The sequence below is a fragment of the Durio zibethinus genome, chromosome 20 (assembly GCF_047325235.1).
Source record: "Durio zibethinus cultivar Kanyao isolate XHJ-2024 chromosome 20, ASM4732523v1, whole genome shotgun sequence".
Classification (NCBI taxonomy): Eukaryota; Viridiplantae; Streptophyta; class Magnoliopsida; order Malvales; family Malvaceae; genus Durio; species Durio zibethinus.
This window is the reverse complement of record NC_143181.1, coordinates 835,984-950,002: the sequence shown is the minus strand read 5'-3', so window position 1 is coordinate 950,002 and position 114,019 is coordinate 835,984. Positions and strand designations below refer to the sequence as shown.

Here is a 114,019-nt window from a genome sequence, read left to right as displayed (position 1 = left end):
TAAATGTGGTAGAATCTCAGAAAGATTCAAAAATAAGTATGCTTGAACAAAGGTTACGGGCTGTAGAAAGAATTAGATTTTATGGTTTTATCGATGTTGCTGAGCTTTGCTTAGTCCTGGATGTGGTCATTTCACCAAAGTTTAAAATATCAAAATTTAAAAAATATGATGGTATGAAGTGCGTAAAAACTCATATCATAATGTACTGTCGAAAGATGGCAACCCATGCCCATAATGAAAAACTATTAATGCATGTCTTTCAAGATAGCCTTACTAGCTCTGCTGCTAGGTGATATGTCCAGTTAGATAGAATCCATATTCGTTCTTGAAGCGATATAGCTCATGATTTCATCAGTCAATATTGGTATATCATGGACTTAGCTCCTGATCGTTTGTCTTTACAAAATTTGAAAAAAAAGGTAAATGAGTCGTTTAAGGAATACGCCCAGAGATAGGAAAATGTAGCTTTTCAGGTATAACCTCCTCTGACTGAGAAAAATATTATAAAGCTGTTTGTCAGTACTTTGAAATCTCCTTATTATGAAAAGATGATAGAAAATACAACCAAAAATTTTACTGACATGATGATTTCAAGAAAAATTATTGAGAGTGCCATCAAGAATGACAAGTTGAAAAGAGGTGAAACATCTAACAAAAGAGCCCTAAAGAAGAAAAAGACTGAAGCTCAAGCTATGAGCTTTGATAGACAATAATTCATGAGTTATTAACCTTACCCATTACAAGAATACCTTTCATATTACCCTTCTATGAATAACACTTCCCCTTACCCATATCAATCAATCCTACAATCCTCTTATCCCCAAACATATCAACCCTCTTTTAGGCTTCAAAATACTATATACAGTCCTAACACTCAATCTATCTCAAGACCTTAGACCCATCTAACTAGTCCATGAGTGGTTCATGAGAGTAACGAACTACTCGCGAAAAGCCTGTATTTGACCTAATTTTTATGACTTATATAAAATTATATCATAAGCTTTACAATAGTCATCTAATTGCTCTTAGTAAATTAGAGCCACTCAAGCCATCTTACCCTAAGTAGTATGATCTCACAACCTATTGTGACTATCACTACGAGATTGCTGGTCATTCCACTGAAAGTTACACTATCTTGAAACATAAAGTGTAACAACTAGTCAAAGATGGAATGATTAGCTTTGATACATGAAGGGTAACTGCACCAAATGTTAGTGGCAATCTTTTGCCTAATCATAATGTAAATGCCCTCAATTACGAACAGAAGTGTCATGTGAAGAAAAAAGTTACAGATATTAAGACTCATCTCAATCAACTATTTGATGTTTTATGAAAAGTTAACATGATACAACCAGTGAGTTCGCGCAGTTACCATGAAGCATATGTAGCAGGCACTAGTTGTAAATATCATAATGGGACAATTGATCACCCTATCGAAACTTGTGAGCAGTTTCACCAAGAAGTATAAAAGCTTTTGGATTCATATCAGTTGGAAGTTTATGAAGAGAGAGAAGTTTTAAAAAGTGTTAAAGTATCCATGACTAACAAACCTGTAAAATTATTTCCAAAGCCAATAACAATCCATTGTGGGAATAAGACAAAGTCAATCATAGACAAACTCATTCCTAGGTCGGTAACTTTTAAAGTCCTGGCCCCATTCCCATATAAGGATGACAAAGCTGTACCCTGAAAATATGATTATGATATAGTAGTTCAGGGGCAAGAAAAGAAAGCCTCTAAGACTGACGCCTCTAATATAACTGATGTAAGGGGCATCACCCAAAATAGAAGATGCTATAATCCAAAAATACTGGAGAGGGCTAGAAAAGAAAAAAGCAATATAGGTGAATAGCGAAATAACCCCGAAGTGGAACCTGAAGAGGATCATCCAAAGCCAGTGTAAAAAAAAAAAGCTTGTGAATTTTTAATGCTAATAAAGCACAGTGAATATTCAATTGTTAAACAATTGAATAAAATATCGACATGAATCTCATTATTATCATTGTTGTTAAACTCAAAACCATGCCAAAATGCTCTGTTAAAGGTGTTAAACCAAGTGTATTTGGCACATAATGTGTCTGTTGAGTATGTGAATCATTTAGCTGAAAACTTAATTATGCCGAATTACATTTCATTTAGTGATGATGAGATTTCCCTAAAAAAAAGAAGAGGTGTCAAGGCTTTGCATATCACTGTCAAGTGCAAGAGCTATATCATAGCCAAGGTCCTTATTGATAATGGCTCCGCTATCAATGTCATGCTTATGTCAACTTTGATAAGGTTACCTATAGATTACTCTCATATGAAATATAGTCAAATGGTTGTGCGAGCTTTTGATGAGACTAGACGAAAAGTCTTGAGAGATATCAAGATGTCCTTACAAATTGGGCCATGCACTTTTAATGTGAAGTTTCAGGTAATGGATATCTTTCCATTTTACAATTATTTGCTAGGAAGGCAATGGATTCACATGGTAAGTGTTGTGCCCTCTACCCTTCACTAAAAGATCAAGTTTAATATGAAAGGTCAGTTCGTGATAGTATTTGGAGAGAAGGACATGTTGTAACTTAACCATTGAATGGCCTATATGTGGAAGCTACTGAAGAAGCAATTGAATGCTATCAATCTTTTGAGTTAGTCAATTATGTAGGTGAAGAATTTAAAAATCAAGCATTTTTAAAGATACTGATGAGCTAAGTCATCAATAAAGGCTGGTATCTAAGAGTAGGGTTGGGTAAAAACTTACAGAGAATAAGAGAGTCCCTAATAGTAATGGACAATAATGAAAAGCTAGGCCTAGGCTATGAAGTAGCAGAATGGAAAATCAAGAGAAAACCAGCAAGTAAAATAGCAAGATTAATGATCATCCCACATTTATACGAGAATTTCAGGCCTGGAGGATTCATGTACCCAAATAAAAAAAAAAAAGATTGTGAATAAAACATGAAAGAGGCATTTACCTAGTTAACCATCCATGCTATTGAAGATGAAACAGGGCTTGAGCAAGAAAGGTGGGTCTGCCCTTGTCCACCAAATTACGAGCTGAACAATTGAAACACCATTAAAATGCCTTTTACCCTTGAGACTAATCTAATGTAATTTTACATCCCGATAGCTATTGCTCAAGGTATTGGGGTGATCTTTCTTGTTTGGGCTATTTATCTTTTATTATTTTAATAAAAATTAAGAAAAATGCATTTTCATTCATTTTTTTTTGTGCTTTCATTTTTGTCATTTTTTCAAATACATCTTGCCAATATATCCCATTTCATTCAATTTTAGGTCTTTAAATCTACAAGAAGATAATTATGATAACGATTAAGGGGTTAATTTTGAGAATTCAATTAATACTGATGAACTTGACAATGAAAATGATTCTGAAGAGTATGTTATACCTCCGGACTTAATGAGATTGATTGAACAAGAAAATAAGCTAATTGAACCTCATCAAGAGATAACTAACTTGGTAAATTTAAGAGATAAGAAGAATAAGAAAGAGGTCAAAATTGACACTTCACTTTCATCGGGAGATAAGCAGCATTTGAAAAGTCTATTTCAAGAATTCATAGATGTGTTTGCTTGGTCTTATCAAGATATGCCAAAGTTAAGTACGAAGATAGTAGAGCACAAACTACCCTTAAAGCTAAAATGTAAGTCAGTCCAGCAGAAATTAAGGTGAATGAAGCCTGAAATATTACTAAAAATAAAAAAAAAAGTAAAAAAACAGTTTGATTCAGGTTTTTTACAAGTAGCTAAGTATCTAGAGTGGGTGGCCAATATAATACCAATTTTTAAAAAAGATAAAAAGGTACAAATGTGTGTAGACTATCATGATTTGAATACGGCTAGCCTAAAAAATAAATTTTTTTTACTTCATATCAACACACCGATAGATAAGACAGCTAAGCATTCAATGTTTTCCTTTATGGATGGGTTCTTAAGATATAATTAGATAAAAATAGTTGTAAATGATATGAAAAAGACCATTTTCATGACCATGTGGATGATCTTTTGCTACAAGGTCATGCCTTCTAGGTTAAAGAATGCTGGGGTAACATACTAAAGAGCTATGGTGATACTCTTCCATGATATAATGCATAAAGAGATTGAGATGTATGTGGACGATATGATTATAAAATCTCATGAAAATGAAGATCATGTCACTAATCTTAAAAAGTTATTCGAGGGGTTGAAAAAATTTTGACTCAAGTTAAACCCTGTCAAGTGTACTTTCAAGACAAAGTCAGAGAAGTTGCTAGGATTTATGGTCAGTGAAAGAAGGATTGAGGTCGATCCAGATAAAATACGAGCTATTCAAAATTTGTTATCTCTCAGTACACCAAAGAAAGTTTGAGGTTTCTTAGAAAGATTAAACTACATCTCACGATTTATATCTCAGCTTACCTATAAATGTGATCTCATTTTTAAGCTTCTCTGCAAGAATAATCTTGAAGAATGGAACGAGAAATGTCAGGTAATTTTTGATAAAATTAAGTAATACTTGTCAAATCTTTCAGTGTTGGTGCCATCTGTTCTAGAAAAACCCTTAATTTTATATCTGACAGTATGTAAAAATTTAATGGGATGTATGTTAAGGTAGTAAGATGAATATGGCCAAAAGGAGAGAGCTATTTATTAACTGAATAAAAAATTAACAGAATATGAATCCAAGTATTCTTTATTGAAAAAAATGTGTTGTGCATTAGCTTGGACTGCCAAAAGATTCAGACAATACATGCTCTATCACACCACTTGGTTCATAGCAAAATTGGATTCAATTAAATATATCTTCAAAAAATCCTCTTTGTCTGGAAGAATTGCTAGGTGACAAGTAATGCTTTCGAAATATTATATCATAGATGTAAGCCAAAAGGTAATAAAAGAGAGTGCAATAACTGAGTTTCTTATAGATTGTGCTACTGAAGAATATAAACCAATTAGATTGAAGTTTTTCGATGAAGACCTAATGAATGTTTCCCAGTTAGAAAAGGAGAAACATGAAGAAAAGTGTTGGAAGATGTATTTCGATGAAGTTGTTAATGCCTTGGGACATGAAATTAGGATAATTCTGATTTCTTTAGAAGAACAATACTACGCTATAACAACAATGTTAAATTTTAATTGCACAAATAACATCACTGAATATGAAGCATATGTCATAGGTTTACAAGCTGCTATAGATAGAAAAGTTAAAGCATTAAAAGTGTTTGGGGGTTCGACTCTAGTTATATATCAATTGAAAGGAGAATGAGAGACGAGAGATTCAAAACTCGTTCCATATCACAAGTATATTTTAGAGTTGATAAAGCAGTTTGAAGATATCAAGTTTGATCATTTACTTCGAAAGGAGAATTTGATAACTGATGTCTTGGCTACTCTGACTGTAATGATCTGAATTAGTAATAATACTAACATTCAGCTTATCAAGTTAGATGTCAAAGATATACCAGCTCACTGCTCTAATGTAGAAGAAAAAAAAGATGGAAAGCCTTAGTATTATGATATCTTGCAGTACATTAAGAACCAACAATACCTAGTCCAAGCAACGGAGAACGATATCTTCAAACTCGTACAAAATGAGCCATGATCAAGTATTATTGAGATACGTAAGTAAAACTGAGGCAAAAAATTATTGAAGAGTTGCATGATGGAATATGTGGGGCACATGCCAATGGAAACATGATACCAAGACAGATCATGAGAGCATGATACTATTGATTGAAATAGAGAGTGATTGCATTGACTATACTCGTAAAAGTCATAAGTGCCATATCTATGCTGATAAGAACCATGCTTCACCATTTACTCTACATGTTTTGGCACCACCCTGGCCATTCTCGATATAGGGCATGAACGTCATTGGTCTTATTACCCAAAAGCTTCTAATAGACATAGATTTATTTTCGTGATGATAGATTACTCATCACGAAATGGGTAGAGGTGGCATCATTTGCAAATGTAACACGATTAGTGGTTTGAAACTTCATAAAAAGAGAAATCATTTACAGATATGAACTTTTAGAGAGAATCATTTCGGACAATGCCAAGAATCTAAATAGTAAGATGATGCAAGAAATATGTGTCCAATACAAGATCAAGCATCATAATTCAATGCCATACCATTCAAAAATGAATGGGACAGTTGGGGTAGTTAACAAGAATATAAAAAAAATTTTAAAAAAATGACAGAGACCTATAAAGATTGACATAAAAAGTTGTATTTGATCTGTATGCATATCAAACGTCAATGCGCACCTCTATTGAGGTAACTCTATTTTTTTTTATTTATGAGATGAAAGCTGTTTACCAATAGAAGTAGAGATCTCATCCTTGAAAGTGCTAAAAGAAGTTGAACTAAAAGAGGTTAAATGGATTCGAGAGCGCTATGAACAGTTAAATTTCATAAAAAAAAAAAAGATTGACTGTATTGTGTCATGATCAGTTATATTAAAGAGGATAATGAGGACTCATGATAAAAAAAATTGACCTCATTACTTTCAAGAGTGAGAGTTGGTCTTGAAAAAAATTCTTTCAAATCAGCACGATAATAAAAAAAATGAATTCCAAATTAGGAAGGGCCATATGTGGTGAAACGAACTTTCTCAGGTGGAGCATTGATACTGGCTAAGATGGATGAAAATAATTTATCACATCCTATAAATTCTGATATTGTGAAGAAGTACTATGCTTAAAAAAAGTAAAAAAAAAATAATGAAAATAAAAAAGGAGGACTCAAAACGGAAACCCTAAAAGGGTGGTTTGAGTCATAGAGGGTTTATTTAAGTTGAAAACCTGAAAAGACAGCTTAGATAAGGAGAATACAACATCAAATCTGAAAATTCATTGGCATAGAGGCTAATAAATTTAGAAGAGCTCTAAGTTGTTAAATGCATCAGATAGTTGGATTTTCAAAAGAACCTTGAGATGTGTTGTCATGATTATCCGATTGTTCATTTTTAGGCATTGTCTCCCCATACCTATCTTTGTAATTCTTTTTTGGCCAAAGTTTGCCAAACTTTTTGCTAATAAAAGACATTCATCTTCATTCTTTGTGTGCCTCTTCTGTTGATTATTTTTTAACCATTCTTATTCTTTTCTCATTAATACCTTGTAATGAAAAAAATGTGTGAATACATTCTTACTTTTTGATATTGAAATAATGATTGATAAATAAATAATAATGTGAAAGAATTTTACATTACATTGGAAAGGTCGAGAGTGATAAAGGTAAATTTGAGATGTTCAGTTCCTAATAAGGACATTGAATTTGGAAAGGGATTGCTTGCAGAAAAGATATGAGAATTAAACGAGATAGATGAGTAAGAGTTACGCTGACTTGGTCTTTGAAGAACAAAATGTTCGAAGCCCAAGAAAAAAGCTTGAGAGACTTGAGTACTACAATTGAATAAGAATTAATTAGCCAACATTTGCATAGCATGCATTGAATTTCATACGCATTGCATAGCATATACTACATTCAAGAAAATATAGTACATAAATTCAAAAAGCAGGGGTATTTCAGGATCCCACATGGAGAAGACAAACGTGAAGATTTTTTTTCAAATTATCATTTGAGAAAAAGCTTGTGAGGTAAGTTTAATCCTTGGAAAAGGATATCTCTTGGTATCAAGAACGATTTATAAGATCCTTTGGCATAATCTCTTAAAGTTCCTTCAAACATGATTTTTGACTCTTCTGGACGTGATTGTCGATGAGCCATTTATTTTTTGTCGAGCCTCTGTTTAGATGAGCAATTTATTTCTCAAAGTCGTAGTTGCCTCTGTTTAGATGAGCATTTTATTTTTCAAAGTTATGGTTGCCTCTATTTAGAGGAGCAATTTACTTTTCAAAAGTTATAGTGCCTCTGTTTAGAGGAGCAATTTACCTTTCAAAAGTCATCGAGCCTCTGTTTAGAGGAGCAATTTACTTTTCCAAAGTCGTTAAACCTTTGATTAGAGAGCTTTATTTATTTTTTTAAAAGTCATTGGGCCTCTGCTTAGAAGAACTTTGTTTATTTTTTAAAAGTCATTAAGTCTTTGCTTAGAGGAGCTTTGATCAAAATTTTAACAAAAAAAAGACAACAAAAAAAGTAAAAAAATAAAAAAATGGTCAAGTGGAGTCTTGAATGAGTGTCTACGTCTTTGCACAATTCTTGTTTCATAAAAAATGTGCAAAGAGTGGCAGTTGTAGACATCCAATTTGGTCTAGGCTCGGATTAATTGGGCTTTGTCCAAATGGGTAAGCCCATTTGCAGTTTTATTTTTATTTTTATTTTTATTTATTTATTTATTTATATTTTTTATTATTTATCTATTAATTTTTTTATTTATCTATTAATATATATATTTTTATCTATTATTATTACTATTTTTTTTACTTTATCTTTTTCTTGATTGATTTTTAGCTAGGATTGGGATTAGAAAAAATTAGAATTATGCCGTGAATTTGGGATTCAATCAAAGTCTGGATTGGATTCAAAGATTGAATCCAAATCCAAAATGGAATTGAGATTGATCAGAAACTCTTCTAATCAATCCTTATAAATAAGTCCATAAATCACACCAAAAAGACACAGAAAAGAATAAAAAAAAAACAGAAGCAAAAAAAATTTGAAGGCAGCTCTAGAATTTTTATTAAAATTTTTGGAGATTTTAGCATTTTTTTTCTGAAAAATTTCTAAAAATTTTTCAAATTTCGGTGAATTTTTTTACGAAACTTGAATTTTTCGACAAAGTTTCCTGCTAACTTTGAAGTTTTCGATTTTTTTTTAGATTTCGATAAAACATTCAACTGAAATCTAGAATTGTTTAGAGAAAAAAAGGAAAAAAGAAGGGAAGAGATAGAAAATGGGAAGGGAAATCTGAAGGAAGACCGAGTTTCAGCTTTATATACCCTTTCCAACATGACGTCATTTTTGCGTTAGTAAACTCAGAGGATCTGTGCGTTTTGCCAAGATCCGACCCGACCCATAGTGCACCTGAACTACCGACCCGCTTCTCCACCTGGGTTTCAGTTGAGTCAAGCTGAGCCGTTTCCTGCTGAGTTGCACATTTAAGCCGATTTTGTCTCTCAAACAGAGCCGAATCCAAGCCGAACCGTTCTAAGATTTTTTTAAAAATTTTATTTATTTATTATTATTATTAATTAGAATTATTTGGTATTCCTTATTATTTTATTTTATTTTTTATTTTTTTAATGATTTTTCTAAAATAAAATTTTTTTAAAAAAAATTTAAAGGAAAAGTTGAAAGTATCAATTTTTCTTAAAAAAATAATAATAATAAAATAAAATAAAAATTTTCAAAAGCATTTTGGGGAAAGTATAAAGTATTAATTTTTCTTGAAGATAAAAAGATTTAAAAAATATTTTTAGAAAAAAAATTAAAAGTATCAATTTTTTCTTGAAATTAAATTTAAAAAAAAAAACATTTTGAGAAAAAGTTAGAAGTATCAATTTTCTTTAAAAATAAAAATATATATATTTTAAGGAAAAGTTAAAGGTATCAATTTTTCATAAAATAAAAACTCTCAAATGCTTTAAGGAAAAATTGAAAGTATCAATTTTTCTTGTGCAAAAGCAATGGGTTTTTTTTTTTTTTAAGTGAAAAGAAAATGATTTATATTTAAAGTTGAATTTTTATTTCTCTTCCTTTTCTTTCTTGAAAAATTTTTAATGTTAAATAATCCGACGACGGAGTCTTTGTAAGTGAAACAATAGTTTTCTTGTATATTCTTGAGGTGAGGGGATTTTCTTAATTTTCTACCAAAAGTATTGGAGTTAATTAAGAATAATTTTCAATAATTATCTACTTGGTAAAATTTTTAAGGCTTATTGGATAACACAAAATTAAGTTGGTATTATCTTTTGATGGACGTTTTGAGGATGCTATAACCTTCCTCACACGTAACCGTACTCTCAAATTCTATTCTGGTTAATGCACTTGAACCTAAGGGACCCTTAGTCAAGCTTAGGTATTTTTTAAAAGGATAGATTCCTTAGGTGACCAATCGCACCTAAACAAAAAAGATTGGTGACGACTCCTTAAAGTCGATGTCAAATGATAGATCCCCAGATCTAAACGTTATGACAGTTAATTAATTAATTTACCTTTGTTTATTGAAACTTTGAATGGAAATTAAATTTGTCTGAAATGGAAGGGGTACTATGCATCACCTAAGCAAGCTGTATTATTAAATTTCTGATGGGCAAACAAGTTTTGCTCATTCTCTGTCTGATTTGGTCAAAACAAAAGCCTCTAATATCAGTTGAACTTCCGAGTTTATCTTATTCATTATATGTATATATAAAAAGAGTGTTCAAAAGAAAGGAGTTTGCCAAATCCTGTGAAGTGTTTACATGCAATGGAGAAACAAGCTAAACCCAAGAACAAGATCTTGAAATTTTTACCGAAAGCAGCTTCAGCTGTTAGTGTCACCTTTCATAACCCTCCGTTCAGCCCAGGCCGAGACATGAGAGTGGACAATTATACAGGCAAGCATAAAGCTTATGCAGGCAGAGGATTCTCTGGTCCGATCATTTCCATAATACCTGATGAAGCTCGAAGAAGGTCCAAGAGTGAAGCCTTTGATCAGACTCAAGAACCAACTTCACCGAAAGTGTCATGCATGGGGCAGATCAAGCGCAACAAAAATATGAAAAAAGCTAAGCTTGTTTCGCCTCCTAAAGGGTTGAAGCCTGTCTGTGATCAATCTTCTTCTTCCAGAGAAGTAAAGAAGAATGCATCAAAGTTAAGGCGAATCTTTAGCATGGCAAAACCAGCTAGGAAATCTGATGTAACAAGTAATAGGACAGAGTTGCCTGATAGAGCGCCTTCTTTGGGCCAAATGAACCGGTTTGCAGGTGGGCGTGATGCTTTTGCAAATTTTGATTGGATGGATCAGATGACACCCGTGGAAGCTGATCATAGGGATTATTACTCTGATGAAGATAGAAGAGATGGTGATTTTGAAGAGGAAGAAACGATCATTCCTTTCTCGGCCCCAATGACGGTTGGTGGAGTGCCTTTACAGCCAAGGAAAGAAATTAACTTATGGAAGAGAAGAACCATGAATCCACCTAGTCCCCTTCGATTGAATTCCATTGTCAGCGCAAATTGATTGATTTTTTTTTCTTTTGGCATCGCTGCTATTTCTTTCTTTTCTTGCTTCTCATATATAGATTGTGCAAATATATATAAAGAATCATAAAATATGGTATGGACGAGTCTGTAATTGGCATTTGACATAATCTGGAATTTGTTGATTCTGGTTTCTGTACAGATCAATACTGCTTGAACACCACTTCTTATCTTTGTTTTTCCAGTGGTCTTCTTTTCGTTGTGCTCATGCTTGTGGAGATTGGTTTGAAACAAAGTCTACCATCCAACTAGCCATAAGGATTAACAGAAGGGAAACTATAATTAGTAGAATCATGTCTTGATCCAATAAGAGGAAATGCATATAACTTACTTATGTTTCCATTATTCTAAGAACGAAATCAACGCTTTATCCTTTTAGTTATACGTAATCACTGTTGAATAAGGATCGTTAATACGTTTAATCAGAGTTAAATACTATAAATTCTGTTGACGGCCGGAAATAACCTAGTAACTATACAGGTTGATATGTTTTACAAGTAAAATCTAGCTGTCAAATTGTGGCCCGCAGCCAAAATGGAAAAAGAACTCGTAACCAATATTAAGGCGAGGAGTGGTTTCAAAGTCAATTGGAAGCTGTATGGAAAGATAAGTGGTACAAGTTTGTGTTCTACATGCCATTTACCAAGGTTGGCAGTGTGCTAACGCCCAACGCCCAGATAATGATGGTTGACCTTTCAGCAACATTTGACAGTGAATCTTTTTACAATAATTAAGTGGATGGGCATTAAAATTTTTGGTAAGAAAAGAATTGTTGTTTGTTAAGAATGATGCTAGAAATTAATGCAAATTCATAATTCCTTTTATGCTTTTTTTTTTCTTTTCTTTTTAGGATATTTTAGAATTCGTTGAGGTCATGACATGTGACTGTGAATTTGTTCATGAACCCTTTTAAAACGCCACCGAATGATCAACGTTCATTGGTCCAAAGAGTTAAGGAATTTAATTTTTTTTTAAGTAAAATCCCAATTTCAAATATTGTAAATGAAAAAGACAAACGTTGAAAAAATTTATCTCTCTTATAAAATCTGATTCGATTTAATTCCAAATTAAATGAGGTTTAATATGATTATTGGACACTGAAAATTTCAGACCAAAAAAAAAAATCACCAAACGAGCAACTGTCTGTTTCATAACATGACCCACAGCCTAAATGTAATTATGTTTATCTTGCCCTCTTGCCATAACTCATGAACTCTATGTATAATCAAGCACTTCATATATTAATTCATTGGACTAAGATCAGCTTCTTCTAACTCTTTGATCACGTTTTCTCTTGCAATGATTTCGAGCAAACAGTTCACTTGTTTTGAGATGGATGCCCTTCTTTGAATCGTAGTAGACACAGAACTCAGAAGAGACAAAATCTCCTTCTGAGTTTCTAATTAACACTGTTCCTCTATGCAAACCTCCGCCAACTCCCAAAGGAAAAAAAAAAAGATGTCTTATACTTGGTAAAGTCTTAGATAGCATGGCAATACACTTTCTTTTTCTCCCTTTTAATTTTTTTTTCTTTCTAGTGGGGTGAGGTGGGAAATTAAGGGGGCTCTTTGATTAATTGTTTTACAAATTTAACTCAATCTCATTCTAATTTCTTAATACACATACAAAAAAGTTCGCCATCTAAGCTAGTGTTAATTTTCGAGTGTAAAAAAAATTGAAGGCGTTGTATTAAAAAAAAAAAAAAACCCTTCTTTGTATGTATGGAAATAAAAATGCGACTATCTTTAAAGTGAAAACTTTGTGTCATGGGCTCAAGGCCATGTTTCTTCTAAACAATTCAACATTTGCGTATTTCATCTGTAAATTTTAAAACTAACGAGGACTATACAGACACCAGTTAGACAACAAATATCCCTAATTCCCTATGAATCATGATAAATATAAACATTATGCATGCATATGAATTTTCCTTTTTTTAGGCACATTATGACTGAATGAACCAATTATAGTTTTGCAAAAACAACAACACAACAGTAATTATATATTAATAACACAAGTTGACAAAGTAGAAAGCATATCAACAAAATAGTTCATCCTTGTTAAGATTAAAGTAAAGAAAATTTGGTCCCCATTAGTTATGAATTAATGGGGGCTACGCGAGTTTCACTACTAAAATTCATCTTTCAACATGAACGATATGGTAGTATGGAGTGATTTGTAATAATTGATTTTGTATCATTTGACTTTCCCTTCTTAAGTTACTCGCACACCTAGGTATCTTAGAATCTCCCCAATAAGCTCTCCTTTCCCAGAACCCACATACCTTCCACATATCTCTCCATCTCTGATGAACAAAAACGTTGGCACCTCGATCACGTCCATGTCCTTTAGGAATTGCATGCAGCTGTCGTTCTCGTCACCGTTCATCCTTGCAAAAACCACAGAATCCATCTGCTTGGACAGCTTAATCACCGTTGGATACACCTTGACGCATGGCCCACAATGTTTGAGCCCCACATCTAGAACAATCAGCTTATGGTCAAGCTTGTGGTCTTCAATGAGCTTCTCCACGTCCTCCCTGCAGTGCAGCTGAACCACACCTGAATGACTGTCACCGTAGTATAACACATCGCCCATGAGCTGATCTGGGCCAATCCCTTCTTCTTCATGGATTTTCTCCATGCTTTTATAGAAGCTAAAGTGAGGGACTTTCTCTATTTTCTCTCTTTTGCAAAGTTCCCTAGTCTTCTCCGATTCATCACCCATAACAAGAATGAATTCAACATCGTTGCAAGTCCTGCTAAGATCTACCATAAAAGGATAAATTTTACTGCTATGGTAACTGTGGCTAGCAGCATATTCTACCACAACAAGCTTGTTTTTAGCCATTCTAAGAGCTTCATCGAATTCGTCTATACTGTGAACCTGCTGTACTCTCTCATCACTTGGAGCTTTCTTTGTCCCAGGAGCAGCTGTAGCCTTGGTAATGAAACGGAGGGTTTTGCTACTTGTTTCTAGTTTTGCTGAAAAAGGAATAGGCCTAGTGGCAAAGGATGGTAGAAAGGAACCATGGGAGCAAAGAGAACTGATTTTTGGGATGAAATAAAGATCAGAAGAAGGTGGCTTAGTTAAGAAACTTGTGGTTGTAGCCATTAAGAGGTGAGGTAATGATCTCTTCTGGAGTTCCTCCTTGGGGCTCCTGGGGAACAGAAAGGAAAACAAGCGCTATGGATTTAGGATTTGCAATCCAAAAATAGAAACCACTAGTTTTGGTTCGTTTGGTTCATGTTATCCACATATTCCACTGTTTTCTTTTCTGCATTATTATTGGCCTGATTTTTTAGCACTTTGGATGTTAGATATTTCTTCTATATAATATTAACTTTGATTAATTTCCCGTGTCCTTTTGTTAGTGAAAAAGAAATAGAGTGGCCTATCATTGATTTGAGGTTATTGATAAGATTTGAGAGTTGAGATATCTAAAAGTCTGCTGGACTGGCCTTCTATAAAATGAACATTGAAAAGCAGGGTTAAGTTTCAGTCCAGCGGACTTTTAGATATCTGTTAAAGGAGCAAGATTTTTATTATTTTGGGCCAACCCAGAGGTCCAGACACAATGCAGTTCAGCAGAAGAAAATTTCCAAACTCCGAAGCCTTATCTTTTTTAACACCTAACCTGTTATCCGACATAAACTGACTGGATCGCATTAAAAGGTCCAAGTTAGAAGGAGGGCTTGAAAAACAGTAATCATAAATTGACAAAAGAAATGAATTACAAGTCTCAAGTCGGAGGAGGCCGAAATAGCAAGTACCAGTGATCAACCTTATCAACCGCTCAAGGCGTTTCAAGTTTCAACTTCATCTTTTGTGATCTAAGATTCAAATCCCCTCCCTCCATCCCAAGACTTTTTTCATGTATCCAATTGTATCCAATAACAAATATCTTTTTGCTTTATGAATAAAAAATAACTTTAAACTTGTGAACAGTTATATATTGGCATGAAAAATATCAAGTACCAAATTGCTTGAGTAGTGAGGATGACAGGGGAAAATACAAAGATTTATTAGATGACTAACTTCAAAATTCAATTGTGTCAAAGCAAATTTGAAATTTAACCATTAACAAGGCTAGCGAGAGAGCTACCACTTTAAATAATAATTTATGTATTAATAATAAAACGACATAAGGCGAGGCAATGTGGAAAGATCCAACGTAATTGTGGCCCACATGTCCTCTTATATGTAGCCCAATAAACCATTAAATGTGACGAAACGCACAAAAAGCCAACATATTCAGCGGGATCCAGGCTTCAGAGACTTTGCCAGTGGTCTCGCCACCTAAGCTCCTTCGCTAAAGTTTTTAACCTTGCATGTGCTCCGTGCCTGTGCCCTCTCACCCCGCCCATAAGACCATTTCCTCACTAGTCACTAACTGGTTTTTTTTTTTTTAATTTTCAAATTACTACCCACCAGATTATAACGAGTTTAAAATTTTCATCCTTTTTCAAATAGTATATTCTTTCAGTTTAATCATAATGTCACATTAGATCTACACCGTTAATTTTTTATTACCAAATCTCACTATCAGAGTGAACATATGATACACAAAATTAGGTTGAAAATGAGATAAATGAATGTGGCGAAAAATCCGAGGAGATGATTATTATTAAGAAGGGAAGTGTTTAATGTGTTTGTTTTGGATGTAGTTTCACCATCATCGACAGCTTAGAAAAACTGTTTTTGTGTACCGACAAAGTCACAGCTCACCATCACAGACCACCACCCGAGTTCAACAAAAATTCATTCATTCAAAAAAGAACAAAAAATTTCGTTCCTTTCGTTATCACCAACATTTTAAAAATTTAAAACCAAGATCAACAACTGGAGTTTAAACAAAACTAAAAACAAAAAACGAAGTACATGATATCGATTAATTAAAGTAGACAAAAAAAAAAAAAACTAGGAAATTAAATTGAGGAGAGGTGGAACACAATGCTTAAACAAAGTTACCTAAAGAAAATGGCAAAGATTATGAAGGTGGCACCTTGGGTTTTCTGAGGAGAATCATGTGCATCGGGGAAAAAATTCCAGAATCCCCACCCCTGGTCAAATAATCAGCGGTCTTGAACAGCATCTCGTGAACATCAACGGTTCCTTTAGGAGCGATCCCTATGGCAGCCAGCACGGTGACCAGAATGTGGTTCCTCCAGTAGGCGATTCTCCCCATCTTAAGTCTGGTCCACCAGGGTAAAGCCGGTGGCTTGGCTAGATCTTTCTCCTTGACAACCTCAAAGCCTACCTCTTTAGCAGTCTCCGCAATGTCCAAGTAGCTCCTAAGACCAGGTAAAGCATCACCTCTTTCAATACCTTGAATGATCTCCACGTGTTCCGGGTTATCAGCGATGTACTTGTCAGTTGTGACCCACTCGTAAGACACGTATAGAGATCCGGGTTTCAGAACTCGAAAGACCTCGGCATACACCTGTTCCAGTTTCGGCGCGTGGCATGTTGCCTCGATTGAGTATGCGCCGTCGAAGCTGTTATCTTGAAATGGCATCTCAAGGAAGTTCCCGCAAACAACTTCACAAAGCGAATCCAGCCCAGCTTTCTTGTTGTGAAGCCGGGCACGATTCACTTGGTACTCGTTAATCGTGATGCCCACGACTTTGGCTCGCGAGTGAGCCGCAATGGCACGCATAGGTCCACCAACGCCACAACCGACGTCCAGGATTCGATCTCCAGGCTTGACGTCGATCAGATCAACAGCCATCTCCTCATGGAGGCGCGTTGCATCCCGGTGGGATTTCCCTGGGATAGAAGGAGAGAAGTGGAAGGATTGGCCCCAACCCCATTCGTAAATATCGGTGACTAGGTTGTAAAAAGTATCGACGAAATCTGGGACCTTTTCGGCGGTTTCGATCTCTTTTGGACAGCGGAAGAAAGACCAATATTGTTTGTAGTTGTCTTGAACCTTCTCTGCCGAGATTGAACCGCCAGAGAGATCGACGGCTCGCTTGCCCTTTTGCTCGGCTGGGCCCAAAACGCAGACGAACCAATAGAGACCGCAGGCTAAAAGAGCCCCGGTACAGAAGAGAGCAAGAAAATCCATGAGAAGAAACAATTGAAGAAAGAGGCAGAGAGAGAGAGAGAAAATGAGTGACAGTGGGAAAGGGTGGTAAAGTATAACAACCACTTACCTCCCCAAAACCTAAAGAGGAAATTGTGACATGCTTAAGCGTATTTAGCGCTAAAGTAGATGCGCGTGGGTTGAAATTGTGAACAGAACCACGTGGAGAACATGGGACAAAGAAAGAAGACAATTGTATATGAATACAATGTACTATGTAGGTATAGAGTTACTGCTTTACCCCCCCCCCCCCTTTGTTTCGTATGTATTGTAAATTTGCGTTCTCTAATATGGAACTGTGTTTTGCAACATGATATATCACTAAATTTCTTTACTTATATATCAAGTACAATAGCATTCATAAATAACTGCTTGGTGTATAATTTCATTTAACATAGAAAATGAGGTCATTTAGTATTTAGGATGGGCCAAAGTTGCATATAGTTTTCAAATAAAGTTTATAAAATTTTTATTAAAAACAATTACATAAAAATTTATTTTAAAATTTAAAACTTATAAACTGATAAAAATAAATGGTTAAATATCAATTAAATAATAATATGTGAAAAATATTTAAAATGTTATTTATTGATCAATATTTATGTAAGATGAAAAGTCTTATCAAAATTTATTAAAAATGTATACATTTGGTTTATGTACCAAAACATTTTAAGATTGATTTTTTTTTATTTATTTAATTGCTTTAAATGAAAATTTTCTTGAACTTAACATGGAGATATTTTTTAATAATAACATCTTAAAAATGATCTTAGAACCATTTATAAGCATTTTCTTAAAACAAGGGAGAAAAATAACTTTAATTCAGTCATAAATAATATTAACTTGCATTTTAAACTTTAGAATGAAACAGTGAACATATTTATTATTTTTTAAGCAATAAGAAGATCCTTACCTATATTTAAAATAAATTCACAATTCTTTTTAATTGAAGTTGCATAATCATCTAGAATGCATTGGGCAGTGAATGTGTAGGTTTGAATCAATCCTCTATTTGTGTCCAAGCATTGGAGTCTTTGAAGAATAAAAAATTTGGAATTAAAAGACAAGATATTTGCCTAGGTTTCTCCGGATATCTCTCTCCTATAACTGCAAATTTTAAGTGGAATTAAGTTCTACCTAAAATATTCCAAACAGAAAACTCATTCAGTTTTATCATTTTGGAAATTCAAACACCATTAACGTTTCCAAATCAAATTCTTATAGATTTTTATAATTTTTTGTGGAAAAAAATGTACAATAAATGAATAATAACACTTGGGTTGTTGAAAGATGAAAGTTTAGAGGGGAACAAATAAAGTCTTCTTATGGAAATTTATTGAGGAAATGAAGAAAGTGAAGATTGAACAGTGAGTTAGATTAAAGCCTTATATAATTAAGTTAAAATTGAATTAAATCAATTTAATTATAAAATTTTTTAATATTTAATTAATTAAATCTGATAACAAAATCTTATTTAAAACAAAAAATACATGATATGATAGGTTTCGTAGTTGTTAAAATCGAGGGTGTTTTCCATCATATGTACACAAAACAAAACAAAAAAAAAAGCCCAAGCCAATGAGTAATGACTTTGAATCGTGCTGTGTTGGAATGTCATAGTTGTCACATTTTTTTTTCTGGAAACATAGTGTCACGGTTTATAAAAGTGAGTAAAACGTATGTATTTACATCTATTACAGAAAAGAAAAGTAAATTAATATCTTTTGTTAACCGGAAATTATTTGGTGGCAGTAGGGGCAGATCACGTAGCGCTCCAGCATTGGATAAGATATATCTGGTCCGAAAATTTATCCATTTTTGACTGGATGGTCCTGATCTTTTGGATACAAAAAGATCGCCTTACAGAATTTTAATAAAAGCCCTAGGTTTTAGCTACATTTATTATTTACATCTGATCAAAGAACAGAATTTGCTGAGACCGACTCCGCCTATACGCGACGCTTCAGTCTAAAACTGACAATATATGAATAGCCAGCTATATGCTTTATAGTTAATTTTTCTTAAATTTACAGCTAAAAAGAATCTTCAAAACAAATTGTTTCTCACTTGCTCTCACGACATGTTCCGCATAATCACCTGGACAAATATGCCTTTCCTCTCCTCCCTCATAAAATTCACCATTTCCCAATACTTCCACCCGACTCTGCTTCTACTGCTGATAATAAGTACAACTACTTACTGTAAATAGGCTCTACATAAGAAAGCGTTTCAAACAAGTCGAAAGACGGCAGAAAGAAAGATTATAATAGATTTTGAATTATTGGGTGTAATGATAGATAATTTTAATAAAAGTTTTTAAAAGTCTCGTGATGATCTGTAAAAATTTTTATTTATATATCTTTAAGAATAATAATTATTTATTTTAAGTATTGAATAAAACTAATGAAAGAATTAATCATTATAAAATATATGAATGTATTAATTAATAGGAGTTTAATTAATTTTTAGTAATATGTATAATAAACATAGAAGTTCATGTTTAAAAAAAAAAAAAAAAGAGAAACACTTATATTTTAGGGGAAGATTAAAATGAAACCTCTTTAATTATTTTCATATTTAATTTAATTTATTAAGTAAAACTCTTCAAAACATTTTAATAATTGAATTAACTCAAAAACCTTGCGATATTTTTGAATTATTTTCACTTTTTCTTTCAATGACAAAACCTTGAGTTGTGATTGAAAGAAAAATCATAATGGAAGTACTAGCAATTAAAATGTTGGTCACACCAAGATTTTCATTAGCACCAAATTTTGGCATATTTGTAATATTTTCTCCATTACCATCTGGGATAATTCCATGAGAAGCATTTTCATTCCTATCAGTAGCAGTTTGGATTTGACAGGTTATGGTATTAGAAGATATGAGTTGCGAGATAGTCTCCTCCAATTTTTGCATATTTTATTGGAAATTTTGAATAATTTTCATCAATTCTTAGATGAAAGTAAGGGTTTAAGCATTTTGATTTCTAATAAAATCTTTCATTTTATCTGATAAAATAAGATAAAAAATTATTTTGTTTAATGAAATTACTCTTCTCAAATAGAGTTGCCAAAATGTAGATAGGTTATTTGTTGAGGTAAAGTAACTTTGCAAACAAATAAAACAAAATGTCATAGGAAACGAATGAGAGGAATAGCGGAGCACACATTTAAGTATCGAGTGCAGTGGCATGTGATGATAGATGGTATAGTAACATTCGATGTAATGTATTTTTTGAAATAATTTTTAGTGAAATAACTTTTGATACAAGAATTTTCAATAAAAATGTTAATCTTGATCTTAAAAAAAATTATTTAAAAAAAAGCTGTTCCGTGAAGTCATTATTTCATAAAAAAGTTGTTATTTAAATAATTGTTTTGTAAGTAGTTATTATGTAAAAATTTTTTTTTTATAAATAATTATTTCATAAAATAATTTTGAGTAAAACACTCTTATCAACTGTGTTGATTTATTATCAACTTTAATATCTTTAAAAAAAATTTAAAAATAAAATATTAATAATCAAAATGAAGCATCTACGCTTACTATGAAACCAATGAAATTAAAATTAAAAATCATTTTGTTAATCGTATTTTTGTGTTGTCGATTTGCAGTCTTAATATGCTACAAGGGAAAACGGGCAAGGAACGTGACAACAGCCAACGAGAAAAATTTTATTTAAAATAATAAATAATAATATTTCTGGAGTTACAAACTTAACTTTGTAGTAATAAAACTACTTCTTTTTCCATGAATGTCCCCTTTTGAGTCACAAATTCCCAAAGTGTAGCCGGCAAGTTGCGTTAAAGGCAAATGAGAATGAGCCTGAAGCATTAAAGGCAACCTGGATTTTGGGATATTCTAGTGAATTTAATTTCGGCTTGATGTGTACTCTGTACTCGTAGGGTCTTAATTGGCAGTTTAATTTTTGGTATTTCTTCTTTGGTTTTAAATTTATTAATATTTGGGAAAAAATGAATATAAAACACAAAACAAAGGAGGAGAGTTTCATCGTTCACAAGTTGTGGGAGGGATGTCTGTCAAATTGTCATATGCAGGATTTTAGCTGGCGAGGTTGGGTGTCCAGCAAGGGGGGCACATAAACACCACATTGGCATGGAAATTGGCGAGAGCCAATATGAGGAAAGCTATATCTAATTCTAAGCAAGTGTTTGTAGATAAGGATTGTAGGCTGTAGCTAAGAAATCACGTGGAAGCTTCTTTTAAAATTTACAGCTTTCACTTTATCGGACTTGTACTTTTCTCACAGGAAAAATAAAAAGAAAAAACAAGCCGAAAAGGTACTTTTTCGCCATTGGATCTCGGAAAATCTCTGCTTTTCTTTCCCTTTTGTTTTCTTTTACCTTGCAAAAGGAGCAAAACACCCTCCCCTCTTTTGCATTGCAGGTAGCCTTCCTCTTTTTCTTTTGATTTTTATAGTATAGTAATTTTTAATTCATTAACACTAGTGGAGTTTTCTTTTGTTTAGTTTACTCTATAAATGAATCATCAACCTTTTGGTACCGCGCATAATGCGGTGGAGAACAATGATACCTACGGATTTGATAGTTTTAATTTCGAATAATTAAGATCATAAAGTAAGATTCCCTGCATATATTTAGATAGAAGCAAATCATTAAAAAAAATGATCTTCATAGGTATTGTAAAGGGGAGACAAAGCTATTAAACTTTTGAAAAATTTGAAGTAGGAGTGATAGACAGATCACAGATGGAAGATTAGATGGAAGATTGTAGTGTCTTCTAGTTAACATTGAAGGGGATTCAGGCTAGGCAAAAGGCCTGACTAGTGAGTAGTGACTACCATTCTTTTTCCCCTCAAGCTCAAAGGATCAAACCTTTTAACCATTTCTCTACCAACAAAATTTGCGGTCACGTTGAAACAACCAGAAGTTTTGTAAGACGATGAATAGCCCAAACTCGGCTTTATGCCTAAGTAGAACGTGTCTTCAGTGGAAACCATTGTACATAGAAAAGGGCTTTGAGCCTTTGATCCATGATGTCGTCCATCGTAGCCCATGAAATTTCCCCGAGGTAACCACCCGCATGCGGATCAAGGGAGATCAGCACTCATCTCAAAGCTGGGCCAAACTATGACAATCTTAGGCCCAAACTAATTCGGATTTTGGCACCCATCAGAATCATAACTGGTGCAGGAACTACCAAAGGAAGGCTTGTCTATCAATCCAGAGAATAAGTTCTTGTGGCAGAGCTGGGGTCTAGTCTTTGTTAGCTTCTCTATTGCAACTCCCAATAGATGCTCTCAATTTTGTTTGCTGCCTTGTTTCCTCTGTTTCCCGCTCTCTTTTTGTAAAAAAAAATTTATATTATCCAGAAAAAACGATTTTATGCAAGAAATAGAAATTCGTTCATTATGAAGATATTGGCTTGATCAAGTCATTGTTATCCTTTTAATGAAAGGCTAAGAAGTTAGTAGTTAGGAACCCATTTCAAGGTAACTCACGAATTCAATCTGCTGTAGCTCCTTATAATTTAGATTTAGCTTGGCCTCGGACTAGAGCAGTAAGGACTTTTTCAGGTTAATACCAAACTCACTGTAACTAGTTTCTCTGTAGTCATTAACTAATAATCCAACATGGCCCCAGAGGTATCACTTCAAAGAAAAATCTTCAACAAAGAACGTGGAAGAAACATTGGTCATAGGTAATCGAGATTTATGCATTGCCCAAGATTGAAAAACAAAAGGATGGATCTATCAAACCAAAGACACAAATACAAGTAATTTGTTCAAATGATGTAAACCTAATCAAAGAAATAAAAAATAATTAAAGCCTTAAAACAAATTCTCTAAGTGAAGATTTTCTATTGGTAATCCTATTGAAAGAGCAAAACTCAAGCTTGCACGCTTATAATTCGAAGCGTAATCAGAGGGTGCACGATTCCAAAGGGACAATTATTTGAAGGTTTTTATTATTATTTTTATCTTCGGTGGTCTGTCTTACTCTTTGCAAGGTCATGCAAGCTACGCATTAATTCTTCCACAATTGTCTTCAGCTTCTTTCTTCAAATTTAGGCAGTGAAAAAGAAGGAAAAAAGAAGAGTTGTTAAAGCTACAGCCTGTGATATTGCCTCTTCATTTTGGCATCAAGAAGACCAATCAATTTACACTGGACCCCGCAGCCCCCTTGACATCGAGTTTGTTGTGATTTGTCTGTCATTTCTTCAAGTCGATAACCTCTACAAATAGTTAAATGGACATACGAGAAGACAGTGATATAAAAAGGCACCAACAGAGCTTACACTTCACTTGTTTTTTAAACTAACGTCCTTGACCACTTGTTTGCTTTGAAAGTGTTTGCTTGTAGATTGACAGAGGTAGCTTTAGTTTTATTCTTTAGGTATTTCTCTTATCTGCTTTTAGTTTGAGACACAAGTGAAGAGAGAAAGAGAGCAATGGAGAAGCTTTCAGGGCTGAGCCACCTCTTCATGACAATCTTCCTCCACAACTTCGCCACATTTATGGTGATTCCGGCCATCACGGATGTTACAATGGCTGCCCTTTGTCCTGGAAGAGATGAATGTTCTCTTGCCATTTACATCTCCGGATTTCAACAAGCGGTAATGTCATTTTTAAGTTTTACGTCTTCTGGCATATGTTCGAACTTTTCTCTGCCAAGTTATCCAAAACCAAAAATGTTTTAAGATGCATGTAGGGTCCTAGTTTGTCATATAATTACCACAATATTATGCTTCAAGGGTGTCCTTAATTATAGACACCAATTGACGGTTTTGGTTAATGTTAATTGGAAATGTCTAGAATATTGGAATGTGCAATCTAACAAACTGTTAATCATCAGGAAGCAGGAACTTCATCCTTGGAGCATATGACAATCGCAAAAAGTCAAGTTCTGTTTGTCTCACTCACTTAACGAAATTTCTCCTTAATTTCAAGGGAACACCTTTTTTAGCATTTTTGGCTCCAACTCAAGTATATGGACAAATAGCAAAAGCTCCATCCGCCTTCTCGTACTTAATTTTTCCACTCATTCCCTCTGGTCGGAATTTTCACTTTAACAGAGAAAAATCTTTTAACCTTTTTGGTTTAACATTATATGGCAAGGCTAACCTTTAGTGGGCCAGAGGCTCGTTTTTGAGTCGGTTGCCTGTGTCAATGGCGTTCAAGGCCTGCTGCTTGGCCGTGATTCTTAATTTCAGTCTTTTTGTTGTTACTCTATAATTATTACAGCAGTGAAATTGACATGCACCAATGGCCGCTTACTAATTGCGAGAGTTCCAAGTGAGGTGCCAAATATCTCCGAGTTCCAAAAATACTTTCTTTAGCTTTTCTCGTACCTTCAGAGATGAAGCTTTTTCTTCTGAGCTTCCTTTTCTGTTGTCTTGCTTAGATGCTTGAGAGAGAGAGAGAGAGAGAGAGAGAGAGAGAGAGAGAGAGAGAGAGAGAGAGAGAGATGGAAAGGTTACCGCTTTTGAGCCATCTTTGTCACATTCTTTCTCTATAATTTCGCAACGTTCATGACGATTCCAGTCAAGGTAGATGTTACCATGTCTGTTAGCTCTTTGTCCTGAAAAAGTTGAATGCTCACTAGCAATTTGTTTCACGATTTCAACAAGCGCTACTCTTCGCTGTCACTTGACTTGATATTCCCTGCCTTTTATGGCAATTTAGCTACTACTACAGCATTAACAGAATCTTTTTGTCACTTGATTAAACATCTTTTAATTGATTCCTAGTCCTACACAACTTTAGCATTTCTGCACTCTAAATCAAAACCCAACAATTGAAAATTGCATATGCTAGTTTACGCTTGTCATCAATGAACGTACTTATCTGATTTTGGGCTAACGTACAAAAGCAGCGTTTTGATTCATTCATTTTTCACCTTTTATTTTATTGATCTGATATTTGAACTAAAATTAAATTACTTGTATTTACATTAAAAAACGCGATTAATGTTCTGAAATTGCCCATATATACATAAAGGAACATACGATTTATGCAGATTATTGGGCTGGGATCACTTGTGATGATGCCTCTTGTTGGTAATCTCTCCGACAAGTATGGAAGGAAGGCTTTGCTTACAGTCCCCATGACTCTCACCATAATTCCTTTAGGTATGTAAATTGCAAAGCTATATTTTGTTTTCATAAAATACTAGTACAAATTCTCCTAGTTTGGGCAAGCTGAAATCGAACAAAATTTATATGAAATTTTATAAGTAAAGTTTGTAAACTCTTTTATTAAAAATAAGTAAAGAAAAATTTTAATAAAAATTAAAATTGATAAATTGATAAAATTTAATGTGAAAGTTAATAATATATAAAAATATTATTTATAATTTAAATTTGATTGATATTTATGTAATGATAAAAATTTTATTAATATTTTTATTAAAATATCTATTTAATAAATATATCAAAATTTATAAAAAAAATTTTAAATTTTTGTACGGTTGATTTATGTAATAAAATCTTTAAATTTATCGATTTTTGATTTTTGATTTTAGTTTTTATTTATTCATTTTTAATATGAAACTTTATAAACTTCATCTATAAAACTTTATGCAAGTTTTTTTCAGCTAAAATCAATTTTGAGGGAGATTGGAACAGTAGTTTAACACTGGTATATTCATCAATTAGTATTAACAATTGAAAACGACAGAAGGCAATGTAGCACTTGTTCGAAAATGCTGGGATATTAAAACTATAAAGGAAATTGCGCACTTGCCTTTACGTGGAATCAACATCTATTAAAGAAAAAAAAAAAAAAGGAAACAGGAAGGAGTGGTAATAAAGCATTATCATAAATTAAAATTCATCATCGAATAAGAAATATATTAACTATATGATCAATTTTATATTAGTTGATAAGAATTTTTTTTTTTTTTTTTGGGATTTCACCATCAGTTGTATGTCAGGGCCTACCTCATGGTGCAGGATCCCTGTCAGTTTGGCTCAAACATAATTTTTACATTGCAATTAGTCAGATCCCAAGTTGTAAGGGGGAAAAGAAAATATGTGGGCTAAATAAAAGCTTGATTTTATGATGTTTGCAAACTGCACTTGTTCATGAGTGGTTGATTGTGGCAATGACGTATTTTTATTTTGGCAGCTATATTGGCTTACAGCAGAAAGAGGAGCCTCTTTTATGCCTACTACGTACTCAAGATTCTCACTGCCATGTTTTGTGAAGGAAGCGTCCATTGTCTCGCTCTTGCTTACGTGGTAATCCTCTCTTTTCCTCTATGAATGGGCCTGCTAAGGTTGCCATTTAGCCCAAGAGGGACTGCCCATGTACTGTGGGCTCAGCTAAGTTTTGGGCTAGTTCCATGTCCGGCTGACGTTGTTTCTTATCCGAGTATAATGGACATGGGATTTCCATTTGGGCCCATCTTATTGATCAGCCCCTCAGCCCATAATTTCTTATGTCTGTTTGTTCAAACAAAGTTAATTAACGGTCGTTTCACAATTCCCTCCATGAACCATGATTCCTCTGCCTGCTATCTAATGTTTTCAGCGTCTGAATTTTGAGTTTTGTTCAGGCAGACAATGTTCCGGAAGGGCGACGAGCATCAGCTTTTGGGATCCTTTCTGGCATTGGGTCCTGTGCCTTTGTCTGCGGAACTCTGTCTACTCGTTTCCTCTCAACAGCCTCCGCTTTCCAGGTTTCACTTTTCTCTCCTCCTCTCTAAAGTCTAATGTAAGTTCTTTCCAATGAACTGAATTTAATTATTTCCTTTACTAGGTTGCGACGGCAATGGCGATACTGTCAGCAGTTTATATGAGGATTTTCCTTCCGGATTCCATCATAACTGATAATCTTTCTACCCCAATCATCTCTAAAGGAAAACTTGATGGTATTGTTAATCCGGACGAGTCAGACAAGAAAATGCAGATGTTTAAAACTATGCCTTCAATAGTGGATATGCTTGCCTTGTTGAAGAGCAGGTCTCTGAAATTTCCTTCGACGCCTAGTACCTTCTCATCTCTTTTATCATGCCTCTGTTTTTTGAACTGATAAAGGGTTTTAGTTGGCATCAAGCCTTATACTTCATGCTCTTATTGTTTGATTTTTATTTGATGGAGTACCTAATGTTCTTAAATGAATGGCAATGGTGTGCAGCTTGACATTTTCGCAAGCGGCAATTGTTTCATTTTTCAGCAATCTTGCGGATGTGGGCCTCCATGCTTCATTACTGGTACTTTTCTAATTCCATATGAACTGGAGAAAACCCTTTGGTTCTGCTTGAAAAATTAACTGTGGCAGTAAGTTTGGATTCAAAAGTTGTCACTTAGAAATCTATCTATCAATCCATTTGTTTCAATTTTTTTTTTTGTTTAATAAGTTTCAATAGTACTAAATTAGTAAAATTTGATGAACTTGACCGGTATTACCATTTCAACTATTATAATCTTAATAAACAAGAAAATAAGTTTTGTTCTTGCAAAATATTTTGATTTCTATCATAAAGAATTTTAGATAAGCGAATTCGACTCCAATGGAGAATATGAACCAGTTAAACTTTCCTGTGCAGTACTATTTGAAGGCCAGGTTTCACTTCAACAAAGATCAGTTTGCTGACTTGATGGTCATTACTGGAGTTGCAGGGACTATATCACAGGCATGACATTTTTGTTCTTTCTTTTTTTGTCATTTGGTTCTTCTTTCATTTATTTGCAATTTTCCTGTTGATCTGACACTGAGAACCATCTTACAGCTGCTTCTAATGCCCATACTAGCTCCTGCTCTTGGAGAGGAGAGATTGCTCTCAATAGGGCTTTTCTTTAACTGTGCACATGTAAGCTACATGTTCACTCTATTTAATTTAGAGCCCATACATGTCAGTTCCATTAATATTTGTCAGATTTTTATTGAGCATATGATTATTGTGTCCTAAATCTTTATTTAATTATTGATGGGCTTGAATGCAGATGATCTTTTATAGCGTTGCATGGTCCGTCTGGGTAATTATCGCAACTTAACTGACATTAAAAAATTTATTTTCCTTCGATTTCGAATATGATTAACCGTCCTTTTGCTTCAACTAGTTTATGTTTTATCTTACTATGGCCAATACTTTTGTACTATGGTAGGTGCCTTATGCAGCAGCAATGTTCTCCTTATTCTATGTTTTTTCACAGCCATGTGTAAGCTTGTTACTTCATTTAAGGTTGCAAAATTTTCACCATATCTTCAAGCATATTTAGTGACCAGTTTTTTTTTTTTTTAATTTAAATATCCAGATAAGGAGCATTGTATCTAAACAAGTTGGACCCTGTGAGCAGGTATTCTTTGGTAGATGAGCTTCTTTTGGCAGCATTTTATATTAAGTCTTGTGAAGATAAATCTTGCTTTCATTAAATAAATAGAGGCTTTTTCCTTTACCATAGAGCAACTGAAGTGGAGCTTATAACTAGGTTCCAGACAAACTGTATACCATTAGGCACATCAAACATAAGTCTGAGAAAAGTTACTTGAGAGTATAATTGCAGATGAGAGAGGCAGAAAGCTGATATAACTGAAATTTGCTTACCAAATATTTGATATGTATCTTTTTCGGCAGATAGTTCCCTTCTTAAGTGTTATCCACCTATTTTGACTAGTTCCTTTGGTTTTGTTTCTGCGTTTGTTAAAACAGACTAATGGCTATTGCCTTTTGACCTTTTTTCAGGGGAAGGCTCAAGGGTTCATTTCAGGCATAGGTTCCTTTGCCAATGTAGCTTCTCCCTTGGTTTTCTCTCCTCTGACAGGTTAACTGAAACTTAAGTTAGTTCAACCTTAGGCTCATTCTAAATTAAGACTGACATAGTTAACTCATCCTTCCAGCTTTGTTCCTGTCTGAAAGAGCTCCATTTTATTTCCCTGGTTTCAGTATTATGTGCGTAGGGTTTGCCTCGGTAAGCACCTTATTATATAATCATGGGTATTCTTTTCATCTATGTAGTAGACTATACACATGTGATGGGAGCAATATTTTTTATCATATTTCCGTCCTCTTGGAGTTGTAAATTGCAGCCCTGCAGTCCATTTTATCTGCTTTAGGGCAGTTGTAATCAAGGGTGTGCACAGATGCCATTCATGAATGCTTGGGCTGCCAGCTATACAGATAATGATCGGCCCAGTCAACCAAACTATTGTATTTTTCCATGATTCAACGAAACCTACAATAGTATTAGATTGTTAGATAATGTTTTCTAACAAAATCATCAGAGCACAACTGTGCATTCAACTTGCAAATTTGGGTTTCTTTCTTTGTTTGTGGGTGCAGTTACTAATAGAGAAATTTTATGTAGATGATAGCGTTTGTTCAAAGTCTCATGATAAGGGCCGTCCCTCCAATTTCAAGTCAGAGAGTTGGCAACTGCAACTATATGGAAGCCTAGCAAGGAACGTGTGTTTCAAACCCTTTATATTACTCTAAAAAAATCTTTCAATAGTTCTTATATACATACTTATCAGTAACTACCAGAAATGTTGAAGTAGAGCTGCTCAAGTTGAAGTGGTTTTTTATAGCTTTGCAAGCTGTAGCTTTCAACACATTTGACTTGGTATATATCATAGAGCCTATTCGGTGCTGCAGAAAGCCAGGAGCCTTATTTCAGCTATATCTGCAAGAGACACACTGAATGCTAGTACCTCGTTCTAAAAGCACATCAATTATGAATTTTTTTTCGTTTTTTGGAAGGGGCTCATTCATTACGATAGTATTAATGCTTTATTGTATCATTACAATTGGAAATATCCCTGAACTTTTTATTATAGTCAGTTTTTATTAGTAGCTAAAGAGAGACAAGCATGTTATCTTGGCATTAAATGAAGCTCTCCCGCTATCTGCCGGAGAATTGCAAGAATTGGGGGCATAAGCAAATACAAAGATATTCTTGTTCATGTTCTTTTCCAAATTTATCACAAAAGTGTCAAAAGCTTCAACTACGGAGGTGATTGACTTTTTCCTTTTTAAATGCAAGGTCTAATGTCCCTCTCATAGGTCTAATGAGTGAATGTTTTGTTTTATTTTATTTTATATGGTAAAACTTTTAATACTCTTTTAAAAGGCCACACTTCTTACGTAGTTGCTAATTTGTTCCAAATAATTTATTCTTCTACTGATCCCATGGCACTTCCAAATGCCTATTATCTCTGTTTTTCTTTTCTCTTTCTTTTGGGGTGCCAAAGCTAAAACAACTTGTTGAGGGTGAGATTATTGAGATTGTCTTTCTCAAGGAAAATTAACATCAAATTAAATGAAAACTTAAAGTCAGGCTGCAACCAAATCTACACATTCAAAGCAAATGAAAGATATTAAGATATAAAAGCATCACACTTTTTCATGTTTACCTCATACATTTTCTCATTCCCATTACTCAAACTCTACTACTCAAAAATTAGAAGACATGTACGAGATGGCAGGTACACGAACTGTTCCAAATAACTTAGTTAACGGTCACTTTTCCAACCATACCAGCACCCTGGTGAGGAGAGCAGTAGAAACTGTAACTTCCTTTCTCAGTCAAGGTAACAGCGTAAATTTCTCCTGGGGCATTGAGTAGGTCTTCATCAGACATAGAGATTTTCGAGGCGTCGACACCGCCTGGAATTTCGTCCTCATCGAAGACAACATTGTGTGGGAAGCCGGCATTATTCTTAAAGACAATCTTTTCTCCAGAACTTACGCTGAATTCGCTGGGAACAAAAGCCAAAGACCCATCATCACCACCAAGCTTGACTTCAATGGCCAAGGCATTGCTGGCAAGAATTGCGCTTGCAGCAGTTGCGGCCACAGCAACACCCAAATCTTTGAGAGAGGCCTTGATGCTGACCCTTGGGACTGCAGAGGTTGCAACCTTGGCTGTGGCACTAACTTTAGCTGCGGTTGCACCAGCCTTGAGGCTAGTGAAAGATGGGATAGCAAGAGCTGCGGAAGTGACAGTGGCCATTGTGCAGGGCTTCTTGAATAGATATGTGTTCTGAGTCGCAGTGAGGGAAATCAAAGGGAAAAGAGAGAGAGTGGTTGGCTTTTAATACTATGATAAGGTTTGATTTGTGTGGTTTGAGTTTGAGGAAGGACATGTGATCATAAGGATGGTTGGGTGAATGGGTGGCGAAATGGGTTATCTGATGAGGATTCATATGACTGGCCGGTCGGATACTATCCCACAACGTGGCATAGCCCCTCTGATGTGAGGTAGAGAATAGAAGATGAGGGAAAAAACGCCAAATTAATAGAAGAGGATTGCTGTAGCATTAAGAACCAGCTAATGCAACCTACAGATTTTTACAATTCTTCTTTCTCAGAAATGTAATTTCCTCAAATGTAGTTAGTTTCACATTTAGATCCTGTTTTTTCTTGAAGCAAACAGTTAAAGGAAATATAAGTGTTGAGTGGGTCTCTAACCTCAATATAAGGCAAATTTTGAAGGAGAATAACACTTTAACCAAACGTACAGAAACCAGAATCTAAATAGATTCTTGTTATGGCAGCGTTATTACTATAAACTGTCGATTAGTTCAATCAGGAGGAGAAAAACAATCTATCTTGTTGTTCAACCTTACCAGTTACAAACAAGTGGTGCAGGGGGCCGTCGAGGGGTGATATTTTTGCCACTCCCCGGCAAACCCCAAATGTGATGCATATCGCACAGACCCATTACAACAACAAGATTTTTGCGTGTTGCGATAGAACGACCACTTGAGAGTAAAGTCACCACAAAATACAGATACCATCGAAGGTAACATTGAAAATATAATGATATCTACCTAGATGGCCAATTGCAGCCAAATTTTTTTTTTTGAATATTCTAATCTGTCTAAACTTTTGAAAATCTCAATATTCCAATTTGAAACTCTGAATTTCCACTCTAAAGCTTTGAAAAGGTTGAGACCAATATTGGGTCTGAATATATCACAAGCCCAATCGGTTTATAAATTCGTCTTCTTACAGAAGAAATCCAAAGCTAAAATTCAAGGACTTGTTTCCAAGTTTCACCTTATAAGTCCATTTCTAACGAATAGGATTGATGGTATGGTTGGACGACCATTTCATATATATACGACTGACAATAGCTAGCTTCCGCCCAAAACCCGGGGAAAGGTCCATGGTGCTCGAGAGATCCACCTCTCTTTCTGAGTTGAAATGTTGCCAATTTCTTGTAGAGAGGTGGGTATCTGCACTCTTACAAAGTTATGATTTCATCCTCCCCTTAACCATTTCTAGTCATTTCTAGTCTAGGTTTTAATAGCATGCAAATCTAACTTGAAAACTTTGAGCAAAAAGCTTCTCTTAGCACATCAGGTAGAATGTAAATAATCATTCAATATATGGTCTTATGACCAGCGGGATGCCTACTAAATCTTATATAACTTGATCATAGAACCATGAACATTTTGGAGTAGATGATGCTTTGCAGGAGCCAAAACGCATTCACTAACCAAGCATCAACTAAATTCAATCTAGTACATATGCTTGGAATTCCGATAAGTGTTAAAATATCCTAAAAGAGAGACATGCAGCTAAATCGTAAGATGATGAGATTTAACAGTCTATTGGCACAGTGAGACAAGCAAAGAGCCATTGGGAAATATTGGAATGGGACCTCAAAGCCCAATTCCAAAAAGCATCTAAAATAGAAGTTGGCACTAATATGAAACCATTGCTTTTGATGAGGTAAATAAAAATACCTAAAGAAAAGCATTCTAATAACCATCTGTGGATTACATTATAATTAACCTATAACCAAAGCAACACACATCAAATTCCCTAACACCCACCCCCCCCCCCCCCCCCAAACAAATGGTATATCCAGTACCTAACTCAATCAGATGCCAACACTAGTTTCTCTAGGAGCATTGTCACCGCATCATCATTACTATTTTAGCCAACCCTTATTTTGTGTTGCAATAGTAATAGACATTTGCAATTAACAAGTACAAACTTTTTAAGAGTTTCCTTCCTAAAATATAGCTACCTTAAAAAAAGCCCAAATTCTAAAATTAAGCTAATCCTTTTTCTAGATAATTTGCACCTGAAGATTTGATGGGGTCATTACTACATCCCATAGAGAGTTGAAAACACTGTCACTTAATGAGAGCAAAGTCTAAAATAAAAAGCTTATAACATATACAAAAATTTAAGACAAAGAAGCTTAGAACATGTTGCCATCCTTCAGAATAAGGCATAAAAGTGCATTGATTAATATCCCTCAACAGAACAACACTGAGCTGAAGAACATTCAATACTATCATTATTATGCTAAGCATTGTTTCCATGTTTTTCATTATAAATACCCAGTAATCAATGTGAGAATTACAATGTTTAGCTGAAAAGAACCCTACAACTTATTAATTACGCTAAGACATGTAAAGCTATATACAAACATGATTCAAATCAGTATCTCAATATAAGCAAAGAAATGTACACTGTATGAGACCATCAATCGATCACTTCATATAGGAAACACATTGCCATTACCATCATCATCTTCCTCATCGAAAAACTTGAATCCAACGTCCCATTGGCGATCCCTTTTATAATTGAAGCTGGGGTTCACATAGCATTTCATCTCATGAAACAGATTCAAATTATCCACCAGCTTGTGAAAAACATTGCATCCACAACACTGCACCCACCACCACCAAATAACTTAACAACTCAAAAATCACAATATGCAAATAAAGGGAAAAAAATTCAAAATTCCACCTTGACGTTCAAATTGAGTTGTCTTAGATTAGACAGGTTACCTGAACGAATACCGTGCCGTCGGTGTAAGCGTGGGGATTGATGGCACGAGTGGTTCGTTGGCCGCAAACATTGCAAGTGAAGGCCACCCGCATCCGTCTACGGGGCGACTTGGTGAAGAGAGACCATGGAAAGGTGGAGACTTTCTCTGTATTGGATTGGTCCTCGGTTCCAGCGGGCACAGATGGACCTTCCATGCCCGACCCTGTAGTCCAACCTCTTAAAGACGCCGCGCTCAGAACCAACCCCATAGCTGCATCCTAAATTGAATTCCCCAAAAAACCCCCACAACAAAACCCGATTCACCATTTCGTCCTAAAAATTGAAAAACAATAAAAAAAAACTTTGTTTTTTTACCTTGGAGAGAGTTTGATTGCCGAAGAGAGGGACGATGCTTGCGTTGTTAGGATCAGATTGGAGATCGGAATCATTATTGTTCTCTGATAATTAAAATAAAACAGAAGAAAATAGGTGTAAAAAACGGTAATTACAGCCGAGGAAATTAAAAAAAAAAAAAAGAGATCGGAGAGTTGAAATTAAAAGGTAAAACAAATACTTTTGGAAGGGATGGGAAAGCGGATGATTCTTGCCCGAGAATCTTTTCGTTTAGGAGAGAAGAAGGAGAAAGAAGAGGAGACGATAGCAGCAGCAGCAGCAGGAGAGCCGAGAGTTTCCATGGGCGACGCGATGAGAATGCTCGGGGGTTCAATGGACAGAGACCGACTTTTCACTGCTGTCTTGGTTGGATCCTCAACGCAAATTGATGGCCGGTTGCCCACATGATGCCTTAAAAGCCACTCATTTATTCATGTAATTTAAAGACGAATTAGACGACTCAGAGCTTGAGGCCCATTATGTTTGGATAAAATGGACCAATAGAGCACACACAATTATACATGCAATGTCGAATCAACCCAAAGTAAAAGACTAGTAGTCTGGGCCTTGCTCGAGGATTTTTTTTTTTTAACTTTTGTTGAGGAGGTTTACTGGGTTTTTTGTAGTTGTCGCGTGTTCATTGCTCATTACGTATTTAGATTACACGACATCGTTCCTCCTTTATTCATACAAACATAAACTAAGAGAGCCAAGCACTTATGTTTTTTTTTTTTTTTTTGGGAGGGGGGGGGTAAGAGCTTATTTTAATTTGATCTGTTTCTCATTTGTGTGAGAAAATGTAGTGATTATAAAAATTAATGCATCAATTAAAAAGTTTATTTGAATCCCTTTTCTTAATTAAAAAAAATAATTTGACCTAAATGTTTTCTTTAAGTCAAGTGATAGTTCAAGTTTTAATGAGACAGAATCTGATAGCCAAAGGGACTAGGCCTTGAGGTGCACTGAAGGTCTAGGTAGTGAGAAACTAGCCCAGAACAATGATGCAGGTAATGATCAAGACTCTAGAAACTTATAGAAGGTGTTCAAGTTCGACAAAATTGAGCCAGGCCTAGGGGTCGGCTCTGGTGCGCAATGTGTGGGCACCTAGTCAACCTAGGCAGGAGTACTAATTATCGAGGTGTGGTGCATGGTCGAGCCCAAGTGTGGGCACACCTGAACACAGTCTTAGAAATATCAGATTTGAAGGCTTTCAAAAGGGCCGATGCTAAGCATGATTTCAGTAAGTCAAAGATTTACAGTATCACAAATCCCCTAGAATCAGGGATTATATCTCATATTCTAAATTTAAGGTATTTAACTAATATAATTTCTAGAGTTTAGGAATATATTTCAGGCATTAAATGTAAATGGGCTTAACTATAAATAGGGAGTCCTTCACTTTCATGTACACAAAAAAAGAGACCATAACCATTAAATAATAACATTCTTACTCTTATCTTAAACCTTTCTGTTGTTTTTTTGTTAGTATTTCTTCAGACACTTACTGTGTTCATTTGTTTTACAGCATATTAGACGGCTAAACCCTGTAGTTTAAAGTGTTCATGTACTGTTTCTTATGTTAAGTTGATCTGAATTACAGAAGAGTCCATCATTCTGTCTTGGAGCTACACGAGCCTAGAAGCTTAAGTCTTGACCGGTATCAACGCCTAATTCGAAAGAGCTAGAAGTAAGCCACAAAGTCTGATACCAAGTGGTATCATTGCCTGGTTCAGTGGAGCTAGGTGTAGGTGGTAGAACCAAATACCAAGGGGTATCGGAGCCTAGATTAGACCAGAGATGATGACCAGAACCTTGGTTTGGAGTGTGCAATAGATCTTTTTTTGTGACAAAAAGAGCTAGAGTTACTGTGAAAGCCAGAGTTAGTTGGGGAGCCAAAGTTGGCATCAATGCAAGTTGGGGGACTTACGTACAAGCATCTTAGTGTGGTGTGCGAACATTGTGATGAGTTGTGCACGCATCTTACTATGTGTACAAACATTATATTGTGTGTTGTAGGTGGTTTACGGCGTGGTGCGAGCATCCTAAAAGGCCTATCGTGCTCGTGTACTAGTGAAACATTTTTGGTGTGTTGGGTGCGAGTGTGCTAAAGTGCAGGATAAGTGCTCATACTGCATGTTGTGGGTGTACTATGCATGCTGTGCAAGTGTGAAAGTGTACAGACTGGTGCCTGAGCTAGAGGTTGGTGTGCTAAACCAGTGTGCAGACTAATGCCCAATAGTGTTTGTTATGCTGGTGTGTTATGCTAATAGACTGGTGTAGTGGTTGGTTAAAACCAGAATTGAATTGCTTGAATGCCTACTAGAGTTGAGATAAACTTTTGGTTTGTGCATTTGTAGTCTAACAGTTTATGTATTTTGTTTGTGGCATGGCTAAGGAAAACTAGATATGAGGCCAAAATAAGGTGCTCAAAGAGTACCCACCTATAAATAAGTGAGAGAAGGTTTTTTTTTTAGACAATGGATCAATTTGGAGACATTAAAGGATCATCAAATAAGGCAATGAAAAAGCTCATGCAGCATAATAAGGCGTTGAAGTCCATGGCGACAACCTTGATAGAAGAGCTAGCTAGGCTTAAGGTGGACCACATTGTATTATGAGCTACCATAATTGTTGGTACGAGATTCGGACTGAGAGTGAAGGTGCCTAAGTATTTCATTGATGGAGTAAAGCCATGGGTAAAGGCAAAGCTATAACGAAGAGGCATGCAGTAGTTGAGTTAGACCAGAGTTGCTGTAAAATCACTAACTCAGGATAAATGCACCAAGTTTATAAAGTTGAAGAAAAAAGGCCAAAGTGGGTGAGACACTGATGTTTGTTCCTTAAAGGAAGAAAGGGATATGGGAAAGCCTAGAATTTTCAAGATCGATAGAATTACCAGTAGGGGCAAGAGGTTATTAAGTTACTATTTTTGTGCCAGTCCATATCTAGTTAGGGAGTGCCCAAAACTTTTAACCATCAAACAGGTAAAGAAGCTATCCGAAAGTAAGAGTGACAAGGGTAAACAGCACCAGAAGAAAACTAAAAAAGAGCAGTCAAGTGCTAATTGAGACTATTGAGGGGAAACTAGCGACAGTGGAATGCCACGGCATGAGTTTTACAGTGCAACCAGATTCTTCACATAAGAGTGTACAACGGGTAACTCAAAGAAAATGTAAGAGGCGTTAATAGTGCAAGCAAAAAGGATTATTACAGCAGAGTATTGAAAAACTTCAGATCGAGAGCAACAAAAGCTAGTAGAGTACATGTTCGGGTATGAGACTAAAATGTTATAAAACTGGATCGCAAGGCAGGAGTTGGAATTGTCGTTCAAGGTGAGCGCATCATCCCCTTAGCAATGAAGGCGTTGCTGAAATAAGTGTGGGATAATGTCACAGTTCGTAAGTTGGTCTATGCCTAGGGGTTCTCTTCAAGTCGAGTGATAGTTCAAGTTCTAGCGGGATAGAGTTTGACAACCAAAGAGATCGGGCCTTGAGGTGTACTGAAGGTCTAGGTTATGGGGAACCAACCCAAAATAATGGTGTGGGCAATTTTCAAGACTTCAGAGGCTTAGGAAAGGTGTTTAGATTTAATAAGATTGAATCAGGCCTAGGGGTGGGCACTAGTGCATGATGCGCGAGCACCTAGTTGGGTCCAAGTAAGAGCACTAATGATTGAGGAGCGAGCGTATGGTCGGGCCCAAATGCAAGCAAGCTTGAATACAGTCTTAGGAGGATCAGATTTGGGCGCTTTTAGAAGGCCCAGTGCTTAGCATAATTTCAGCAAGTCAAAAATTGTACAGCAGCACCAAATCCTCTAGAATCAGGGATTGTATCTTATCTCTTAGAATCAATGGATTTAACTAGGTAATCTTTAGAGTTTAGGAATGCATCTTAAGCACTAAATTTAAAGGGGGCTCAACTATAAATAGAGAGTTCCCCACAGTTATGTACATAAAAGGAAAAGATTAGAACCATTGAGTAATAACATCCATACTCTTGCCTTAAACCTTTCTGTTGTTCTTTTTTTAGCCTTTCTTCAGATACTTACTGTGTCCTTTTATTTTGCAACGTATTGGGCAGCCAAACCCCGTAGTCTAGAGTGCCCATGCATCGTTTTTTGTGTTAGGCTAATTTGGGATGTGAAAGAGTCTATCTCCATATCTTGAAATCGCGCGAGCTTGGAGCTTGAAACGTTCGACACATTGAACCCATTTAGTTGTTTGTAGCAAATATTTCTTCTTACAAAAGAGATTCCTTAGTGTTGACTAATTACATTAAACTTTTGTCATTAGACTTTTATAATACCATGGAGGATTACTTTGATCAAGAATGGATAATAATAAAACAAGTGACAAAAAGAAAGTGCTGGTTGAAGTGTAACTTTGAGAGAAGGGGAAGAAAAAAGAGAATATGAGTAGAAGATTCTGTCTGTTTGGCAATTTAGCATCAGGCATCTATTTTATTTGGTTGCAGGATCCTATTCCAAAGCGAGGATACAAATCTCACGCAGGAACGAATAATGATAATATATAACATATTGTAATTCACAACAAGCACAGACCAAGAATCAGAATGTCAAACACGAAACAGCCCATCCACCACCCAAAAGGTCTCACTGATCAATTTGGATTGGAATAAGCAAGGTAAGTCAAAATGGCTGACGTGTTGAACCCATTGAAATTGGACCCAGCAGCCGCCGTATAAGCCCCCATGTTGGGGAACACCAGCCAGTCATTCACCTGTAGCTCAGGCAGCGGATAACCCTTCAGCACAGTGTCAAGCGCATCACACGTGGGTCCAAACACGGTGGAATCGTAGCTTCTCGCTCCTTTGCACGTTGAGTTGCCACGATTGGATGATTCTGCGAGAGGCATGCACGTGACAACGGCATGATCGTAGAGAATACAGTTCATGGAGCCGTAGATCCCATCATTGATCCAATATTCTCTTAGATCACCTCTAACGCGCTTTCCTATAATGTTGGTGGCTAGTGTGAAAGCTGACTCCGCAAAAAACCGACCAGGCTCGGCAATTACTGTTAAGCCTGGCTCGTTTGGAAAGTAAGCTTGGAGAGCAGCTTTCACCGTAGACGCTGCTTCACCGAATTGTGGGCCGGCTGTGAACCCTCCACCGATGTTTAGCACACGCATTTTGGGCATACCAAGTCTAGCAGCCGTCTCAAATACAGTTTTAGCTACTGCTATGGCTGCTCGATAGGCTCGAAACTGCATGGCTCCGCTTCCAATGTGGAACGAGACACCTGTGACGGTGAGCCGTGCAGCTTGAGCGGCCTGGAGAAGAGGGGTGACTTCCTCGGGGAGTGCACCGTATTTGGGACCTAAAGGGCATCTTGCGCCGCCATCATCCGGGGCTTTGACTCGGATCAATAAGGCACATTTAGGGTGCCACTTCTTAATCTTTTCAAGTTCCTCTTTAGAGTCGAAAGTTGCTAGGTTAACGCCAACTGTTGCAGCGTACTTGATGTGGGACTCTGCTTTGCATGGGTTAGCAAAAATGATCCTGCCAGGTGAAACACCAAGAGACAAAACGGATTCAATCTCGGCCTTGCTTGCGCAGTCGAAGCCCGAGCCAAGGGCAGCCAGTGCCCCAAGGAAAGCTGGGTTGGGGTTGCACTTGACGGCGTAGAAAGGCTGTGCCATGGGAAGGTTACGGGCCCACTTTTCAAAGAGGGTTATGACAACACCCAAATCGAGCACGTAAAAGGGTTCTCTGAATTCATGTTTGGTTGAAATGATTGACTGAATGAAAGCAGTCAAACTATCTTTCGACAGAGCCGTGACCTTCTTTCCTCTCACCCCAGGCGCACCCACAATGGCCTGGAAGGTCCTAGTGCTGGAACCCATGGCAACTGATCGACACAAAAAATAGTAAAAACTAAAAAGCAAAGTCTTTAAACTGCTAGATGAGAGTTTTGAAAGTATTAGTAATATTATCACTCTTCAGGATTGAGCGTGGGTATATATAAAGAGAGACAGGGTTAGGGTGGCACCACATCATTTTTTTCGTGGTGGAGAAAAAAGAGAAAAGGTGTCTATAATTGAATTAACTTTTTCATATTTGGAGAATAAGCACCAAATGTGAATAATAATCGAGTATAAACCTGGTCTCATTATTACAGGAAATTTGTGGACTATGGAGTTTCATGACAAATGTGATTCCATTTATTACAGCAAGTTACTACGAATGATTCTAAGCGCGGAAATTTCGCGTAAGCAGCGAATGGAACGCATCTAAGCCGGTGATTTATTGTGTCTATATATATGTATATATGTATGTATAACCAATTGAAGAAACGTGCGACCCAAGCTGATCTAGATTAGATAGTCCTCCATGCACTTTTTTTAACAGTACCATGCTTAATTTTTTATTTACTGACTAGTGTTGCCACCGAATACCAAATACTTCAAGAGGTCGGGCTGTTGTAACCAAAATCCAATACAAATGACGTCTAATTACATCTAGAAAGAGAAACACATTTATAAAATCTATGGGGTTACTTTTCAAAATAGAATTCTTTGTTCTCAACTCTCAACAAAGTCCGCTTTTGAACTATTCATTTTTTTTAGAGGGGGTTTGATTCTTATATTCGTTGCTTTTATTTATCCAAAACAACACGTAATATTCCTGGGATTTCCATTAATACAGAAGAAGATAAAGAAGAAATCCGTGCACTTTGTACGATATGCTTTTCAAATTTTGAATTCTTACGTCTTTTATTAGTGCATACGAAACATTAAAATGGTATTATTTTATATTTAATAAATATTTAATTTTTTATAATTTTATATTTAATTTAAATTTTTTTATTTATTATTAATTAATTTTAAATTAAATATTTAATATAATATCAAATTTTAGATTTTATTTTATTATTTTTTTAAATTTATCATGTAATAAATTTTTTTTTTTATTTTCATTTACATGTTATGAAACATGTTAAAATGATATTGTCTAATATCTAATAAATATTTAATTTTTTATAATTTTATATTTAAGTTAAATCTTTTAATTTATTATGAAATTCATTTTAAGTTAAAAACTGATCATAAAAAATTTTTCTCTTTTTCAAATTAAAATAAAATTAGTTTCTTTTTTGGTTTTGGTAAAGGATGCATGTGCCCCTATTGCCAATATCATAACACTTTGGCGGCGTCTTTGCGCGTAGAAATGACATAACGAAATAGTCTAACCATACATTTGATGAGGTTTGTTCGTCAAATATAAATAATAGTTTCAACCTAAATTGGGTTGAAAAACTATATTTAATTTATTAAAGTGAAAATTACTCTATAATATCTTCAAAATCAATTTGAATGGATCATTAGCTTAAAAACCCATTTAGGGTTACACATTTGGCAATCTACTTGTATATCTATATATATATATATATATATTTAAGCCTCCAAACACAATACTAAAACTGATCTTAAATATACTTAGGTCTGAGTTAACTCTGTTAATATTTGTAGATTCCATGGTTTACAAGGCTCAATCAAATATATAAATAAATAAATAAAAATGATGGGATGAACTTGGAACCTTGCTATTTCATCCAAGTCTTTTCCTCCTTAAGGAGAGAGACAAGGTAAGTCATGATCTAATAGGCTGCCACCGAAGCCATTACGCAAGAGGGCTTGTTTGGTGTGCCAAGCAATTAGTTGTGTCACGCATTCCATATTTTAATTTTTCTAGAAATGTCCAGTTTTTTATTTTAAGTTTGGCATTGAAATTAATGGAGTAAGGAACCATCTTTCATACCATCATTAATTATTAGAATTAAATGATGGCATTAATTTCTCTGTTTGAGCCAGTTACACTTTCGGTCTCCAGAGGATAATAAAAGGGGATTTGATAATTTATAACATGATATGATGAAATAATTCGAATACGATATGAAAAAAAAAAAAAAACGAAAATAACATAATTTAAAATTTTAATAATGATTATTTATGAGTTTAATAAAATCAAAAAATATATTTTATATTTTTTTATCAATATGAATTATTACGTAATTATATAAAATATGACATGAATATACAAATTTAAATATTTTACATAATGTGAATATATAAATCGTCAGATTTAATCAATAAATATTTGAGTGTCTATATAAGTAGAAAAAGTAATAAAATTAAATTGTTGGGAAATTTATTATTTTTAATAAGTGCGCAAATCAAAGAAGTTTATTATGTAATTATGTATGTATTATGATCCATGATCTATATTATTAATTAATCATAAAGAGTGTTTGGTAAAATTTTATATGTATTGCGTGAAAAACATCGATTTATGACTTATGAACAATAGCCTAATGGCTGACGAAAATAAATAATGAAATAAATTATATCAAATATGAATAAATTAAGGTCTTGCTAATGGACGTCTATAAATATTATTTAAGGAAAAACATTTTACATTTAATCTATGATTTTCATTAAATAACAAATAATACATTAATTTACATATATATTTTCTTAAATGTCATTACTCTTTGAACAATAACACGTGACACACGTTTTTTGGTCATACATGTTGAAAAGTATTGGTTAACTGTCCATTTGACGCATGTATTATATGTTTAACGTATTCCGTTGAATGCTTGCGATAGGAAAAACATGAGTCCTAGCTATCTAACTTCAAAGTTCAAAATTGGCATAACAATTGGTAAAAGATTTTGAAAGTCCAGATTTGACACAGGTAATTCATGGAAGTACTCGTTGAAGAAGTACACAAGTTTGGGTTTATCTACATATTTCTTTTCCTTTTTTTTTTTTTTCAAAATATGAATGATTAATTTTTCTAAGCAAAGATGACGTAATTGTATAGATATGCCCCCTGGCCCGTGTGTCTATGTGCTGGTTATGTGGTGATTAGGGAAGCAATTATTAATATCTAGCCATGGAGGTTGACAAATTAATAAAGGAGATTGCTTTTTGATCAGTGTCGTGATTCGCCAACGGTGGGCATGGAAAATTAATTAAGTGGAATGGATTTGTAGTCAACATAGTTGGCTCTTGGTAATTGCTAATATATTTGTGATTAGTTACCTTGTGGGATGGGCAAATTTACCATGTTACTATAGGCCAATGGCAGAAAAGTTCATTGATCAAGTAATTGACATTTGCGCACCCTAAATTGAACCAGCGAAAGGCCCTTTAATTTCCAATGGGGCCATTTTCCGTGTGTGAAATAGACAAATAGTGGTGAATACCGAAATTCTTCTCTTCCTGATCTTCCCATATCCTATACCAATATATAACATGATCATCAGTTGTCGGTAAAATTTCTAAAACTTTCCCGAATATCTCTTCATTTCTAAAGTCGAAACAATTTGTACATGCAACGAAATTCACGAGTAAGGCTACTAATTTTCTCTTTTTTATTTGGAATATAATCAAATCTGCTAGTCCTTAAGCAACGCATTGCATGTTATAGCAATCATCGAATGCTAGCCGAAACCAGAAAAATCATTCTCAAATATAATTTTACCAGACTGGCAGATGATCATATACTAACAAGAATCTGGTTGACAGCAAGGGAAAACTTATCAGACAGCAAAGAACTGTACGTAGGGTCATCCCTGTGAGAGTAACAAATTAAGGGGGACAAACAGAGAGATAAATAACTTTGTACATAGTGGCATGCATACATGAAAATTAAATTTTTGAAAGGGATGGCAAAATCACACAAAGGAGTGTACGTATACATATACCAAGAAGAAACACATTGAATCCTGTTAATTCATATACCAATTGCTAGATCGATCGCCATGCACGCACGGCAGTAATGAATGAGGGAATCTTTGTCTGACTGCCAAACTCATAGCAGGCCTTCCTCGTAAATAAATGTCATGCAGATTCTCTTCTTCTTCACCACCTATCTAATTTACTCTTCTTATTAAAGATTGGCCAACGGTCCCCACTTCTCTCATTAACTCTCCTCAACTGACTCCTCTCTTCTTAACTTTATAATTCAAACTCAAACTGTAGAATTATTTGTCTGTTTTCCTTTATTTTTAAAGAGATTGGAATACGTTTTCATCCATTTAAGTACTATTTAATCAATTACTAATATCACAAGCATTTATCCAAGTAAATTAATAACCAAAATAATAAATCTATATTGGGAGGTTGGGAGTAGTGTTATGACATGTCCCTGCAGACTGCGTGGGGAGCAATGAAAATGTTTAGTACAAAATTAAATACAAAAATTTTGTGACTTTTTTCGTCCATTTATTTATATCAAAAATGTCATTATATATATATATATATATATGTACTCATCATCAATCAAAAACAGCTCTTAGGTTTAATTGAAGTTTGTTTTTTGAACAAATGTCACCATGCTTTCGGATAATGAACTTTGCCTGTGAGGCAATAAAGCTCAAATCAATTAGCATTTAAGCATCAAGCAGGGTAAAACACTTCCTTACTGCCTTCAATTAATATTCTCAACTGTTTAAGATTTAGATGAACAACTAATCGGGATATACCTAATTGGTCAGGGAAAAGCACAGAACTATATATATATATATATAATATTCTTTTGTTTTATTAGGATGAAAGAAAAAAATTGTAGGAACGCTTGAAAGGAAAAAGAGAAAAGGGTGCCGGCAGCAGGGCAATATACCTTACAATCGCGTTGCTTGCCAGTTTTGGAAAGGGAACTGTTCTGACCGTTACAGTGACAAGGGTTTGCCTTTTAACTCTGTTAGGAGAAATGAAAAGGCACTAGGATATTGGCACGGCTCAATCAAAGCACATGAAGCCACGCGAGATTATCTAAAGCTCATTTTTTGTGCTTGAGAAGAGTAGGTTTTAATGTTGTCCGAGTGAACCGAGCCAACATCGCAGTGCCTATTTCAACCATCAAAACATGCTGTGCTAAAACCTTCTGCCACTCCGCAGCAACTCTTTTGGGTTAAAATGATATGAATGATGAACTTGTTTTATTCGAAAGAAGTAGCTAGCAGTGAAAATGAAGAAGAAAGAGATGTGAGAGAGGAGAAGTGGTGGGAAGAAATGGGAATTTCTTGGATCTAATTTAAGGACATAAAAGAAGAGAGTTGCTCTGGGTGCATTAAAAACCCTCGACTACCAAAACCCACATCGAGGAGCAGAGCATTTAATAGCAACCTTCCCGACCCATCCATCCCCATAGTATTCTCTCCCTCTCACACACACAAATACTAACCAATGTTGAAAGTTGGTAGTTAATGAGTAGTAGCTAGCCTTATCTAAAAAATAGAATTGGCTTGTGATCCCTTTTCTCCTGTTTGTGCTAACAAGCCAGAGGCACAGATTGCAGCGTAATTAATAAGGGAACCGACTCATAAGGCCATAACTATCTCTAACTCTCCGAACTGCAGCTGCATCTTAATTACTATTTGTGGAATCTCATCATATTAACGACACCAATTTGTCCGTTGGTCACATACCATTTAGTTTACTAGCGTAGCGTACGCAGATGAACTTGAGTGAGGGTGAGACTCCCCATCCTGAATAGAATGTTATGTTCTCCAGGGAGCTCTGAGAAGGACGTTCACGCTTTATCTTGAGCCCGTTTCCTGATCATCCACTCCGCTCAGAATTTTTCTTTTTATTTATTTATTTATTATTTACAAGTCAATTAATCATTTTTGAAGTAATTTATGATTTTTAGTATGATTCAAGAATTCTTGATATAAGATCAGTTTGACCAATTTGTTTGCTAGCCAGCTAAGGTAATAATTAAACTATGCATAAACCAAAGAACTTAATTAGGAGCACCAGCAGTAGGTTAATTTTATGCAATATAGCAACCTTTTTTGTATTTTTGAAAATATTGCAGTGTATTAACTTAAAATACTAGTGTTCAAATCATACAACTAGGAGAATGTATATGAAGTTAATCAGTTTTGCAGGAAGCCATCTATTTGGTGGAAGTCTTGTTAAAAGAATCAGAAAAGTAGGATCCTCTCAGTGTAATGGATGACGAAACGGAGTCAATAAAAAAAAACCCTTGATTGATGTTCGGGAAAGGAGAAGTCAAGGCTGATCAGCTGGATGACCGAAACGTGAAAGAGCGAAACAGCTGTTCAATTTTTGAGGAAGTTCGCCTCGCCAAATGGGAGTTGAAAATTAGGAGGATCTGTTTGAATGTTTAACCAATTGCTAATTGTTTTTTCTTGTACCCCTTTGGGCAAATAGGTTATAGTTAATTAGAGATTACTAAAGCTGATTATTGTTTTATTTTGCTTTCATAACTCTTTAGCTTTTTGAGGAGGGACTGGCCTACCAGGCCTGGGGAACAGGATAGGAATGGGTTTTTTGGGCTAAATACTAAATAGCACGATGAGCGTATAGAATTACATCAACACTATTTTATAAGATACTAACCTTTTATCATATACCATACAGTCCATCCTAACATTGCTAAAATATCGAATCAGACCAAAAGATTAATTTATGGCTTAATGCCATCATTGTCTAACATGTTAATATATTCCGCTGAATTGACTTTAATATAATAACAAAAAGGTGTCCAATCCAACAGGGGGATGAGCAGACCACCCACCGTGATTCATGAGAAATGAGAATATTCAGGCCCTGGCCTAGCCAGGATTTTAAAATTTATCATAGTCAAGAAAGAGATTCGAGAAAGATTCCATGGAGTAGATTAGGTTAAATGCGTCCGTGTGTGATGATGTCCATTGGGTTATTAATCAATGGATAACGACTTTTTATTTTATTTTATTCTATTCCTATGGTTTTTATATTACCATTATTAGATTAATTAATAATAAAACAAAATGGCATAAATATTAAAATATAAAGCAGGGGGTGATATAAGCAAAGCGGGGCAGCATCGTTAGAATCCACGTAGATTTGCGCTTATGGGTGCGCATCGTTAGAATCCACGTTATTATTCCCCCAAAAACAATCGAAATTTATCAGTTTATAAAACACGGGAAGAGGGGGAAAGCCAAAAAAAATGGGAGAAGCCATTGGCCCAAACCTTAATTTATCATTACGCAAAAGAAGAAGAAAAAAATTTTCTCCGTCCTTTTGCTTTGATAGTTGCCAATACGTTTAAACTATGATCCTCGCAAAGATATTTTAATCAGCGTTTTAGAATCTGAATCCAACCTCTTTTTTTTTTTTTTGTTTTAATGGTAATGGCGGATACGGAGAGTTGCAGTAGTAGAGCAGTGGATTTGGCGCCTAGTCAGAGCCGAAAACAGAGGCGAAAGATTGAAGTGTACAACGATGTTCTTTGTCAACTTAGGGACTTGAACATTGAGGAGGCGACCTTCCCTACCTTTGAAGATGAACTTTGGGCTCATTTCTCTAGACTTCCTACTAGGTACCCCACACTGAATCTTGGCTTTCAAATGTTTTCGTTTCCTTTTCCTTTCGCGTATGACTCGAAGAACTTGCTTATATTTGTGTTTGGCGACAAAGAAATGAAAATTTAAATTTTATCGAATTAACAAAATGGAGTCGAGCCTAGTCGTTGGTGAGGTTTCTTTTAGAGAATAGACGGTAATTTAACGGTTCTTTCGTGGTTGTTGGTTTCTTAGCTGCCAAACAGAGCGCCTTAAATATATCTTACTGTTGCTTTTTGTTATGAAATGGAAGTTTAACTGGAATTTCCATTCATTGGCTCTTTTGGAGTAGATTTAATTAGTTATAGGCTTATTCATTTGTTTGTTGTAGGTATGCATTTGATGTAAATGTGGAGAGGGCACAAGATGTTCTTATGCACAAAAGATTACTTCAGAAGGCACGCGATCCTGCCAGCGGACATGCGATTGAAGTTCGGCTTGTGCAAGTATTTTTACTTGATCTTCTCATTCATATTTCAGATATGTTTTGCCATTTCTTAGTTAATGATCTCTGATAATTGAGGATGAAATGATTGTACAATTCATATATGTTAGGTTGTTTTATAATGCCGCTTTGAAGGATTTAAGGTAATTAGAACAGTCATATTCATTTTAATTAGATTTGATAATTTAAAATATAATTATTAATGATTTAATATTAACGTAATATTAAAATAAAAAATATAATTTAAAATTTTAATAATAATTAAATATATATTTAATAAAATTAAAAAAAATTTATACTTTCCATACAAATTACAATAAATATTCTTCGTGTAAAATCTAATATAACTATATAAATTTTAATAATTTACGCAAGTCTAATCTTTAACAAATATTTCTCTTGTACAGGTCCATTCTGCCTCGGATGGAAATAGGGTTGAGTTGGGACATTTGAAGTTTGCAAGGAAAGCTGATGCTCAGTGTTCCGATTATCCCAACAAAAAAAGGCATGGTTATGCAAACATCTACTTGGTCTTCTTTCTTTTTGGAGTCAAAATGGTCAATTCTGATCTTGCTTAATTTTCTGATAATTTCTAATGTCCTCAATGCTTTCCTTGCTCCTTTTGCTGTTCCCCTGTTTTAGGGTTCATCCCCCACCTGCCTTTGGTACATCATCTGACCTTGAGTTTGTGAATGAAGCAAAAAGACGTGTTAAAGATATGGGCGTTGTAGTTTATGCCAAACCCATTCACTCTAGGTAAATACTTCTAAAAGTTTCTCCCCTGTTTTTTGGTACTTTTTATTTTATTTGTGATCTCGTTGGGCATTTTATGCAATATTTATATATCATAGCCATTCAATTTCTACACATAATTTCATGCAGATTGAGTTCATTTGCATGGATTCATTTAGTATAGCAAAACAATTTCAAACAATGAAAAAGCTTTTACGGTTCCTTCTCCGAATCAAAGTAGAAGAATTAAAAGATTCAATAAAAGGAATAATTTCTTCCTAGTTTATAAATTATCCTTTATGGGCTCATTGCATTCTGTGCAAACTGTTCTCAGCATGTCGATCTGTAAACTTACTAGCTTAAGTTAAGTGCAAAACTGTGTCTGTACACTGATTCTGCATTGCTTTGGATATTTGTCCTTGGATACTTGCTTGTCAACAATGTCATCCATGCTTCCTATCTAATATTCTTTTCCCCTAAAGTTTTCTATTTATTTCTGATTATTGCTGGTGAATGAGAGGCATAAGACTTTGAAAGTTAGGAAGTCTTTTCTATTTATTTCTGGAATTCTACATCCAGTGTTTGTGAAATAATTTGTCTTAATTCATAATTTCGTAGGCTGATGCATGAGATCACTATTTCAACAAATGACAAGCCAAAACTTCTAACGCAGGTAGTCAATGTCTCTTAGTTTTTCTAGTTGTGTAAATAATTTTTGGATACTATATCTGGTGATTAGTCTTTTTCATTACCATATTTAAGATATTTTATGTTGAAATTTCAGTTGACTTCGTTATTATCTGAAGTTGGGCTGAATATACAAGAAGCACATGCTTTTTCCACGACAGATGGCTATTCCTTGGATGTGTTTTTTGTTGATGGTTGGGCACTTGAGGTACTTTACCCTTTCTTCTCTTTTGATATTCTACCGCACTAAGTCACTATTCCTTGGGGAAGAATGCCGCAGAGTTTATAATGGTATCAGTAAATTTCGTAACAGTCTTTCAAGCTGAATATTTATAGCATTAAGATTAATGTTTGTCTTTCTGATGTATCGTTTATCAGTCTTGAAGTAGTTTATTGACTTTAACCTATAGTCGTCTTAGACTCTCTATTTTCTAAGTTTGTGTGCCTCTCCATCAATTACTCAAATGGATTGATTACTTTTATATTTATGGTTGTAGGAGACTGAGCAGCTCAGAAATGTATTGGTAAAGGAGATATCCAGAGTTGAGGTAGCATCATCTGCTGTTCTCGGTTATAACTACAATAATTAATTATTTTGATTTCATTTTCTTCCTCATGGTAACAAGGACGTTTTCTTAGTCACCTACTTTTACTTTTAAGTGTAATTTGGCTGTAATGGTTTATGTTAAACCCAGGACAAATTCAGTTGATCACATTTCTAAATCATCTTATTTTAGTATTTTAACTGGAGTGAGTATGGAAAATATATTCTTTTGTACTAACATTTATCTTGCCACATTGATGATTATTTTGATTGGTAAAGTAAAACTAAATCTGTTTTCTTTTTCGATACTATGATATTTGGTCTTCATATTGGTGCAGTATGTGTTATTTGCAATGAATTTTTGTTAATTTAATGTTTTTATTTCTCATTAAGAGGATATGCCTAAATTTCTAGAGAACTTTAACAAATTGAATTTGCTTAATTATCTTTTATATTTTGCTCCTGCCTGTGCTCCTTTTCTTTTATCATTCCAATATATGTTCTGCATTATTTTGTTAAAAGAAAGAGATGATAATCATTATAAAGGAAAATGTTGAAATATCTTGTTTCTTGTGATCTTCTAGCAGTGAGTAGGTCTCTGATAATTTGAATTGCTCTGTAGAAGCATTCCCAGTTAAAATCTCATGCAATATATCACGTGAGGGAGCTAGAGCAAACTGGAAACAAACTTGTCTCCAGTAATGTTAACATACCTCCTAGTGGAAATGATGTTTGGGATATTGATACTAGCCTGTTGAAGTATGAAAGCAAATTGGCTTCTGGCTCTTATGGTGATCTGTGAGTTTTTTATCCTTAAATGCCATGCTCTGTTTGTGCATAATATTTGTGAATGATATATTTTGACTGATGCAGGTATATGGGTACTTTCTGTGGTCAAGATGTAGCTATCAAAGTTCTAAGGACTGAGCATCTAAATGAGAACTTGCGAAGGGAATTTATTCAAGAAGTTAATATCATGAGGTGTGTTTAATCGCTATTTGGTAGTTACTGTAGACACTGCTTTCATCTATTTTTCCTTTTCCATAGTATTACCTATTGTTGATGAGCTAATTCAATTTCATGTTGATTCTTTAAAAAAAAAAGATAAAGTACTATCTACATCCTACACTCAGGAAATTTAGCTTTTTTCTTTGGAATTTACAGGAAAATTAGGCACAAGAATGTTGTTCAATTCATCGGTGCATGTACCAGATCTCCAAGCCTCTGCATTTTGACAGGTATATTTTATGACTTCCTATGTAGACCTAGTTGTCTGACTAGATATGTAATTTTTATTTTCAATTTCAATTGTATGTTCTTTTCTTTTTTCTCAGAGTTCATGTCTGGTGGAAGCATGTATGACCTTCTGCATAAACAAAAATCTGGTTTTAAGCTTCCATTCTTACTCAAAGTAGCAATTGATGTTTCCAATGGCATGAGCTACTTGCATCAAAATAGAATAATGCATAGGGATCTGAAAGCTGCCAATCTTTTGATGGATGAAAATGGAGTAAGAGATTCACCTGTTTATGGTATTTGCTTCATATATTTGTTTTTTTCTATGTGAAAAATAATCTTAATTCTTATATCCTGTTAAAGGTCTACTGGTTATGGAGGTATGTCTTGATTTTTTAAATCATATTTGACCATTTTGGTTTAAAAAGAATAATACCTCGAGGATTAATATTTAAGAATTTGCACTGGGTAGGGGTATGTTATGGGGGGCATCGCTGTACTTGGATTAGAGGGGTGTAGAATCTTGACCTTCTGTTTCCCAATGAACATGACACTTAATGATTTGGGATTTCTATGTAGGCTACCAGGCGGTTTGTAAGTGGCCCTATTCCCATTTGGGGTCATAGCGGTATTAATCAATCAAAGTATGAAACTAGCAATTTTTTTTACTGGAGCAAAAATAATATTTTTTAGGAGTGGGGAGGGATCAGTGGCTTATAACATGAATATTGACTATTTTTGGTCCATTTGCTTGCATTCACATTTTTTGTATGCTATATATACATTGCTTGAGCTGTCTGGTCCATGATTTCTATCTTTCTTTACACCCTAAGGATCTGTGCCACAGGTTGTCAAGGTAGCTGATTTTGGTGTTGCTAGGGTGCAAGCTCAGTCAGGTGTGATGACTGCAGAAACAGGAACATATCGTTGGATGGCTCCAGAGGTTGGTATTCTTGTAGATGTTCATTCATTCATGGATATTTAACATTTTGTTACTTTGTCAAAAGTGAAGGTCTGGAATATTAGTTCAAACAAATCAATTTTTTTAAGCCTGTTCTAGCATGCAGTACCACAAGGTGCTTGCTCTAAATGGGCCTTTGTAGAATCGTTTAATAGCCACTAAGGGCAGTTTAAATTGCTTTTCAGTGAATGCTTGAATAGGTGAAGAATTTAAGGGATTGTTTGCTGTGGTGAAAATTGAAGGTCAGCGAAGTTTATGGTGCTTTTTGCGGAGCATAAGTTAAGGTTGTAAGAGGTGATGGTCTCGTTTAACAAAAAGTGAACTTAGGTAGGATAGACCTAGGAGAAAGGCATTATTCAGTTATTTTTTTGTTGGTGCATAGCTTTAATGAGTTAAACCAAGTTGGGAATTGTTTTTATTGATGACCTTCGAGATTCTCTCTTCCTATATAATTTTTAAAATGATAATATGTTTCTTCTTTCGGTTTACAGGCCTTATTTCATTTGTTTACAAGTACGGCATAACCAGACCTTGAAACACAGTTGTTTTTTCCATGCAGCACTACGAATAAGTGTTGCATAATTCATTTGTCTTTGTTTTAAATATTTCATGGAGCATGCTCCTATAAGTTAATGAGACGTTATCCTTTTGTTGACATTCCATACCATGCCTGTATTGACCATTATTTGTCTTTGCTAGTTTCCTCCAGCTTTCTGACATAATTATCTGGTCTTGATCCGTGGAAGGTGATTGAACATAAACCATATGATCACAAAGCTGATGTTTTCAGTTTCGGAGTTGTGCTATGGGAACTGCTTACAGGAAAGGTAATTCTTTTGCAACATTTTGGTTGAAAAAAAAAAGCATATCTTATCTTTTTCCTCTGGAGATAGCTCAATCTTCATGTTAAGGTTTATTTTGGTTTGTCTTTCATTTCTAGTTGTTTATGGCTGTACAGACTTAAACAAAAAAAAGAAAAAACCAACCTCTAATTTTTGTGATTGATGCCAGCTTCCGTATGAGAATTTAACCCCCTTACAAGCAGCATTGGGCGTAGTCCAGAAGGTATTCTCTTAAAAAATAGAACTAGCAGAATTATTTTGTTTTAATGACACGCATATTCATTTATATATTCCTTCATTCTTATGCATGGAGTACCAAGAAAAATCAGTCTGATACTCTGGTTACTTTCTTTTTAGGATAGTTAATGCTTCTCTTACTAAAAGATTTCTAATTCACAAGTGTACAGCGTAAGAGACTTGAACCAACCAAAGCTTTCTTTATGTGGATTTCAGGGTCTAAGGCCTGCGATTCCTAAGCATACTCACCCGAAATTTGTTGAACTGCTGGAGAGATGCTGGCAACGGGAGCCATCTTTGAGACCTGAATTCTCTGAAATTTCAGATCTTTTGCAAGAAATAGACAGGAGGTAAAAGAAAGTTGTAAGAATCGTCCTTCGCTTACGCTTCATGTTAGAAATATTGATAATCTTGGAAAGGTTTGCAGACAAACAAGGCAAAGTGGAGGGCTAGCAGAAGAAACAATCATCACCTAGAAAATTTGAAACAGCTTTTAGGCAAGGAAGCCAGCAGGCAAGCCCCCGTGAATCATTTTTTTAGTTTATTATATGCTTAGTTATTTCTATTTTTCTTTCCTCGTGTGAGACTTAACGCAATATTTTCAAAGTAATGGGTATCCATGCAACGTGGCAGCTTATCATTGCAATCTATAATTACATTTTCTCTCTAGTATTTGCAATTAAATGGAGAAACTAGAGATGCCATTGCTTGATAAATCTACTCGAGTTTATCAATGAGATATTGTTTCATATTTGCCCAAAAATAGAACTCAATATTTGGCAGTTCGACTACACTGCTAGAAGAATTAGTCCTTGATGCAGATGGCTATATTATTTCATATACTTATAGCTGCATCTGACTGGAGAGGCTTTTTTCTTGAACAAACGATTAAAATATTTAAAGACTTTGACATTGAATGTCGCTTACTGCCTCTCGATGTGAATGTGCGAAATATGCTGACTCTGTTTCACACGGGCTTCGTTCAAAATGGAGTGCTTGTGCTAGTTGATTACTCATGTCACGCAGAACGTAATTCTTGAATAATATCCGGAGGATGAGCTGATAACATAAAGGCGGTACTTGGCAAAAAAAAGGTTGAATTCAAGGGTAGCTCCCCAACAATCTTAAAAGCACTAGACAAAAGGGCAAATCCATATTAGGGAAAAATTGGAAAGATGTTTGCATAGCAGATACGAAAATCAGGAATTTGAGAGAAATGTTACCTTAATATTCCTCTTTTGTCTACGAGAACTGGCATTAATGAATATGATACTCTACGTTCATGAACATCTCCTAGAATTGTCCATGACTAAATGAGAAGTGCATTACTCAAGATTGAATTTAATTGACATAAGCCGATGGGGATTGGTAGATTCAAATGATGATAAAAAAAATATATAAAATTTAAGGTGTTATCAATTCAAATATTCAACCATTACATCAATTATTTTCAAATAACATTCAAATAATATAATTAGATTAATAAAAACTACGAATATATAATTTTCTTAAAAAAAGCCCATAATTCTCAAACCAACTAAAAGAGACAATCAAAACAAAGCCCATAATTCGGGCTATTACTCAGAGTGAAATAACAGATCACAAAAAATTCCAAAAAAGCATAAAAAATGCAAAATCCCAGAGCAAAGGGTTTTCTTCATCAGTTTTCAATCACAAATCTCAAGCCATAGAATAGAATCTTTCGTCCGAAATCCCAAACCTTTTAAGTTTTATTTCTTTATAGTCCATTCCTTAAGTTATTTTCAAGCCCATAGTAGACTTAGACCAATAGAAACTGAGTACCCAAACTTTAACATAGGTAGAGCCCATTTAGCTTCTCTTTTCTTTTTGTCCTAGTTGGACCCAATTAACTGCCCCCATTAAGCAAGGGATAAAGTGGAGAGAGAGTGCAAATTCTTTTATATGGTGGAGAGGAGAGCGTTACCAGAAGCTCAATCAAATCAAACCAATAGAAAAAGGAACAAGACAGCACTTCCGAATGGCAACTCCGGTGAAAGTGTACGGCCCACCATTGTCCACGGCTGTATCTAGAGTCTTGGCTTGTCTTCTTGAGAAAGATGTTCAATTCCAGCTTATCCCCATTAACATGTCCAAGGGCGAGCATAAGAGTCCTGATTTCCTCAAGATCCAGGTACATGCTTTCATTAATTGTAATGTCTGCAGTCTGTTTTCAGGTTTAAATAAACCATTAAAAGTCCTTCTTGTGTCCTCACAAAATTCTTGGTTTTGACAGCCCTTTGGTCAAGTACCGGCATTTCAAGATGAAAGCATCTCTCTCTTTGGTTATCATTCTCAACTTCTTTTGATTTTATTTAAATCCAACCAACTTTGTTCCCTCTTGACAGTGGCTAAAATCTTGATTTGATTTGGGCCTTTTTCCATTTGGGATTTTAGAGTCTAGGGCAATTTGCAGGTACCTATGTGAAAAGCATGCAGAGAAGGGAAACAAGGGATTGTATGGAACCAACCCATTGGTGAAAGCTTCCATAGATCAATGGCTGGAGGCTGAAGGGCAGAGCTTTAACCCCCCAAGCTCAGTTCTTGTATTCCAGCTTGCATTTGCACCCCGAATGAAGATTAAGCAAGACCAAGCCTTAATCAACCAAAATGTAGAGAAGCTAGCAAAAGTGCTGGAGGTGTACGAGAAGAGGCTCGGAGAAAGTCGTTTCTTGGCGGGCGATGACTTTTCTTTAGCCGATCTTTCGCACCTGCCTAACACACATTACTTGGTGAATGCTACTGATAGGGGAGAGCTCTTCACTTCCAAGAAAAATGTGGGGAGGTGGTGGGGTGAGATTTCGAGCCGTGATTCGTGGAAGAAGGTGGTTGATATGCAGAAGCTGACGACTTGAACAATGGTTTGGTTGGCTTTTCTTTTCTTTCATGTTAATCTTGTTGAGCTTCTGCTTTGAAGTTCAACTAGAGGGATTTGCTATATTTCCTAGTTGTTATTCCCTTTGTTGTTTGCTCTTAGATTTCGTGGATCTCTCCAAAATCAATCATGACGCTTTCAATGTATTTAGTTTTTAGAATAAAAGACATAATCCTTCACTTGAATGCCGTCTAAAGATTGTTTGTACTCTTTATTTCAGTTTGAGCAAGAACCAAGAAATGGTGCCCAAAATAATTAAGGTTGTTAGTTTCCTTAAACCAACTAGCTGTACAAATTTAAACTTTAAGAAATTGGATCACCGAATGATAATCCTAAGTCATTCCAAGGGGCCTTAGGAGCTCAAAGAGCAGTTCTAATCATTGCTACCGACCGAATCTCTCACTTGTATAGAAAAAGGTCAATTGGACCCAGAAAGAATGGTGGAAAAATCAATGGCTTTATTCCATCTGGAGTACAGGGCGCTGTTTATTTCATGATGTTGGGGAAACAGATCCTTTCAGTTGACTCTTTTGGGCCTATCTACAGTAGCACAAACTATAGACCTCAAAACCTAAGATGGGCTATCAATGCTATATCAACAAGCTTAAATGTTATAGGCCTCGGCTCTTAGTCTTGGGTGGGCCCATCCCATGTATCGAAGTATTCGAGACAAAATTTCCAAAATCCAATAAATCAGATAGGTTAACCGCAAGAGCCTTCCGTTTGGTTACGGTGCTTTTGTCAGCGTAAAGAATGGAGTCAGGTGCGAAGGAGGAAGAGAACGTGGTGGGATACAACGGCAACAACGTGGAGAAAGCCAAGTTACAGACAACGCTGGCCGCTCTCCTTGACGATCCAATCCTCGCCGATGTCCCTAAGAAACCCACTTTGTCCGATGTTGATACCCTCATCAGCCTTGAACTGGGGAGTGCCATGCGCATCTCTATCCTCAAATTAGATGGAACCTCTTTCGGTACTTAAAATGCCTTCTCTCTCTCTCTCTCTCTCTCTCTCTCTTTCAAGTAGGCGTTTAGACAAACATCTAATTTGTGTTTGAATTGTTAAGAAGCCACTTGTGAAATTAAAAGTCAGTGCTTATTCTGTTGGTTTTCCTTGGAGTTGAAGATGTTGCGGTGATGAATTCGGCCACGGTGAAAGACTTGAAGCTCGCAATCAAGAAAAAAGTGAATGAGTCAGAGCAGTCCAAGATGGGTCATCGCCACATTTCATGGTTTATCATCTTGTTTTTGCTCTTAAAGCACCCTTCTTATTATTGGGGGCATTTTGGTGTATTAGAGAGTTGCAAAAAAAAAAAAAAATACTTTAGCATTTATCTTGCTGTTTAAAATTACCGGGAAATACTACAAAGTTTTGTTTTTTAAAGATTAAGCTTTATGTTTACTTTGGTTGTAGGAAGCACGTGTGGGCCAATTTCTGCCTAGCACACTACAATGAGAAGCTCCTTGATGACGGCGCTGCGCTTCAGGATTTTGGTGTCCGAAATAACTCTCAGGTTTTACCTTTTCCCCCTTCATTTTTCTAACAAGAGTTTTTATATGGTCTTTCTTTGCTCATTTCCTGCTTATGATCTCACTTTGGAGCTCGGAATGCATAGAAATTGCATATATCACCTTCCATGGACTTGTATGCTAATGAATAATGGAAACCATCATCTCAAGTAAGGTTGTGATAAATTATAAATAACGTCAGAGGAAACTCAAAGTAGACTTGATCTAGAAATTTGGCTCTCATTTCCAGTTTTGGCTATAATGTTTAGCTGCAGGCGCCATGTAAAACTATAGTGAAACCAATCAGAATAGATTTGCTTCAAAAACCATTAAATGTTATAAACACGGAGAATTTCTTCCTTGTGTTATTGTTCTGTGAGATATTATGATCATACTCTGGTCTCATTATGGAGAGATATGTTGTGTTATGCAGGTACAGTTTTTACCCTATGTTGTCTCAAGGGGTTCTGGGAGCCATTCTAGGAGGAGAAAACACCGTTTCTTCCATGGGCTGAACAAGCGTTCATGAAGACATTCAATCATGTTGCTGATCTCATGGCTCTACGTTGATATTTCCCTACATAAACAAAAATGCTAGTATTCTTGTTATCTAATCCAAGTCATTCAAGAAATTCGGAAGTATTTCATTTGGGGTGATTTTGCTGAAAAGTTCAGGTGATTTCCCGACAAATTTTTGCTTCAAGGCAAATATAATAACATATACTATGATGTAAAAACTGAAGGAATAATACATACTGCTTGATAGTAATTTGATCCTAACATTTAATTTTTCACAGATGCTCCTTCGTGTTTAACAGAATTTTCTAGTCTTATTATTGGATCTCCATGGGCCTGCCAGGTTTTGTCCAAAATCACTTTTCGTTTCTTTGTCGTAAATAACAATACGTTGGGCCGTGTATTGTCCAATGAGTTCTTTCTTCACGCATAGGTAATAAGAGACCCATGAATTGCTAAAGTTGAAACCATTATCCAGATCGTGACAGTGATCCTTCGTGAATAGTGATGACAATGGGATGAGTTTTTATTCCTTTGAATTTGATCTGATTTTAAATATATAAAATTTGAAATTGATTTGAATAAATTTTTTATTATTTTTATATTTGAATCCGATTAGATATTATATAAAACAGTATTTAATTTAAAATTAATAAAATATTATTTTTAATATAAATATAAAATTAAATATATATAAATAAATATAAAATTAAATAATTAATTAAAAAATAATTTTTATATATATTGGATCTAATAGGGTTAGATTTATCTAAAACTTGATTTCGACCCGTCTCAATAAATTTTTTATTATTTTTATATTTAAATTCGATTTGACTCGATATTATATAAAATAATATTTGACCTGATTCGAATTTAATAAAATATATTTTTTTAATATAAAATATTATTTTTAATATAAATATAAAATTAAATATATATACAAATATATAAAAATAAAAACAAAAATAATTAATTAATTAAAAAATAATTTTTATATATTGGGTTATGTAAGGTTGGATTTACCTGACCTCAAATTTTTTTTTTTATACCATCCTCCAATCTGATATCTAATTTTTTTTTTAAAAAAATAACTTTAAAAGATCGAGTAAATCAAAAACTATCGATTTTGGATTTTTTTTACTTTATCTGTTCGTGAACTTCTTAAAATTCCTGAAAGGGAGGGCCTCCTTGGGACATAGCACGTCGGTTACAATGTCATGGCCAGTCCACCTAACTTGTGAAGTATACACTGCAAAATGTAAATGACTGCTTTGTTTCATGGGTGGAAATCTATCTGGAGCTCTGGACAATGAAATATCTGAATTGGCAATGGGGCCCAGTGTTTACTCAGTTTTGTGCAGCTACCGTTACCCTTTTTCATATTTTAATGCCTCATGCTTGAATGAGTCCCCGGAATGGAATGGAATCCACCGCTGGGGGAAAGGTCAAGGGATAAATGGGGACCTAGGACTCGGGTAATATAAAAGTAAAATTTATGTATATATCTCTTCATAAAAAATACGTAGCGTAAATATATGAGTATCTAATTTACATTTTCAAGTCATTCTATTACAAGAATAAAGAGACAATGACAGATCTATCATGTAATAAAGAAATTAAATCCATATCCATGTCTAGACTCGCATATAGCTTCCCAGTGCAAAAATAAGAGTGGTAAAAGTATTTCATATTGAAGAAAGATCATTAGAGTGAAAATATCTATATGAAGCTGAAATGGCACTTCTTATCGTAGAGTGGTAAAGTATTTCACATTAAAGATAGATCATTAGAATAAAGATCTGCTCTGGGTTCTTTAGTTAATGCTGATTTTCCCTTCTCTACGGTCTAACAGTCGGGTTCTTTAGAAGTCATAAAGATCTGTGCTGGGTTCTTCAGTCGCTCTTTGTACTCTTTCAATTCTCTCTTGTATCTCTCCTTATCTTTCAATCCAATGTTCTGGTACACCTACAGAGAAATAGATTTATCATTATATTGATAAAAGTTCATATTCCTATCGGCAAACTGGAAATATATAGTTTGAGAACGGCAGGACTCAAAAGATTTTTCAAGGCACAAATATAAACGAGGAAAACAGTGTTAAACCTGATAAAGAATGCTCAAAATCACAGAAAGTAGTTTGCAAGACATTCTCTTATTTGTGTGTAATCTGCGAAAATGTAAATTGCGCCAAAAACATTTTCCAATTACCATCCTCTCTTCCGGGCTTAGACTGCTCCAAGACTCTCCAATCATTTTTGTGAACTCCCTCTCTCTGTTTGGATAGAGGGATTTGAGTTTATAATGCTTTTCAGCAAAGAAAAAGTTGTAACCACTCCTGTTGGGTTTCGGATAGCTAGGGTCTCCTGCCCTTCTGCCTCTCCTCCTCCTTCTCCTCCCAGAACGGCGTTTGTATGGGACAAGGGCATTGGTATATTCAGATGTGGAAGCAGAATAGCCTGGCTGCTCTGGATGGTAAAGTACTCCACTGAGAACCTCTGAACCCAACCTCACAGATATCAAATAACCACAATCGAACTTCCCATCAATCGTTCCAGTAACTGAAAAACAAGAGGTTCCTACAAAGAGAATCACATAAGGTTAGGTCATCCAATCCATTGCAAGCCCAAAGAAGTTCAAATCTACATCCTAGCAGTATGAAGGACAGCATTCCACATACAAATAAAAGAAATTAACTTCCTATCAGACAAAGAAGTTCATATATACCAGAATTGAATAAAATTTTGAACATACTATCCATTTAAACATTGTTTCATTTTGCCTCTAGAAGCAGGTAGGTGCAGATTCGAACATGAAGTGCCTTCTAAAGCCAAATGTTTGCTAGGTATGTGGTAGTATGCAATTGAAAACATTCGACTGAACCACAGATAGAGACAGCAAAAATACATATTCGTTTCGCAAGAGACATCATACAAGTATCACAAGGACCATAACCACATACCAGAAATATGTTGATAAAATGTAGTGGGACCCCATAAAAAGAAGATAGAGAAAGCACTAAACAAATACATCAAATATCAAAGACCATACCAATAAAAATAGCTAACCTACAGCTTGTAATTCCTATGTCATCGCAATGGACTCATTTCACAAACTCATAAAATCAAACAGAAAATTTTGGAGCATAGAAAATAAATTCGAACATTTTCTGTTGTGTGGATGATACTAACTTTATCCTCTTGTATCTTTCATGAAAAGTAGAAATTAGAAAAAACCAACCGACCTTCAATAAGTGGATCTGGGAATTCTCTTATCTGTTTAGGGGAATATTCCACGAGAGCCAGTTCAGGTCTGAATGAAGGATCGTTAACAGGAAACGCAACTGCATATATATAAATAAAAATTAGTATGAGTATTAGACCCATACAAGGATCGCATAAAACCAGAAGGAGCAAACAGAGCAGAAAGGGAAAACAGGGTAAAAACCATGCAAGAAGAAAAAGCATATGCGTAAAAAATGAACTACCTGTTGGAGTATGTAGAGGACCCTTCATCTTAAAGAAATGAACCTGCTCGTAATGGTAAAGAAGACTGAAGTAGTGTTTCCTAAGCACGAAAGATGCACTTGTTGTCGTTGGAGAGAACCTGAAAACACTACCCACTTCCCTCCATTTCTTCTCTGCAACTACCTACATGCCATAGCAATCAAAGTAAGATATAGAAAGCTTTAAACTTTACGACATGGGTATTTTGAGGAAAATCGGAGGAACAGATATAGTAGTAAAAAAAGAGTTAACCTTCTCATAACCACCCTTTTTGGTAGCCTCTACATACAGAACATGCAAATCCAACTCCTTGCCTCCAATCACAGGAATCCTTTAAAAATACAAAGAATACAGAAGCACAAACGTCAAAGAAGACTTAAAAATACAAAGGAACATGAAGAGATCACCTTTTTGAAATCCGTGTAATTTTTTTTTTTAAGTTCAAAATAAAAGTATCACATTCTCATAAATCCAAATATATAATCAGCACTAGTGTTCCTTTGAAAAGAACAAGATGAAGAAGAAGATAAATGAAAAGAGTTTAGAAAAAAGAAAGAACGAAGGGAATTACATGAACTTGGTGCCCATCATAAAATGAAAGCGCCTAAGAGTATCCCAGAAAACAATAGGGTCCTTCACAACATCTTCATGAGAGGCAAGAGGGTCCGGGTATTCTTTCTTCTCAACAACCCCATTCTGGCCCTTTGCTTTCCCAGAAGACGACATTTCTTTGCTGGCCGCCCCTTCCATTGAGGCTGGTCACCGGAGACACTAGTAGAAAAAAGTCTGAGAGGGAGTACTAGTACTACTATAGAGGGATAATAACGAGAAAGAGACGAAGAGATGATTTGGAAAGTAAGATTGTAATTTAGGGGCAGGATAGCTGAAGTTAAAGAAACGGGGTTGGACGCGTGAGCAGGTAACGGTTACGCAAAATTGGCTTTTTCTGGCATTTTGAATGGCCAACACTGAGCAAAGTCCTAATGCTTATTTATTTGCACTGGCTATGTTCATTATTATACACTACCTTGCCCTCACCCTTTTTCTCTCGTGTCATTCGAAGTCTGACATCTCCGCAGATGAAAGGGCTTTGATTGCTTTCTCCAAACGTTGACATGCACTTGCGCTACATGTTCTGATGATTTTCTGAACATATCTTAGCGTACATCTGTTGGAAGATACTTACAGAATGGTCTTTTTTGCGTTGCAGTCTTGTAGTGCAGCAGGATACGCTAAGATAGGTTCAGAAGGTCTCTCAATTAGTTGTTTCTTGATAATTGGTCGAATGCTTTATACTTGTTAGCTAGAAGTAGAGGGTAATCTTTATATCCGTTGAATTTTGATACATGTCTCAGCCTTCCATATATAAGCTTGATTGCGTGGTTAGAATCGCTGACCAGAAAATCAAAAGTGAGGAACTTTTCAACTATACGGTAATCATAAATCATAAATATGCATCAAGACTTTGAACAGGGCCTTTCTGTAACATGGGAAACATAATCTGGAGATCCCATGGAGTATTATAATGCAACATTGGAATCAACCATGAACTACTTCAATCAATACAACATTCTTAAAAATGGCTCCGAGCCCTTAAACCCAAGTTGACCCAAGAAAGTTTAGATTAAAACATTAGTGCATATTCCTATTTAGACAATACCATTTAGACTAATAATTGAAGGGCTTTAACCCGAAGGGAGCCCTTCCAAAAATTCTCAAAGGCCAGGGCCTACAAGGGGGTTTGGAAATAGTTTTCAACCAGCAATAGATGCGTCTCAGCTTGAAGCTCATGAGCTGCGTCATTGCCCCAAGCGCAAGGACCCTTGAGCCTATCTCGCCTTTCTACTTTTATAGAAGTTAGGAACCGTCGACAGCTTATTTGCCGCAAACGTGGTATTGCATAACTTTCCTCAACTTTCTTCCTCTCTCCTGCGACATTCAAGATAAATCAAGATTTGTCTTTCACGTGATGATCAACCTTAATCCTTGGGGCCAAAGAAACGTGTCTTTAGCTTGATGCTCGTTTGAAGTTGAAAAATGGGATATGAGAAAAGTAGCTTATTCTCTTTCTTCAACTTTTACACCAACTGTATGTAACAAAAAATCCTTCTTTCTCAGCCATAAAGGCCTTTGCAATGTCATTCCTTCAAAATTGTTACAATCTATATGGGCATTACAATATGATTTCAATCTATAAGCCAAAAAGGTCTTTCAAATCATTACAATTTCAGATAAATTACAATATCGTTACAACCTATAAGGTCTCACACAAGCAATTGTTGCTGAGATTTAGACCAATACAAACAACTTAAACAGAAAGATAAAACATCATATACTGACACAGAAGTCATACAGATAAACAGAAGACACCATTTTCATACAGCACCGTAGATACAAAAGATACTAACTATATACAGATATTTACATTGTAACAAGTCAAAGGAAGCACTTACGGCTATCTTCAAGCTCTCATATTAGCATGGACTAGGTGTAATCCAAAGTGGTGTAGGCCAATGCAATCGGAAGAAAGAATTCCTTGGATAACAAGGCAATGGCTCAATGCTTCCATCCCATAACTTGTAAATACCAATATCATGTTCCCCAAAAGCACCATCATAGTTAGTTTCAGAGTAATCATCTGTAAAATATATGCAATTCCCCTTGCAACCTGTAAAATCAGAAGCTGACAACGATAATGAGGAATTTTCACCAATAAACAGCATCTTATCATATAAACTTTTCACTCTCTCCCAATGAGGTCCCCTCCAAACTAGCCTAGAAACCTCGAAACGCTTAGTCCTATAGATCAAATAATACTGATCAGGCTCGAAATTGAAATCAAGATCAAGGTGACGTGTAACGAGTAACAGTTCATCTCCAGAATTAACCAAATATTGCATATCACCCATTAATTGTCTTGGTGTTTCGATAAATGAAACCCTGGGCGACTCATGGCGAACATCACAGATTACAATTCCACCCTGTTTATCAACAGCGTAACATAATCCCTTACAATATATAACATCCTGGGAATAGGATTGCGCATCTTCGATAAAGCGCCAAGATTCGTCGCCGTTTTTGCAATAAGCTAACTCGCCAGTCTGGTTAAGGATCGCAATCGCCACGAAATGAAGGTCCTTGGAAGGATTTGCGGAGAGCACGATTTTTTTTATGAAGGAGTCTCGCATTTGCCGTAAATTGCGAGTGTAACGGCCTCCGGAAGGGGATCGAAGGGAATATTCCTTCCCGATGTCGGAGTAGTTAAAGCTGTCCACGTTGGGGAAAGTGGAGAGAGGAGGGAGGAGGAGATTGGCTCGGGAGAGAGGGTTCAAGAGGAGAATAGAGGGGGATTCGTCGAGGATAATAAGCCATCCGTGGGAAGAGCCGCAGTGGCGCTGGGTTGGGTTGGAGGATTCGGGGAGTGAGAGGAATCGGACTTCATTGGTAGAGAGATCGTAGAAGGCGCCGTGAGATTGGGATGGGGGGAGCATGAGCCAGGGGAGCTGAGGAGGGAGGCGGAAAGGGATTTTAGGGATTGAGGATCGCCAGCTGCGGCAAACCGCTCGGAAACGGATGTAATCGGCGTAGATTTTGAGGTTTTCGGCGATGGATTCTAGGAGTTCTGGCGGGAGTTTGGTCCAGTCAACGCCCATCTTACGGTATTTATCCAATAATACAGCTTATAACTGAAATTTTCTCGCAGAATAGGGGATTTTCTACGAAATATCGATTTTTTTCATCAATTTTCGCCGGAAATAAGATCTCTTCTTTGATAATCTATCAACAGAGGATGGTGGGCATCTCAGGGATTCACTGAACTGGAAATGAAGAATCCCAGACGTACAAGCGAAGTCGCTGCTCGTCTTTTGAGAACTCTTGCTTGATGCCGCGTTGCACCTTGGCTGGTATTATTAAACGATATCGTTTCCCAAGCAGATATTGACACCCGATATGAGCTCGAAATCTGTTTTTTCTTTCTTTTCGAGTTTCTTCAAATTCTTCAGATAATAAAATATGTAAAAAAAAAAAAAGAAAAAAGAAAAATAGGTGATCAAGAAACTTTAAATTATTACTTTTAAAAAATTAATTTTTCTATTACTTAAAACTGTTATGGATCGAATTTAATTATTGAAATTAAAATTTTAATTCATCAACAAATCATATAATATATAATATAATTATTGGGATACTCATCCATAATGGATAGATATCATTCTATGAAATCAACCGTTTTGGATAATTTATTTTTCATCACGAAAACTACATCAGACAGTTTATAAAACAAATATATATATATATATATATGTGTGCCGCCCCAACTCTCCAATAATTTATTTGGCCATTAAAAAAAAAAGTCATCTAACAAAAACATAAGAAAAAGAGAGAGCAATTCCTTTAAACAAATAAATATATATATATATATATTATATTTATACACGTCTTAAATGTATTTATTTTTTTAGAACTTTAAAAACAAATGTTAAACAATGACAAATGATGCATTTAATAGTAAATACTCTCATTAAAAATATTTTCCCCTTTGAAACAGTAGAAAATTTCTGATTAGTTTGTACAAAAGTTAACCGAATTACTCAACTGGCAAGTGACTTGACAAATGAAAATTTTCATTGACATTTCAGCATGATTTGCTAAATCAAAACCTATCACTAGAACCTATAATTGCTCTTTTGTTAATTTGGTTGAACATTCTCCATCAATCTCAAACTTTGTGTAATTTACTTTTTAACTTTACAACATTACAAGACATTATATACCTGATTGTCATTGGCATCCAAAGGCTGATACATACATACCAAAGGTATGCCACACTTTGAATAATGATGTAATTTTTTTAATTTTTGGGTGTGAACTCTCAACCAATAACGGTGATAATCATAAAAGGGAATTAAGATTAAAAAACAGAGATAGAATAATGTGATCTAAAATAAAAATAAAACAATATAGACACTACAAAATATGAGATAAGGAAGGCTTGTTTCAATGGTATATGATGTAAAATCAAAAGTCTAAAAAAAATTGAAAAGATAAAACAATGTGCAAGGTATTATTATTATTTATTTTTAATCAAAAAACAAGGAAATAAGAAACAAGGAAGTTTTGTTCCCCACCCAAAAAAAAAAAAAAAAAAAAACCACCATCAAGTGAGAATTATCAAATCCTCTTAAGCATAACATGTTTTAAATGCATTTAAGAAATCAAAAAGCCCAAACCGTGCTAATGAAAAGGCTTCTCACGAAAAGAAAACGTTTCCTTTAACATAATTTGGGTTGGGCCTTGAAAATTGCCCCTAAAGATAATTCCGGTCCTTCTAGACCGACACATTGCAATTTCCTCGTTCTTTAACCAAAACAACACGACCCAAAAGAAAGTGACCCTTTTCTTTTAACCTTTTCAATGCCTTGAGAAGTAGTATTACTTTATTCTCAAAGTAAGATTTAAGTCTCATTCTTTGTTCACACAGCTGTAGAAAACTTTTGTGATTCTTTGATCTTGGTATTTGCTTAATTTAGTTATGTCTCCATGTTTTCTTATAGGGTCATGCATCTACATTTACACATCCAAGAATATTAGTTTTATGATTGGAGTGATTCCATTCTCAGAACAAATTGTTAAACTGGCATGTTTTACAACCATTTCTATTTATAAGTTTGATTTTCCAAGCAAATATTTTCTGTTGAATGTTTTTAAGTTCTGTACGCAGATGGACATTCGAAGGCGTCAAGATGTTCACAGCCGGTCATCTGTCAGAGTTCTGGAAGCCCAGAACGACCTCTGTTCCGCAATTAATTGAGATAAAGTATGCATGAAGATTGGGGCTGGTTCATGGAGTCAAATTGGCAGAGTGGACACTGGTTACCTCCGGACAAAGATATGGAATGAGGGAAAACCAATGATCCCTGTACCTTCTTTCTTTTCATTTTTAATCCCCTATATCAGGGAATGGGTTCTACACTGGCAATCTGGCTTGGTGGCTAGTAACTTATATTGCGTAAATAAAGCATCCCATCTCTAAAATTGTATTGGAGATCAATGGTGGATGTTTTGTATGTCTGAGATTAACTGCATTTACTATCAATAGAATTATAGACTAAACTGCACTTAGTCTAACATTTTGTTCCTCATGTTGATACACATCTATGCTAGTTAAAACTTCGAAGCCCCCTTTTATTCTCTCCTTTTGCCCTTTATATCAACTTAAAGAACTGATTATTGTAAGAGTAATTGCCAGACTAGTGGGTGAAAAGAGCTTCAAGGACATGACATTATATGATGCTCAATCGTCCATGATTAGTTGGCCTTTCTTGAAATTACAATGACGTGTCCATTATGCGGTGTAGAGAGGCTTATGTTCTGTGGGAAATGCAATATTGGTTAGGAAGATAAGTCTGAGAAAAACGCAGACAAAACTAGAAAATGCTACTGAGTAATGATTATGCAGCAAAATCTCTATCTATTTGACTTGTAAATGCTTATCTTTTTGAATAAGGGCTGACTACAAGACGAAAGCGAGCCACAGACAAGTTTTCAACGACACACAGTAACAAAGAATTGGTAAGAGAAGAAAACATGAAAGTAACCATAAATTCTAGTAAAAGTAAAGGCAGTAGTATAGAATTTAGGTCCCAGAACGAGAGAGAGTGAGAATGTATCATGTTAGACAACTTGATGCACAAGGTTCACATTAGTCAGCAGAGTACCAACAATGGCAAGGAAACCCTGTATATATATATATTTCACTAATAGACCGATCAAACAAAATTGTCATCCATTACAATTTTAGATAATATGATGTCTGCTTCAAAGTTCCAGTTGGGCTGATGTGTGCAGCTTGCGAATGGGCTCAGGGCCTCCAACAACTAGGGGATCCTAAATTGAAAATAATGGAGAAATCTTGTATGGACATATCTGCAGAGTGACAGATTAGTCCGAGTCTTTTGACCAATGTACCAGGCACAGACAGCTTAAGTAAATAGTAGCAAGTTAGCAGTGTGAGATGTTGGGGGGGGGGGGGGGGAGAGAGAGAGAGAGTCACATGGCGGTAGAGCTGGAAAGACACTCTCTTCTATCACAATCATAACCATCGTCATCGGCACCATCATTCATGTTTTGAAACTAAATAAAAACTCCTTTCCCCACCACATCTCTTTGCCTCTAACACAATCAAACAACATGCCATCCTTTCACAATATCTCATGGGGTGTCTTTGCCTAAGCCTAACACCTAAAACAACATATCACCTCCCTCTCTCTCTCACGTGACATGCACTGCGTCAAAATCTGGCAATATTCATTGCAAAAAAAAAAAAAAAAAAACTGAATCACCCTTTCTTTTTTCTATTCCGAACTCAATCATCACCATCGTTAGGCTTTATCCAATGCTTCCTTCAAATTCACAACCTGTCCTTTTTGTGGATAAACCTTCTACTACTATATGCAAGAAGTCACTATGAAGGTGAGCTTATATGTATGAATATTTAAGAATGGCGTTCGTATGGGACAAGGGCATTGGTATATTCAGGTGTGGGAGCAGAATAGTCTGGCTGCTCTGGATGGTAAAGTACTCCTCTAAGAACCTCTGGACCCAACCTCAAAGATATCAAATAACCACAATCGAACTTCCCATCAATCGTTCCAGTAACTGAAAAACAAAGAGAATCAGATCAGGTTAGGTCATCCAATCCATTGCAAGCCCATAGAAGTTCAAATCAACATCCTAGCAGTATAACTTGGACAGATTCCGCATACAAATAAAGGAAATTAATTTCCTTTCGGACAAAGAAGTTCATATATACCAGTATTTATTAAAATTTTGAACATACTATCTATTTAAACATTGTTTCTTTTTGCTTCTAGAAGCAGGTAGGTGCAGATTCGAACATGAGTGGTAGTATGCAATAGAAAACATTCTAGTGAACCACAGATAGAGACAACAAAAATACATATTTGTTTCGCAAGAGATATCATACAAATATCAGACGGATCATAGGATCATAAGGATCTGTACAGTTCCAAAACTCGGATATAGATTTATTCGACATTTTGGATCAATCAATCTAATTATCGTGGTTTATATTTTTATAAAATATTATCCACTTCGATCTCTTTAACCTCACAAAGAGAAGATAATGTGAATTCTTATATTCCATTACTAACTCTAGTACACAATTGATGTAAAATTCATAGTTCTTCGATGATGTGAATTCTTATATTTTATGACTAACTCTAGTACACAACTTATGTGTGATACATAATTATTCTCTATGATCGTGACATCTTTTCGCATATTTTCTTTCACTCCAACGAAGGCCACACATCCTTTTTTACTCCAACAAAGACCTATTATCCTCATTGATACATCGTTAGTACCCATAGCTAAAACTTCTAAAGTTAGCTTTGATATCACTTCTCACGTCTAGGCTCATAGAGTTAAAAAACTTAGATATTAATTTATCCGACATTTCAGATCAGCTTAATTGTCGTGATTCACATCATTATAAGGTATTGTCCGCTTCAACTCCATAATTTCATGATTTTATCTCACAAAAAATATCTAAAAAAAAAATTAATATGAACCTTTATATCTCATTACCAACTCTAATATATAATTAATGTGAAATTCATAATTTCTCTCTGATACCGTAATACTAACAAGTGCCATGGCTCCCAAAAATTTTTTTTTTATACCATTGGAGCATATAATACCACATTCTATCAAAAATAATATTTAATTTCTTCTTTCCTAATAAAATTATTATTAAACCATTCTTTTTTCATATTTCCTCTAACCAGGTACTAGAAATATATTGATAAAATGTAGTGGGACCCCGTAATAAAAAGAAGATTAGAAATCACTAAACAAACACATCAAATATCAAAAGACCATACCAATAAAAATAGATAACCTACAACTTATAATTCCTTTGTCATCACAAAGGACTCATTTGAAAAACTCATAAAATCGAACAGAAAATTTTGGAGCATAGAAATTAAATTCGAACATTTTCTGTTGTGTGGATGATACTAACTTTATTCTCCTGTATCTTTCATAAAAAGTAGAAATTAGAAAAAACCTGCCGACCTTCAATAGTGGATCTGGGACTTCTCTTATTGGTATAGGGGAATATTCCACGAGAGCCAGTTCAGGTCCGCATGAAGGGTCGTTAACAGGAAATGCAACTGCATATATAAAAATAAAAATTAGTACGAGATTAGATCCGTACAAGAATCGCACAAAACCAGAAGAAGCAAACAGAGCAGAAAGGCAAAACAGGGTAAAACCCATGCAAGAAGAAGAAGCATAAAATCATCTACCTGTTGGAGTACGTAGAGGACCCTTCATCTTAAAGAAATGAACTTGCTCGTAATGGTTAAGTAGACTGAAGTAGTGTTTCCTAAGCACGAAAGATGCATTTGTTGTCCTTGGAGAGAACCTGAAAACACTACCCACTTCCCTCCATTTCTTCTCTGCAGCTACCTACATGCCATAGCAATCAATGTAAGATATAAAAAGCTTTAAACTTTACGACATGGGTTTTTTGAGGAAAATCGGAGGAACAGATATGGTAGTAAAAAAAGAGTTAACCTTCTCATAACCACCCATTTTGGTAGCCTCTACATACAGCACATGCAAGTCTAACTTCTTGCTTCCAATCACAGGATTCCTTTAAAAATACAAAGATAGAATACAGAAGCACAAACGTCAAAGAAGACTTAAAAATACAAAGGAACACGAAGAGATCACCTTTTTGAAAGAAGAAAAAGGAGCCATCCGTGTTTTTTTTTCTTTTAAGTTCAAAATAAACGCATCACATTCTCATAAATCCAATATATAATCAGCACTGGAGTTCCTTAGAAAAGAACAAGAACAAGAACAAGATAAAAGAAAAAGAGTTTAGAAAATAGAGAGAAAGAAGGGAATTACATAAACATGGTACCCATTATAGAATGAAAGCGCCTAAGAGTATTCCAGAAAACGATAGGGTTCTTCACAACATCTTCATGAGAGGCAAGAGGGTCCGGGTATTCTTTCTTCTCAACAACCACATTCTGGCCCTCAGCTTTCCCAGAAGACGACGTTTCTTTGCCGGCCGCCCCTTCCATTGAGGCTGGTCGCCAAAGACACTAGTAGAAAAAAGTCTAAAAGGAAATATTAGTACTACTGAGAGGGATAATAACGAGCAAGAGACGAAGAGATGATTTGGAAGACAAGATTGTAATTAAGGGGCAGGATGGCTGGAATTAAAGAAACAGGGTTGGACGCGTGAGCAAGTAACGGTTATGCAAAATTGGCTTTTTCTAGCATTTTGAATGGCCAACCACTGGGCAAAGTCCTAATGCTTATTTATCTACACTGGCTATGTTCATTATTATACACTACCTTCCCCTCACCCTTTTTCTCTCGTGTCATTCGAAGCCCGACGTCTCTGCAGCTGAAAGGGCTTTGATTGCTCTCTCCAAACGTTGACATGCACTTGCGCTACTTGTTCTGTTGATTTTATGAACATATCTTAGCGTACATCTGTTGGAAGATACCTACAGAATGGTCTTTTTTGTGTTACAGTCCTGTAGTGCAGCAAAGTACGCTAAGATAAATTCAACAGGTATCTCAATCGTAGATTTGTGAGAAATCCCAATCTCAAAAGCTATCTCAATTAGTTGTTTCTTGATATTTGGTCAAGTGCTTTATACTTGCTAGCCAGAAGTAGTGGGTAATCTTTATATCCGTTGAATTTTGATACTTGTCTCGGCCTTCCATATATAAGCTTGATTGCATCGTTAGAATCGGTGACCAGAAAATCAAAAGTGAGGAACTTTTCAACTATATCGTAATCATAAATCATAAATATGCATCAAGACTTTGAACAGAGCCTTTCATTAACATGAGAAACAGAGAATCTGGAGATCCCGTGGAGTATTTCAATGCGACATTGGAATCGACTATGAACCGCTTCAATCAATACAACATTCTACCCTCAGCGCAGGCCCATTAAAAATGGCTTGGAGCCTTTAAACCAACTTGACGAAGGAAAGTTTAGAGTAAAAAATTAGAGCCTATTCCTATCTAGAATTGTAATTGTAGGGCTTTGCTGCGAAAGCAGCCCTTCCAGAAATTCTCGAAGGCCTGGGTCAAGCCCATGCCTAAGAGGGGGTTTGGAAATAGTTTTCAACCAGCAATAGACGCGCCTCGGTTTGGACCTCATGAGCTGCGTCACTGCCCCAAGCGCAAAGATGATGGGGATGATCTTGCCTTTCTACTTTTATAAAAGTTAGGAGCAGTCGATAGCTGCTTATTTGCTGCAAATGTGGGATTGCATAATTTTCCTCAACTTTCTTCCTCTATCCTGTGACATACAAGATGAATCAGGATTGTCTTTCATTTGATCATCAACCTTAATCCTAGGGACCAAAGAAACGTTTCTTTAGCTTGATGCTTGTTTGAAGTTGAAAAATGGGAGACGAGAAAAGTAGCTTATTCTCTTTCTCCAGCTTTTACACCGATTGTATATAACAAAAAATCTTTCTTTTTCAGCCAAAAAGGCCTTTGCAGTGTGATTCCTTTAAAATCATTATAATCTATATGACCATTACATATCATTTCAATCTACAAGCCAAAAGGGTCTTCAAAACCATTGCAATTTCAGATAATCACAAAATCATTACAATCTATAAGGTCTCACACGAGCAATTGTTTGTTGAGATTTATACCTAAAAAAAAAAGAAGAAGTGAGAATTATTATAAGCTTTTTAGCATCGCGCGTTTTAAACGCTTTGGAGAAATAAAAAAGCCCAAATCTTGTTAATGAAAAAGGTTTCTCCAGAAAAGAAAACTTTTCCTTTTACATAATTTGGGTTGGGTCTTGAAAAGTGCCCCGAAAGATAGTTCTTGTCCTTCTAGACCGACAGATTTCAATTTCCTTGTTCTCTAACCAAAATAACACGATCCATAAGAAATAGACCTTTTTTCTTTTAGCCTTTCCAATGTTTTATGAAGTAGTATTAATTTTATTCTCAGAGTAATATTCTTTGTTCACACAGCTGTTGAAAACTTTTGTGATTCTTTGATCTCGAATACTTTAATTTAGTTATGGCTCCATGTTTCCTTATAGGCTTATGCATTCATATTTATACATCCAAGAATATCAATAGTGCTTTATGATTATTTTTATGATTGGGATTTTTTGTACCAAAAAAAAAAATTGTTAGATTAGCATGGTATACAAGCATTTCCATTTATTAGTTTGATTTTCCAAGCAAATATTTTCTGTTGAATGCTTCAAAGTTTTGTACGCAGATGGACAATCGAAGGCGTCGAGATGTTCACAGCAGGTCATCTGTCAGAGTTCTGGAAGCCCAGAACAACCTCTGTTGCGCAATTACTGGAGAAAAAGTATGCATGAAGATTGGGGCTGGTTCATGGCGTCCAACTGGCAGAGAGTGGACACACTGGTTACCTCCGGACAAGGATATGGAATGAGCTAGGGAAAAGCAATGATTCCTGTACCTTCTTTCTTTTCATTTTTAATCCCTTATAGCAGGCAATGGGTGCCACACTGGCAATCTGGCATGGTGGCTGGTAACTTATATTGCGTAAATAAAGCATCCCATCTCAAAAATTGGATTGGAAATCATGGGTGGATGCTTTGTATGTCCGATGTTGATACACATCCATGCTATTTAAAACTTGGAAGTCTTTTTCTCTGTTCCCTTTTACCAGACTCGTGGCTGGAAGGAGCTTCAAGGACTTGAGATTATATGATGTCCAGTCGTCCATTTCTAGCTAGCCTTTCTTGAAATTACAATGACATGTCCATTATGCGGTATAGAGAGGCTTATGTTCTGTGGGAAATGCAATATTGGTGAGGCATATAAGTCTGAGAAAAACGCAGACAAGGCTAGGAAAATGCTACTGAGTAATGATTACGTAGCAAAATCTCTATCTATTTGACTTGTAAATGCTTATCTTTTTGAACAAGGGCTGACTACAAGACGAAAGGGAGCCACAGACAAGTTTTCAACGACACACAGTAAGAAAGAATTGGTAAGAGAACAGGACATGAAAGTAATCATAAATTCTAGTAAAAGAAAACGCAATGGTGTAGAAGTTAGGTCCCCCTTTAAACGAGAGAAAGTGAGAACGTATCATGTCAGACAAATTGATGCACAAGGTTAATATTAGTCAACAATGGCAAGGAAACACTGTACATATATTTTTGACTAAAACGACCGACCAAACAAAATTATCTTCCTTTACAATTTTAGATAATATGATGTCTGCTTCAAAGTATATAAAAAAAAAAAACTGCTTTTAAGAAATTGATGGAAGGGTTAGATAAGCTAAAAGTGAAATTATTCGATGCTTGTGCCAATAGTCTGATTTCAAGTGTCGTTTTCATCAAATTCAAATTACTAATTAGGCTATTTATGTAGGGGCGAAAATGCAGTTGGGCTGATGCTTGTGTCACGGCCTGCGCGCACGGAGCTTTGGCAAAGTCAAAGGCGTGTGACACGTGCAGTTTGCGAATGGGCTTAAGGCCTCCAACAACTAGGGAATCCTAGATTGAAAATAATGCAGAAATCTAGTATGAACACATCTGCAGGGTGACAGATTATTTCGAGTCTTTTGACCGGCGTGCCAGGCGCAGGCAGCATAAGTAAATAGTAGCGAGTAGAGTGAGATGTGGGGGAGAGAGAGAGTCACGTGGCGGTAGAGCTGGACGGAGACTCTTCTATCACAATCATAACCATCGTCGTCGGCACCATCATTCATGTTTTGAAACTAAAAAAAAACTCCTTTCCCCACCACATCTCTTTGCCTCTAACACGAACAAACAACATGCCGTCCTTTCTATGGGTGGCCTTTGCCTAAGCCTACACCTAAAACAACATATCACCTCCCTCTCTCTCTCACGTGACATGCACTGCGTCAAAATCTGTCAATATTCATTGAAAAAAATAAAATAAAATGAATCACCCTTTCTTTTTTCTATTCCAAACTCAATCATCACCATCGTTTAAGCTTTATCCAATGTTTTCCTTCAAACTCACAGCCAATCCTTTTTGTGTATAACCTTTCTTTTACTACCATATGCAAGAAGTCACTATGAAAGTGAGGTTGTATGTATGAATAATTCATCAGGATTTAGGTGTACTAACCAATTTGTCAGCAGAAGACTGCAGTGTTGCCTATAAATACAGCAACATGCTAACGATTTAAGTTCACACACACACGCAAAAAGAAGCTAAACTTGATCAGGCAATATATATTAATTAATTCATGTTACTCACAGAAAGTTCTAACATTAAATTGTTCTCTTTTCTCACGGATCAGTGGCACCAACATATATAAGTCCTAGTAGGAAATAAATATTAATTATTGAAAAAAATTACTAATTAATTATGAGGGTCCGTTATAGTTACTGTAGTTAAAATACGAAAAGAATTTTTCATTTAAAAAGCTATACATTAATTATATTTTTAAAAATATATATAAACTAACTGGGTAGTATAAATATCACTTAACATTCCCAATTACGACTAGTAAAATAACAAAAAAAAAAAAAAATAATGATGAGGTGCATGAGAAAGCATCATAACCGCATGAGAATGGAGAGGTGGTCCACATGCATCAAAAGTGAAGGGGAGCTTAGCTACTGCTGCAGCCAATAATCATGGATGCATGGCCACATAAATCCGACTCCTATTCTCAATTAATTAGTTAATTAATTAATTAAATACCCTTTCCCTTTTGTCTTTATTGTGCCAGTCCTAATTGCTTCTGAACCTCAGGATTACAACTTGCAACAATTAAAGTTTTATTAGTCTTTTTTTAATTAAAATAAAACTAGTGCTAGTATTTATGTTATGACCTTATCTTGTATTTTTCTCACTCAACGATCAGGACTTTAGATACACACTACAAAAATCATATGCATTTCTCTGACTGAAAAGCAAAAATAAAAGAGATTGCTACGTGAATAAACAATTAAAAAGAACATTTTGTTAAAAGGGCATGCTGGTGGTGGTCTAGCCAAAGGACTAGGGAGTTCAATCTATTCTAAACATTTTAGAATAATGCCCATTATATATAAAAATTGCAGGCCCTAGACAAGACTTCAAATAACTACCAAAGATAAACTAAAACTTTTCAAAAGAAAAAGAGGAAACACCGGACTCCAACTTGAAGTTCAAAGATATATTGACAGTGATTCTGTTCGCCTGAGCAGCACCAAAAGGGCAATCAAGTGTGGCTGGGAATGCTTTATTGTAGTATAAAGTAGAAAAATGAAATTATATTCGTTGAACTTTTTAAGCATTACATGAGAGTGTGAGGGACTGAGAACAGATCCTCTTGAACCCCTACACAAAGCTCGCAATCATTAAAAGGAGAGGATTTCCATGCATCGAGCTGTTCGATCATAAAACTAGTTAGTGATCTCTTCCCCCCTCACCCGTAGCCGATTCTCTTGCTGGCATGCCCCTTCATTTCTTAATTATAAAACTTAACAACTAGTTAACCAAATCACCATTTCAACAGTAGGTCTTCCACTCTTTGGACCTTAGCTTAATTATAAACAAAATCTATGCGACTTTAATCTTCAAATTGCAGCCTGAAATGGAAATTCAATGAAATAATTAGATGGTTTTTTATTTTTTTTTTCTAAGTATATATTTGTGGCAGCCACTAATTTGCCAAACAGAAACCAATCCCCACAAGCGCACCATAGCATAAAAGCTTTTCCCAAAAGGAAACAAAAGTATAGGAGGATAAAAGTTGACACTTGAAATTGCAAAGAGCGCAGGGAACAAAGCGCATGAACTTTTTTAACAAAGCTTTAGATTGAGGCACTAAACTAAGGAGAACGGAAGGTTATCCCTTCTTCTAACGTCAAATTTTTGGTATGATATTGGTAGTTTTCAATGCTTTGCGTATGGTTTTGTATATGGCGTTTGAGTGACAGTTCTATCCATCATCCAGGAATGCCTATGATTCTCCTTTTTCTTTCACCGGTAGATTGCATGTCATCTCTACTTTATGGAAAAGTAGCAGACAGAAAATCTAAACTTAGCCTCATAGCTAACAAGTACAAGCTTGAAATTGTTTTATTAAAAGAGTAAATGGTCAAGAATTCCATATCTTGGCCTTCAAAAGTCAAGGCCTGGCCTTTATTTTATTTACAACTTTTTGATATGATAAGGTTCTAACTTCTTCCTTCATCCACCTATATAAGTATGATAGAGTATGGTTTCTTGTTTTCTATATAATCCAATTAGCTAGAATCTTGAGCATTTAATATCATTTATTACTATCAGTTTTCCTATTCACGAGAATAGTTTCCTTCCAACTTGTTATCATAATTAAATAGTAATTCATTGCATGAGTCCGTTTTCTTTAAATCAACCTCCATTAATATAAGAAATTACTACTGAAATGAAATTGACGTGACATAACATTTTATTAACCATGCATTTGGTTACACAATCATTTCATGTTTATCTTAGTAACAGTTCTTATACATTTTAGTTTGGTCACCATATTTGCGGTATAGTTTCATTTACATCGACAGACAAAACTGGTATACTGTAGTAAATTGTTGCCAGAAGCAATGGACTGCATCGCATCTGCTTGGTGTGAGCGGTATATGTCCACCATCTACCACACAAATTATTTTATCAGTTGAGTTAACAAAATGTAAAGAACATGCGGCACTTGAAATGTGCTAGGAGCATCTTATATACTACTATTCCTTCCCTAAATCAAAAGAAAAAAGACAACTCAAACTACTAAAATACATGAAACTTGTTCAGGTAAATAAGGTTGATTCAATGAGACTATTTCAGTGCTCATTGTGTTAAATTGCTACATTATTTCAGTGGTACTACATTTTAGCAAAAGGACTAATCTTAAAATTTTCATTGTCCCAATGATTCAATAATGCTCAGACAGTAGATCAGAATGACAACTGGTATGTACCTAGAGAGGCTAACGGGACGTTGAGGGAACAAACTCAATATCAGTCTGCAACTTCTCCAAGGGGATCCTGATATAGCTTCTTATACTTATTTTGAAAATTTTGAACTGTAACCAATTAATTGGATATGTTGGGGTGGATTTAAAGCAATAAATGGTGGAGTGCGTCGCTAATACGCTTACGTACATGTAATAACTATTTGTGGGAGTTTGTTATTCTCTTTAAAATATTAACCCTGGGAATTAATAAAGATTATTAGATCAGAAAAGGCACACACAAACTTGCACATGGAAAAAAAAAAGAAAAAGAAGAAATCCCAGTCTTAATACAAGTTTTAAGGAGTTAGCAGATGTCGTGGAAGTGGTGAGTGCGACGTATCAGTCAACAAAGAGGAGGATTTTGATTTTGAGATTTCATTTCTTTATATCTACAGCCCGAGAACCATTTGTGGTTTCCTGGGTTTTTTCTTTTTTTTTTTTTTTTTTTAATTTTCTAAGTTCAATCGATTGGAAAGCAGCTGCAGAAGACAAAAAGCCGTCGTACTATAATGGTAGAAGATTGACCAATGATTTACCTTTTATAATCTCATTTTGAACAAGTTTAATAGCCTGATAGGTCAAAAAGTAATCTGGTTTGAACTCTGAAGCTTCTTCTAAAGGGCAGTGCAGAGGGTACCTAGGATTCCACACTTGGTGGCGTAATTTGTAGGACCCATGCATTGGAAACTTAAGAAGCTGGATAATTTGCAACTGATCAATGTTCTAAAAATACTGGTTTGCGAACCAAAATCAGACGGAAACAAGCGGCATAGTATAGAAACACAGTGGTCCAGTCCAGACCAGTAAATTTAGTGAACGATGTCTACTTCCACTGCTCATTGAGTTATTGGCTAGATGTAACGATTTTTCCCTACAAGCAAATTAATAATGACGTGCTCCAAGAGGAAACAAAGTCCATAAATTATACTTATAACGAAAGAGACTTGTGAAGGATATTGACATGTTAGTGGATGGCTAGCTAGCTAGCTAGCAAAACAAGTTACAATTCATCTTCCTTTTTCGATTAAACCAAGTGCACTTAATGCTCACTAATTGGTTTTCTAGGCGTCATTTTCTCATTAATGAGAAAGCAGAAAGGCGTGAAGAGTCGCTTAGGATTCAATTTCCAATTGATGGTGGAAGATTTGTCAATAAATTTAGGGCGGGCTATACATGTTGCTAGACTAGTCAGTAATTTCAAAGCTTTACTCAGTCTCAGTGTCACTTTCATTTTTTCTACCATCGCTATTAGAGCGATTTCTTGTATATTTCTCAGCAGCCATATTAATTCTCAACGTGTGCAATCATTCTCACATAGAACTCTTTTTTCTTTGACTAAATTGAGAGATGCCCCATATTAGAATCATGCAGTAGTACTGGCATTTGACAAGTTTAATCGAAAAAAAAAAATGAAATCACAATCAGTGAAACTCTCATTGAAAAACCAAAAGATTGACAAATAATTGAGCGAGTAGGAAAAGCATACTACTAAATTACTACTATAGTATATTGTAACGTTAACATTGTTTTTTATCAGCATTTTTTATCAGTTTAAAAGGAACCAAGAAAGTCATATGATTAAAGCTGTTCATATATATCTATATATGATGAGTTCCTTATTCCAATTAGCTTAGGACAATTTAAATTGTCCATTGCCAATAAGGTGAATACAATTATTGTTGGAGATATTTAATGATAAAAAAGGCATAGTTATTTTTTTTTTATGTTAATAGCTTTCAATAGACAATCAAAGATAATTTTATAATTTATATCAACCTAACATGTTAGGTTGATTTGAAACGTCCAATGCCACATTAGCACAACACTATTCTCGTTGTCCCTTAATGATCTTTCATTACTTATCAATAAATATGAAGGTCTAGATAACATTAAGGCAGGTTCATACTACTCCTATTTCTCTTTATCATTCTCATTTTGATCTCACCCATTCTGACTTATGTATTGAAGTGCAAATGTAGGGAATACTATTTACCTTTATCTCTAACTGTTCTTCTCTTTTATTTTTCCAAAAATATCCTAAGATCGGAGCTTCACACAAACATTTGGCGTGCCAGGTATGAAACCCTTTTTATTCACTAGCCAAGCACGAAATAATACCACCAAGGAAGAAAACCTTAAAAAAAAAAGAGACGACCATCTTGACTGGAACAGAAGCACATAATAACCAACATTCAGAATGATCTTTCCTACCACAGATAGGCCCAACCATGGAACAATTTTAAGCCTTGACCGAGCAGATACATGCCTTTAAATAGATGTTGCAAACCATAACCCTGCCACAAGCTTCGAAAGTGCCCGACTTGATTATCCTTAGCTGAGGGGCCATAGTAGGATAACCAAGCTATGAGGAGCTAAAAGCCTTTTCGGCCTCTAAAGAAGAGCATAACACTCTAGTTCGCCACTGCCCTAGTCATAATTTGATACATGCCACTACCCAAAAATCCAAACAAACAAACTCTGAACCCTAACCAAACAAGGATTTAGAAGCTCAAATGTAGGTTATGAAAAAAGAGCTAAAAACAAAAATAGTGGCATTTGAGGATGGGCTTAAGTTTTTAGAGACATCGTCTTTCATGAAAGAAATCGATAGAGCCATGTCTCCCAAGGGGTTTAAAATACCAACCTTAGAAACTTACGACGGTACTTTTAACCCCTTTGATCATTTGAAATTTTATAGGACTAACATAATGATATGGGGTGCAGACGAAGCCCTGATGTGCAAAGGTTAGGCTACCACCTTGAAGGGCACAGCTCAGTCCTAGTATAACAGCCTGGAACTAAGGTCAATTACAAAGTTCAGAGAGCTCAGCCACATTTTCTTGTCTAGATTTGTAAGCAGTCGAAATAGTGAAGAAGACAACTCTGAGATTGATGTCGATCCACCAAGGTCGTAATGAATCTTTAAAGAGCTATGTCATGTGTTTTAATGTAAAAGTTCTATAGGTTAAAGACCTTGAATAAATAGCTGCTATAGCTACCCTGACTAATGGACTCAACGATAAAGAATACCACTTGAAGTTAACCTTATCATTGGAATCATCCAAAACTCTAGTCGATGTCATGCTTATGGTTGAAAAATCTATAAATGCCAAAGCTATAATGAAAAATAACCAAGGAGAGACTCATCACCCTCTTCGATGATCAAGAAAAAAGAGGCATATCCCCTTTTATCGATCGTAAAAAAGTCAAAGATCTTTACAATCTTCCCCCAAGAGAGAGAAGACATAGAGCTAAAAGTCCTAGCATAAAAAGGAATTACGTTGCATTGAATACCTCTCGAGAGATAACTCTGACACAAATTGAAAGAAATCCTGACCTCAGATGGTCGAAGCCACTGAGACAAAACATGAGGAGATATTCAACCAAAAGATATGCCTTTTACAAGGACATAGGCCATAATATTGAAGATTGTGTTGACTTGAAAAATAAGATCAAAGCTTTGATAAGGAAAAGTTAGTTGAGAAGATTTGTAAAGTAATGAAGATATGCCCAACCTAGAACGAATTACAAACAAGATTAAAGAAAGCCCTTCTAACGCAGAAAGAAAAGGCTAAAAAATGAAAGAAGGAAAGTCTTAAGAGAAGAATCGATTCAAGAAAATGTTTAAATTGATAACAATAGTTTGATTATCAGGGTGATTAATGTGATTATTGAAGGCAACTCCATGTTAGGCAAAATAAAGTTTAATCTAGGCATGATCATGACAGTAGACACTTTGGCAAAGAGAGAAAAAGATTGAAAAGATGAACTGATCTCATTCAGCCTAAAAGATTTTGAAAGAATCTAGCATTCACATGATGATACTATAGTGATCATAGTCATAATGTATAACTATGTAGTCAAAAGAATTTTGTTTGATAATAAGAGCTTGATCAATATCATGTACTATGACATTATGAAAAAGATGAAAATTAGTGAAGATCAGTTGCAGTCGATCACCATAAATTAGTAAGATTTAAGAATAAATAGGTACTGATGAAAGGAACCATCAAGCTATCGATCTCTTTAGGGATAAAACTAAAAACTATCACCTCAATCATAGAATTTATGATTGTCAATGTCTCATCAGCCTACAATATGATATTGGGCCAACCTAGCTAACTTGTTATGCAGTTCATAGGCTCAGCTTCCAATTCGAAAATAAAATTCCTAACACCCAATGAAGTTAGAAAGGTCAGAAGAGGTTGGTTTAAGGAACGACAATGTTATGTCACAACAATGAAAAAGAGAACTAAAAAGCAAACTAAAAATTTGGTCAAAAATAAAAACACTAAAAAAGGGCAAATAGCGGAGTCCAATAAGAAATAGAAAGCCATAAATGAGAACATAGAATATAAGACTGACCTAACAGAAGCGTGCTCTTAAATCTTTTCAAGCTTTTAAGCTCTAGCAAAAAGAACACTTTTATTCTATTTTTAAAATTTTTTAAGGTAACTCCAAAGTTGTTTGAGCTCTTAAGCTGATATGAACAACTACATGTCATTTGGACCAAGCTAATACGTCAGCCAAAATGCAAATGAAATGAAAAATACATACAAATTTCTTGACATACATATTTTCAAAAAGTCATTAACAATATACTAATCATCACGTCGAGATTGTTAATGTAGGAAATGGTTTTAACCTAATCAAAAAAAAAATAATTGACCAAAAATTAGGCTCGAATTAAAGCCAACCTTAGCCAGTTGAGGATCTGGTAGCCATACCATTATGGGATAATGTCCCTGAAAAATATATATAGATCGAAGCCAAACTTTAACATAGGGATCAGTTAACCCAACTTTTGAGGGAAAATGCTGACCTATTTTCTTGGAAATCATTTGATATGCTCAAGATTGATACCGAAATGATGGTTTATAAGTTACATATTAATCATGAGGTAAAACCAGTTTGGCAAAAGAAAAAAACCTTTGTCCTAGAAAGATAAAAGGTTATCAAGGAAAATCGATAAATTACTACACACAAGCTTTATTAGAGAGGTTAATTACCCCAAATGGATAGCTAACGTAGTCATGATAAAAAAACACAATAAAAAATAAAAGATGTGTATTGACTTTACCAACTTGAATAAAACATGCCTAAAAAATAACTTTTCTCTCCCTATAATAGATAGGCTAGTGGATGATAGCACCAAGCATAGCCTTTTCAACTTTATAGATGCTTATTCTGGTTACAATAAAATTAACATACTAAAGGATGAAGAAGAAAAGATAATCTGTATTATCAAAAAAGGTTTTTACTATTACAAAATGATATTTTTTGGATTGAAGAATACAATGATGACCTACTAAATGCTAGTAAACAAGGTGTTTAAAAACCATATTGATTGCAACATGAAAGTATATGTGAATGACATCTTAATAAAAAATAAGAGCTTGATCGAGAACTTAGAAGACCTTTAACATCTTGTAAAAGTATAAAATAAGATTTAACCCAAGTAAATATGGTTTTGAAGTCATGTCAGATAACTTTCTCAATTATATGATCAACCAAATAGGGATAGAGGTGAACCTAAAAAAGATTCAAGCAATCATAAATATGAAGGCATTGATCTCAATAAAAAAAGTGTAAAGGTTAATTAACAAAATACAGTCTTGAATCGATTTATATCCAGGTCGATAAAATGATATTTGTCATTCTTTAAAAATTTTAAGAATATCTCTGACTTCAAATGGATTCTTTAGTGTCAAAAAGCTTTTGAAGAATTCAAAAAGTTATTTCTATCTAAGCTAAGACCTAGCGAGATCTTGTACTTATATATAGCCACCACGGATTAGACTGTCAACTCGATCCTGATTCGAGAAGGAGAAAAACAAAGATCGATCTACTTTGTGAGCAAGGTATTGATAGGGGTAAAAATTAACTTTAGTGGCATGAAAATAGCTTATGTAGTTGTCACTTCAGCTAAAAAACTCAGGTCATATTTTCAAGCCCACACGATCTACGTGTTGACTGACCAGCCACTGAGACATGTCTTACAAAAGCTAAAAGTGTTGGGGAGGTTAATTAAATAGGCAGTAGAACTCAACAAATTTGACTTGTATATACTATCCAAGTCAACCATGAAATCTCAAGTGCTAGCGACTTCATTGTAGAGCTTACCCCAGCTCAACTTGAAAGATAACCTGAGAAAAAATAAGAAACCCTAGATAAGGAAAATTGAAAGCTTTATGTTGATTGATTCGCCATGAATCACAATAAAAAAGTTGACTTGTTCTAATCAGCCCGAAAGGACTACAGTATTTTTATGCCTTAAGATTTAAGTTTAAGATATCTAACAATGAGGTAAAGTATGAGGCATTAATAGTTAATTTAAGATTGCAACCAAGCTAAATGTTTAACATATAACTGTATATAGTGACTCTTAGTTAGTGGTTAGCCAAATTAACGGGGAATTCGAAGGTAAAAAAAAAAAGAATTTTAAAAAAAATATAAAAAAGCACTGGCCCTGGTGGTCGATTTTACCAAGATCAAGGTAAAAAAAATATCAAGGTCAAAAAATTCACTGACGGACTCCTTATTTAAGTTGGTTTTAGGAATAATAAAAAAAAAATACATACCAAGTCTTAATAACAAAGCTGACACACAAAAGCATTAAGAATAAGCTTATATGATAGATTATAGAAAAAAAAAACCTAGATAATATCGATCAAGGCATACCTAACTATGAAAGCACTACCCCAAGATAGAATCTGAGTTAAGGCATTGGTGAGGAAAGCTCTAAGGTACACAATAATTAAGAAAAAATTATATAAAAAATCCTTTAGTTTACATTATTTAAGATGTGTTGACGAGGAAGAAATAGACTATATCCTATGAGAGATCCATGAAAAAATATATAAAAGCCACCTCAAACTTCGATCATTAGCCTACAAAGTGCTTACACAAGGTTATTATTGATCCATTATTAAAAGAAATGCAATCAAACTGGTAAAAAGATGTGACAAGTGTCAGAGGTTTGCTTACATGCAATATCTCCCCTTGATTGAGCTCATCCCTATCATCAGCCTGTAACTTTTTATGCAGTGGGGAATGGATGTCCTCGGACCTTTCATCCCGACCACAGGTTAGAGGAGATTTATCTTAATAGTAATAGATTACTTCACGAAATGGCTTGAAGCAGAGGCTTTAGCCACTACCATAGAGGCCCAAGTGAAAAAAATTTGTGTGAAAGAATATAACCTGTAGATTTTTTATCTTAGTCCATACTAATATGTTGTAGACACCCCAATCTATCCAGGGGTCTAATTGATTTTATGAAAAAATAAAAAAAAATAAAAAAATAGATAGTTGAGTTTGTATAAAATTGTTAAAACTGATTTGTAAAGTTGGAGTTGCGTTTAAGGTTGGAATTCAAAGAAAATTGAGATTCCTTTTTGGATTTGAGTTCTTAGATTTAGAACCTTATAAATATAGAGAAAGTAGTCAAGAAAATTTTCTGAAGATTTGTTTAGGGTTTAAAAATTTTTTTTTTTGAAAAAATAAGAAAAATTCTCAGATTTTGATGACTTTTTTCAGTCTGTCTCAAGCCGGGCCAAGCGAAGCCACTTTTTAAGCCATTCCAGCTGTTCTTCCTATAGCCAAGTCATGCTGTAACCATTAGAGCTGAGCTGCATCCTGTTTTAGGTTTTTTTTCTACTTTATTTATTTATTTATTTTTAAGTATTTTTGCATGATTAAATTTTAGAAAAAAAATAAAAATAAAAAGGTAAAAAATAAAATAAATTTTGAGAATAAATATTAATTATCCAAATATGAAATTTATAGAAATTTTAAATGGTAAATTTCTATAAAATTCCTAGGTGAGAAATTTTATCTAAATTTGTTCCAAATTGTGAAATAATTTAGATAAAGTTTTAATAATAATAATTAATATTTATTTTCAAAACAAAAAAAGAAGAAAAATAAAAAATAAAAAAATATTGATAAAAATTTTAGAATTAAGTACAAATTACCCAATGATGAGATTCTTAAAAATTTCAAATGATAAATTTTTAAAAAAATTTTAGGTAAGAAATGTTCTCTAAATTTGTCACAAATGGTGAAATAATTTAGATGAAATTTTAATAAAAGTAATTGTATTCTTTCCAAATTTGGTTGAAAATATTTGATAATTATCCGATGATCAAATTTTTAAAAATTTCAAATTGTAAATTCTTAATAAATCTCTAGGTGAGAAATTTTTTTAAATTTATCCTAAATAGTGAAAGAATTTAAATGAAATTTCAGTAAAAAAATAATTGTCATATTATTTTCTTTCCAAAAAAAAAATAAAAGAGAAGCAAAAAAAATTTCTAAATAGGCTCAAATAATGAAAAATTTAGAAATTTCAAAAAAAAAATTTTTTGAATTGACTCAAATGGTGAAAAATTTAGAAATAAAAAATAATAATAAAAATTTTCTAATTTGGCTTAAATGGTGGAATAATTAGATATATTTTCGACAAAAATACCCAAAAAATAAAACCAACTAAAATATTTTAGATGATGGAACCTTTTCAAGAAATCAAATGAGATTCTTGAATACTCTTAAGGTGAAAAAATATTTTTAAGAATTCTACCAGATTGATGGAAGAATCTTTTAAATTATTTCCAATATTTAACATAAAAGTTTGAAGCCATTAGATGGGCATGTGAGGGTGTTATAACTTTCTCCATATGTAATCGAACTTTTAAACTCTATTCTGGTTAGTAGACCCGAACCTATTCTTTAAGGGACCCTTAGTCAAGCTTAGGAGTTCCTTAAAAGGATAGATTTCTTAGGTGGCCAATCATACATAGTAAAAAAGATTAGTGGTGACTCCATCTATTTTGTTACTATTTATAGATTTATGGATCTATATGTTATGATAGTTTGACGACTCTACTAGGGACGTTAGAGAGTCAATCCATAATTTTTGAATTTATCCTACCCTTTGGTCTAATAGTTTTAAATTGTAATGATTTATGTTATCTGTTTACTAACATTTTATTGTTTTATCCTGTCTTTTATTTTTGGGGCATGAAACTTATATGTTCATTCTCACACACTATCATATGCATTTGCATTATATGAGCTATATACTCAGGCTCCGTCCCTCTTAGGAAGGAGTAAAGTACCTACGCTCTCGTGAGATGATAATCTTCGTAATAGCTAGCAAAATACTCTCACTCAAATTGAATCATTTCTATTGGTAGCCTATGATGGGTGAGGATTGGAATGCTTTATTAATCTATGATGGATTTGGAAACCTTGAGTGGTCAAAATCACCTAACCCAGCATATAGTGTGCACTTAAGAGGCCAACCTTAGGATAGAACCATTTCTACTCGGTGATAAATGTATTTTAAAGTTAGGACACAAGAAGGAATAATTTGTGATCTAACCATTTTGTTTGTTTGACTTTGTGCATTTGCATTACCATATCATGCATCATTTTCATTGTCATATGTAACATTCTACATCTATATCATTTTCATATTTCATTCATGAAAATGTACATAAAGTATAACATTTCTGATCATAATTATGGTTCTTAGGTTTAAAGATAGCTCCATTAACCAAGATCTCACATAATCAACTCACCAGTACAACACAAGAGCTCGAGCTAGACAAATGAAATAAAAAATTTTCAATCGTCTCGAGAGGATAAAAAAAGCTCAAGAGAAACTAAAAGGGGAGTTGAATAAGATTTTAGAAACTTTTAACAAATTAAACAAGAGAAAAGTAATAAAAGAAAGTACTAGTCAACAAGATCATCCATCACAAGATGTGGATAACCCACTGTACCTTCATGATTTTGGGCCACCTCAAGCTCAGTCCACATAAGGTCCACTACCATAGTAGTTTACTTATCCTGTAAGGCACACATACTTTAGAATGCCATCAGCTTCAAACCCTGACCAATATCAAAGTTATGTAAATCTTATCTTTACAAAAAATGTAGTAGAATTAGTTCAGGTCCCTGATTTAGACGATCTAAAAGAGAACGAAAAGTTAAAATCAAAAGGAGGTAAGTCACTAAGGGACTCGAAAGCTGACTAGAAGATTAATATGTTGGAAGATAGGCTGCAAACAGTGGAAAGAGTTGATTTTTATGGTTCTATAAATGCTACTGGGCTCTGTTTAGTCCTAGATGTGATTATTCCTCTGAAATTCAAGGTTTCAGAGTTTGAAAAGTACGATGGCATAAAATGCCCAAAGACCCACATTACCATGTACTGTCAAAAAATGACTGCCCATACTAATAATGAGAAGCTATTGATGCATTGTTCCAAGACAACTTCACGGGCCTTGCTGCTAGATGGTATGTTCAGCTGGATAGAATTCACATCTGTTCTTAGAGCAATATGACCTAGGGCTTTATCAGCCAATATCAACATATCATGGATTTGACTCCTGATCGTTTATCTTTACAGAACATAAAAAAAAAGGTAAATAAGTCCTTTAAAGAATATGCCCAAAAGTAGAGGGATATTGCTTCTCAGGTGCAGCCTCCTCTGACTGAAAAAAAGACCACAATATTGTTCGTCAACACCATAAACTCTCACTGTTATGAAAAGATGATAGAAAATGCATCAAAAAAATTTTTCAACATGATGATCTCAGGCGAAATTATTGAGAATGCCATTAAAAATGGTAAATTAAAAAAAAGAAAAACCAAGAAGACGTCAAAGAAGAAAAGGCTGAAGCTCAAGCTGTGAGCTTTGACAGATAATTCAAGAGATATCAACCATATCCACGAGGTTACTCTTCATACTATTCAACTATGAATAATACCTCATCCTACCCATACTAACCAGCTCCACAACTATCTTATTCATCCACATACCAACCTATTTTTAGCCTTCAAGCTCCCACATATAACCTTAACATTCAACTTCCTACAAGACCCCAAATTCATCATGTTAGTCCAGCAAGTGATTCACAAGAGTTACGAATTACTCGAGAAAAATTCGTATTTGATCCAATCCTTATGACTTATACAGAGTTATATCGAGAGTTCTACAATAATCACTTGATTGCCCTCAGTCGTATGGAGTCACTTAAGCTACCCTATCCTAACTAGTATGATCCTACAGCCCACTATGACTATCACTATAAAATTACTGGCCATTCCACTAAGAATTGTACTACTCTAAAACATAAGGTGCAATGGTTGATTAAGGATGGAATGATAAACTTTGATTAAAGAGGAGCAACAACACCTAATGTTAGTGGCAATCTATTGCCCAATCATAATTTTAATGCTCTAAGTGAAAATCAAAAATACGTTGGTCTGAAAAGACCTAAAGAATTACAGTGAATCATGAGGTAAGACGTTAATAAAGATCATTCACCTGATTGCACAAAGGCATAATTTTGGAGAATGATGTTGAAGCTGATTGAAAATTTCTTATCATTTTAAGATTTTTTTTAGAGTAATGTTAGGATTTCTTTTAGGCAATAGGATTTTATTGTTATCATTTTAATAAGAGGCAAAGATAATATATTTCATTACATTTTTTTTTCATTCAACCATTGTTCCACACTTTGTCACTTTTCATAACTTCTCATTCTTGTTCTTAAATTTTAGATGATGAATATTTAGACAATGATAACAATAATTCTGAGATCTAATTTTGAGAACTTATTCACATTGATTTAAGAAGACTATTTGAGCAAAAGAAGCTAGCTATTAGCAAATGTGGATATGTCTTAAAAATGTTCAAAGATTCATGAGCTTGTTTTTATTCAATAGATGAAGTTCAAGGAAAGCATTCACATTTGAGATAAAAAAAATGGTCATATTTCTTTTACCATTTGAAAAATCATTCATTGTTACCCTTTTGAACCTATTATAATTTCTTTTTCTAAAGAACTCCGACCAATGATCACTTTCCACACTGTGGGATAATTTTTGAAAAAGAAAAGAGGTAAAAGATCGTAAAAGGTCTTAAAGATAAAAAAAAAAAAAAAAAGAAAGAAAGAAAAATAAAACAAAGGAAAAAAGAGAAAAAAATTGCTACAAATAAGTTGGGGCAAAGTAATAAGAATTTTTTTGTGAGAAATGAGATAAAAAAGGAAAAAGTATGGAAATGATATGGAATGGGGTAAAATGCCAAGTTGTTTCGAATGATAAGAAATGATCTTTTGGTTTTGAATCTTTTAAACACATGTTTTGAGCCTATTTTACCCATTTCTTTCATGACCTATCACCATGGCCTACATTATAACCTTTAAAAGTTCATTTGGATCAGGTGTGAATACTCGAATTAAATGATTATATGTTGGACTAAGGCATACTCATGATGGAATAATGGAATCGTGCTACATTGTTTTAGAGATTGAAGTGTGAAAGATACCACTAATGGGTGGAAAAAGATGAAAAAGAAGGAAAAAAATTAAAAATGAAAAAAGATGAAAAAAATAAAAAAAAAGAGATAAAAAGGAAAAAAATGAAAAAAAAATGAAAGAATGGAAAAAAAAAGAAAAGAAAGACTCAAATTGAAAATTCAAAAGGGTAATTTGGGTAAAAAATCTCTGAGTTGAGAATTGAATAGATAATTCACATGTATGAAAGGTCAAAGACATTTGAAGATCCCTCAAAGCTAGGGTAAAATTTAATGAGTTCAATGTGATTTTGAAAAGTTAATGGAATGAGTTTTTTAAAAAGAATTCTGGATTAATGTTAAAAATTATTTGAGTATTCATTGTTTGGATATTGTTGCTCCATTTATTCAATATCATTCGCAAAGACATGCTTTGAATTTGATCCTTTACCTAATTGTTTTTGTATCAAACTCATCCTTATTAATTTTTTTTTTTCAATTCCTCTTACGCTCCCTTATTGTTGTATCCTTAGAATAAATCGATGGCATGTATGGTTACATTATATTTGTCATGATTTGAAGTGATAATAAATGAATGACAATGCGCATAAAAGAGGCTTGCATTCCTTTGAAAAAGAATCTAAGATGATAAGGAAAAAAATAAAAAAAGTGTAGAAACCTAAAAAGATGATTTGAAATGATGCATGGTTTGATCAAATGATGAATCTAATGATGAAAAGAGGGCAAAATTTGAAAAAATGATATGATCAAGTGATAAATTTGGGGATGAATTAGTCGACATAACATGTAAGTTGTGATTGAATGATGAAAATAATGTGGATCAATGGATAAAATTCATTTTGAAATTACTAGTGCTAAGAAGCCTGTAAGTGGTAATCGAGTGATGAACATAATGTGGATCAATTGATAGAATTTATTCTGAAATTACTAATGTTGAAAAGCCTATGAATGGTGATAAAGTGATAAAAATAATGACGATCAGTTGATGAAACTTGTTCTAAAATACTGAGAAGCTAAACAAGGAAAAAACGTGGATAATGGAGTCTTGAAGATCATATTATCACATTTTGATTAAAATTTTATGACATTGATATCTACATTACATGCATTACGTTGGCATTATTTTTTGGAGAATGTTTAAAATTTTGGTTTGGATATGCATTTGCATTATGCAGTAAATATTTGAATCATGGTTAAGAATATGACATTGTGAGAATCTAGATTATTGCATTTGCATCATTAAAAAAACATTTGCATTATTAATCATGACATTTATTGTATACACAATTTTGAGTAACTTGAAAAAAAAATTGAGAATCTTTTGATAAGAATTTTTTAGTTTTCAAATAAAAATATTTGAATTTCAAATGAGAATCTTTAAAGTGTGAAACTCAAAATTTGTCGAATGTGAATCTTCAAACTCAAATGAGAATATTTGAATTTCAAATGAGAATCTTTGAAGTGTGAAACCCAAAATTTATCGAATGTGAATTTTCGAACTCAAATGAGAATATTTGAATTTCAAATGAAAATTTTTGAGGTGTGAAACCCTAAAATTTGTCAAATGTGAGCCTTTGAACTCGAATGAGAACCTTTGAACTTTGGATGTGAATCTTCAAAATTCGAATGAGAATCTTTAAATGTTGGATGCGAGTCTTGTAATTTGCAAATGTGAATCTTGAAATCTTGCAAATATGAATTCTTGCATATCTGAAATTTTGAGACTAAAATTTTGATAATCAAATTTTAGTGAATTCTTGCAAAGTAGAAGGTTCTTACAAATTTGAACCTTTGATTTTCGAACTCAAATTGTGAATCTTTAAGTTTCTATTACAAATTTCATTAGATTTGATCTACAACTCCTCTGGACATGATTGTCAAAAAGTAATTTATTTTTCAAAGTTGTGGTGCCTCTATTTAGAGGAGCAATTTATTTTTCAAATGTTGTGATGCCTCTGTTTAAATGAGTTTTTTTATTTTTCAAAGTTGTGGTGCCTCTATTTCGAAGAGCATTTATTTTTCTCAAAGTTATTAAGCTTCTGTTTAAAGGAGCTTTGTTTACTTTTTCAAAAAAAAAATGTGTCGAGTTGATTAGGTTGTCTACGTCTTTACACAATTCTTATTTCACAGAAAATGTGCAAAAAGTGGCAACTGTGACATCTCAATCTGTCTGGGGGTCTAATTGATTTTATGAAAAAATAAAAAAATAAAAAAATAGATAGTTGAGTTTGTGTAAAATTGTTGAAATTGACTTGTAAAGTCGGAGTTGAATTTAAGGTCAAAATTAAAAAAAAATTAAGTTTCCTTTCTGGATTGGAGTTCTCAAATTCAGAACCCTATAAATACATGCCTACACAGATCACACAAACATACACAAAAAAATTAGGGAGAGAGGCATAAATCAGAGAAAGTAGTCAAGAAAATTCTTTAAAGATTTTTTTTTTGTTTTAAAATTTTTTTTTTTTGAAAAAAATCTTAAAAGTTCTCAGATTCTGACGACTTTTTCCAGTCTTTGTCTCAAGCTGAGCCAAGCGAAGCCACTTTTTAAGCCATTCAGCTTTTCTTCCTGCAGTCGAGTAATGTTGTAGCCATTAGAGTTAAGCTACCTCCTGTTTTAGGTTTTTTTTTACTTTATTTATTTATTTATTTTTGAGTATTTTTGCACGATTAAATTTTAGAAAAAAAATAAAAATAAAAAGCTAAAAAATAAAATAAATTTTGAGAATAAATATTAATTATCCAATTATGAAATTTATAAAAATTTCAAATGGTAAATTTATATAAAATTTTTAGGCGAGAAATTTTGTTTAAATTTATCTCAAATTATGCAATAATTTAGATAAAATTTTAATAAAAATAATTAATATTTATTTTTAAAACAAAAAAAAAGAAGAAAAATAAAAAATGAAAAAATATTGATAAAAATTTTAGAATTAAGTACAAATTACCCAATGTTGAGATTCTTAAAAATTTGAAATAGTCAATTTCTAAGAAATTTTTAGGTGAGAAATTTTTTTAAAATTTATCCCAAATTATGAAATAATTTAGATGAAATTTCAATAAAAGTAATTGTATTCTTTTCAAATTTAGTTGAAAATATTTGATAATTATCCAATGATGAGATTTTTAAAAATTTCAAATAGTAAATTCTTAAGAAATCTCTATGTGAGAAATTTTTTTAAATTTATCCTAAATAGTAGAAGAATTTAAATGAAATTTCAATAAAAAATAATTGTTATATTAGTTTCTTTCCAAAAACAAAAAAAAAGAAGAAATTTTTTTTTTAAATAGGCCCAAATGGTGGAAAATTTAAAAATTTTGAAAAAAAAAATTTCTAAATTGACCAAAATGGTGAAAATTTTATGAATAAAAAATAAAAAAATTTTCTAAATAGACCCAAATTATAGAAAATTTAAAAATTCAAAAAGAAAAAATATTTTTAATTTAGCCCAAATTGTGAAATAATTAGATATATTTTCAAAAAAAAACCCAAAAAATAAAACCAACAAAAATCTTTTCGACGACGAAACATCTTCAAGAAATCAAATGAGATTCTCGAATTCTCTTGAAGTGAAAAAATATTTTTAAAAATTCTATCAGATTGATGGAAGAATCTTATAAATTATTTTCAGTATTTAACATAAAAGTTTGAAGCTATTAGATTCAAAACTTTAGGATAAATTTAAAATAAAATGGTACCATCCTTTGAATTGGCATGTGAGGGTGCTGTAACTTTTTTCAAATGTAACCGAACTCTTGAACCCTGTTTTAGTTATTAGATCCGAACCTATTTTTTTAGAGACCCTTAGTCAAGCTTAGGAGTTTCTTAAGATGATAGATTCTTTATGTGGTCAATCACACATAGTAAAAAAAAATTAATGGCGACTCCATCCATTTTGTTAAGTCTAGTTATAAATTTATGGATCTATATGTTATGATACAGACAACAGTAAATAATTTAAAAATTCAAAGTTTAAAAAGTGATGTTCAAACCTCCACATTGGCTTGAGATTCACATCGGTCGCCTACCCTCAGTCTAATAGACAGGCCGAAGTGGCAAATAAGACAACATTAGAGGCACTGAAGAAGAGACTACATGTAACGAAAGGGAAATAGGCTGATGAGCTACCAGGTGTGTTATGTGCCCTAAGGACGACCACTGAAGTACCAATAAAAGAAACTCTATTCCACTTAGCATTACGAATAAAGGCTGTGGTACTTGTTGAGATCAATTTTTCAAACTTAAAAATCGAGTTAAGGTCAAAAGAAGTGAATGAGAAAATGCTTAGGGCTAACCTAGACCTCATCAAAGAACAGAGAGATATAATCCTAACACAGATAACAACTTATCAATAAAAAGTGTCCAATTACTATAATAAAAGGGTTTGACATAAGCATATCGACAACAATGACCTGATATTTAGAAAAGTTGAAACCTTAGGAGTAGATGATCGAAGTGGCAAATTGTCTCGACCTAAAAATGATCATATGTAGTTAAAGAGATCATTTATGATGCAACTTACAAACTACAAGATATGAATGGTAACCTCATCTCAAGGACATGAAATGTAAATAACTCAAAGTTTTATATCAATAGCTCGATTTAAATCAAGCTCACACTTGTATTTTATACTTGAATATAGAAACCAGATTACGTTCAAAGAGCTCACACCTAATCGACTTAACATAATCCAACTTGAAACTTAGATGGATTTTCAAGTTATGTTAACTTGAGTGATTAAGTAAATCCTCAGTTCATTTAACTGAGCTCAAACTTCTTTGATTAATTGTGCTTAAACTTATGTGAATAAAGAAACAATTATAATAACAAAACTAAGATGAAGCTTGGACTGAATTAAATAAAAGTTTTTATTTGATTTTTTATCAAATACAAAAGATGTTAACAAATGGTTTGTTAAGTCATTCCTATCTGAGGTCATTACAAAAACTAATCTCATACATTAATAAAAATTTACAAAAATTAAAAATAAAAAAAAATCATGTGTCAGCAACATTAATAGCAACAATAGTAAGAACAACATCCTTATCAGCAGGAGCAGCAGTCTCACCCTTTTTAGCCTCCTCCACCTCGTGCTTGGGCCTTATAGCTACCTCGAGCTAAACATCTATGGCCTCCTCATCATTATTTTTTCCTCTTTATCCTCCTCCTTAGGTTGATTTGGAGAAGGCTTCGATATGATATTATTGATATCAATATTAGAGAAATTGAGGTTAAGGTGAACAAACTTAAATTGCACCTCATCCTTGGCTAGGTTAAAGGCACCAAACATATTTTTCCTGAAGAATTCCATTTTTAGTTGAAGGAATTCACTGAAAGCCTTGAACTCATCAATTTTTTTTTTTCAAATTTTCCCTCTTTTTTTGGCTTCCAACTTAGAGCTTAGCTCATTATCTTAACCTGAGCATCATTGAGCTTGAGCTCAGTTTGCTCTTTTATAGACTTGGTCGATGCTTTATCAATTAGGATAGCCTCCAGCTTTGCTATCAGCTCATCATTCATTTTTCTTTGCTTAGTCTCTTTTTTATGGGATGTGTTGAAGCTAGACCTAACAATACCTAAAGCGTCCGAGCTTTTCTTGTGCTCTTCAGCCAATACAACCATATCCTTTTTAACTTTCAATAGGTGGGTCATTCCAATGTAGGTGTGGTAGAGAACCTGACTGGTATTGTCAAGTGGCTAAGTTGAAAATTTTTGTTGGACTGTATAAAATGAACTCAAATTTAGCAAAATGAAAGACAATGATAAAGTCGAGTTGAAATCAGGTAGTACTTACCAAAATAAGAGATCACGACCTTGTAAAACTTCTTTACCATGTCGAGGTTTTTGGTAGATCCATCGATATGAGCATATTATAACCTTGTAAAGATCTTTTTTGAGTTGGGCCTTAAATTGGTTTAGAGGTTCTTTAAGGAGGAAGAGAAAACCTCTACCCTTTATTTTTTGATAAAAAGAAATGCTTGTATTAAGGAGAGATCCTGACTAACCCTAGCTTTTTTCTTCTGGGCTACTGGAAAATGATGCGCTAAAGGGTTTACAACCTTATCCCCCCACGAGATAGAGCCTCAAACTGGATTTTCTTTTGGCCTCTTTTAGGCTGGGGGCATGTTGGTACAAGTCGAAGTAAAAGTCATCGTTGGTGAACATCTTTACAAAATCAAGCTAACGGTTAGATAAAAATTACGTTAAAATAAAATCTTACGAGATTATTTTAAACTTACCGCAATACTTCATCTTATTTATTACTTCAAGAGAGGTCAACTGTGAGCATTAATAACGAACTACCCCTACGAGTATACTTCATTATTTATCCCAATTTGATAGATCCAAGATGGAGAGAGCCATCGATGCATCCATAAAACGTCAAACACATTTGTTATTTTTCATGCCTCGACCTCAATAATGCTCTCAATCTCGGTCATACATCTTTATTTATTTTTTATTTTTGAAATCAAAAGAAGAGTAACTTTTGATTCTTTATTAAGTTTGGATAATCAACAAATAATTTTTTATTTGGTCAAGCTGTTACATAATACCATCTCTTATCACTAGGGTACATTTTAATAAAAAAAAATTTAAAATAGAAGAAAAAATGCTTAGATGTTGACAAAGAATAATGAAAGCAACTATGTATCATACAGAGTTGGAATAAAGAGTTAAAAATGAGCTGAGTGATAGTCAAATTATAAGAATTAAAAATTGAAACAAACAAAAAATGAAGTGAAAACCTTAGACAAACCATGAAGGAATCCCAATATACTAAGAATCGATGTGGCTTTAGTTTATCAATGATCAGATCTAAAAAGTTTGATATTATTATACTGTATCCCTTTTTGGGAAAAAAATTATCGTTAAAACCCGAATATAATAAGCTAAACACATGTTAAGACAGTCTTTAAGATTTATCCTACCCTTTAGTTCGCTCATCACATTTTTAGAGATCATATTGAGGTCACAGGGAGTATATACAGGGACCTCGACTAGTTATTCTTGCTTTATAGCATTTCTTTCCTCGTCGTCACTTTTTTCAGTCGAGGTACTCTTTTTTTCCTGTTCCTCCATGTAACCCTCTTTATTTTCAGAATCTTCACCGTTAGGACACTCTAACTCTTGAACAAGAACAGGATTTCGAGGCTAAATCATGGCTGAAAGCAACTTAACTCCAGGAGAAAAAAAAACGAGGTGAAGACCCTTTGAGAGAAAAAAGACCGTTTGAGAGAAAAATTAATCTCAATAAGAACTTACTGAAAGGGAATAAAAGTGATGACAGAAACAATGATAGGAGAAAGAGCAGAATTAGAAAAAATTGATGAGATTGAACCCTAGAAGGGGAAACAGTCGAAGATAAAAGAAGTCTAACTATAAAAAATGGATCGACTTGAGAGATGAGCAAAAATGATGGATTTTGTAAATTAAAATCTATATGAGCACACAATTTCTCTGTGCTTAAGACCTGTTATCCTCTTACCCAAGCATGTTTTTTGTTTTATCGCTGTCTTTCCTTGTACATCAAGTAAAACCAAAATGCCATCTTTACACAATTACAATTCTTGATGAAAGATGGAATCAGATCGTCATCGTCCTGCTCGAGTTGACCTTCCCTAGGTTCTACCCTGAAACTCTTGGCTTCCCTAGAACTTATACTAGAAAATATGGTTAAAAATACATATCAAAGAAAGTTGAGAAAACTTTAAGGTCGAAAAGCTTTTAAGATCTAAAAATTCAAATTGGACTAAGAGCAAAGAAAGCAAAGGTGAAAAATGAAGCCACGTGTCAGAGTGAAGATGAGAAAATATCTTTTCCTCTTCCCTTTTTAAATTTTTTAGCTCAGACGACCTTTTTTCTCATTTAATATAGTCAAATCGAACGAATCTTAGGTCACATTGGCTAGATTAGACAACCTCATGGGACAGATCAGATGCCCAATTTATCATTAAAATTCAAAATAGATACTTGAATCCAAACTCTCGAAATAAAACATAAGTCTTACATTGACCAGATGAACTCCACCATTTATCTCGGACCATTCTAAACAATTAACACCTCGACATCTAGAGGTGATAACAGTTCAATTTTTTCAAATATTGTATAATATTATGAAAATTTAAAATCCAATTTGAATCTGAACCAAACCTTCATTCGATCCAAACTGAATTTTATTGATTCGATTTTTTAATTTTTATATATTATTTTAATATAAATTTTTAATATATTTAAGTAGATTTTGATATAAAATTATTATTTTTATTTTATAAAAATTTAAAATATATAAAAACTAAGAAAAATATATAATTCAATTTGATTTGATTTTTTTTTTACTTTTTATCTCTCAATTCGAAATTTGATCAGAACTTAATATATACATTTAATATTTGAACTTGATTTGAACCAAATAAGAAAAAAATTGATTCGATCCAAATCGAACCAAATCGAATCGAACACTACAGTTTTTAATCAATTTTTGAATTTCTCGATTTTTTTCTTACCTCTATCGGCAACCTTCAAACTGGCTATGCACTCAACTCAAGACATATGTGCGAGATTAGATCCTCACCAAGTCGAAACATGACGCAAGGCTATTTATCTTTCAATATTGATTTCCCCCATGATGTCGACTTCGAATAACCAATTTTCACATCATCTTCCTTTACCTACCTAATCCACATAGAACGTATTGATCATACATCCAATGGTGTGATACTTAAACTACTTGATGGAAGGATAGGATGTTAGGACGTTTAGTGGTTAAAAAGGTATAGTGTCTTTTTTTTGTTAGAAGCTTTTAGTAGACAATCAGATATATTTCTATCATTTATGTTGACTTGATATATTAGGTCGATCTAACACATCTAATGCCACATTAGCTCAGCACTATTCTTGTTGTCCCCTAATAATATCCCATTATTTATCTATAAACATAAAGGTCTAAACAGCATTAATACAAATTCATATTATTTTTATATATCTTTATTATTTTCATTCCGATCTCACAATGTAAACATAAAAAATATTCTCTACTTTTACCTCTTACTACCTTTTTTTCTTATTTTTTCAAAAATAATATAAGATTGTAGCTTGACACAAACAACTATAAATTGAAAGTTTTAGTTGCTCTAACTATAGACATATCATTGAAGCCACTAATTATGCTCAATTAGTTCTCTGTCCATGCCTTCGATAGTTCAATTCAATCCCCATGGGTAAAAATACTTGCCTGTTCATCTCCTGCTCATGGGAGGTGACAGATGTCCAGGACCCCATCGCCCTCTAACGGATGAAGCGGTTGTGATCATAATCTTGTAGCAAAACCAATGTCTTCCTTTAAACAAAGCTGCTATAATATGAAACCGATTTTTCTCTAGTTTTGTCATTATTTGGTTTGATACTAACCAAGATGCCTCTAAACAAAGCCCTTTTTTCTTCAGAGAGAGAAAGAGAGAGTGAGTGGGTTGGTGTATTATGAGGGTGTGTTCGGCAGAAACGAGGGGGTGATAAGAGTGGGGGGACTAGTTGAGGTGAGATGAGGAACGCAAGAAAAGACTGAAGGGAAAGTTGGGTTGTTCACCAGTAACGAGGGGAAGGGAAGAGGAGAGAAGAGAAAAACCATATGCTTCTAAATATGCCCCCCTACAGGGGAATGAACCATCCAATCTGATTATATTTATCCGTCTTTTTAGTCTGAAACCGCCTCTTCTTCTACTCCCTCCTTAATTTATTACAACCATATCTCTCTCTCTCTCTCTCTCTCTTATTTACTGTTCTTCTTTCATTGTATCTTAAAAGGGAGAACCCATCAGCTCCTACTCCAATCTCAGGCTTGTCTTGTTGTCATTAACACTCTTCTCTTCCTCCCCGTGTGCGTGTTTTGCGTGTCATTCAGTGGCGAATACAAGAACCGGTTTTTTCTTTCATGGGGGTTTTGCAAAGGGCTTCTGACAGAGTTTATTGGCATTCTGTCCACCTCCCATCATGGAAAAAGCCCTTTCTTTCCCCCTCTGATCTTTCATGGAGGTGGGCATATTGCCAAGTGGGCTCTGTTGGCTTCTCTTTGTAAAACCCTTGTGATTTATGATGCATTTCTTCCAGCCTTTCCCTCCCTCTGATAATGGTTCAGGTAAAAACCACGCATTTCCTTATGGCTATCTTCATTCGATTTTCTACAGTTTTACTATGTTTTATGCTATTTTTTCCAGTGAAGAGATTGATCACGTTATGGCAGCTTCTGATCCCTATTTCATTTTACAAGAAGGATTATGAAAAAAATAGCGTGAAGAAAAATTTACTCTCTATTTGTTATTTCCATCATTCTTCTGATGTCTGCAGGGTTTGATTGTCAGCAGTTATGTACTGACTACTGAGGTCTGAGGGGTTGAGCAACGTCATGCATAGCCTTCTGTTTCTTATCTGGTCATATTCTAGATCTCCTTTGAAGCTTTGATTTCTAATTGAAAACCTTAGCTAGTTTTTTCTTTTTTACATATTAATTTTCTACTCTTTGTGCTTCATTTCCCAACCATCTAATAATACGTGAAGGCTTACTTCTCTTTTTGTTTGGCTCAGTACTTCTATATATATCGTGTTCTATTCTGTGTAGGGTTTTATGTGATGCCTACTGTTCTTGTATGCATCTTAGTTGGGAAAGATCCATGATTACAACCATTCGTAAAGTAGAAGGATTTGTGAATTAATAATCAAAATTCAAGCAACCCTTTAAAACAAAAGGGCCGAAATTGCATAATTATCCTAAAAAAAAGAAAGGACAGAAACAAGAAGATTTTGTCAGAGTTTCATGAGACGCAAATGATGACTCCATTGAAAATTTTGAATTAAACTTTTTGTTTTTTGAAACAGCTGGCTGATACTTTTATTGTATATAAAAATGTTGATTATCAGATATCAGATTACAATCAAAGCAAAAAGATTTTTATGTTCTTTGCCTTATGCATGATTGCCACCAATTTCACAATGTCAGTCATCTATTATTTTATTACTAGCTAGTAGTATTAATTAAATCTGTAGGGGAAGCTTTTTTTGTTTTAGGGCAGCCCTATAGTACTGTATACATTAAATCACTCTCCCAAACCCTTATGTACGTAGCCTTACGATTGAAATGCTAATAATACTATTAATTAATTGTTAAATTCAAACAGGAAAAAAAAAAGTGAACCCACGGGCCTTTGCCTTGCGTGTGGATGAACATATGATCACCAAATTCAATTGTGGTAACCGAACGGCGATTTTTTCAGTCCTTTAATTCTCTTTTTTTTTTTTTTTTTTTTTTTTTTAATCTTTAGCTTATTCTTTCCTTTCATCTCTGAACTATGATGGTAAATTATTGAGCTTTTTTGTTTTTGAAAATGGGAGAGTAAATCAAAGAGCGAAATGGGATTTTGATAGTAGTTAACCAATTTTTTGTGATTTGTGATAGTTTCATCAGGTCTATACTTCATTGATTTTCATGAGCTTTCGAGAATGGAGGATATTGGACAAGCTGGGAGCGATACTGCGGAGGTGGCTGGACCCTGGCATGTCATCGGCGATCTAGAGCTTAATAGTGGTGGAGCCAGTGGACAATCATTGACTGCCTATTGCCTACCCACTATTTACTGCTTATGCAATTGCTTTGAGTCAATGAGTCAAGAATTTTGGTCGAGAGTAACGACTTAAATAAAAGGGAATAAAAAGACTTCAATGATACTCAAAACGAATGAGAACCGTTACATTCAGAGGTGTTTGTTTTTAGATTTCCTTGTTTTTTCCTCCCGGTTAGTTTTGGGGTTGATTCCTGCAAAAAGTATGCATCTAGGGTTCATTTTCACCAGTAAAATCTCCTTTCCTTCATTTTGGTTCCTCTGGACCCTGAATCAAGGGGCAATTATAACTTCACCATCTGATGGAATTAATAGCACGTCTCTCTCTATCACAAAAGTAATTAAAGAACAAATGTACGTGTCTACGAAATTACTACTTGTTTTATTTATGTTCAATAATATTTATTGACTGTTTTTCTAAAAACATTTAGATAAGATTAAAAAAATTTTTAAAAAAATTAAGTGCGGAAATCTTTAAATAGTGTTGTGTAGGAAGGACTTACTCCATTCAAGCTAGCTCGACTTTGTGATCGGATTGAAAAATTAAGGTTTAAAAAATATAGTTTGAGAAATCATATTAATAAATAAGAAGAAACTAGAAATACCTTTTTTTAAAACAAATATAAATTTTGGATGAATATTTTAAAATTTCTTAGTAAAATTTCAAGTTGTGTTGTAGAAATTCATATGGAACATAAAAAATTGCCAATGTATTTAAGAGTTGCATTCTTCTTTGCAGCAATGGAGAGTTGGGCCCTTAAAACTTATAACAGACAAATCAAAGGCCAGTTTGGGCCACGCACAAGCAGGTTAGGTGGTTGAGATTGGGTGCAGTTCATTTTGAGTGTAGGTTATCCAGTAGCTTGCAAAGCCCAAAGCCTCATCTTCCTGAGATTGTGCGGAAGTTGATCCGCCCTATTAACAGTCACAGATCCAATGGTTTTTCATTTCTCTTCTTCCAATTTTAAGAATTCAATATGAGATAAAAGATTTCCATTTCCATTCTACTTTGTTCAACGTCAATGTTTCGGCAGAAATTGAAAGAAAATATGCACTGGATTCTTCGATCCCATTGCCACATTTTCTCCAGCAGTCTTCCACTGATAAATATATATTTATATACACACATTTTCCTTTGAAAAGGTTGCCCTGGTTAGGTAATAATCCTATGATGTTTGCTCACACATCTAAAGTGCAAAGAGAAATCTTGGGAATTAATTCAAGGAGAAAATATGGCCTGGGGTGAACATAATAGTTTTCTACTTTTTTTTTATACATATAATATGAGGAAGTCCAACGAGGCAAAAGGGATTCAAACCTTGGAATTTATCCCAACCGCTAAGGCCAAGTTCTGGTTGTTTATGTATGATATACTTCTCTACTCCTGCAACTGCAACAGAAAAAAAAAATAGTAGTTCCTGCTACAATGGTGACACTTTAAAGAGATTCAGCCTAACTAATATCCGAGTGTCAGAAAAATCTCTACTTTGTTTGTCTAATCATATAAAGGAATATGCAAAAGATTCAATCTAATCGTCTTCACTACCGCTCAGGAGGACAAATCAGCTTCCAGCGGGATGTGATGGTATAAGCTATCTCTCTCGATCTTTATCCAGAACTAGTACCACAACCTTTTTGAGGTTTTCAGATTGGTGATGCAAGAGGTCATTCCTTCCACTTATCAGAACGCTAGCCTTTCTAGTGATCCGTCCAGTGGGTCTCTCGGATTGCCATTATTTAAACGATGATAAATCCTCCTACGAGGGCTTTCACCTATTTCATTTGAAGAGTCGGATGCTCTCATTGCACATTGAGTCCCAGAAGGAGCATGTTGAAATAAGAAAGGAGCGGGTGATATCTGCCTTTGCTTATGAAGAGCAAAACCAAATCGCCCATGGTCATGAAGAGACATTGACTCCTCTGCTGCACGTTGTTTTGTGGCATCGTCCACATGTAGCAGATCATCAATCCTTGCCATTATGTTGAAAGCTAGGCTTTTCATGACTCTAGAATAGCTCTCAAGAATTGATTGTCCTACATCCTAAAAATATGAAGGATTTTATTTTCATCCCTTTACCTTTAGCATATTACAGCATTTTAGGCAAACAAAGGAAGATGAAAAACAATACGAAAAAGAAAAAAAAAAGGAGCATATAATTTATAACAGCACTCCTTCGTTTTATCTACCTAAGGATGCATGCCACATTGTCAATTTCATCCAAAACAGTTAGCTCCATACTTCCAAATTATATGCATCTTCGACTCCGTTCAAACAGCATTGATATTCAAACAGATCGTTGTTTTCCCTACTTCTGGATAAATATTAAATCATACGGACATATTAAAGAATATAGACACACGTCATTGATGGAAACAAGTTATAGTGCACAAGAACTACATTGCTTTCAATACTAATTCATGCTAAGAGGAACTACCTTGTTATGCTGAATCTTGCTCATGTCCAAAGAAGTCTGAGGAAGACCTGGAAACCGTAGCCTCAAGTTCTGTAAGAGTGTCTCAACCCGCTGAGCTAGAACCTTACTCTTGTCTATGTCACCAACGAAACCCTTAACCCTGCCACCCCATGATGACTTTCCAACCTTTGCACGAACTGAATGCCTTTTCAAGTATTTCTGTTTCCAAATATGCACAGAAGCCTCAATCCTATTTGCCATTTCCAGAGTAGTGTATTCTGACGACAGGTCTAAGTAATCAAGAAGACACTCAGGGAAGAACTGGTCAGCAGTTAAGAAACGATAGATGATCTCACCCAAACAATCTTTTCCAGACTGGAAGACAAGCAAAAAAATTCAAAATATATATATTAGGACACTGAAACCCACAAAGAAGAAAAATGGAAACAAAGAGATGCATGACCAATAATAAGCTTCCTAAAGTTAATCAGTCAAGCTGCATGGTGAGTTGATAAATACGCACTTCAGAAACATGATAATGCATGAATATTAGACACAGTTTGTCTCATGGATTCCCCATCTGATATCCATTGTCATCTCGCTATATTTTATCTCATGCCACATGGAATAATTTTGTATAATATAGAGCACAGTCTCCATACTTTGGGCAAGCTGTCCAAGTAAGCATTTGGGATTTCCATCTCAGCCAACACATTGCTGTTAATTGCCATCGCAGCCTTAAGGATCTGGTGTGTACATTCCCTACACTGCTGCAATCTCTTCCTTGTATCTTCAGATAAACCAGGAGGAGGAACTTTAGGAAATGGGAGCCACCACCTCTCTTCCTGTCTAACAGAAGGCCTTCCAGAAGATGAAGACGAGGCAAATGTCTCAATTTCATCAATATCAGCAATAACTACCCCACGATCAGCATAATAAAACTCAGAATCATGAAAGCGATCAAGAATGCTTAGCAGCATTGCATCAAGTTTCTTGAGCGCTGGTAGGTTTACATATAGATCAGAGCGTGGCTGGGCCACCATAACCTCTAAGGTTCCCCCACCTGGGAACTCTTGCAATGCTGGTTTAAGTTCTACTATGGAATCACTTACACACAAAAGCCAGTCCATCTCTCTACACCACATCAACTTCCTTTGTGGTGATAATGGCTCTAACTTCCATAGTTCCCCAAACACAGAAGCTTCAAAAAATACGAAATTGATTTAGATTTCAACCTCTTGTTAATGACGAATCAAAATAAACTAAAACAAAAAATGACATGCAGATTAAAGAACTAACCAGAAAGATTTGTAATGGCATTGGAGATGGCAAGAGCAGTACAAACTCCTTTCCCTCCACCTGACATATCTTCTCCAAGCAAAAGTTTAGCAAACTTTTCCTTCATCGTATCTACTTCTGCAGTAACATCAATAATACTTGAAACACAACTAATCCAAATAAAACAAAGATGAATAACAAAGTCAACTCAGAATCTGCAAAAGACCATTTCAGTTTATTAGACTTTGTTTGCGCTTTGAACCAGAAAACTTGGAGAGAAAAGAATTCTAGCCTTACATTTTCCCTATTTACCCGCTGCTGCTTTATAGTATATAGTTAAAGCGAAATAACCAACGGAAAACTATGCAACCAAACAGAGCTTTAAGAGATCAAAATAGATAACAGATCTATTCAACCGTCAGTAACTAAGTAGGCTAGCAAATGCAGCAAATGTTCGACTCAAAGCCTTCGGTCTTCACCGTTATTAACAAAAATTTCGTCCAGACCTTCAACAAAGCAACAAATTCAACTCTCGATTTAGTAAGTGCTAATATACTCACCGGACATGTTGGCTTCTGGTTCCACCGCCTTCTTCGCAGGAATGACCACGTGTCTACCACCGACAACCGGTAACATCACAGGAACCCGCGCCGTAAAACCAGAACCATCAAAGAACTCTGGCCCCGCGAGCGGCGAAGAGGTCAAAGAACTCGAACCATCATGCTGGTCAAAATGACGACATGAAAACCGACTTGAGCTCTCAGATTCGCTCACGTCGGCGGTCAAACTGTAACTCTCGGACCGGTCACTTATTTGATGGAAACCTTCTTCGGACGAAACGCTCCCCATTCTTCAAGATCAATTGCTCGACAAACTTCCAAAAGTTTATCAAATCATTGCCAGCGTTACGGGACCATAAGATTTTCTTTTTCCGTTGAAGTAATGGTTACCATCAGCAGAGAGTAGAGTGGAGTTGAAAAGAGAGAAAGAAAAAAAAGCCTTCAAAGGAAACTATGCTCTGTTTCTTTTTTTGGCATTGGCTTTCATATTGCCGTTTGCATTTACCAGTCCCCACAAACGGAACAGTGGCGGTTTCTGTTTTTAATTGGCGGGTGATGAACGCCCCCAGGTTGGTTCATGGACGGTGACTAGCACGCACCGGTTTCGCACCGATTTTGGAGATGGGTTACCACGCGCTCACATTTCATGAGTGTCGTGGTTTAATTGCAGGATGGGGCTTTGGTCGAGGGTGTTAATGGGAATGTAGTGCAGGTTAATGTTAGGATTGAAAAAAAAAAAAAAAAGGAAAATTGAAATTTAATTTTAAATTGTACTGTTTGATTTGGTTTATATTTTTTTAATGCATTTTTTTATTTTATTTTGATGGATTTAATTTGATATGGATAGTTTGTTTGAGTTAGTTCTACAAAAATAAATTTTGTAGTATTCACTGGGATTGCTTTTGCAAGTCATAAATGTAGACTTGAACAAGTAAATCTTGGTCCATGCTCCATTACCAATTACTCTATTATTATGTTTATAATTTGAGACTAAAAAACTCATCAAATAAAGATATGAATGAGCTGATTGTGACTTGATTCAGTTTTCAAGGTGTTTAATTGGTTCATTTAACAATATTTTTTCATACTAATTTTAGAAGAAGATTTGTCCTGCTTAAGATCCATATTAAAGTCCACGTAGTATTTTTCCATTTGACAGAGAGTTGTGGATGATGTTACTTTATTGTTGAATAATTAAAACAGGAAATAACACCTATTCGTTGACAGCCTTGACGACATTTATCGCCAGAACTACACACTTTATTGCACCAACATATCCTGCTTCCCAGTTTCCAATTCATCAAGGCCCAATCCCATCACCTGCTGACTATGAAATGCAACAATTTGCTTCAGCAGGACCTTAACATGAGATTCCTTATTAATTATTGAAAAATATTAATGACTATTATATTTAAGGAAAAAAACTTATAATTAATTCATTGTTTTTTATTGAACTTGGTAAAAAATAATGTATTAAACTTAACTTTCTTTTGCAAAATAGTATTTTAAACTTAAAACGAAATTACATTTCACTTATAATTCTTTTTATTATAATCATTCTATTATTCATTTATAATAAAAAATTATATACTTGTTTATCAAATGTGTAGGTTTCATATAAAATTTTAATAGATCCCATATAATTTTAAATTTTAATTTATTAATTATAATTTAATGATTATAGGTGACATATTCTTTAAAAAATATATTTTTTAACAAATTTTAATTGATCTGTTAACCAGATCTTTTATTATTGTGATTGACCAAACTAAAAAATAATTTGTGGAGAGATGGATCCACCTTGTGTGGAAAGATATTCATGGACATCCTTAAAAAAAAAAAAAATCCGTTGACACACTTTTTATGATAGAAGTGGTAGATTTGTAGATTATATATATATATATATATATATATATATTACAAGAGAACACTTTTTAATCCATCACTGAATTTATGATTTGTTTCTTTCTTCTAGAAAAGCTAAAACCTAATATATATATATATATATATTGTTGTATTTCTCATTCAAATTCATACAAAGTTTTGGAAGTTATATAGCGTTTTCATGAACAAAAGACAAGCAAGTTTTTCCTTTGAGAATTCTGCTTCAAGCATATTAAAATAAAACTTGATGTTTTATTTTGTTGAAAACATGTAATAATCATATTTGTAAGACCTCACAAGTTAAAATATTTTTTTTTACATAAAATTTGATAGCAAAATCTTGTCATCCCCCGCCCCAAGGAATCGTTTTTCTTCAAAATACAAATCAAAGCAGAGAGTTTGAGAAAAGTTACTGAGGACCAGAACCCGCTAGATTTCAACAGAAAAATCATATGCTCATCCTGCGGCTCCTCCTAATTAGTGGGAAGCCTAGCAAATCAAAGTAGAAGTCAGAGTCCTTTTAAACGAGCTTCTGACTTTAAATTCATCTTATATAGATTTCTCTGGCAGAAGAAGTAACTTGGAAATCAAAATCCTTTGAGTTCAAACTTCAAGGAAAAAATTTGTAGAGTAGCTCAAAGTCTTGAAAACATTTATCTTGAAAGTCATAAGACAGACAAGTCAAATTGCTAGTTGGCAGTTGCTACCGTAGCCTAAAAGGACAGGAGACCAAGAAAATTTTAAAAAAATTTCCAATCAACCAGGAGTGGAAAATTTTAAAATATGGCAACATATTAGAGCCACAATGACGACAACTTAAGGGCGTAATATCCCCAAAACACCCACAGTGCCAACAACTTCCTCAAGAAATGGCTTAAGATGACTTCATCTATCACACATTCCGGTTTAAGCGCCTGCCTTATAAATAAATTTGTCTATAGGCGAAAAACACCTTCGACGATTAATTCTTCCAACTTCTAAGTAGTTTTATTTGCCAGGTTCAAGCTCTGTATTCATGGGTTCTCTCGGTTTCTTGGAGGAGCCCTTAGGCACTTTGCAGTATCCTATAGCTCGCAGGGACCTGTCTGTGGTTGATGATTATCATGGTGTTAAGGTGGCTGATCCTTATCGATGGTAATCCAAATTCACTTTGTCTCAAATCTCTTTTTTTGGTGGAAATTCACAAAAGTTTTTCCTTCATTTTGTTTTGTTTCTGGACATTGTGCTTTGCTTAGTTTATATAGTAATTCGTTTTTTTTCTTGTAATATTTACATATAGGATTGAAGATTCTGATGCTGAAGAAGTAAAGGAGTTTGTACAGAAACAGGTTGCTCTGACAGAATCAGTGCTTGAAAAGTGCGAGATAAGGGGTCAACTTCACAAGAAAATCACAAACCTCTTTGATCATCCACGCTACACCGTGCCGTTTAAGCGAGGCAATAAATATTTTTATTTCCATAACACCGGGCTCCAAGCACAAAACGTCCTTTTTATGCAGGTTTGCCAGAAAAAAAAACTCAATAAAAATGGTAGTAGTAGCACTTTTTTTAATGCTTAGCAGCGCATTCATGCTATTTTTTTATTCCGCCAATTGGATTCAGGATGGTTTACATGGAGAACCAAAGGTCTTGTTTGACCCCAACACCCTTAGTGAGGATGGAACAGTTTCCTTAAAGGCGCTTTCTGTTAGTGAGGATGCCAAGTACTTGGCTTACGGGCTTAGTTCGAGTGGAAGTGATTGGGTGACGATTAAAGTAATGCGAGTTGAGGATAAAACAGGGGAGCCTGATAGTTTATCATGGGTGAGTTGTTGCGCATTAGTGGTGAAGAGTCTATTCACTATTGTTCAACATGAACTCACAGTAATATCTTCTGCTTATGATTCAGATAAAGTTTTCGGATATCAGCTGGACACATGATAGCAAAGGGTTTTTCTATAGCCGCTATCCAGTGCCCAAGTAAGCAGTAGTATAAAAATTTTTTTTAGTAGGAAAAAGATCGTGTTAATGAACTAAAGTGTAATGTTTTCCAACGCTGTGTAAGTTTGTTTCTGTATAGAGTATTTGAGAAATCGAGCAAATAGAAACACAATCTTTTTGAGTAAGTTCAAGTAATGTACTTGAACTCAAACCCAAAACAAAGCTTCACTTTTATTGTTACTTCATACTCATCTTTCACTAAATTACTGCAAACTTTATGCTCTATTTCTTGGAAATATCTCTCTGTCCTCTGATTCTGTCAGATATTGACTTGTTAATGATCTTGTCATGTTTTCTCATATGCTGTCTATCCTAGTAAAGTTGTTTAACCTAATAATCTGACTTGGTTTCTCATCTATTGAAAGAATTGCATCTATCATGGCATGTTAGAATTTTTGTTCTAGATTTGGTTTACATCTTTCATGGGCTGAAGGACTAGTATCTTTTATTAACTATACTAATTCTATTATTATGATGCAGAGATGGAGAAAACCTTGATGCTGGGATAGAAACTAGTGCTAACGTTAATCATGAGTTATACTATCATTTCCTTGGTGCAAATCAAACTGAAGACATTTTATGCTGGAGAGATCCTGAAAATCCTAAGCACATGTTCAGTGGAAGAGTGACGGATGATGGGAGGGTAAGTTGATCTTTAAGCATTTTTCTATGTAGGTCCAATTTGATGGAATGCTGATGTCTTTCCATTAATTTGTTTCAATTTCCTTCTGAATGCTATCGTGTAGTATCTTCTCTTGTATATTGATGAGGGTTGTGGCCCCGTTAATAAACTGTACCACTGCGACATGTCTGCACTTCCTGAAGGTCTTGAAGGTTTTAGGGGAAGCAATGGCCCACTCCCGTTTGTTAAGTTGATAGATCAATTCGATGCGCAATATATTTCCGTTGCTAATGATGATTCATCGTTTACTTTCATGACAAACAAAGGTGCTCCAAAATATAAATTAGTTCGAGTAGATCTGAAGGAACCCAGTAAGTGGATTGATGTTATTCCAGAGGATGATAAAGATGTGCTTGAATCAGCATGTGCTGTAAATGGAAATCAGATGATTGTGAGCTATCTGAGTGATGTGAAATATGTGCTCCAAGTGAGGGATTTGAAAACAGGTTCCATGCTGCATAAGTTGCCCATTGAGATAGGAACTGTTTATAGGATTTCTGCTCGTCGTGAAGACAGTACGGCTTTCATCGGTTTTACTAGCTTTCTTACTCCTGGTATTATATACCAGTGCAACTTAGGAATTGAGTTTCCAGAAATGAAGATATTTCGTGAAATTAGTGTGCCTGGATTTGATCGCTCCAATTTCAAAATCAATCAGGTGATTATTGCTGCTCTACTTTAGTTGGTGACCTCTTTCTAACTTGGTTGTTCTGCCGTTGGTATGTTATCTTATTTTCCTTTTTATTCCGTTTCAGGTTTTCGTGCCTAGTAAGGATGGCACCAAGATTCCAATGTTCATTGTTGGCAAGAAGGATATTAATATGGATGGATCACACCTATGTTTGCTGTATGGATATGGTGGATTTAACGTCAGTCTGACACCATCATTTAGTGTTAGTCGTATTGTGCTTGCTAGGCATCTTGGTGCCTTTTTCTGCATCGCAAACATTCATGGCGGTGGAGAGTATGGAGAGGAATGGCACAAAGCTGGCGCCTTATCCAAGAAGCAAACTTGCTTTGATGACTTCATTTCTGCTGCTGAGTATCTAATAACTTCTGGGTATACTCGGCCCGGAAAATTATGTATTGAAGGGGCAAGTAATGGTGGGCTTCTAGTTGGGGCTTCCATAAATCAAGTTTGCATAACAAAACTTTTTCTCCCCTTGGCTTTATCGTTTTTCATTATCAGAGAATGTTAAAACAACAAAAATCCCATTTCTTCTTTTTGGCAGAGACCTGAACTTTTCGGTTGTGCTCTGGCTCATGTTGGTGTGATGGACATGCTGCGATTTCACAAGTTCACTATTGGTTTGTGTGTTTTATCTTCTTTATTTTGATATAATTAAAAGTTCACTGCTATATTTTGATTAAAATTTTGTTTTGAAGGCCATGCTTGGACTTGTGATTTTGGCTGTTCTGACAAAGAAGAAGAGTTCCAATGGCTTATCAAGTAAGTCGAAATTTCTATTACCCATTTACAGATGACTGGAGGTTGTGAATTACCTTCTGACAAGGTTTTGTACGTAGGACTAACTGTTGAGTTTACCTTCTCTTTCCAAGGTACTCACCATTACATAATGTAAGGAGACCATGGGAGAAACATCCTGGTGAGCTGTCACAATATCCATCCACCATGCTATTGACCGCAGATCATGATGATCGTGTCGTTCCATCACATTCATTGAAGATGTTGGCAGTAAGTTCCTCGTCAATTGGCGTTCTGGTTTTACTTGTTTGATACACCTGCATAGCAAGCTCTTGAAATTCCTCACACATATTCTTTCTCCCTCCTCTCTTTCCTACTTCCTTTCCTCCTATAATTTTGCTGTTTGAAAAGGTACTCGGTTTCTTTGTTCTTTTCAGACAATGCAATATGTTCTGTGTACGAGCTTGGAGAATAGTCCCCAGACTAAACCGATTATCGGACGCATTGAGTGTAAGGCCGGACATGGATATGGACGTCCAACACATAAATTGGTAACCACTTTTATCAGCCATATCATCTATTAGCCATCATCGGTCCCTGAACTATATTTACTTTATGAAGTTTTACGCTGCAGATAGATGAAGCCGCTGACAGGTATAGCTTCGTGGCTAAGGTGTTGGGCGCAACTTGGATCGAGTAACTCGGATCATCATAGATATAATATTCGAGTTTTCTTAGTAATAGAGGCCGAACCTTTTTTTCCCAGACAATAAAGCAATTATGGATTACAGATATGTATTAAGTTAAAAATTTACTTATATTTAGAATCGTTTATTATTTTCCTGATCTTACTTCCCCCAGTCATTGTAAATGAGTGCATCAAATCAACCAACTAAGTGGCTTACAGAAATACAATACCCTGTCAGTTGTCATCCTCTCTTGTTCTCTCATGTTTCTGTGTCACATGTTTGAAAAGCGGACAAAGTTGAGCAATTACAGA

At 34.7% G+C, this 114,019-nt stretch overlaps 11 protein-coding genes, 2 long non-coding RNA genes, 2 other non-coding genes and 3 pseudogenes across 32 annotated transcripts; 7 read left to right on the top strand and 11 right to left on the bottom strand.

Annotated features, from left to right (window-relative positions):
- The first annotated feature begins 10,221 nt into the window (after nt 1-10,221).
- Nucleotides 10,222-11,278, top strand: LOC111314775 (uncharacterized protein At1g76070-like). Its single transcript, XM_022916394.2, has one exon. The coding sequence runs from the start codon at nt 10,362-10,364 to the stop codon at nt 11,115-11,117; it is 756 nt and encodes a 251-aa protein (XP_022772129.2). The 5' UTR covers nt 10,222-10,361; the 3' UTR covers nt 11,118-11,278.
- Nucleotides 11,279-13,107: 1,829 nt separating this feature from the next.
- On the bottom strand, nt 13,108-14,443 carry LOC111315271 (thioredoxin-like protein CDSP32, chloroplastic pseudogene; annotated as a pseudogene). The gene has a single exon (XR_016330642.1). The product of XR_016330642.1 is annotated as a thioredoxin-like protein CDSP32, chloroplastic pseudogene (transcript).
- Nucleotides 14,444-15,886: 1,443 nt separating this feature from the next.
- On the bottom strand, nt 15,887-17,400 carry LOC111315270 (24-methylenesterol C-methyltransferase 2 pseudogene; annotated as a pseudogene). Its single transcript, XR_016330641.1, has one exon. The product of XR_016330641.1 is annotated as a 24-methylenesterol C-methyltransferase 2 pseudogene (transcript).
- Nucleotides 17,401-23,523: 6,123 nt separating this feature from the next.
- On the top strand, nt 23,524-29,985 carry LOC111314774 (uncharacterized). 2 transcript variants are annotated; one of them, XM_022916392.2, is made up of 14 exons: nt 23,524-23,825; nt 25,229-25,340; nt 26,338-26,450; nt 26,768-26,890; nt 26,971-27,173; nt 27,349-27,424; nt 27,761-27,847; nt 27,944-28,024; nt 28,158-28,190; nt 28,320-28,373; nt 28,470-28,511; nt 28,898-28,976; nt 29,053-29,123; nt 29,520-29,985. In XM_022916392.2, exons 1-14 carry the CDS (start codon nt 23,661-23,663, stop codon nt 29,607-29,609), a joined length of 1,329 nt encoding a protein of 442 aa, XP_022772127.2. In that variant the 5' UTR covers nt 23,524-23,660; the 3' UTR covers nt 29,610-29,985. The 2 variants fall into 2 exon arrangements, with proteins under 2 accessions (XP_022772127.2, XP_022772128.2); XM_022916393.2 differs by lacking the exon at nt 23,524-23,825 and adding an exon at nt 24,638-24,758.
- Nucleotides 29,986-30,508: 523 nt separating this feature from the next.
- LOC111314772 (plastocyanin pseudogene) lies at nt 30,509-31,255 on the bottom strand (annotated as a pseudogene).
- Nucleotides 31,256-33,445: 2,190 nt separating this feature from the next.
- On the bottom strand, nt 33,446-34,755 carry LOC111314771 (uncharacterized). The gene is made up of 4 exons (XM_022916390.2): nt 34,518-34,755; nt 34,319-34,401; nt 33,964-34,221; nt 33,446-33,842 (listed from the first exon to the last, which is right to left on the bottom strand). Exons 1-4 carry the CDS (start codon nt 34,636-34,638, stop codon nt 33,669-33,671), a joined length of 636 nt encoding a protein of 211 aa, XP_022772125.1. The 5' UTR covers nt 34,639-34,755; the 3' UTR covers nt 33,446-33,668.
- Nucleotides 34,756-38,844: 4,089 nt separating this feature from the next.
- LOC111315269 (ornithine decarboxylase-like) lies at nt 38,845-40,485 on the bottom strand. The gene has a single exon (XM_022916872.2). It carries the CDS (start codon nt 40,197-40,199, stop codon nt 38,955-38,957), a length of 1,245 nt encoding a protein of 414 aa, XP_022772607.2. The 5' UTR covers nt 40,200-40,485; the 3' UTR covers nt 38,845-38,954.
- A 6,852-nt stretch (nt 40,486-47,337) lies between these two features.
- LOC111315267 (serine/threonine-protein kinase STY46-like) lies at nt 47,338-54,073 on the top strand. 12 transcript variants are annotated; one of them, XM_022916868.2, is made up of 16 exons: nt 47,352-47,700; nt 48,054-48,168; nt 48,575-48,672; nt 48,810-48,923; nt 49,518-49,572; nt 49,684-49,794; nt 50,084-50,134; nt 50,756-50,928; nt 51,004-51,111; nt 51,295-51,368; nt 51,465-51,640; nt 52,214-52,309; nt 53,074-53,154; nt 53,339-53,392; nt 53,623-53,756; nt 53,834-54,073. In XM_022916868.2, the coding sequence occupies exons 1-16, from the start codon at nt 47,507-47,509 to the stop codon at nt 53,880-53,882; spliced, it is 1,683 nt and encodes a 560-aa protein (XP_022772603.2). In that variant the 5' UTR covers nt 47,352-47,506; the 3' UTR covers nt 53,883-54,073. The 12 variants fall into 12 exon arrangements, 4 of the variants coding, with proteins under 4 accessions (XP_022772605.2, XP_089605360.1, XP_022772603.2 ...); XM_022916867.2 differs by having other exon boundaries at nt 47,355-47,700; nt 50,753-50,928; XR_016330654.1 differs by lacking the exon at nt 53,834-54,073 and having other exon boundaries at nt 47,338-47,700; nt 50,753-50,928; nt 53,286-53,392.
- Nucleotides 54,074-55,300: 1,227 nt separating this feature from the next.
- LOC111314769 (glutathione S-transferase F8, chloroplastic-like) lies at nt 55,301-56,484 on the top strand. Its single transcript, XM_022916388.2, has 3 exons — nt 55,301-55,558; nt 55,661-55,709; nt 55,822-56,484. Exons 1-3 carry the CDS (start codon nt 55,406-55,408, stop codon nt 56,277-56,279), a joined length of 660 nt encoding a protein of 219 aa, XP_022772123.2. The 5' UTR covers nt 55,301-55,405; the 3' UTR covers nt 56,280-56,484.
- Nucleotides 56,485-56,937: 453 nt separating this feature from the next.
- On the top strand, nt 56,938-58,603 carry LOC111314770 (Ubiquitin-like superfamily protein). The gene is made up of 4 exons (XM_022916389.2): nt 56,938-57,272; nt 57,425-57,530; nt 57,713-57,812; nt 58,241-58,603. The coding sequence occupies exons 1-4, from the start codon at nt 57,053-57,055 to the stop codon at nt 58,334-58,336; spliced, it is 522 nt and encodes a 173-aa protein (XP_022772124.2). The 5' UTR covers nt 56,938-57,052; the 3' UTR covers nt 58,337-58,603.
- Nucleotides 58,604-59,923: 1,320 nt separating this feature from the next.
- On the bottom strand, nt 59,924-64,001 carry LOC111315266 (high mobility group B protein 9-like). 2 transcript variants are annotated; one of them, XM_022916865.2, is made up of 6 exons: nt 62,398-64,001; nt 62,079-62,157; nt 61,808-61,970; nt 61,565-61,663; nt 60,427-60,899; nt 59,924-60,288 (listed from the first exon to the last, which is right to left on the bottom strand). In XM_022916865.2, the coding sequence occupies exons 1-6, from the start codon at nt 62,574-62,576 to the stop codon at nt 60,169-60,171; spliced, it is 1,113 nt and encodes a 370-aa protein (XP_022772600.1). In that variant the 5' UTR covers nt 62,577-64,001; the 3' UTR covers nt 59,924-60,168. The 2 variants fall into 2 exon arrangements, with proteins under 2 accessions (XP_022772600.1, XP_022772601.1); XM_022916866.2 differs by having other exon boundaries at nt 60,029-60,288; nt 60,532-60,899.
- Nucleotides 63,508-63,647, bottom strand: LOC149512998 (U4 spliceosomal RNA). The gene has a single exon (XR_016330994.1). It is a non-coding gene; the product is annotated as a U4 spliceosomal RNA (small nuclear RNA).
- A 6-nt stretch (nt 64,002-64,007) lies between the features above and the next one.
- LOC111315265 (F-box protein SKIP23-like) lies at nt 64,008-65,479 on the bottom strand. Its single transcript, XM_022916864.2, has one exon. The coding sequence runs from the start codon at nt 65,477-65,479 to the stop codon at nt 64,301-64,303; it is 1,179 nt and encodes a 392-aa protein (XP_022772599.2). The 3' UTR covers nt 64,008-64,300.
- A 3,844-nt stretch (nt 65,480-69,323) lies between these two features.
- LOC111315828 (uncharacterized) lies at nt 69,324-71,295 on the bottom strand. Its single transcript, XR_016330784.1, has 3 exons — nt 71,159-71,295; nt 70,926-71,023; nt 69,324-69,485 (listed from the first exon to the last, which is right to left on the bottom strand). It is a non-coding gene; the product is annotated as an uncharacterized LOC111315828 (long non-coding RNA).
- Nucleotides 71,296-72,926: 1,631 nt separating this feature from the next.
- On the bottom strand, nt 72,927-73,077 carry LOC149512997 (U4 spliceosomal RNA). The gene has a single exon (XR_016330993.1). It is a non-coding gene; the product is annotated as a U4 spliceosomal RNA (small nuclear RNA).
- Nucleotides 73,078-100,113: 27,036 nt separating this feature from the next.
- Nucleotides 100,114-103,212, top strand: LOC149512996 (uncharacterized). Of its 2 annotated transcripts, XR_016330762.1 has the most exons (3): nt 100,114-101,611; nt 102,355-102,426; nt 102,633-103,212. It is a non-coding gene; the product is annotated as an uncharacterized LOC149512996 (long non-coding RNA). The 2 variants fall into 2 exon arrangements; XR_016330761.1 differs by having other exon boundaries at nt 100,115-102,426; nt 102,633-103,211.
- A 774-nt stretch (nt 103,213-103,986) lies between these two features.
- LOC111314768 (rop guanine nucleotide exchange factor 1-like) lies at nt 103,987-107,507 on the bottom strand. The gene is made up of 5 exons (XM_022916387.2): nt 107,048-107,507; nt 106,509-106,625; nt 105,872-106,410; nt 105,231-105,584; nt 103,987-104,836 (listed from the first exon to the last, which is right to left on the bottom strand). The coding sequence occupies exons 1-5, from the start codon at nt 107,334-107,336 to the stop codon at nt 104,477-104,479; spliced, it is 1,659 nt and encodes a 552-aa protein (XP_022772122.2). The 5' UTR covers nt 107,337-107,507; the 3' UTR covers nt 103,987-104,476.
- A 2,374-nt stretch (nt 107,508-109,881) lies between these two features.
- Nucleotides 109,882-113,956, top strand: LOC111314767 (uncharacterized). 2 transcript variants are annotated; one of them, XM_022916386.2, is made up of 12 exons: nt 109,882-110,065; nt 110,211-110,430; nt 110,534-110,734; nt 110,820-110,890; nt 111,392-111,554; nt 111,658-112,251; nt 112,349-112,729; nt 112,826-112,901; nt 112,980-113,043; nt 113,154-113,289; nt 113,457-113,570; nt 113,654-113,956. In XM_022916386.2, the coding sequence occupies exons 1-12, from the start codon at nt 109,947-109,949 to the stop codon at nt 113,717-113,719; spliced, it is 2,205 nt and encodes a 734-aa protein (XP_022772121.2). In that variant the 5' UTR covers nt 109,882-109,946; the 3' UTR covers nt 113,720-113,956. The 2 variants fall into 2 exon arrangements, with proteins under 2 accessions (XP_022772121.2, XP_089605201.1); XM_089749075.1 differs by having other exon boundaries at nt 113,641-113,956.
- Nucleotides 113,957-114,019: the final 63 nt, after the last annotated feature.

Excerpts from the sequence above, each read along its gene's own strand:
- LOC111314775 (XM_022916394.2), top strand. The coding sequence starts at position 10,362 with ATGGAGAAACAAGCTAAACCCAAGAACAAGATCTTGAAATTTTTACCG.
- LOC111314774 (XM_022916392.2), top strand. The coding sequence starts at position 23,661 with ATGGAGAAGCTTTCAGGGCTGAGCCACCTCTTCATGACAATCTTCCTC. Across the intron at positions 28,025-28,157 it reads TTTTCTTTAACTGTGCACAT|ATGATCTTTTATAGCGTTGC; the intron begins GTAAGCTACATG and ends GCTTGAATGCAG. Across the intron at positions 28,374-28,469 it reads ATGTTTTTTCACAGCCATGT|ATAAGGAGCATTGTATCTAA; the intron begins GTAAGCTTGTTA and ends TTAAATATCCAG.
- LOC111314771 (XM_022916390.2), bottom strand. The coding sequence starts at position 34,638 with ATGGAAACTCTCGGCTCTCCTGCTGCTGCTGCTGCTATCGTCTCCTCT. Across the intron at positions 34,402-34,517 it reads CTTTCCCATCCCTTCCAAAA|AGAACAATAATGATTCCGAT; the intron begins GTATTTGTTTTA and ends TTTAATTATCAG. Across the intron at positions 33,843-33,963 it reads ACGGCACGGTATTCGTTCAG|TGTTGTGGATGCAATGTTTT; the intron begins GTAACCTGTCTA and ends TGGTGGGTGCAG.
- LOC111315269 (XM_022916872.2), bottom strand. The coding sequence starts at position 40,199 with ATGGGTTCCAGCACTAGGACCTTCCAGGCCATTGTGGGTGCGCCTGGG.
- LOC111315267 (XM_022916867.2), top strand. The coding sequence starts at position 47,507 with ATGGTAATGGCGGATACGGAGAGTTGCAGTAGTAGAGCAGTGGATTTG. Across the intron at positions 50,929-51,003 it reads TCTGGCTCTTATGGTGATCT|GTATATGGGTACTTTCTGTG; the intron begins GTGAGTTTTTTA and ends TGACTGATGCAG. Across the intron at positions 51,112-51,294 it reads CAAGAAGTTAATATCATGAG|GAAAATTAGGCACAAGAATG; the intron begins GTGTGTTTAATC and ends TGGAATTTACAG.
- LOC111314769 (XM_022916388.2), top strand. The coding sequence starts at position 55,406 with ATGGCAACTCCGGTGAAAGTGTACGGCCCACCATTGTCCACGGCTGTA. Across the intron at positions 55,559-55,660 it reads CTGATTTCCTCAAGATCCAG|CCCTTTGGTCAAGTACCGGC; the intron begins GTACATGCTTTC and ends TGGTTTTGACAG. Across the intron at positions 55,710-55,821 it reads TGAAAGCATCTCTCTCTTTG|AGTCTAGGGCAATTTGCAGG; the intron begins GTTATCATTCTC and ends TTGGGATTTTAG.
- LOC111314770 (XM_022916389.2), top strand. The coding sequence starts at position 57,053 with ATGGAGTCAGGTGCGAAGGAGGAAGAGAACGTGGTGGGATACAACGGC. Across the intron at positions 57,273-57,424 it reads ATTAGATGGAACCTCTTTCG|ATGTTGCGGTGATGAATTCG; the intron begins GTACTTAAAATG and ends TTGGAGTTGAAG. Across the intron at positions 57,531-57,712 it reads GGTCATCGCCACATTTCATG|GAAGCACGTGTGGGCCAATT; the intron begins GTTTATCATCTT and ends CTTTGGTTGTAG.
- LOC111315266 (XM_022916865.2), bottom strand. The coding sequence starts at position 62,576 with ATGGAAGGGGCGGCCAGCAAAGAAATGTCGTCTTCTGGGAAAGCAAAG. Across the intron at positions 61,971-62,078 it reads AAAAGGGTGGTTATGAGAAG|GTAGTTGCAGAGAAGAAATG; the intron begins GTTAACTCTTTT and ends TATGGCATGTAG. Across the intron at positions 60,900-61,564 it reads CCCAGATCCACTTATTGAAG|GAACCTCTTGTTTTTCAGTT; the intron begins GTCGGTTGGTTT and ends TTCTCTTTGTAG.
- LOC111315265 (XM_022916864.2), bottom strand. The coding sequence starts at position 65,479 with ATGGGCGTTGACTGGACCAAACTCCCGCCAGAACTCCTAGAATCCATC.
- LOC111314768 (XM_022916387.2), bottom strand. The coding sequence starts at position 107,336 with ATGGGGAGCGTTTCGTCCGAAGAAGGTTTCCATCAAATAAGTGACCGG. Across the intron at positions 106,626-107,047 it reads ACCAGAAGCCAACATGTCCG|AAGTAGATACGATGAAGGAA; the intron begins GTGAGTATATTA and ends ATGTTACTGCAG. Across the intron at positions 105,585-105,871 it reads ACTTGGACAGCTTGCCCAAA|TCTGGAAAAGATTGTTTGGG; the intron begins GTATGGAGACTG and ends CTTGTCTTCCAG.
- LOC111314767 (XM_022916386.2), top strand. The coding sequence starts at position 109,947 with ATGGGTTCTCTCGGTTTCTTGGAGGAGCCCTTAGGCACTTTGCAGTAT. Across the intron at positions 111,555-111,657 it reads GAGTGACGGATGATGGGAGG|TATCTTCTCTTGTATATTGA; the intron begins GTAAGTTGATCT and ends GCTATCGTGTAG. Across the intron at positions 113,571-113,653 it reads GACGTCCAACACATAAATTG|ATAGATGAAGCCGCTGACAG; the intron begins GTAACCACTTTT and ends TTTACGCTGCAG.